The 144,179-nt window shown below is 32.0% G+C and overlaps 2 protein-coding genes across 4 annotated transcripts in view; both read left to right on the forward strand.

The window, feature by feature from the left end:
- The window catches only part of LOC134696663 (uncharacterized), an 8,281-nt gene extending 431 nt beyond the window's left edge, over window positions 1-7,850 (forward strand). Inside the window, exons 2-3 of one of the 2 annotated variants that reach the window (XM_063558578.1) lie at window positions 2,789-2,899; window positions 5,703-7,850. In XM_063558578.1, coding sequence (XP_063414648.1) covers window positions 2,890-2,899; window positions 5,703-6,418 — 726 coding nt within the window. In that variant the 5' untranslated portion in view covers window positions 2,789-2,889 and the 3' untranslated portion in view covers window positions 6,419-7,850. The remainder of the gene's footprint in view (window positions 1-2,788; window positions 2,900-5,702) is intronic. The other variant, XM_063558577.1, reaches the window with a different exon arrangement.
- Window positions 7,851-21,681: 13,831 nt separating this feature from the next.
- Window positions 21,682-75,528, forward strand: LOC134696716 (SWI/SNF-related matrix-associated actin-dependent regulator of chromatin subfamily A member 5-like). Of its 2 annotated transcripts, none has more exons than XM_063558639.1 (28): window positions 21,682-21,823; window positions 30,280-30,473; window positions 33,171-33,316; window positions 33,988-34,079; window positions 34,759-34,859; window positions 38,192-38,371; window positions 40,356-40,514; window positions 41,061-41,192; window positions 42,317-42,385; window positions 44,009-44,118; window positions 44,534-44,670; window positions 45,074-45,163; window positions 46,194-46,315; window positions 46,770-46,922; window positions 47,723-47,855; window positions 48,188-48,333; window positions 49,248-49,448; window positions 50,453-50,515; window positions 51,214-51,303; window positions 60,721-60,897; window positions 61,453-61,539; window positions 63,487-63,540; window positions 64,721-64,810; window positions 66,047-66,256; window positions 68,015-68,394; window positions 72,266-72,411; window positions 73,572-73,636; window positions 74,414-75,528. In XM_063558639.1, exons 2-28 carry the CDS (start codon window positions 30,402-30,404, stop codon window positions 75,491-75,493), a joined length of 4,485 nt encoding a protein of 1,494 aa, XP_063414709.1. In that variant the 5' UTR covers window positions 21,682-21,823; window positions 30,280-30,401; the 3' UTR covers window positions 75,494-75,528. The 2 variants fall into 2 exon arrangements, with proteins under 2 accessions (XP_063414709.1, XP_063414710.1); XM_063558640.1 differs by lacking the exon at window positions 21,682-21,823 and adding an exon at window positions 25,738-25,837.
- The last annotated feature ends 68,651 nt before the right edge of the window (window positions 75,529-144,179 follow it).

The raw sequence follows: 144,179 nt of genomic DNA on the forward strand, positions 1-144,179 counted from the left end.
ATTTTTTTGCTTTTCTCTGAATGTTCTATTGTGACGTCACGAATAAGCTAACATATTTGATGTTGTCACATAGAAAGAAGACATCATTTTGCAAATCATTTGATAAGAAGGAATACGTTTGTCTCCATATTGTATAAAAATCATTAGATAACAATTAAAACCACAAACATACTGAACTCCGAGGAAAATTCAAACAAAAGCTCAAACACATCAAACACACGAAAAAGTGTCATTGGTAAACTGAAACTACCACGAAATATCGTGCAATAATATATCTATCTACACTCAACAGTTTACATTTTAAAATTTGGATACTGTTACTGTCTCGAATGAATAAATATTGTATCATTAGTGGTTAAGTCTTTTATTTTGTTTATATATATTTTTATAATGTTAACGAAAAATGAATATTAAATTCGCAATAAATGAATTACACATTTATAATTTGATTGCTGTTGTACCTGTTAATTTGCATGTAAATATTTGAAACTAAGGTTTGGATCTAGTTATGGCAGTTGACGTGATGTATATATCGCCATCTGCAAAATATTGGAAAAAAAATACTCTTACATTTGAAAAGTTGTGTTGCTATTAATTCATTCAAAAGGAAGCTGAAACAATTTATCTTTAATGAAACAAAAAAGGTTCTTAACACACAGAATTCCAGCTTAAATTAGAGAACAAGAGTGTAATTAATTATTGAAAGAATAAAAGAATTTTTTTTTCAGGAAATCTTAATATTAATTGACAATTTTACAAATGATATGCAATGAAACTAATAAAAAAGAATGCTTGAAATTATAAACTCTACAAAACACAATAAAACAATGTGGGTTTTTTTTTATCAAATTTGCTTGGACATTAGTTTGTTAACGATTATTCGGTTACTTGGTTTACCGTTAGAATAACCAAATATCAAATACCAAAATCAATGAAAACAGATTAACGGGACTTTTTTTCTAATTTGATAGATTCGATGTAAATGTGTAAAGAAATGATAATACTTTTTGTTATATTCTAAAATGATCGTCTAGTCATTAATTTGAAAGATACATTGTCCAGTATGTGATTGTATTGTTAACCTTGAAAACATTATAATACTAATATAATTAGCACAAAGACAATGTGTTGATCATCTTTGGCTTGTTTGAGCAAGACAAAATTTAATTAGAAAATAAACAGACAATGTCATGGCTAAAAATGATCAAGACAAACAGACAAGCAATAGTACACAGGGCACAGCATTGGAAACTAAAGACCAAGCAACACAAACCCCACTAAAACTGGTGATGATTGCATGTGCTCCGGAATAGTCAGCAAATCCTGCTATACATCTCGCATCCGTCTTGATGATCATGTTATTTCAAACCCGATAAAATGTCCATTCGTGAAAGGGAAGAAGATTGTGGTTAAGACATACGAAACATGTCAGATATCATCTGTGAAACGCTAATGCCATAACGGTTAACCAACTTGTGATGGCGTCCGTAAAATTTACTAAAAAGGCATGTTTTTGGAATACATTTGACGATATTCTTTATAATTTCATAGTTTAAAATGCGTAGACCTATATGCAAATATGCCATCTCCATCGCCATAGATATTGTCAGGCGTTAAATGAGATGCAATCTCAAAATTGGTAAATGCAAATAATGAAATATATGTGTTTTCGGTTGTACGAGTAACATGTGTAATCCTTTTAAATTGAAACATCTGAAACACAAATAAAAATAAAACAATCAACGGTTTTCGACAATGCCAACTCGACGAGATCAAGAAGATTTAATAGATATGATGGGTAAAAATTTTACTTCCATTAACGTACATTACACGAGTGTGATTTTCTTCCGTATTCACTATAAACAAGTGGTTTATCAGTACTAGTTTATCTCTGTTTAAAACGGACATGGGGAATTTTTTGAAGTATATGAAAATATTATCTAGTTTTTTATTGAAGTTTCCGAAATGTCAAGTTTCTTTTGAGTGGTTTTTGTTTTGTTCTGGTGGTCGATATCCTTCCTTCTATAATAAAAGCTATAAAAATATACATAATTTTAAGTAAGGAAAATATAACAATCAATGTTACAATCAGTAACAATTTTCATTTGTGTCCAATGTTTTTTTTTTAAAGGTTTGCTTTTTTGATATATACTGCACAATTGACATAAACACATCTCATTAAGAATAATTATACCAGTTTCATACTTTTTTGTGGTAGTTTATTCACCAGAGACATTTTGCTGATGCAACCTTCAAACGATCAAAATAATAACAACCTGAAATATAATGAAATTGTATAATTCATCTAACGGTTTAAAAAAAGACACGTTTCTGAACTTTATGTAAAGTTCTATGTTTGAAAATGTGTGTTCTATTCAAAATTTTAAAAACATCCATACTTTTTCATATGTTAACAAAGTGAATGAAAGTGGGTTTACTGCTGTCATAATTGTTTTCCGTTTATTCAAAAAGCTGCTACACAAATTCGTCATACAATACTTATTTCATACTTTTCAGACTTTGCAGTGTTCTGTTTAACTTTACTTTGTATATCTCCCCATGAATAAGCAAATGCACGTTCGGACTACACATCGCTGATGCTCCAATCTGTACAGCTGAAAAAAAAAAAAGTTTTCCTAGGTTTTAACGCGGATATGTTTTCTCTTAATTGGTTTATGACTTTTTAACAGTGATATACTACTGAATCCATAATTTAAGCACATTGACATATGAAAATATATATGGATTTTTAACAATCTTCTCTTTTGACATAAATATTTTCTTTCAGGAATCTAGCAGTCAGTTGCAATATAAAAAAATCAATCATCGTTTGGTTACTACAAAATTCATATTGCGGCAAACTACCGGTTTAATCAAATACTAAGTGTCATGGCGTCAGGTAAGTCAGATGTATAAAATTAAGACGATTAATTTTGTAATAGCATCAAAAGGATCAATCACAGCACCCAATTTATTGAAGCCATTTTAAGAATATAAAACAAAAACTTGTGTGTATATCTCAAAAAGCTAAGCTATACTATCGTATTTGTAACCAATAAAACCACATTGATCACAAAAAAGGGAGAATAACAAAGGACAACGTAGTGTGAATAAATTTGATCCGTTTCTGGCTGGCATTTATTTGTACTGTCACGGTAGTCATGTCCTGTAATGTTGTCATTTTAATGTAACATGTAACATTGCCATAAAAGCGCAAGGTGTGGCTAGCCGCATAAACCAGGTTCAACCATTCATTTTCTTCTTTAAATGTCCTGTACCAAGTCAAGAAATTGAACATTGTTATAATATGGTTCGTTTTTGTGTGTGCTACAATATAATGTTGAGTTTCTGTTGTGTTGTAGTTCTCCTTTTATGTTTGATGCGTTTCCCTCAGTTTTAATTTGTAACTCGAATTTGTTGTTTTTTTTATCAATCGATTTATAAATTTCGAACAGCGGTATACTACTGTTGCCTTAAATTACTGGGAGTTAGATATTTCTGTAATTTTACCTTGTATATGTAGATGTAAATTACAGTGGATTTGAAAGATTATCAGCAGTGCGCCACCAGAGTCAAAATTCACATTGCACAATGTTGCAAAGAAATCAGAGAGACGTAAAATTATTTCATCTACGTATGTTCTACTTTTGATTCATCAATTCAATGGAGAGAAAAAATTCAAGCCAACAATCAATTGCAAACGATAGGCGTCCATAAATTTATGTAGTGAGAAAAATTGTTATAAACTTTGATTCACTAAGTAAATTGGCATAATTGAAGAGAAATTCCCTATCAAAATACGCATCCGGTGCATTATTCGTAACGCTATCAATATGAATTTCACTAAAGCTGTAAATTGTAAATAATTTTATCGGGAAAACTGTAACAGATGGAAATTACTATTGAAAGCTAAACACTTATCGATTGTGCGTTGTCAGTTTTCAACAGATTAACCAAACCTAAATAGATAAAAAAAAATCCTCATGTTCGTTAAACTTTAACCAAACGGGTCAAATTCTACTCGGATAATAATAACATTATTAAAAAAGATGCGAAACATGCCAGAGGAACCGTCGAAATCATTAACTGGGAAAAATATACTCCATATGCAGGCGCTGCTGGAATTATGCTATACAGAAATGGAAACAAGTGGGAAACTGAAACCATCTCGTTTGTCGTAAAGTCTTGTCTTCAAACGACCCTCATTGTCAATTTGTAGATGTACAATGTAAGTCAAGATATGATGCATTCTTACCTGTACATGTTGTATCATTTATCTCTAGTTCGATGGGACAAATGCATTCAACAGTCACAAAATTTTGAATTATTTAGTGAAAGAACATCATCTATATATATAGCGGAATGTAGAGTTAAAGGATTATGATAACTTCTTTTTTTTTCTTCCTAAGAAATTCCTGTATAAAGTCAGCCTCATAATAATAAAGAAACAAGTCCGGTAGAAGAGGCCTAGGGGCACTATTGGTTCCAATTTGAATGCCGACAGTCTGTTGAAAAAACACTTCCTCCGAACGTAACAAATATGTTCTCAATCTAGAAATCAAGCATCGTGATATGTCAGTTTCAGAGATTTGTTTGTTTGAATCAGAGTGATCCTTTACAAAGTAGGATTTATCCTTCCCTAAGACAAGATACTTGTATCTACGTTGGTCATTATTTTTAATGAAACATAGCAGTACCAACTCGTTCAAAAGAGGAATGAATGAAAGATACCAAAGGGACAGTCAAACTCATAAATCAAAAATAAACTGACAATGCCATGCTAAAAATGAAAATGACAAACAGACAAACAATAGTACATATGAAAAAACATAGAAAACTAAAGAATAAAAAACACAATTTGACTTTAAGTTTGGAATGGGGAATACTTGTGTAAAGTGTAGAAAAGTCAAATGTTTTAATACTATTGCAAGATGAAAGAGAGTTAGATTGTATGTACTCTAAAAGATCTTTGGAATTTTTAAGTATCCACATCTGATTCATACCACCTCTAGAATAGGCAGTTTCACAATAACTTTGAAGCCCATCTTTGATTGCTGATAAAATAGATGTTAATAATTTAGAAAGACGCTTCGTGGAACACTTGGAAGACCAAGCAATATCATTGTTTGTAAGGACACTTATGTAGCTTAGGTATCCAATACAGGTGTGGAAGATCCAGTTCTTCATCTATTATAAATTCAAATGTATTCCAATCATAACCTCGTTGATGACATGAATATTGATTAAAATGTATCTGGTCATTTTTATAAATTTCCTGTTTACAAAAGTATGATTTTTTGGAATTGTGAGTCCTAACTGCTCTCCAACTTTTTATTTTTTTTTATTTTATCCATGTCGTTGTCAGTTTATTTTCGATTGGTGAGTTTGACTGACCATCTGGTATCTTTCGTCCCTCATTTGTACTTGTTTGGTTTTCTAACTATTGTGATACTAGTGTCACTGATGAGTCTGTTGTAGACGGGAAAAATAATAAAAATCACAAAAATACTGAACTCCGAGGAAAATTCAAAACGGAAAGTCTCTCATCAATTGGCAAGATCAAATTTTAAAACACATTAAACGAATGAACTACACATTATTATATTCCGGACTTGGTATTTGGTACGCCCAACTGGCGTATTAAATATTAAGCTTTATAACCTGATAACTATCATATTAATTCTTTTTTTTATTTTATATAGACGATTCAACACGTAACCTCTCATTGTCGCTGTATCATTATCTGTGTCAGAATATTGTGGGATATGAAGATCATGTCAAAACTATTAGAATGATGAATAACGTTAGGGATAATCTAGTCACCGATCAAAAAGTATGCATCACTAGTGGCAGTTTTGGAGAAGGCATAGAAATGAAAGGTAGTGATATAGATATGATGCATGTATCAAAAGAAATTAAAGTATATGAAACCATGTCATCAGTGGTTAAGATATATCATAAAACATACTTTTCTATGTATATGGAGGAAACAAAACCAGGATTTACTTCTTTATTGTTGGAGTATACTAATGCTGTAGACATTTTGCCAATCTGTACGGACGTTCGAGGGAAGTTATTTCTTTCAAACCTCAAGTATAAACAGAGTCTGGAACAGCCACGTATGAATGTTGTACACGGTCCATGTTTATCAGATCACGAAGGTCTTTATGATTATTGTTTCTGTCTGCATAGTGAGTCATGGATAACTGCTGCAAATCAGTGGATTTTAAGACCGAATAATGGATGGCCCAGTCCTGAAGTTAAGCAAAGTATAATAGACCACGGAGTTTTGTTTGTACCGATCGGTGTTAAAGGATCTGCTAATGAAGAAATAGAATGGCGTTTGTCTTTCTCTGTGGGGGAAAAACTTCTTATTTATGCATTCAGTCATACTCTTGAAGGATGCTATAAATATTGACAAGCAATGCGAAGCTTTACTCTGCTCATATTTCCTCAAAACTATTATATTCTGGGTATCTGAAGAATTACTTCCATCAGTGTGGACACCAGAAAATTTGATACCATGCTTTATGAGATGTTTTAGGAGGCTGATCTTTTGTGTAGAATATTCAGTTTGTCCGCATTATTTCATTCCTGAAAATAATTTGTTTGAGAATAAGATAGAAGGAAAAGAACGAGAATTATTGTTAAGTAATCTAGAAAATTTACACAGTAACGATTGGAAATGCATTTTTCGTTCACCTCAGATCACTCTATTTGAGCCATCGCCGAATCTAGATATTCCTTTAATACCTTTTATATGTAATTTTCAAAAGTTAGCTAATTCAGATTTTCTGTTAAAGCTAAAAGAGAACTTTTTTCTTATGGGAAATACCAAGAAAGGCTACGTTCAGGCAGTTCATAATTTGCTTTATCTCCAATCTACCAGGATACAGTACATACACTTATATCTTATGTCAAGTCTATCCGAAAATATGCCAGAGGCTATGCCACAGATAAAGCGAGATGGTAACAAATACTACTATAAACAATACAACACATACCTAAGTTACTTACTACAGAATACACATCAAGATTGTGTGTCTGAATGGTTAATATTGGCTTCTCTCTTCTACAAAACACAACAATATAACAAAGTTCTTTACTTGACTTTATATTCGTTGTCAAAGTGTACGTCGGAAAAACTGTGCCAAGGTGAAGATTTAACAGACACCCAAATTGAACTGCTCAGTTTAAAAACAATCCAAAAGAAAGGAAAAATCAATTTATTGAAACTGCTTAAAGTACAATGTTGTGCTTTTGGGAGGACTTTTCTTATTCCAACAGAGCTGCAAATGAATGTACCTATAGACGAGATTAAATTTTTTCCCATATTACCACCAGTAGTATTAGCACATTTCTTACGCGTGTTATGTCATTACCATCTTAACAATATTAAACAATGTCGAAAATCCGTCAGTGCTTTAGGTCTAACAATAGCTGAAGATTATTTTATTCCGAAATGCAGAAAGGCTGAAAAAGCTGACTCCTTCGACTGTTTGGGTGTAGCTTTGCAGTTGATAGGTGAAACTGAAAATGCTAAACAAGCATTTGTACGGTCAATTGAACTCAAACCTGAACAACCGTTCAACTTGTCATACAAGAGATTATATGAAATTGTAAAAGGATTAGGTCGGGTTTTAGTTTTAAAGAAGCCCAATTTTCAATATACGTTCGACGATTAGTGTTTCATTATTTTATGTGACTGTGTTCTTACTCTTATAAAAAGTTAACAGAGGTATTTAGAGTACTTTTGTATAAAATTGAGACAAACCTTTGGTTTTATATGTTTTACAATAAAAAATTGAATTGACCAAATAGGTGACCATGCAGTCAGTTCATGTACGATATATTACGATATATTCACTGAATTCTAGTCCTGCACAAACAAATTTAAAGTCATGTAAAATTTCAAATTTTAAAAAAATATGCATATGTTTTTATAACAAAATGGACAGAGTTTATACTACATCAAAATCATTTGCAGTCGTATATTTTGGTCATACGTCGTCATCGTCGGCCGAAGACATTTTGTTTTCGCACAATAATTTTAGTATAAGTTAATAAAAATCTTTGAAATTTAAACACATGGTTTATTACCACAGAATAAAGGTTGTGATTAAATTTTGGGGTTGTGGTCCCAACAATTTAGTAATTATGGGCCTAAAAGGGGCCTACATAAGCATTTTTATAGTTTTTTAACTATAACTTGTCGCATGGTGAAAGAATCTCTCTGAAATTATACCACAAATTTAACGGGATGGTAAAAAATGGTATTGGGGTTATTGCTCAAACCGTAGGCAAAAAAGGGAAAAAACAAGGGTGTCCTAGTCAATGGACAATAACTTAAGTACAAAACATACTTTTGTATAAAGAAACGTTGTATTGTCTTGAGGTGTTCATCTGTCAATATATTTCCTTTTTTTATTTTTGTCAATTTTTTATTTATTTAATTTTTTATGATGTATTTAAATGGGTTATTATGATTGCAAGCTCAATAGACAACTTTCGAGTTCGATGCATTTCCGTCAAAAACTCTGGTACTAGTGAACGTCATTTGTGCGTTTAGGGGCATCGTCACTTCCTTTCCAATATTGAGCGAATGGTTGGAAAATTAGAATTCTGTATTGTACAAATTATTCGGCAAATTGAATTCTCAAAATTGAAAATCAGCACTGCTGTCGTTAGGGAATTATCATTAAGTAACTTCAGAACAACCATTGTTCTAGTTTATCCTGCACAGAGACGATCACTAAGACGCTTGATGAACCTAAATTGTGCAGGGACATACAGGCGCGTATAATTGAAGAGTTGTTTTCCGGTGACGGATGAACTCGAAAGTGGTCTATTTGAAATTTGAATTGAGAATATGACCATATCTTGAGGGAAAGAACCTTTTGGAAAAGGGGCAGGTTAAAAAAAATGGTGATTGGGAAAATTGGATTTCAAGATTTCGGAAATAAAAAAGAACATTTCTTTAACTATTTTTATATTTTTGGAGAAAAAAAAGAGGAGTGGTAAAATATTTTTTTTTGGAGGAAGGGGGTCAATTATCAACAACATACTGTTTATTAGTGTATTGCACGAGAGCAAAAACTATATATATAAATTCTATTCACATTATCAATTCAAATTCTTTGGCGACAGTTGTTCTGTTTCAGAAACCTATGATGTGTTTAATATTTAATTACAATAATTATTCAAATTCAGACATGTAGTGGAAGATATTAGCAAGCAAAATCGAGAGAATTGAGCATGAAGGTTAGCACGAAGCATCATTATTGTATACTTTTTTAAGAAAAAAACTGCTGGCCATGAAAAGATCGAAAAGATAGCTTAATTAATAACAATTTATTTTAATGAGAAATCAAAACAATTTTGAACTCATTTTTGCCATAAGCACGTGCACTAGTTTAGTGACGCATCCAGAACTTTTCATTAAAAGGGGGGGTGCTCCATCCATGCTTCAGTGATTCCCTATATATAATTAACCAAATTTTGGCCACGAAAAGGGGGGTCGGGCCCCAAGCCCCTCCCCTGGATCCGTCTATGTAGTCATTAACGACACCAGTAAGGTACAAGTAAGATATTAATAAGTAATTTCTAATTATTGCAATTTATATTTATGTATTAGAAAACATTCTTTATTCTAAACCTTTTCTTAATATATACAGAAAACAACAAAAAAAAGTAATACAGAAACGCAAATCTATTTTTAGAATATAAAGGTCGAGGCAACTCAGTTCCAGTAACGTAAGAACTGTTTGATTCATTCTCTTGTGCACAAAATAAATTTTATCGTATAAAATCACGTGAATGATTTTCTAGAAGCAGAGAAATCGTAATAGAATAAAGATTAAGGTTTTTATCACTGATATGCAATTTTGTTTCTTTATTTTCATCATGTTACATACAATAATCTCATGCATTAAATGAAACCTCCCAAACAACACCAACGGTTGTGTTACGTACCAACCGTACCTGATACGTAGCAAATCTGGAAACCCCTACAACCAACCGTACCTGATACGTAGCAAATCTGGAAACCTCTCTAATAGAGGTTTCCAGATTTGCTACGTATCAGGGACGTCTCTAATAGAGGTTTCCAGATTTGCTACGTATCAGGGACGTCTCTAATAGAGGTTTCCAGATTTGCTACGTATCAGGTACGGTTGGTACGTAACTCAACGGTGACATCCCATTAGTCCGACAACCATTATTCCGACAGCCCATTACTCCGACAGCCCACTATTCCGACAGCCCATTTCTCCGACAGCCTATCCCATTAGTCCGACAACCATTATTCCGACAGCCCATTACTCCGACAGCCCACTATTCCGACAGCCCATTTCTCCGACAGCCCATTATTCCGACAACCCATTACTCCGACAGCCCATTATTCCGACAATGCGTTTTTCTTATGTGTACTGGTAAATTTTCTTTAAAAAGACCAACTCCGTTCTTTATGATAATTTTTATGTGTGGTTGTCCGTCTTGATTAAAATTACTTTTTCCATGCGGGATATTTGTCTCAGTATATTAGAGTTAATACACATGCTTATGGCAACTGCTCAGTCTTTACCCACGTCCCATATTCGTTTTAAGTGAAAAGGTACTTTTTCTAACTTAATATTTCGTTGTTTGTGTGTCCACTATCAGTCTGTGCTGTTCTAGTTCGCTATTTTTTCGCATGTGTGTCTCGATCTACCTTCTTTATAAAAAAAAAGAAATAACACAACCATCCACAAGAGACCAACATGACACAGACATTAACAACTATAGGTCACCGTACGGCCTTCAACAATGAGCAAAGCCCATTCTGCATAGTCAACTATTAAAGGCCCCGATATGACAATGTAAAACAATTCAAACGAGAAAACTAACGGCCTTATTTGTATAAAAAATGAACGAAAAACAAATATGTAACACATAAACAAACGACAACCACTGAATAACAGGCTCCTGACTTGGGACAGGCATATACATAAATAAGGTGGCGGGGTTAAACATGATAGCGGGATCCCAACCCTCCCCCTAACCTGGGACATTGGTATAACAGTTCAACATAAGAACGAACTATAAAAATCAGTTGAAAAAGGCTTAACTCATCAGATGGAAAAAAATACAAGTGAATGTGGCCGGGAACTTGTACATCCCGACAACAAAAAGACACTAGTAACATATCTGAGAGTATTCGGAGTTATCTGAAAGCACTGTAGTTCATAGCCACTAACAACTAATAAAAAAATCATGCATCTAAGACTTAACTAGATCTTCGGCTCCCCCTTTTCGCGTATCAGGGGAGTGATGTTTTCCCCACTGTTAATTACATTTTAAATAAATATATCGGAGTTTGATGACACTACCCGCCCTCTTTGGTCGGAACGCTTTCTCTCCTTGTATCACTCATCTGAGTTTCATTTAAATTAATTTTGTTGCAGAAATATACAATCAACGCATTTTCAATGCTCAAATAGAATGAGTGCAGTATGAAAGCCAATAACAAACTAGTAAAAAATCTAAGACAATGTGTGACATTCTTGTCCTGCTTGTGTCTTTGTCATATTGTCTAATTTTAAAAACTTAGTACATTATGTGTTTTGGTGGAAACTTGACATTTATTTTTCATTTAAAGCATTTTTCAAGAAGAAGAAAAATATTGAGATATTATTGATTTTAAGAAAGGTAGGACATATGTTAATTCACAATCGGTGCTCTTCCATTACATTAAGAATTGGAAATGCTCGATACTAAAAAAATCGTTTTGTACAGCTGATAAAGTTGAGGATGGGAGTTATTTTTCAATCGAATGCTCATTTCATAATAATTTGAGGGTGGAACTCTTTCACCATATTTCTAGCCCATGTAAAATCTTAAAAAAAGTAAGATAAATAAGATAAATTTTGTTAACACAAGAAAACTTTACTATGATGGGGGAAAATGATGATTACATTCAATTTGTTAGTTCTTTTGAATTATGGAGTGCATGTCTTGATACTGACTGTTATTTGATATCAATGTGTTAGTAGGTTTTTTTTTCTATTTTGTCTTGGCTCCGATTGTGACCGAGGCTTGTAGGGCTATAAAGATAATCATATCATATTAGTATTGTAATGTCTTAATGTCATCAATGTTGACCCAATCATTAGACCGTCGCTTCGAAAAAGTGGGGGTAGACTGTTTTACCTCTGTCTGTCGTACCGTCTAACAGTCGATCCGTCAGTTCGTCCATCCGTCCCATAAATATTTTCGTTCCATCTTTTTCATGAACTACATTACAAGGATTTCTGAAAGGTTTATTGAAGTCGGCTATGGCGTGTGATACTTTTTTTCAAATTCATTACTCATTACATGTGACAGCCAAGTTGAAAATTGTCGTCACATTTTTCTTAGGAACTACAAGAAATTAATTCTGAAATTTTATTTCAATATTTATATTAGTCAGTTATACTGTGTGATGCTTTTTCAGATTCACAACTCAAACATTTCCTGTCTACCGAAATGTTTGGGCGGGGGTGTCAGCAGTAGCTCGTACCATCAATGGTTGTTCTTGATTTATATGCTCTTTAAGATCCTTTAATTTGGAAAATGACATATATTCTTTTCTGTTTTATTCTATATACAGATTTCGAATTGAGTATATATAGAAAGTATTCGAACTACCTTAGCCTCATGTTATATATACGGGATTATTTCTTAAAATATGTTATTACATATCTAAACGTAATAATACAGACAGACACATTTTATTTTTCCCTGATACTATAAGTGTCGGACTTATGGGTTGTCGGAGTTTTGGGCTGTCGGAGCAATGGGTTGTCGGACTATTGGGTTGTCGGACTAATGGGTTGTCGGACCAATGGGCTGTCGGACTAATGGGCTGTCGGAATAATGGCGTGAAACCAACTCAACGGTTGGTGCTGTTTTGTAGAAATCATTTAATGAATGAGGTCATTTCATTCATCATGATAACATCAAAAGAATTGAAATGCATTTCAGCAAAAAAACTAGCTTCACGTTTTATTTGATAACGATTTCAAAGTTTCTAGAACACTTTGTTTATGATTCCCTTTGAAATTATTTAGTGGTACATAAGAGAATGAATCAAACAGACCTTAAACGAACTGAGTTGACATGACTTTAATATTCTTAATATAGATTTGCGTTTGTGATTGGTATTGCTATTAATATGTTTTTGTTTCGTGAATTTAGAGAAAGAAAATTCTTTTGTTTCTTATCTATATTCGTTAACGTGTCAAATTTGTGTAAATTTCATTGTATAATTATTTCTCGCATGATTTTGAAATTAGACATTAAATATTAAACAATAAATTTCGGTCGTTTCATCAAAAGATTTTGTTTTGATGATTGGAAACCTGAGATTTTGTATTGACTCAGTGAGAAAAGGACACTCTTCTCATGTTTTTATTTTATCAACAACTTGAGACTTTTTTCTTGAAATGCATTCCAAATAAAAGTAACTGACAATTTATTGACAAATAAGACATATTTGTCTATTCTGTCGTCGATGAAAAACACCAATATAAAAAGGAAGATATGACATTATTGCCAATGAGACAACTCTCCACCACAGGCACTTGTCTGAGGCAAGTGCATGTGTTCTCCACATGAGACCAAATGACACAGAAATAACAACTATAATAGATCACCGTACGGCCTTCAACATTGAACAAAGCCCATCCCGCATAGTCCGCTTTAAAAGTCTCCGAAATGTCAAGTGCTAACAAATTTCAAACAAGAAAACTGACGGCCTAATTTATGTACAAAATATGAACGAAAAACAAATATGTAACACAGCAACAAACGACAACCACTGAATTATTTACAGTTTCCTGACTTGGGATAGGCACATATACATACATAATGTGGCGGCGTTAAACATGTAACTTTGACAGTGGTGTAACAGTACAACATAAGAGCGAACTATAAAAATCAGTTGAAAAAGACTTAAGCCTGACTTAACTCAGATCATGAGATGCAAATAGAAATACACCTTGCTAAAACACAGAGTGTACGTGACCTGGTACATATCTGAGAGTTTTCCAGTTATTAACAGCTAGTTCAAAGCCAAAACCAAATAATAAACGAAATCATGCATCCTAGACTAAATAATTAATCATCATAGAATTAAAAAGACTAGAATAAATGAGGTGGCAAATTTTGAGTTCGAAGCATACGTAATTTACTGTGAAAAAGATATACACTGGATCCGACACAAGCTGTTCGAAAATATTGAAAAGGAGTCTGGAATTCCTCTATGTATTAAAGATCGTGATTTTTAAGTTGGTAATGCATTACATGATTAGTGGACAATATTGTTGAAAACATGTCTGCTAGCAGGAGAATAATTCTCATTATATCACGTGAAAAACAGCTGGTGCCTCTTTGAAACAAGAATAGCACAGGAAAAGTTTCTGAACAGGGAATCTGATGCGTTAATAATTATTATGGTGGAGGATGTGTCTGAAGAAAATATGTCGTCAAGTTTGCGTGCCTTTGTTAATTCATCACCAGTCTGGAAATTTCCAACAAAAGAATATGAAGAGGGACCATTCTGGTTGGACTTAATAAAATTACTTCGAGAGCAAAGATAGAATTGGCAAGTTCAAACCATCTCATAACTTGCTTTCAAATTACTTGTGTTAGTATAGTGCATGACGTGTTGGTTAATTAAAAAGTATTAAGAGTGAATTTCTTTCTAACCTAAATTTTGTAAACGTTGTTTTGCGTTTGCTTTCGTTTGCCTGTACCAAGTCAGGAATATGACAGTTGTTATCCATTCGTTTGATGTGTTTGGACTTTTGATTTTGCCTTTTGATTTTTGATTTTCCTTTTTGAATTTTCCTCGGAGTTCAGTATTTTTATGTTTTTACTTTTTGCTAATTGCTACAAAAGTAGAAACAAATGCATCGTTTAATCAGTGTTTGCTGACCTTGTTTGAACTTTCAATAATACATGCACATGCATGTTGTTGGTTTACATAATTATCACAAGAATATACTTGAATGCTTCTCCTTCAACCAACAGAGTAATAAATCTCAAGACTTGACACCGTTATTTCTATTTCATGTGTATGAAGTTTGCTGCCTATCATAAATATTATTATTAAAACAATGTTTGTAAATTTTTGCTTTTACTGTTCATACATGTCCTTTTTCAAAAGTCTACCAACTATTGCCTTGATTTAGCAAGTTAGTCTTTTATATTTTCGTTTAAAAAACATATGTAAGCGGAAATCAAAAAGTAAAATATCAACAATATCGAACTCTGAGGAAAATTCATAACGGAGAGTCCCTGATCAAATGGCAATTTACGAGCTGGAACACATCAAACAGATAGAAAACAACTGTCATATTCCTCCTGACTAGATAATCTTAGGTAGAAAATGAGGGATCCTGTGTTAATAGCTAGCTAAACATCTCACTTGTATGACAGTCCCATATACAGGACAACAATGTGTGAACAAAAACAAACAGACATTTACTTTCACGGATTTGGCTATTCTTTTTGGACCTTTTGGATTATAGCTCTTCATCTTTTATATAAGCTTTGGATTTCAAATATTTTGGCCACGAGCATCACTAAAGAGACATGTATTGTCGAAATGCGCATCTGGTGCAAGAAAATTGGTACCGTTAATTAAATTACTACCACTACGGGGCGCCGAATGGGACTCTTGTGGTTTTGTACTCAAAATTCAATTTTGTACGGACAAAAGTGACTTTTGTTCAACAAAAATGAGTTCAGTTTAACAAAATTTGTATCATACTACAAATTTGAAATTTTGTCATACAAAATTATCTATCAGCGGTCAAAAGTCACTTTTGTCATGACAAAATTCATTTTTGTTACACAGACTTGACTTTTGTTACCTAATTTGAAAATTGAGCGACAAAAGTCAATTTTGTATTTAAATTAGTTTAGTTTGGTTTCTGTGATCAAATTTGCATACAAAATCGACTTTTGTTACACAAATTGACTTTTGTTACACAAAAGTCAACAAAATTGACAAAATTGACTTTTGTCTCAACAAAATTGACAAAAGTCAATTTTGTCTCACAAAAGTCAATTTTGTCTCACAAAATTGAATCTTACCGTACACAATTGACTTTTGTGATTTAATTTCCATATCAGGTAACAAAAGTCAATTTTGTATGCAAATATGTTTATATTTGCATACCTTTAAGACAAAATTGACTTTTGTCATGACAAATATGAATTTTGTCTACAAAAATGAATTTTGTCATGACAAAAATGAATTTTGTCTACACAAATGAATTTTGTCATCACAAAATTGAAGTTTTCACAAAACAAGTCTGTAGCACATAGTTTTGTTAGACAAAAATGATTTTGTTATGACAGAATTGAATTTTGTACAAAACCACAAGAGTCCCATTCGGCGCCCCGTAACCACTGGGTCGATGCCTCTGCTGGTGGACTATTAGTCCCCGAGGGTATCACCAGCCCAGTAGCCAGTACTTCGGTACTGGCATGAAAATACGGATTTTTTGTGTTATTAAAATTTGCTGTTACAAAATATTAGAAATTTTATAAATTAAGTAATGTATCTCCCTCGTGCAAAGCTCTGATTCCTTTCACGGATTTGGCTATACTTTTTGGACCTTTTGGATTATAGCTCTTCATCTTTTATATAAGTTTTGGATTTCAAATATTTTGGCCACGAGCATCACTGAAGAGACATGTATTGTCGAAATGCGCATCTGGTGCAAGAAAATTGGTACCGTTAATTAAATTACATGTACATTGTAATACGTAAAAAAAAAGTCAAAAATAAAGCAGTCAACATGTTTTAATATGATTGTAATCCTTATAAAACAAACAAATATGTCAAAGAAGAAAAGAAAAAAGGCATATACATGTATACAACGAACATAAAACTAGTAACAATGGAAGACAATAATTACCAAAGAAGAACATAACACGATAACATAATGACGGGATGTAAAAGTACCACGCCACGTCAAATGGATATCACAAAAAATACACTTAAGGTCAGGTTAAAAGTATTATTACAATGTAGATATTAAGTAACAATGAAACCCACAAATACAAAAACATGACCATACCCCAATACCAGAATGGCGAATGATATTGCCCTCGTCAATAGGTTGTCAATATATTGTTCACTGGACTAATCATTATGTTATTTTACTTTTTAACACATTTTGATAAATTCTCGAAAACTTAAAAGTTCATGAAAATTATCATATGCAATAAATGTTTACTCTAGCCAAAAAGAAAATTTACTTAAATAAAGAAACATTTAAGATGAACAATGTTACCTCAACGTCTAATTCTTTTCTCAAATTGATATACAAATTGTTCGTTTACCGTGATTTCGTATTTAAAGCTGGAGTAACTCGTTATCTTCATTTGATAGTTCAAAATAATTCATTTCAATAAAAAAAAATCAGCTAGACTGATAATTATAAGGTTCAATAGGATAAATATATGATACATATTATTAATACGACGAGAACAATTGGGATATACATCAGGATCTAATAAATGAAGAGCAATAGTTTGAACTGATTTATATTCTAAAGGGTACATGTTAGGTCGGTTTTATTCCCAAAATTTATAAAAGCGAAGGTTCAATTGAATTAAGTGTTCAAGTGTGTATAGACTGCGTGACATTTCTTCTTCATATCTAAAGATTTTCTTGCACGACTTTGCCTACCGCAGAGCTTTAGAAAAAAGTAGTTATCGGGTGTTAAACGGACTCATTTATAGATGATGTACACGGACACTTCAGACTTAGTTGTTACCGGACTCTTGTTATGCATAGAATCGACCGTGCATGATCAGTGAGTTCATGGGCACTTTAGATTTCAATCAGATGTGAAGTTTTTCTTTCAATGACATTTCCTGGGTTTTTTTTATAAAAATATTTACATTCTCATCAATACGGTTTTTTTTCCAAACAATTCCAGTAAATGACTATTCATATCAGTACACTTAGGGATGGATCATCATCAACTGCATAATCTCCCTTTTGAACTAAAATGTCGGTCCGTAAATGTATTTTTTCCCCACTATATGGGCATGAATAGTATTCTGAACAATGCTGAAAGTAAAGAAACGCTGGTACCGTCGTTTATTTAAGAATTGAATGCTTCTTTTTGTAAATTTATTGGGGTGTAAAAGCGTTGACCGAAGTACATTTTGTATGAAGCGCGGAAGCGCTTCATTTTAAAAATGTACGCACGGTCAACGCTTTTACAACCCTATAAAGTTACAAAAAGAAGCATTCAATACTTATAATTACATTTTTTAGCTATGATCATGAAAACGCGAATTTTATATATTTTATTATTTAATTCACCTGTGCACTTTATTGTTGGAACACGTGCTATCATGAATGAAAAGTTGTATTGAGCATTGCAACTGCTTACACGTATAACACGTGATGTGCAGTTAGCCAATCAGAATAAAATATTATAATGAAACATACATCTAATGTAATTATATATCAATAAAAGAAAGACAGGAAATATCTAAAACAAAACCACACAAATCTAATCAAAAGGTAAAATCTCTATCAACTCACCAATGCACGATTTATACTATAAATAAAAAGTGTCCGTGTAAAATAATACATGTTTAAATATGCAGCAAATCCTTAAGAAAATCATTCAACTTAATATATCATTAATTTTCATTTGAAGGGTAAGCTGCGATTGGATCATATATATAGCGACACGTGTTTAATTCTGATCAATACTACCAAAGACATATGAAAACCATATAGAAACAAATCCAAAATATATATGCTTATATATACAACTGGTCTAAAAATTAACCCAACAATGTTAGATCTGTAAATTTGCTTAGGAAATTTTTTTGTTCTTCCCTCGTTGGTATTCGAACCCATGTTACTGAGATATAATGACACCAAATCGCCTGCACTGTATACGATGCAATAGATCACACGGCCACACATATACATTTTGTACATATAATCACAGTCAAGACAAAATCCAGTTTTTCCATATAATTTCGTACACAAATGAGGAGCCTGATGGGTCATTTTCGTTCTTCGTGATCGGCTCATTTTCGCTATCGTGATCCGTTTTCTACACTATTTTTTTTTTTGTGATCTGTGTGTATGGAAATATATTTACTGTGAATCGTGATTGACAAAAAATTCAACTTCGTGAATCGTGATGAGATGATTTTTTTTTATTATACAAACATGACGAACTGGTGCATATATTTTTTTTAAATATAACTATGTAATAAATATTAAAAAAAAGAAGATGTGATATGATTGCCAATGAGACAACTCTCCAAAAGATACCAAAATAACAATAATAGGTTTAATTTTCCGTGTGATTTTTTAAAATGGGAGATGATATCTGGGAACATGATAAAAGGAGCCTGTTATTCAGTGATTGTCGTTTTTTTATATGTTACATATTCGTTGTTCGTGTATTTTTTGTACATAAATAAGCCCGTTAGTTTCCTCCTTTGAATTGATTTACATTGTAATTTCGGGACCTTTTATATCCGACTATACTGTATTGGCTTTGCTCATTGTTGAATGTTGTACGGTGACATGTAATTGTTAATTTCTGTGTTATTTTGGTCTGTTGTGGAGAATTGTCTCATTGGCAATCATATCACATCTTTTTTATACGTATTGTACAATCCATACTAAGAGAGAAAATACCCAATTTTACTTTCAATACTGAATGTGTTTCTTAGATAGATATAGGAAGATGTGGTGTGAGTGCCAATGAGACAACTCTCCATCCAAATAACAATTTAAAAATTAAACCATTATAGGTTAAAGTACGGCCTTGGCTCACACCGAACAACAAGCTATAAAGGGCCCCAAAATTACTAGTGTAAAACCATTCAAACGGGAAAACCAACGGTCTAATCTATATAAACAAAACGAGAAACGAGAAACACGTATATATTACATAAACAAACGACAACTACTGTACATCAGATTCCTGACTTAGGACAGGTGCAAACATTTGCAGCGGGATTAAACGTTTTAATGGACCCAAACCTTCTCCCTTTTTCTGAAACAATAGCATAACATCACAACATAGAAAAACATACGATAAAATATCAATTGGCAGACTTAACTCAATCAAAAAACGTATGATTACACAATGAACGAATAAATTTGATCTGCGATATCTGAATACAAATGCACAGTTAATAAAATATTAGAGACGAACATTCATGACCAAAAGGCTAACAAACAAATTCAAACACACTGAGAAATATTTAACCAATCAATGTTCACTTTAGAAAAAAACCGGTTTTAGTATGGATAGTAAAATTTAGTATTTTCTATAAGTCGATCGTTTAAATCACTCGAAACTAGGCAAGACATGCACAGAAGTGATAGATATAGAAAATTATATTTTAATCACCAAAAAAAAAAGGGAAAAAGTGTATCATATACCCAAGCCCCTGTGTATCATACGAGTCGACAGTGATCGGTTACGCTTTTCAGTTTCACTGCACTATTGATAGCATCCGGTAGGAAACAGCTCGCTCCAGCCGTACTTTGTTTTATAAGGTATTCAACTAACATTGATTAAAATTGTACATAGTTTTGATCACCGTGAAATTAAACTCATTGCACTATAGTTTCTGTTTCTGTTTAGCCTCCTTCAACAAACTGAAGATTCCGCTCTATATGTTTCTGACGAGTTCCGTTTGCAGGAGAAGACATCCAAGTAAATTATTTGTTTGAAATAAAAACTGTGGAACTAACTATATACAATGACTTTAACTTTAAAAACTGGCTAAAAACAGTAGGAGCCTCCAATGCTCTAGAGGTTTGACACTAGGGCCTTGAAGGCACCTAGTGTCTCTGCCTGTGGGATGTCTGTTGGTAAGGCGTTCCAGTCCCTGATAGTATGTGGTAAGTATGATGTCTTGTGTGCATCAATACGTGAGTGCGGTACTTGGTATGCCTTTGAATGTATATTTCTCCCTTTTCTTACTGATGGTGTGAGTCGTCCTTCTTTCTCTATTGCTACCATATTATTCTCTATTTTATAGAACATCGCTAGTCTGGTTTCCTTTCTTCGTTGTTGCAGCGGTTTCCATTTTAGGTGGTCTATCATTTCTGTGACACTTGCAGTTGGTTTGTACTTATTTGTCACGTATCTCGCAGCTCTTCTTTGTATCTGTTCTATTTTGTAGATTGATTCTTTTGTTGCTGGGTCCCAAACAGATGCGGCATATTCTAATTGTGGTCTTACTAGTCCAATATAAGCTTGGCTCTTTACTTTTGTTGATGGTATTCTGATGTTTCTCCTCAGGAATCCGAGCGTTTTATTTGCTTTGTCAGTTATCTGTTGTAATTTTAGGTTGTTTTGAATGGTGAGACCCAAATATTTGGCTGCCTGCACTTCTTCCAAATTGTGACCATGGAGGTTGTATGAAGTTTGAATTGGTGTTTTCTTGTTTGTTACCCTCAATATGTTACATTTGTCGGGTGGAATTTCATGTGCCATAATTGTTCCCATTCAGTTAATTTATCAAGGTCTGCTTGTAAAAATTTTCCACTGTCTTTTGATATTATTGTCAGGTAGGCGATGGTATCATCTGCAAACAGGCGAACTGTAGCATTTAAATCTTCTTGCAGATGGTTGATGTAGTATAGAAACAGGCTTGGCCCAAGGGCTGAGCCCTGTGGTACTCCTGAGTCAACAGGGACTGATGTTGAATTGCATCCTTCTGGTACAACAGTTTGTGTTCTTCCACTCAGCCAGTTTTTTATCCACCTGTTTGTGTTGCCTTTTATTCCGTAAGTATGTAGTTTGTTTACCAGTAAACTGTGGTTGACCTTATCAAAGGCCTTAGCAAAGTCCATTAGCAGCACATCTGTTTGCTGTCCCATGTTCATGTTATTAGCTAGGTCGTCAATAAATTCGATGAGCTGAGTTTCACAGGACCTGCCTTTCCTGAAACCATGTTTTAATTTATAAAGAATTTTGTTGTTTTCACCATGGGTCAAAATTGATGATATAATTATATGTTCCATTACTTTACGGCAAATTGATGTCAGTGAGATTGGTCTGTAGTTTGAAGCAGTATACTTTTGGCGCTTCTTGTAGACTGGGGACACGTTAGCTGAACGCCAGTCATCTGGAACCACTCCAGTATCTAGGGATTTTGAAAACAGTAACTGTAGGAGAGGTGCTGTCTCACTGTGTAGTTCTTTGAGGATTCTAGGTGATATTCCATCCGGACCTGGTGATTTGTTTGGGTTCAGGTTTTTCAGTAGTTTGTCTATGCCCTCTGTTGTTATGGTTATCTTTTTCATAGTTGGTGATGTATTCTAAGTTTTCATTCGCTTAGATGATTTAAATTGATCTTTTGTGGAAGTGTTTTTTTTTCAGAGAATGCAGATTGAAATTGTGCATTAAGGATGTTCGCTTTATCCGCTTGTTCAGTGAACAGTTTTCCTTCTTTCATAAGTGATGTTATGCCAATCTTTTCTTTCCTTTTATGTTTAACAAAAGACCAGAATTTCTACGATCCCTCAAATGGTTTCTCATTTTGAGGAGTAATAATATCTTCGATGTATTGCCAATACGCATTTCGTTGTTTTCTTTGTACATCTTTTTTTAGGGCTTTATATTCTTCTTTTACTTTAGGATCTTGTGATTTCTTCATTCTTTTGTAGAGTCGATGTTGTCTTTTTGTCAGCTTTTTTAGATTACCATTTATCCATGGGTTTTTATTTTTTTTCTTGGATTTTTTGTGTGGTATGTGATCTTTTATTCCTTAGAATAGGGCATTCTTTATTCTTACCCACATGTCATTTGCATGCATTTATGATTTTAGATCTATACATTTGACTCAGTTGTCTATGTAGTGCTGTAAGGTCTTCTTTGAAACCTTCCTAATTTGCTTTCTTATATTGTGGAATGAGTCTTTCTTATTCCTTAAATTTTATGGTATTCATGTCAAACTCTGTGAAGACCATGTCATGGTCTGATTTACCCGGGAGGACGTCTACCCTCTGAACTAGACTTGGTGAATTAGTGAGAATGAGATCTAGTGTGTTTTCTTTCCTTGTATTTTCTTCAACTAGTTGTATAAGATGATGATTGTCAATTAGATCTTTAAAGGATTGGTTGAGGGATGCATATTGGGTTCCCTCTTTTAGGGTGTTATTTTTCCAATCTCATCCTGGGAAATTCATATTCCCACCAATAATGATGTTTGAATTTGGAATGTTACTTATTTTGAGATTGATGACTCAAAGTATTTCAAGCTTTCTTCGTTAGATACATGCCTTCTGTAATATGCGCATATATATGTGCTTTTCTTATTTGCAGTTTCTAATTTAACCAAGATTAATTCACAGTCTGTGTCAAGTACTGATGCATGGTCACATTTTAAAGATGATTTTACAATTATCATGACACCTCCTCAAACATCTTTTGTGCTGTCTTTCCGATAAATGGTGTAGTTTTCTGGGCAAATCTCTGAGCTTTTAATATTCATGTCTAGCCATGATTGTTTCTGTGCAGATTATGATGTCTGGTTTTATGCTCTCAATTACATTTTCTAATCTACATAGTTTGAGTTTAATAGACTGACAGTTTATATTTAGAATACGTAAAGGATTGTTTGTTTTCCTTTGTGCTTGTTTTCTAATTGGTGTAGATGTGTGAAGTGGTTTCCTCTTAGAAGTTGTATCTGCTTCTGAGCAGTTAGATAAGTCACTTTAACTATGTATTGAATCACTGTTTGATACAATGTTACTGTGGAGATCACGTACTGTGTCACTATAGTTAGGTGCATTACAAATTAAGCAGTGCCAACTTAGGTTTGTTTCATTGAGGTCATGATAAGAGGCAGTATATGTACACCTTGGCAATTTGCATGATACCATTCGTCGCATGTTTCACAAATGATGCCCTTTTGAGACCAGTTAACTGATTCATCACAGGTTCCACATAAGTATTGTCTATCTTTATTTGTGGTAGGGGGACCTGGATTTATTTCAATGTCATTCGCATTTATTAACGAAATAAGCGCAAGATATTGCAGAAGACCTTTACTCTGTCGTTCATATTTAGCTTGAATGCAGTTTGTTGAATTTACAAGCTTGAATAGGAGATGTTCAGCAACTGGTTCAGGATAGGGGTTGTAATTAAATTCAAAGTTTGTTATACACTGTGGTTCATTAACTTAATTTTTGAGTTGAGGTAAATAGCCCAATAATATGCGAACAATATTTAATCATTGGATTTCGATGGAATATTGTAGCATACAAAAAGAAAGGAAAACTGAAGCATGTGAAGAGAGTGGGCGAATTGTTATGTCTTTTTTTTCTTTTTTTTTTGGGGGGGGGGGGGGGGGGAATAAACCATAACACCAGCTCAGTCACTGAAATGCTACAAACTCTAAATTGGGCAACACTTGAGAAAAGGCGAATTAGAACCCGCATCATTTTTCTCTACAAAATTATACATCATCTTGTCGCCATATATCCGACAGACCTACTAACACAATCTGATACAAGAACACGACAACATTCACATATTTACTCTTTCAGACCCATACAAACCACTAAAGACTCATACAAGTACTCATTTTACCCTAGAACAATCATGCAATGGAACCTTCTCCCAGTAGCTGCAGTTCAATGTACTACTCTTGTAAGCTTCCGAGAACAGATTCCAATATCTGTTCTCAATAAACATCTAAATATTTGAATAAATCCCACAATGTATATAGTTTTAACCAAAATGTATAGTACAAAAACAGAAGAAAAAGAAGTTATGTTGAAAAAAAATTATTTTTATTTTTGTATTATTCACTGTAAATAAAATTTACATCCCTCGCACGCGCGGCATAGTAAAATCAGTGCCCGGTACGTTATCATCTTCTTCTTCTGGTATTCTTTTTCCGTCCACGTTGGGACAACCTCAATTGAGTACAGTTTTTTTCTTTAGTAATATCTACAGACAACAGTAATCCGTCATCACAATAATGTCAATAATATCCATCACCGAATTTATATACACTATATATATACAACATATATATACACAATATCAATCACGGTAAAATTAGCACTAAATGTTCCCCGCACACTAACAATATACTTATTTCCTGTTAAAGACGCACAACTATCTCTTCTTAATGTCCAACGTTCTATATCTAGCAACGTGAAGAGCATAAATCAACTGTCTTGATAAATCTTCTATCCTTTGAAGCAATGTATTATCATTTGTATACCGAGAAAGTAACACGGTGCAGTCCAAGATAATTTGAAGTTGGTCATCAGTTGGTATGTCCCTCATTCTAAAGTTCAAGAAATCGGAGATAATTTCATCAGTATGTTGATGGAGTGCTGAATTATAAAGAAGAAGAAGAGACATATATATATGTTTTTGGAATAAATAGCATATGTTTTTTACAAATTGTTATCTTGTCAATTAATTCAGGGACTTTCTATACATGCTAAACTTCAAGTTAGACTTTCTAGAACTTGAGTCCCTGTTTAATTATACACCTTGTCGCTTAATCATTCTTCTTGTCGCTTTTATTTCTCCTCTAGTCGCCTCTTGTCGCTTTTTGTCGCTTCTTGTCGCTTGTAGGCGCTTCTTGTTCCAAATTAGTTAGACCTGGATTGTTGGGGCGAGTTTGTAATAATATAGGGCGAATTTTTCTAGGGCGATATTAGATAGGGCGAATTGTCTCGTACGTAAAAATAATTTAACTTCCGGTTGTTGCAGAAGACAAATTTGTGCCGCGAAAGTAAAAACTAATGTAACAGGGATTTATACATATGAAAATGGTAATTTGATATTTCCAACCTTTAATTGTCCGACTTGATATTTTATTCTGGATGTGGACACAAATTGTGTTACAAATGACGGCAAAAGCGCTTGTTCCACCACATAAATATGACGTCCGGCAAGGCAATTTTTTTTTCTGGGACTTCTTAGGCAGAAAGGAAGGCGTTTCAGAAAAATTAAAAAATAGCCTTGCCAGACGTCATAATTATTTGGACAACCCGGTGGCATGAATTTCATTTGTCAAAAATTACACATTTGTAATTATGACGGCAGGCAATCAACTGAAATTTTCTAATAATACAAATTCAGGGCTCACGCTACCAGGCGACTTGGGCGAAGAAGTTGCTTTCCCGACGGTCACTTCACTTTCCCAGACCCCCAAAAGCGAAGACAAGTCGCCCTGTTGTTGACGATACTCGCTTTCAGTCGCTTCCGTCATCGGACATTTTCAATTTTTACCATGTTGATCAACTTTTTATTGATAATTAAAGAAATTTAGACATAAACGATTAATAATCTTATGTCATGAGGTTGAAGCATCGTTTCTGCAGTGTGTAGCAAGTTAATTGATAAAAATACAACTTTTTATCACTTGGTGCACTTCCGAAAGTTCCGGTGCTTGTTACTCGAAAACGTTCATCAACCTAACTTTCGGCTGCAAAATCAGTTTGTTACTTCATTTAAACTTGAAAGAAGTTGCCCCCAGTAAATATTCAATCCATTTATTGCATTAAAAACGTCATGATCCTTTCCAAATAACTTGTCAAACATCGTTTATTTTTGTAAATTTTCTTGCAATCGTCCGCCATTGTTCGATTTCTAAACAACGGATTGGAAACGGACTAACTATGACCGAAATCCGTATTTTTACAAAAATTACTACGGACGCACGGAAGGAACAGCTGACAGGAGAATATTGATCTCAAAAGGAAAAATTACGCATTCCACACGCATTAAAAGACTTTTGGTTACATCTAAATAAACTCATCATTGATTGGTGTATAATTAGACAATATACGTATAGTGTCTTGAAATATGAAATTTATTTGTATGAGGCTTAGAAACGGGAAAATGCGAGGTTCTACCAAGCATTTTCCCGTTTTGTGCCGAATACAAATGAATTTCATATTTCAAGACACTATACGTATATTGTCTTTATACTGAAATCGAAAAAAAAAAAGAAAAATGAAAAAAAACATGTAACAAAAAATGGTAAAAAAAGTGTTTGGAATTTCCCTCTTGGGGTACCATTTTGGGGTATTTCCCTATGAGCGTAGTTCAGGTGGTAAGACATTGGCATATTAAGGAATTAGAAATGGAAAATGAACTTAATTAATAGCATTTGATAAACATGATATATAAATAACCAATTTGAAGACATAAAAGTTTAAATTCAAAAAAGTTTGACCATTGTTACTTTACGTTGTCATGGTCGTGACGTGATGTTGTTGATGAAATACAATAAGGAGGCGGGGCTTATAGGTCAAATGGGGTCATTGACGTATAAAGATAACGTTTATACGTATACAAAAATGTAGCTTTATCTGTACAGTAAAATAGCTGATTGCAGTATAATTCCCTATAATTTATATGGATTGTTGTAAACTATTGTAAAGTTGCTTAACATCTACATAATACTTCTTAACTTCAATATTTTGTGTAACTATTACACTAATGTCAATATATTATGGCCCAGCTTACCTTTATATATCTTTTGATGAGAAACACTGATTTCATACACAAGATAGTTTTTAATTTAATTGTAGTTGATATATTATAAATTCGTTACCTTTAAAAACAAAAAAAACATTTTTTTTTAGTGCTAGACATTTAGTTGGTAGTTTCTCACGAGGACCATAGTAAAATTAAAAACAACTTTTAATTTAAAATGTTACTTTAATTGAATACTCAGATATGAATTGAACAATATAAAAAGAACATTATTTACAAATGAACTTTTATACTACAAAAATCCAAACGTTGTAGCGCACTGCGCAAATGAGCACTTCTCTTTCAAATCTCACCACTTCTCCCTATCAGTTTCAAAAAGAGAAGTCACTTCTCCCTACAATTATGAAGTAGTGTGAGCCCTGCAAATTAGGCCAAACGTGAAGGGTGCGAAAATATATTGGGCGCCAACAGACCTGATACCCTAGCCAAACCTCATAATTATATCGACTAGAATTTCATTACAAAATTACTTGTCTCCACAGGGACCTCTGTGTTAATACAAGTCTCCACAGGGACCTTTGTGTTACAAGGCAGGTTGTTAACCGACTGAGCTAAAGAAGTACAGTAGACTCCACCTAATCGGATATCGGCTAAACGAATATATCGGCTATTGTAATATTATTTCAAAACACCGAACCATTCCCTATACATTTCAGTCAAAATACATCGGATAATCGAATATCGGTTATTAGAATATATCGGCTAATTGGATAGGAATATTCATGAAAAATGTGTGAAACCATGTACAATTGGATATTTTGAAATAATTTCATATTTTTCTTGACAGAAAATGAAGCCGGAAGTTGCGCCATTACGAAGTTTAAGAAAATTTCAGTACAGAAATGTTTCATTTTATTAATAAAACGATCTTTTATAGTCAAATAAAACATGTTTCTTCTTGTTGTCTTGTTTATTTTATGAATCTGATATTATATTTTGCCTAAGATGTGTTTGTTATAAATGTGTTTATCAAAATGTGATCGTTATCATTTACTTCACAAACAGGGACACGACAGAAATAATAAACTATGCGTGATGTTCATCAATAATTATTAAATATGAATGAAAGGTACCTCTTTCTCAACAATTTTTTAAAATATATATAAAAGTCCCATGTAAAAATAAGGAATCGTGTGTCAATAGCATATCCCAGGTGAAATAGAATTGTGTAACTTGTACACATGTACGCCATTTTCCTAATTTACATAATATTCAGCCTTTAATTTTGAACCACGGCAGATAAGATAGAAAAGTAAATTAATTTTCCTCATCTTGATGTCCAATTTTATAATCATAAAAGTAGTTGTATTACTTGAAATGGAAATGTGTTTCAAAAATAAAAAACTGTAGAAAATTAGATCCGAGTTCGATCACCTTCTTAAGCTATTAATAGATTTACCTGTGGCCTACTTCCGAGAATTCATAGTTATTTTTAGCTTTTACCTGTTTTAACACACAAATGAAACAAATCACGCAAAAACAACAAGTCTCATTATTTAAGAGGTACATATTTTAGTCAGATAATCAACACATAATTAAAAAATCAACAGACTGACAGTTAAACAAAATACATTGTAATCAACTTATCGATCTATTACTCAATCAACCGTTTTATCCGAACTTGTACCTGAAAAAAACATTGAGATTAGTTACAAATTTCCATTAATAAAGCAGCTATAATAGCTATTGGTATCTTAGGGTTGTGTCTGTCAATTTAAAAAAAACAAACTTGGAGGAATATACGTTCATCGGCTAATTGAATATATCGGACAATCGGATATTTTTAGCTGACATTTTGGGTATCCGATTGGCCGTAGTCTACTGTACTTCCTAAGCTCAACTGCTTTTGGCTGACAAAGTATCTACTAAGTTTTCTAAGGGAAGAAATCCTGCCACATCAGTCATCCAGTCCAAATAATTTTGACATCTGGCAAGGTTATTTTCTTTCTTCTGGAAAATAGCCTTGCCATACCTCATAATAATGACATAAATTTCAACGTGTTGAAGGTTATCATTACAAAGTAGAAGTAGATGTAGAAATAATTATTTGGACAGCCGACTGAGTCTCTACCAGAAAATCATTATTTGTTCAAATCGTCCTAAAAGATTTTAGAGTACGTTCATTTCATATATAGTGGCAGCCGTTATGAAAAACATGCGAATGTATGTTATTTGTAACCATATGGAGTGCCAGAGTCCGTTCACAAAGACTAAAAACAACTTTTGTCCTACCATAGTCAAAAATAATAATTAATGAGGTCTTGCAACATTACATTGCTATTTTATGTATTTTGATTGTTTTAAAAGCTATTTTGATTTTTTTTTTCAATGAAGCCTACTACATCATGTACATGTACTAAGGCCTAGTAAAATGCCTTTCAGGATGAAACAATTGTTTGAACTTTTTTGCCTTTAGACTAAGGGTTTGTATTGCGACATAATTTGGAAGGCTGAAATAATCCCATCAACAATGATCAACTTGGACATTGGAAATATTAAATCAATTCCTCTAAAATAAAAACTTTTAACTTTAAAACAATGTTATCATCATATTACAGCAAAATAGAATCCCAATACCTGTGACGTTGTTTCACAGAGAAGGGTGTGGTTCATAATATTACATTGAAAATCTTACCGCATCTTACTTATACTAAAAAATTAGTCTTTCATAAACTTTCTTTAATCGTGTATATATTTATTCTCTTTTCAGGAAAATTGAACTTGCCCAGGCTTGTGGTTTGATCATGAAGACTGAGCAGAATTTTAAATCATTTAATATACTCCTGTAATTTCATCAGTAGATTTTTGACTGTATTGGTCAGCTATAACAGCATGTCTGGAGAGAAAGAACCACCAAAGAAGAGAAAGAAAGTAGAAGATAAAGGAGATTATGAGGATAAAATTGTAATTGTTTATCAATTAATTGTTTGTCTAAAAATATTGAAAAATTTTTGATGGATAAATATAATCTACAATATAAATACATGTGCTTCTGTATCTGACAAAAATGCAAGAATTGTATGTAAAATTACTTGATTTGTTATTTTTAAGTTACTACAAGAAGGTTGTCATCAGTCAGGGATATAACTCTATAGGGTTATTACAGGAAAATAACATACATTTGTTATTGTGGACTAAAAAGTCAAAGAACTGTGATAACATATGTATGTTACATGTTTCAAAGGGACAATATTCATCATAAGTTTAGTTAAAATGTATACAAGTTCTATTGATAACAGTTCATAGTATTCCAATTTTGAATAGTACACCTATATGTTATTACAGAAAAAATATGCCTGTAATAACTAAAGGGTGTTATTACGGCTTCTCTATATCACTTCAAAGCATTTGCTCAGACATAAATCATGCTTAATTACAATGTATTTAAATTTATTGTAAGAAATAACCAGAGTATGTAATGAGGTTCTGCGCAAGTTTCTCAGTAATTCCCAAGTGTCTTATATAATAAGTTACATTCCTTTAATAACTAAGCCTTGTTATCAAAGCCAAGTTAATTCCTTAATAGCCTTGTCTCATTGATTAACCATGGTTAATCAAAAATGTATTAATTCAATTTAGAAATTAATTATCAAGGCTATGCATTTAGTTTCTGCGCAAAGTCTCAAGAGTTCCCTTGAGTCCGCTAGAGATTAAATGATTTTACGAATAACAAACATATGTTATTACAGATTTAGAAAATTTAAAGAAAAGTATCTTTAATAACACACATAAGTTATTTTCTGTAATAACCCTACAGAGTTATATCTCTGACTGGTCATTAGAGCCTGAGCTACATGTATATAAATAAGGCCAAATAAAAATATATATGTGGTTCCAGTTACATCCTTTTAAAAAAAAGTCAGTAGGTCAGCAATTTTTTTTTTTTTCCCTTATTTTTAATCATTTTGTTAATTGGGATAGTCAAATTGATTCCAGTAATATATACTCCCCAACCAGAAGTTCACCATTTTACCTGTCCAACGATTCACAGAAAGAGCAACGATTTACAGAAAAGAACCGAAAGGAACCAAAAAAAGCATACATATAATTATTATTTAAAGTTAAAACAATGTTTACATATATATACCAATGTTTACATATATACACCAATTTTTCCCCCTCATAATTAAGGAATGTATAATTCAAATTCAGATTGTACATTTATATGGATATGTAGACTTACAAAAAAGTTAGATTTCCCTGTCATGCCTGTATCAGATTAACACATGATTAAGGCATCAAGTTAAATATTTTTGAGAAAAAAAAATCAGTGTCATTTCCGTTGTTTTTTTTCGAAAAATAGAATTGTAAAAAACATTTGTAGAAAATTTCAATTCCTGCTACATGTAAACCTTGGCAAACTTTACGATGTTCAACAATTCGTTTCAATACGAACCGTTGTGGCCTGTGGTGCTATATGTATCTATAGAGAAACTTGTGCATGGAGATAACAGAACTTTTCTTTGACGAATTCAAATAATTGACAGGTTTAACATGTCAAAGTAAAAACTTTAATGCGCTTTCATTTAATATGTAATACACATACGCATACACACAAAAAGAACGAAATATATTCATATTCATTCAATATATCCTGTAAAGTTTCCGTCATGTTGTAACGATATTTTTTTTAATTTTGTTTTTGTCCGATTGTCAGAATGTCCGTGTTATACATGTATATACATGTATATTCACTGATAAATGGAACACATTCAAAAAAATTATAAGGAACTGTTGTAATGTTCGAAATGAATTAGCTAACAAGATTGAACAAAATAATGACTCTTAGCTTATAAATATAATTCACGTAGAATGATTGTTTGACAGTAATGAATTAATATCTTTTATTTTCTTGTCTGTTCTATGTTTTCTGTTCCATAAGATAGGCATCTGACCCTTCCTATAAAATTTCACATGTACAGTAAGTTATAATATGTAGTCCTGTCGCAGTATTAGGTTTCAAAACTTAATAATAAACTTTTGTGAAAAATATCTTTTTATTTATAATAGACTTATATAATTTTGCAATTTGCTAATTTTCTTCCTTTACAAAAAATTTCGATCTCCTTTTCGGTTCTTTTTCTGACAAATCGGAAAAAAACAAACTAAAGGTCCTTTTTGGTTCTTTTTGTAAAACACGCTCTTTTCTGTAAGTCGTCAAACCCCCATCTTACTTGAGTTTTGTTTGTTAAATAAACAGTCATGTTATGTTTTAGGTTAGTTTCATTGCATTCTGTTATGAATTTTTGCATTTCAGCCATAACATACTTCTGATTGAAATACAGATCACAGACATCTAGTCTATGAATTGAATTATTTAAATTCACAATCGTTCAAATTTGATCGTATGAGAATTTAATTTTTCCTAAGGCAATCCTGTCTATTATTCTCAATCATAAAAAAAGTTCCTGATTTTATGAAACTTTTATTTAAACTTTAGCTTCTGAAAAGAAGAAGATACATGTATGTTTTGCAAATGAGACAGCCTTCAAGGTTAAATGATATAGAAGTTAACAACCTTTTTTATCGATACGGTCTTAAAATAGATAACATTAATAAATTTAGAATATTGCTCGATTATTTTTACTTATTTTTTTTTAGGAAGCCAATAAAAAGAAGCGGTTTGATTATCTGCTGAAACAGACTGAGCTGTTCTCCCATTTCATACAGACTGGTAACAAAGAGGAGGAGGATGAACAGGGAACCTCAACCTCTAAAGGCAGAAGGTCAAAGAGCAAAGCTGGCAGGTAAATTAGAAAAAATCCCTACTTATCTTTACTTCAACTTTCAAAGATGTAATAGGAAACACATATTTTATTTGGCCTAGATAATAAATGAGCCTTATAATAATATATATTTGGTTTTTTTTGCATTCGCATATAACATGTATAAATTACATCAATTGCTCTTATTTCTAAAAGTTCAGCTTTGAACTATGACAAGAAACAAAACAGAATGAACACAATTGTGACATAAGAGTAACTTGCATTTGCTAGTACAATGTATTACGTTTACTGCTGAATCCTGTTGTTAAAATATATTGCATTGGTTAATTCAGGTCTTTTCAACTTACTCAAGTTTGACTTCATATGGATGTCAAAAGGGTTACAAATAAAGAAAAAAACTGTAGGTCTAGTAGTAATTTTACATAGAAAGTTAATTTGAAATTTAATGAATAAAAACAACACTTTTTACAATAGACTTGTGTCAAAAATGAATCATTGACATAAGGAAAAGAAGACCTGCAAAATTGTTGTTTTCTTTAGTGTGCAATGCCCTGGTGAATCTGTACTATAAACAGAAAAAAACACCAATTGTTTTATTTTTAATCTTTATGCTTTTTTTTTTTTATAAGTGATTGTTTCGTTCATTACACACTGTATTTTGAATTGCTAATGAAGACAAACTTTTTTTTAAGACATAGGTTGAAAGAAAAAGATGAAGACAAGATTCTGTTAGACCACTGTAAAGCTGAAAAAGATGTTGAAATCTTTGATAAATCCCCATCTTGTAAGTATACTGCATGGCTACAGGCTGTTTAACAACCCTAACTACCAATGAGGGTCTCAGGGTCAAATACATGTTTGAGGAAAACTTGCATATCCTTGTGTATTTAATTTCTGAAATGGTTTTGGGAAAGTCTGCATACATTTCTTAAGAATTTTTCTTAATTCAATGAATATTTAAATTTGTAGTACTTCATGTACTTATGCACACACAAAAATACATGAAAATGGATATCCAGTGAATATCAATGGATCTGACAGGTTCAATTTCAGAGAATAAAACTGCAGACTGTACCAGTAGGAATTCAGTCCATATAAAATGTTCAGGCTTTTCTTAAATAGATACTTATACATTCTTCACAATAGACTTTTGAACCTACAGTCCCAAAGCGGAATTTTAAGAAAAATTTAGTTAGTTTATATTGGCGTTGGGAGATGATTTTAACAGGCCTAACAGAGGTTATACCAGCCTGGGCTGGTGGGCCTGTGGTTGACTTCAAATAATATGTACATAAGAATTATGAAATATTAGGTGTTGGACACAATATGAATCATTTTAAGCATGTTCTATCATGATAATTACAAGAACAAAACAAAAAATTATACTATGGACTAGTAGCAGATTTTTACAATAAGAAATTAGTCCTGATATAATTGTTACATCATTTTAAAACATATTTCAGATATTCAGGTGGGAAAAATGAGAGACTACCAGGTACGGGGCCTAAACTGGTTGATATCATTGTATACACATGGTATAAATGGTATTCTTGCAGATGAAATGGTAAGAAAAGAAAATCAAAATGCACTTAAGGTGGTACCAAACACCTTCACTAGAATTAATTTGGCCCAATCAATTTTCATAAAACTTTGAAAAAATATCAACTTTGACCATACGACAAAAGTATAAAAATTTCCAAAAACTTAAACCACTCACTTTATTGAAAAATACACCAATTTTGATCATTGAGAAGCTTAATATTTCCTGAACAATAGAATGTAATTAAAATGTTCAGCTGATTTTTACAGAGTTATCTCCCTGTAGTTTTATGTACCACCTTAAACTTAAAAATGTGCACCATACATACATTTTAAATCAAATGTTGGACAAAAGTTTTCACTGCAAATAGTATTTTGTCAAGCAAATGTTTTTTGGTAGAGATCTCGGCAATCAGGACACCTACAATACAAAATACACAAATTTATAAATAAGAATTATTGAAACATGTGTGTCCAAATTTTTAGAAAAGTACAATGCTATTTTCAATACAAAACCTAGCATTATATTTTTTGTTCAAAAATAAGGAAACTTTGTGAATATTAAAAGATCAGCAAACATCATATATATTTTAAATGAATGATTGGATTTATTTCACAATTTTGTTCAGGGTCTTGGTAAAACAATGGGCCTTGGGTATACACAGTGTAACCAGCCTAATCCTACACCTGAGTATTACAACATCCTGCTTTGACCGACACATTTCATGGTCCAAAATATGCCTTTACTTGCAGAAAAAAACTGAGTATTCCGACACCCTGCTTAATCTGACATTTTAACTGGTCCCTCTGTGTCCGATTACCGTAGATACTCGCTTATAAGTCGATCCGACTATAAGTCGGGTGCCCTTTTTAGCTCCGAATTCTGAGGATTTAGTCTTGACCCTCGTATAAGTCGGACGAAATTGGGACATTTTTTTTGCAGCTGACAGTTACTGAACGCCGGTAAAACCAATGCAAATACAGGAATACTATTCATTTCCAGCATGAATGTTTGTTTGATTTGAATTTTGTTGATGTTGATTTTGATAATTTATATAGCTTTTAATAATAAAGATGTATTTATTCCTGTTGTTTTGTTCACTGTTTGATTACAGATTGGCCATGTGTTGTTTACGTATTGCATCAATGATTTTGTAGGGTATGACTAACAACCTATTGTTTGAGAAAAGCGAACTTAAACCAATATGAACCTTAAAATTTTTAAAGTCAATCAATATTTTTCCCAGCACGAATAACTCAGTGTTAAAGAAGCATGTAGACTTCATAATTCTTTTTATATTGTGATGATTAAAGGATTAAAAAAAATTAAGTGAAGCTAATCAACTTTATATTAAAATACCTCCCAACTCATTAGTGTCATCTGTTCACCTATCACTGATATTTTTCACACCTTTAGTGAATACAACTCTTTGTCTCTTAATTAGGGGTTATCAATGGATTATATTGGCTTGCCTATTAATTTTGTAATCTTTGTGTTTACCTGAGACATTTTAATGAATAATATTTTGATCTTAGGAATGACTATCAAATTTTTTTTTTTTTAATGTATGATTTATAAGTATTGAATTGATATCATTATATCACAACAATGACACAATAACTCAACTGAATTCATCCTTTTACATAGTTGGTACATTGTAATCTCGTTTACATTTTTGGTTCTTGGCTCTTTCTTTTGGGTTTATGCACAAACCATTTGACCATGAAAATCAATACACAAACCGGAAACAGTCGGCAATAGGGCTCTTCACGGTTAGTTCTGCCATATTGGATAGGGGCAGATTTTCATAATAGAGGTAAAAATGGTGTGAAAAATACGGGAAAACATCATTAAAACAGAGCTGTTGCTTGGTAACACACATAGGATTTCCCACACAGGCCTCTACATTATCATTTTTTCTCACTTGTCCCTTCGGACAAGTTGAAAGAAAATCAACTTGTCCGAACTCTTAACTCACTTGTCCGAATTTATAATTGAAAATCCTCCATATTGATTATACATGTATGTTATAGGCAACAATAACACTTGCCCTTTGATTGTACCTAATAAAGATCAATATAGGGAGCATTTTGTTATGTTATATGAATGCCACATCAAAATTCATTTTATTATTTCAGACTGAAGGCTTATTTGCAAGACTGAGCTCTCTGACTCATTGTCACTATCATGTGTCGATCATTTTTAAATCATATCTCTTCCCATATTATTATTACCACTAGGTTCTCCTATTCATGGACCTATATTCATTCTGAAGTAGTGGTAGTACCTTGTTTACAATAAACCTTTTTAATTTATTGATGGTGCCAAACAAGATTTTACATTTTATTTTGATTTTTACATACATTGATATATAATCATGAAGTACATTAAACATTTCAGTAAAACATCTGCCTTTTTAGATTTTATTTAATTTTTACATCTTAACTTATTATTTTAACATATAGATCTTATTAAATAAAACCTTATTTAATTTAATGTTATGCCTAAAAGCAAAATCAAATGATACAAACTTTTTAATTAAAAATTTAAAAGTTAAGGTAAAACTCCATATCATGAATATGGAGGTGCTCCTAATTCAAGAGGCTTATACTAAGAAGACATTTACATTGGTTTCCTTCCCCTTACTTATTTTTCCCTGGTTAATGGCTGCCAGCATGTTCAAATTCGTTCAATCAGAGACATATCATACAAGTTTATAGGTCTCTGGTTCAATCAATGAATATTTATTTTATTTTGTATGATCAATAAAACAATCATTCATATTTTTAGGAATGTATAAGTCTTGAATTTGATCTATTAACATCTGACATCGATTTTTTCACTTGTCCCATCGGACAAGTAGTATGTTGAATCTACTTGCCCGACACCTATTTTCACTTGTCCCGGACAATCGGACAAACGGTAATGTCGAGCCCTGCCACACTTTCATACTATTTCCACCTTCTTCCAAAAAATCTGCCCCCTATCCAATATGGCCGAACTAACCGTGAAGAGCCCTATTCAACACAAATTGTCAGAAAAAGGTTAACAGAGAACAAATAAAACACAAAGACAGTATTGTAGTCATTTATTTTCGCCAAAAACTTTCAATTAAGGGATTTATGTAGGTTTGGTAATCACCAACGTAGTTTTGACCAGGAAATTCACTCCTGACCACTTTTCTCGAGCTTGGATTTTTCCTCTGGTCTCTAGATCTCGCTTATAAGTCGGTACCCCTCTCTGGGTTCTGAATTTTACTCCCAAACTTCCGACTTATAAGCGAGTATCTACGGTACACAAGTAACACTGTTTACATATTTTTTGTATGATTGTTCTTACTTTACAATATCTTTCAGGGTCTTGGTAAAACAATACAGACCATTGCCTTGTTGGGATACCTGAAGCACTACAAAAACATATCAGGACCTCATCTCTGTGTTGTGCCCCTGTCTACGGTAGACAACTGGGTGGCAGAGTTCAATCGCTGGTGTCCAGATTTCAGAGTGGTTGTTTTGAGGGGAAATATTGAAGAGAGGGTAGGTTTAGTTCTATAGATCTGTTTTAATGAAAAAGGGTTTGTTTGTGCTTTAGGAAATGTTGATTCAAGATTATATCCCTTGAAATGAGAATGGGAAGGATAAGCACATAGAAAATATAGTAAAAACCCTGAAACTGCATACATCTTATTTCTCTGTTTATGTATGAATAATTCATAAGATAAACCCTTGAAAACGGGGAAAAATCTGGAAAAAGTGTAAATTTCTTTTTAGCTGCTTTTCCCATCACGTGGCGGTTGAATCCATTGTCGTCCGTCTTTGTTAATTTTTACAAACATCTTCTCCTCTGAAACCACTGGGCCAAATTAAACTAAACTATACCACAATCATCATTGGGGTATCTAGTTTAAAAAAAGTGTCCAGTGACCCGGCCAACCAACCAAGATGGCCACCATGGCTAAAAATAGAACGTAGGGGTAAATGCAGTTTTTGGCTTATAACTCAAAAACCAAAGCATTGAGAGCAAATCTGACATGTGGTAAAATTGTTTATCAGGTCAAAATCTATGTGCCCTGAAATTTTCAGATGAATTGGACAACCCGTTGTTGGGTTGCTGCCCCTGAATTGGTAATTTAAGGATATTTTACTGCTTTTGGTTATTATCTTGAATATGATTATAATAGATAGAGATAAACTGTAAACAGCAATAATGTTCAGCAAAGTCTCATTTACAAATAAGTCAACATAACCAAAGTGGTCAGTTGACCCTTTAGGAGTTATTGCTCTATATAGTCAATTTTTAACCATTTTTCGTAAATCTTAGTTATCCTTTACAAAAATCTTCTCCTCTGAAATTACCAGGCCAAATTAATCCAAACTTGACCACAATCATTTTTGGAGTATCTTGTTTAAAAAATGTGTCCGATGACCCAGTCAGCCAACCAAGATGGCCACCACGGCTAAAAATAAAATATAGTGGTAAAATGCAGTTTTTGGCTTATAACTAAAAAACCAAAGCATTTAGAGAAAATCTGACATGAAGTAAAAATGTTTTTCAGGTTAAGACCTATCTGCCCTGAATTTTAAGGATAAATCTGACAACCGAATGTTTGGTTGCTGCACCTGAATTTTAAGGAAATATTGCTGTTTTTGGTTATTATCTTGAATATTATTATAGATAGAGATAAACTGTAAACAGCAATTTTGTTCAGCAAAGTAAGATTTACAAATAAGTCAACATAACCAAAATGGTAAATTGACCCCCTAAGGAGTTATTATCCTTTACAGTTAATTTTTTAACAATTTTCCACTGAAGCTACTGGGCCAAGTTCATTATAGATAGAGATAATTGTAAGCAGCAAGCAATTGAAGAATGTTCAGTAAAGTAAGATGAACAAACACATCCCCATCATCAAAACACAATTTTGTGATGAATCCATCTGCTTCCTTTGTTTAATATTTACATAAACCAAGGTGAGCAACACAGGCTCTTTAGAGCCTCTAGTTTATCTTATGCAGTTACTGTCCAATTTAAAATTTTCTGAACAAAAATATCTCTAAAATTGTTGTTCATTTTAATTTTTTGTATCTATGTAGTTGACTCAATACCTTTCAGATATTATACAATTAAGAATATACATATAAAAGTTGAGAAAAACAAAAACCTTAAAGAAACCAACCTCACAAAATATTTGGCCTTTGAAATGGTAAAATCCGCCTCTTAAAAAAAATAACTATCTAACAATACACAGATTAGATATATTTTTGTTGATTGAAATTTATGTACTGTAGATTCATTTATTTTTTTTTAGTATCACTTCACAATTTTCCTGGATTGCTGAAAACTTAAGTCTTCATGTTTTAACAATCTGCATACAGAGCCTATTGGAAAAATGTTATGTGTTCAACATTTAATTGTCGTTCACCTGTACCCACAAAACCCACCAAAATTGGTATCCATCAAATTATAACGAATGCACAGTAAAGATAATTGTTGATTGACATTAGTTTTTCTTTTCAATAGAAACAGTGGATAAAGAATGTGTTTAAGGATGGTAAATCTTGGGACGTCTGTATAACTAATTATGAAAAATGTACAATAGAAAAAACAGCCTTGAAGAAAGTCCACTGGAGTTATCTTGTTGTGGATGAAGCTCATAAAATCAAAAATGAGAACACACTGGTAAGTACCAGTCTTGGGGAAACTGCAGTTATTTCCCCTTTTAAAATTGTACAAAAGAAAAGAAAGGGGGCATTAAAGAGAGTTCACTGGAGTTATCATGTTGTTGATGAAGCTCAGTAATCTTCCCTTGGAGGTTTACTGTAAACCAACTAATTTTTGCAATCAATTTGTTTTTGAGTCATTAAGAGAAAACAAATTCACACAAAAATGTATACTTAGATCAACTCTATTTATAATACACTTACAAAGTTTGAAATAGGAAGGACAAAATCTTCATATAACTGGGGGAAAATATCGTCTAACTTGACTAGAAAAGAAATATATAAAAAATAATTTCATTGACAGTTTATAGGTATATAAACAATTGATCAATATACTATTGCACTTCAACTTCTACATTTATATTCTAGTTGCGCTTTAGATAACAGTTTTGACAGAGTTTTAGTTACATTAAAAGTTAAGTTTGAAAATTCTGGATTTCAAATTAAGAAGCAGCCTTAAGAAAACTGCGTTCCAGTATTAAAGTTTGTTAATTTTCTGTTCCAGATTTCTGTGATAATCAGAAGCATCAAGTCCACCAACAGACTGTTACTGACTGGGACACCTCTACAGAATAATTTGCATGAGTTATGGGCCTTACTGAATTTCCTGTTGCCTGATGTATTCAACTCATCTGAGGTAAAGATATCAGATAATTTTATGCCACCTGCCTTTAGGCGACAGTGGCATTAATTTTCTCTTGTGACTGTCAGTCATTCCATCTTTTCATCAGTCCCAGTTTTTGTTGCAAAGCTTGAGCTGTAGCTAACATTTTCTTTTTTATTCTTTATTCAAATTAAAAACATGGTTTTACATTCTATCAAACCTCGAGAAAATTAAACTTTGATTCACAGTGAGTTTCAAACCAGTATTAAACTTATTTTCAAGATATGTTATCACAACCAAATTAACCAAAAGACTTTTTTATGCCCCTTTATGGGCATTATGTTTTCTGGAATGTGGTTTGTCTGTTTGTCTGTCCCACTTCAGGTTAAAGTTTTTGGTCCAGGTAGTTTTTGATGAAGTTGAAGTCCAATCAACTTGAAACTTAAAAAGAGAAATGAAATGGGGAATGTGTCGAAGCGACAAAAACCTGATCCGATAGAGCAGACAGCAGCTGAAGGCCACCAACGGGTCTTCAATGTAACGAGAAACTTCCGCACCGGTAGGTGTCCTTCAGCTGGCCCCTTGAAAAATATGTATACTAGTACAGTGATAATGGACGTCATATTAAACTCCAAATTATACACAATAAACTAAAATTAAAAATCATACAAGACTAACAAAGGCCAGAGGCTCCTGACTTGGGACAGTCACAAAATTAGTACACATGTTTCTTATGATATGATCCTTCTAATTTTAATGCCAAATTATAGTTTTTATCCCATTATCAAGGTCCGCTGTACATAGAAAGTGATTGTGTGAATGGGCCATCCTTGTACTATGGACACATTCTTGTTTTTAACTTCAGAGGGGCACATGCACATAAAATAGAATTTGTTGGAAAGCACTCATCTCTATAATTATTTTTTTTTATAAATAGACATAAATAGAAAGCAATAATATAGAAAATATAACTTTAAAAATAGTCATATTTTTGTAATGATATAATTTGTTACATTAATTATTTTTGTAATGATATAATTTGTTGCATTAATTATCTTTTCAACCAACATGATAAAGTCATTTTAAAATTGTACATTATAGATTTTTCAACACTCTGAAATATTTGACTCTTTTATCTATGATGAGTTTATTTACAGGATTTTGACAGCTGGTTCAGTTCAGAAAGCTGCTTTGGTGATGGAGAACTGGTGAAACGTTTACATGATGTAGGTTTGAAACGTTGGTTGAGGGCAAGGCTTCCAAAACGATCATATATTCCAGACATTTGTATTTTGTCCTTTAAAATTCCACAAAGCATAAAACGGTCATCTTCTTTTTATTTTTCAAGGTTCTCAAGAGATGGTCACTTTAACATAATTCCCAGTCTTTTTGGCCCTACCTTTTGCCTAATGTCTATCATTGGGATGGCTATCTGATTACCATAATTGCCTTCTGTGACTTTGAACCGCATATTTAATTGGAATATTTTCCTTAAACATATAACAGTTTCACTAACACCAATTTTGATCATTGAGAAGCTTAATATTACTTTTACAAATTATAGAACATAATTACAACGTTCAGCTGATTTTTACAGAGTTATCTCCCTGTAGTGTTATGTACAACCTTAAATAGATATTTGTAATAATACATTTGTAATACATGAATTGATATTTAGAATGAAATTATTTATAAATGTTCTAGACAATTCAGACCATATCAACAAACACCAGACTTCTTTGAAAAAAACGACACTCTGACGAAAAAAACATTAAGGGCATATATGATACAGTTGGGATCAACAAATAATTTTTGACGAAAGTTTGCATACAAGCTATTTTGAACTTGTCAATTCAAATATGAAATAAAAAATATACCCTCATGCACTACTACTCTTAGAAATCAATGGGCTGGAAATTTCAGACATTTACTGGAAATTTCAGTTTCTTGGACATATCTATCCCTTGGAAAATAAAGACATAATTTTCTGTTTCAAAATATTAATGCAATATAAATGCAATTAGATTTTTGTTAAAGCATTTGAATTCTTCCCTGATAAGTGTCATTTGAATTTGTTTAAAAATTCAAAACACTTATCTGTAATTATTTATTTTTGTCGAGCCTGCAACTTTTGTTGCAGAAAGCTCGACATAGGGATAGTGATCCGGTGGCAGTGGCGGCTACGGCGGCGGTGTTAGCTCACTTCTTAAAAGCTTTATATTTTAGAAGGTGGAAGACCTGGATGCTTTATACTTTGTATATAGATGCCTCATGTTACGAAGTTTCCGTCAGTCACATGTCCAATGTCCTTGCCCTCATTTTCATGGTTCAGTGACCACTTGAAAAAAAAATTCAGATTTTTTGTAATGTTGAATTTTCTCTTATTATAAGTAATAGGATAATTATATTTGGTATGTGCGTACCTTGTAAGGTCCTCATGCCCGTCAGACAGTTTTCACTTGACCTCGACCTCATTTCATGGATCAGTGAACAAGGTTAAGTGTTGATGGTCACGGTTCATTGATCAGTGTTAATTTTTGTGTTTTGGTCTGTTTTTCTTAAACTATAAGTAATAGGTCAACTATAATTGTTGTATGGAAGCATTGTTAGCTGTACATGTCTGGCTGGCATGGTTCATCTGACCTTGACCTCATTCTCATGGTTCATTGGTCTTTATTAAGTTATCCTTTTTAATGTTAAGTTTATGTGACATTTGTAGTAAAGTTTTATACAAAGGACTATCACCATAATATCAATGATTAGTAAAGAAGGCAAGACATTTCAGCGTGTGCACTCTTGTTAGATTTTATCTATTATTTTTGTATTATTTGTCATCTTTTTTTATCTAGGTTCTGAGACCATTTCTGCTGAGAAGAATTAAAGCAGATGTTGAAAAAAGTCTGTTACCAAAGAAAGAAACTTACATATATGTTGGTCTAAGTGCCTTACAGAGAGAATGGTAGGGTTTTGTTGGGTTATTATTTATTTGAGAGACAAATCACTGTTTTAAGACATATACAGTTAGAAGAAGATGGTGTGAGTTCTAATGAGACAACTCTCCATCCAAGTCACAATTTGTAAGATTAACCATTATAGTACAATTCACATGGGATTTTAAAATCAAAATTCTTTGTGCAACAAAGTACAGTATATAGACCTACATGTATGTGCATTCCACATGGGAGTCGAACATTATTATTATTTTTGAAGTTTCACCATCTATAAAAAAAAAATCTAAAAGAAAACAACAAAAAAAATCATAAATTTGATTAGCATAAACATTTAAAAATATTTTTCAAACAGAGAAATAATAAGCCAGTACTGATAGAATTTGATGTAAGTCACTAAAACTTTACTTTAGCTTGATATTTTAGGTATACCAAGATTTTACTGAAAGATATAAACATTGTAAATGGTTGTGGAGAAAACAATAAGATGAGATTGTTAAATATTCTGATGCAGCTGAGGAAATGTACTAACCATGCCTATCTTTTTGAGGGGGCAGAGCCAGGTAAAAACAGAAAAAAATAATTATTTATTTTTAATTATACAATAATTATATAGCAGTGTTCTCCCCAGAGCATCAAAGCACCTTAGTACCCTGCTATATTTTCTATCATGGTGCCATCTTGGATGATATTATTATAGAATGTATAGGGCCATGGTGCTATATTTTATTTTGGAAAACCAGTGCTATTTAAAAATTCTACAATGGACACTGACATTAGTCAACCAGTGCTTATTCTTTTTTGTTCATTTACCTTTTTAAATCAAAATTTAAGGCTTTTTCCAATATATATATAAACACAGGCACCAAACATATGAAGGTACCTTACATAATGCTTCTAGTTGGATTCAAAGGTGAGAGTACTTATATATACTTATTTTTGTTACCAAACTTTTTATTTTTGCAGGTCCTCCTTTTACTACGGACTTACATTTAGTAGATTCATGTGGGAAAATGTCTGTACTACATAAATTACTACCCAAGTTACAGAAAGAAGGTAAGGGATGAAACATTTAGTACATAAAATAGGGAAATGCTTCTAAGAGCATGAAACAGCTGAAGGCCACCAATGGGTATTCAATACAGCCAAAAAATCCCTTGTTAGTTGGCCCCTAAACAAAAATAAAGTAGATATCTTCTTGTTTATATTCCATTCTTCCATGTATTCATAGGAAAATGACAGTTCTATGGCAATAAAACAAATTACCATAATGATTGAAACTGTTTCAAAAACCTTCATCAGTACCCATTAGAAGTAAAATGTGAAACACTCAAAATGAATTGAGAGCAATTTACTGTGAGAGATTAAGTTTTTATTTTGACTTTAAAATGTTTACATATTGCACACATGACCACATTAAACACCAACACCTAGCTCTTTAAAATAGACTGACATTCAAACAAAGTCAACATAGTTCAACAAAGATTGACTTGGTACACTCACAACATTGGTGGTGATAACTTAGAACTGTATAGTTGTACATGTAACTCCGTTGATGATACCCAATCAAATATACATGCAGCTACAATTAAATTTGGTTACTTTGATGTTGCTACGGTGGATTCATCAATTTTCGTGAGTGAGGAAACTTGCACTTTTCGTGGATATTTGAATTTGTGGTTTTGCTAAAGTCTACATATATACAGGCCTATGTGATATTTGTCATTCGTTAAACATTTAAATTTGTGGTTCACCTGTACCCATGAAACCCATGAAATTTGGTATCTAACACATATCAAAGAATCCATAGTATATGAATAAAACAGATAAATCATATCTCTGTGTCAGTAGTCTATATAGTAAAGTCAAAGATATTTTTTGTTAAATTTGGTAATATATACTGTTGATACGGAAGTAGTTGAGTTTACAAGCTAAACATGTTGAAAGGGAAAGTTCTAAAACAACAGTATAAAACAGTGTGTTTTCATAATTTTTAGGTCATAGAGACCTATTATTCTGTCATGCAAAAAGGGAAAGGTCTAAAATAGTGATATGAATGAAACAATGTATTTTTTGTTGTTTTCAGGTCATAGAGTCCTATTATTCTGTCAGATGACAAGGATGATGGACATTTTAGAGGACTACATGTTTTGGCAGGGATATGAATTCTGTAGACTAGATGGAAGCACTGCCCACTCAGAGAGAACAGTATGTATATCAGTTCTTACTTAGTGTTCAAAGTTATTTTATTGAGTTTCTGAGGACAAGTACAGGTACAAGAAAACTCTATTTCATCCATATATGTGTACAGGTCTAGTAAAAGAAGTCTGGTCCAGTTGATTTTCAATATATTGTTAAAAATGTGGGAAAGTATTAACTGTAGGAATATTTATATATATATATATAGGGTTTAGATTTCATGATATTTTTGTGTGTCTATAATTGATTTTGCTAGACTATTTTTGTGTTTTCCCAGTATCAAATAGTAATGTTCTGATCATGAATAGCAGTCATATTGAAAAAGAAAGACAATTTGAATGGTATATGCATATTATATCCATATATGAGAAATGTAGTTTGAGGTGTAAAATCAAAAAGCAATTCCCATTTCATTTTCCTGTTGAGTAGAACTGAGGTCTGATATTGTTTGATCTAATTACAGGAAGCTATCAATGAGTTTAACAAGAAAGACAGTACAAAGTTTATATTCCTGTTGAGTACCAGAGCTGGAGGACTTGGTATTAACCTGGCTACAGCTGATATTGTTATCTTCTATGACTCAGACTGGAATCCACAAAGTGACTTACAGGCTATGGTTAGTACTCTTTACAAATCAAAATTATGGGAGAAGACTTTATAAAAGGCTAATGATACTAAAGGGACATTTGCAAAGAGAAATAAAAAAACATAATTTGAAAAAAGTCAATGAACATAATACTATGGCACAAAAAATAAATGTAAACAACCAGTCCAGATAGATAAACAGTTTATTCGTATAAAATCTTGCAAGTACAAAGGTTACAGAAAAGATAAAAACATGCATATAAAATATTATTAGATCCACAAGACATTACAAGTAAACAGAAAACTAAAGATTTTGGCATCATTAACTCCACTAAATGCTACAGTTGACCTTTGGTGTGCAGAAACAAGTTGTTTACAGATGCTAAACCACAGCATTGTCGGTGATTTGTAAAAGATTAATAGCTAATGGTGGGAATATTAATTGTAGAATAAAAATAAGAAAATAATCAAATTTGCTAACTGTAACAAATTATGAATAAAGGGGCATTTGGTATGATATGGTCAAAGATACTACTATCCACCAAATACCAACAGATATTAATGTAAGCTAGATATTATACCCTAAGAGTTCACAATTAAGCAAAACAAATACTATATAGTGGAAATGTCTTAATAAAAAAAACTCAAAATGACTTATGTTTTAGATAACACAGTAATTTTCACTCTTCCAGGAAAGAGACAACTTTCCACCAAAATATATACCAAAAGATGTTAATGTAAGCCACTATATTTCACATTAATTGAGCAAAACCAAATTGTAAAGTAGCAATGTCTTGATTATAAAAATGAAGTTATTTTGTCTTTTTCTAGGATAGAGCACATAGAATTGGACAGACAAAACAAGTACAAATCTTCAGATTCATTACTGAAAATACTGTGGAGGAGAGAATTATAGAAAGAGCGGAGATGAAACTGAGGCTTGATAGGATTGTTATTCAACAAGGTTGGATTCAAATTTTAAATCTGGTCTGTTTTATTGAAACTATAAATTCAGAAATATTGCAGGTTTTTTTTTATTTCAAAAATTGGTGACTCAAAATATATCGGAAGCAGAATTTGTATGTGCTTTGACAATATTTTTATGGCACTTACTGTGACTATGATATGGCCTTGTTAGCACTCTCATGTGTAAATTCTTGCCAGATTTTAAAAAAAAAATACTATAATAACTATCAGTAATAACATTGTTCCAACAATTTACTGTTCGGCAAAAAGATGTTTTTGTCTTTGGTTTACCGGTAGAGTATTGAACTAATTAGCATAATATTTTGACAGGGAGATTACAACAAGATTCTAAAAAGTTAGATAAGAAGAACATGTTATCTATGATACAACATGGAGCCAGACATGTGTGTGCCTCCAAAGATTCAGAAATCACAGATGAAAATATTGATCAGATTCTATCCAAAGGAAAAACAAAGGTCAGTTATTTAGTACCATTTCTCTTCTGTAAATGTATAGATCAATGCAATGTTTTTGTACTGATATCTTTCAACTAAAAATAGAAATAAGAATTAGAATATGTGGTATAGGTCCCAATGTGACAACACTCTCCGGACTAAAACCCTTTTAGAAGTTAAGAGTATCAAACATCAAATTAAAACAAAACAATAATAATATAGGGTTATTGCATGAATATTGGAGAATATTGTCCAGAGTAGAATTTTATATTGCACAAGTTTGCGAGTGCAATATATGTTCTACAAGGGATAATATTTCACAATATTCATGCAATAACCCTTTTATTGTATAGCAATTTAACATTTGAAAGTTAAAATTGGTTTAACATGTTTAAATTAATATTTTATCGTTGATGCTGTCATGAATTTTGAAGATTTATTGCACTAGTGCAATATTGGAATTTATTGCACACTATTTTTTGGTTACTTTCTGTGGGAAATATTATATTGCCATACAATAATATGTATTATATATACCTGGCAAAGTTATACAAAAAACAAGTTTACTTGACCTTTCTAGCTTGCAAAAAAACTAAAAAATTTGTTCAGTTATTTAGAGTTTTCATAAGCTGCTAACTGCTAGTTCTATGCCTTTTAAACATTTTATCATCCAGTATATATGCACATTCAATAATTTCAAGCTATATTCATCATGTTCATATGTCTATCTTGTCTCTTCATTTGTCCAATACAATTTTAAAGTTGTGGTTTAAGACAGGTTAACATTTTGGTTCAGGGTAGTCTCCGTACACTTTTCAAAATAAAGTGAACTGTTTTAATGACAAGTCCGGATTTTGTCCTACATTTCATGGTTCAAAACACATGGAAATAAGATAGCATGGTTTCCTATAGACATATATTCTTGTTATTTTTAGACTGATGAAGTAAAAAGTAAACTGGATAAGGTTAGTGATGGTAACATGAAGTCATTCTCCATGGAGGAGGAACCGTTCACATGTTACAAGTTTGAAGGACAGGATTATAGGAAGAAACAGCTACTGTTAGAACCAGAGGTCGTGTTTCAAGATAAGAGTGAAAGAAGAGCAAAGAGAGATGCTGTTGAAAGGTCCAAAATGGTTTGTAACTTAAAACAATAAATAAAGGATATGATAAATATAAACATGATAAAGGCAACAGTAGTATACCACTCTTCTATATTTATAGATTTCAATGAAACAAATCTGAGTCACAAACCAAAACTGAGGGAATATCAGCTATAAGAGGGGGAAAAAACGGATCAACAGAAACACTGGACTGCTTCACTTATTATATTCTGTACTAGTAGCAAAAGTTCATTTATGCTATAGAACTTTAATGAACCCATGGCAAAGAAATAATTTTTGAAAATTTCAGAGCTCAGGACAAAATTTTATAGGGAAAAAAAATCTATAATATATCATGGGCAGTATATATGACTTACTGAACACTCAAAATCCTACACTGTTTCCATGGTGTCCTAATGGAATGCAAATTCAACGTCAGTTCAAAACAAAGACTTTCAAATTAAAAACTGCTTTTCTTCATTGCACCCAGCATTTAGGGGTAAGACCAAAGACTGGTTACCTTGTAGTCAGAGTAATTGTTTGGTAGGGTGACATCTTTTTTTCTTTTGACTAATTTTGTTAAATTGCAGGTTAAAACGCTGGTTCATTTGGGTCTAGAATAGTCAGAACAAACCAAGGTCTATCATCATGTTCTCACCTTGAATATTCATTTAAATTGACACTGGAAGTTAAACTGTTATCCATTCATCCAACGATCTTATACACACTTGATAATATTTCATTGCAAGTATAGAAACAAATTAAATCTAACTGGTTTGGTCTTCAAAAAGCAAGGAATTTAATCACTGCAAAAAGTCTCCATTTTGCAACCCTTAAAATGCAAAAAATTTCCTTGCGTAATTAAAAAATTACTGTTCCATCCATTGTACACGCACTTGATAATACTCCATTGCAAGTAGAGAAACAAATTAAATCTAACATGCTTGACCTTTAAAAAGCAATAAATTTAATCTCCGCTGTATGTGTAAACCTGAATGTTGACAATTCATGAAATGATTGTTTATTTTTATTTTCAGCTCTCAAAAGTCTCAGAAAAGGAATTATTTGATACAAGTCTTTCTTCCTTTCTTAAGAAAAGGGTAAGATTCATATACATATGTTTATAGCAGAAATAAGTATGAAACTAATAATGGGCTGTTTCATTTAATGGTTAGGGTCTTTTTAATCCCTATCACATTCAAATTCATTTTTTGTCCCTTGATGTCATATCCTGTTGACCATTCTATTCTAGGTTGCACTTTGTAAATATTGCATATTGTTTACATTTAATCTGTGGTAACCTTTCATTCCAGGTAGTGTTAGTTTAAACTCGTTCAGGGTATATAAACGTTGAAAATATGCCGTACCGCCCTATATTTTGACCTTTGAGAAAAATGGTGTTGCATATGAACTTTCAATTCTAGGATAAAAAAAAATTCAAAACTTCATAGTAAAAGTGGTACAGTTTCCCCCGTAAAAGGAGTTCCTTTGGGAAATTGCATTGTCAATATTTACAGAAATGCAACCTCTAGTAATGTTTTACACGTGTCTGTCTGTATGTCCCAAAATAATTTCCCTGCTGCATTTTTGTGTCTGATATTCGATACATATTAATATATTGATCTTTCTAGAAATGACAATTTTTAATCTTGTACTTTGGTCAAAATTCTAAATATCTAAATTTACAGCAATCATGTATACAAATCCAAATGTGCATTGTTGTTTGGTTCCTGCGTGCATGCATGCCTTACAGATGTCTAGTCACAAATCCCCTTTTATCCAGATTTATATATTTTAGATTAATGGTAAATGGAAGTCAGCCTGCCATTTCTATCAGCAGTTCTGTATAGAAGAAGCCAGAAAACATGATTCTCAGGAACTGTACAAGGTAGGTCTGACAATATAATCAGGATAAATCAGAAGATGTGGTATAAATGCCAATGAGACAACACTCCATCCATTAAAGTTAAAAATTATAGGCCAAAGTAAGGTCCATCACTGAGCCTTGACTCACACCAAACAGCAAGTTATTATCAGGGTCTATTTTATATGTAAAATCAGTGTTATTATCATTTATCTATATAGATAAGAAGATTTGGTATGAGTGCTAAATCACTAGGTGTAAAAAGTTAACAATTATAGGTTGAAGTACAACCTTCATCACCGAGCCTTTGCTCACATTAATTGGGAGCTTGCTGTTTAGTGAGAATCAAGGCTCCGTGTTGAAGACCATACTTTGACCTATAATTGTCAACTTTTTATACATTGTGACTTAGATGGAGATAGAGTTGTTTCATTACCACTTCCTCTAGATCTAATTATAGTTAGGGCTATTCCATTTAAACATAGATCAACCCCCAGGAAGGCATTTTGAAACCACTTCTAGTGGTGGGTGCCCTTTTCAAAGTTTTGATGAGGACAATCCTTCAAAATTTGTAAAAATGCTTCTCTGGGTGGCTGCCCTATTGTCATAGTGCCTTCTTTGGGGTTGATGTATGTTTAAATGGAATAGCCCTTATTTATAAATAAATGATTATGACACTGATTTTACATGTAAATAGACCCTGCTCATAGCTTGCTGTTTTTGGAGAATCAAGGCTCTGTGTTGAAGGCCATACTTTGATCTATAATTGTCAACTTTTTATACGAACGCAAATTTTGAAAAAATTTTCGTCGTATATTGCTATCACGTTGTCGTCGTCGTCGTCGTCGTCGTCGTCGTCCGAATACTTTTAGTTTTCGCACTCTAACTTTAGTAAAAGTGAATATAAATCTATAAAATTTTATCACAAGGTTTATGACCACAAAAGGAAGGTTGGTATTGATTTTGGGAGTTTTGGTCCCAACATTTTAGGAATTAGGGGCCAAAAAGGGCCCTAATAAGCATTTTCTTGGTTTTCGCACTATATCTTTAGCTTAAGTTAATAGAAAATAATGAAATTTAAACACAATGTTTATGACTACAAAAGGAAGGTTGGTATTGATTTTGAGAGTTTAGGTTCCAACAGTTTAGGAATTAGGGGCCAAAAAGGGACCCAAATAAGCATTTTTCTTGGTTTTCGCACCATAACTTTAGTATAAGTAAATAGAAATCTATGAAATTTTTACACAAGGTTTATGACCACAAAAAAAAGGTTGGGATTGATTTTGGGAGTTTTGGTTTCAATAGTGTAGGAATTAGGGGCCAAAAAAGGGCCCAAATAAGCATTATTCTTGGTTTTCGCACAATAACTTTAGTTTAAGTAAATAGAAAATAATGAAATTTAAACACAATGTTTATGACCACAAAAGGAAGGTTGGTATTGATTTTGGGAGTTTAGGTCCCAACAGTTTAGGAATTAGGGGCCAAAAAGGGACCCAAATAAGCATTTTTCTTGGTTTTTCGCACCATAACTTTAGTATAAGTAAATAGAAATCTATGAAATTTAAACACAAGGTTTATGACCATAAAAGGAAGGTTGGTAATGATTTTGGGAGTTTTGGTCCCAACAGTTTAGGAATAAGGGGCCCAAAGGGTCCAAAATTAAACTTTGTTTGATTTCATCAAAATTGAATAATTGGGGTTCTTTGATATGCCGAAGGTAACTGTGTATGTAGATTTTTAACTTTTGGTCCCGTTTTCAAATTGGTCTACATTAAGGTCCAAAGGGTCCAAAATTAAACTGCGTTTGATTTTGACAAAAAATTAATCGGTTGGGTTCTTTGATATGCTGAATCTAAAAATGTACTTAGATTCTTGATTATCAGCCCAGTTTTCAAGTTGGTCCAAATCGGGGTCCAAAATTAAACTTTGTTTGATTTCATCAAAAATTGAATAAATGGGGTTCTTTGATATGCCAAATCTAACTGTGTATGTAGATTCCTCATTTTTAGCTCACCTGGCCCGAAGGGCCAAGTGAGCTTTTCTCATCACTTTGCGTCCGGCGTCCGGCGTCGTCCGTCGTCGTCGTCCTGCGTTAACTTTTACAAAAATCTTCTCCTCTGAAACTACTGGGCCAAATTTAACCAAACTTGGCCACAATCATCATTGGGGTTTCTAGTTTAAAAATTGTGTCCGGTGACCCCGCCAACTAACCAAGATGGCCGCCATGGCTATAAATAGAACATAGGGGTAAAATGCAGTTTTTGGCTTATAACTCAAAAACCAAAGCATTTAGGGCAAATCTGACATGGGGTAATATTGTTAATCAGGTGAAGATCTATCTGCCCCGAAATTTTCAGATGAATCTGACATTCTGTTGTAAGGTTGCTGCCCCTGAATTGGTAATTTTAAGGAAATTTTGTTGTTTTTGGTTATTATCTTGAATATTATTTCAGATAGAGATAAACTGTAAAAGGCAATAATGTTCAGCAAAGTAAGATCTACAAATAAGTCAACATGACCAAAATGATCAGTTGACAACTTTAGGAGTTATTGCCCTTTATAGTCAATTTTTAACCATTTTTCGTAAATCTTAGTAATCTTTTAGAAAAATCTTCTCCTCTGAAACTGCTGGGCCAAATTATTTGAAACTTGGCCACAATCATCATTGGGGTATCTAGTTTAAAAATTGTGTCCGGTGACCCCGCCAACTAACCAAGATGACGGCCATGGCTATAAATAGAACATAGGGGTAAAATGCAGTTTTTGGCTTATAACTCAAAAACCAAAGCATTTAGAGCAAATCTGACAGTGGGTAAAATTGTTAATCAGGTGAAGATCTATCTGCCCCGAAATTTTCAGATGAATTGGACAACCTGTTTTGGGGTTGCGGCCCCTGAATTGGTAATTTGAAGGAAATTTTGCTGTTTTTGGTTATTATATTGAATATTATTATAGATATAGGTAACCTGTAAACAGCAATAATGTTCAGCAAGGTCAGATTTACAAATAAGTCAACATGACCAAAATGATCAGTTGACCTCTTTAGGAGTTAATGCCCTTTAAAGTCAATTTTTAACCATTTTTTCGTAAATTTTATATATCTTTTACTAAAATCTTCTTCTCTGAAACTGCTGTGCCAAATTGATCCAAACTTGGCCACAATCATCTTTGGGGTTTCTCGTTTAAAAAATGTGTGGCGTGACCTGGCCATCAAACCAAGATGGCCGCCACGGCTAAAAATAGAACATAGGGGTAAAATGCAGTTTTTGGCTTATAACTCAAAAACCAAATAATTTAGAGAAAATCTGACATGAAGTAAAATTGTTAATCAGGTCAAGATCTATCTGCCCTGAAATTTTCAGATGAATTGGACGACCTGTTTTTTGGGTTGCTGCCCCTGAATTGGTAATTTTAAGGAAATTTTGCTGTTTTTGGTTATTATATTGAATATTATTATAGATATAGGTAACTGTAAACAGCAATAATGTTCAGCAAAGTAAGATCTACAAATAAGTCAACATGAACGAAATGGTCAATTGACCCCTGTAGGAGTTATTGACCTTTGTAGTCAATTTTCAATCTGCTTCCTTTGTTTAATATTCACATAGACCAAGGTGAGCGACACAGGCTCTTTAGAGCCTCTAGTTGGTCTTGTTTTCAAATTGGTCTACATTAAAGTCCAAAGGGTCCAAAATTAAACTTAGTTTGATTTTAACAAAAATTGAAATCTTAGGGTTCTTTGATATGCTGAATCCAAACATGTACTTAGATTTTTGATTCTGGGCCCAGTTTTCAAGTTGGTCCAAATCAGGATCTAAAATTATTATATTAAGTTTTGTGCAATAGCAAGTCTTTTCAATTGCACAGTATTGCGCAATGGCAAGAAATATCTTATTGCAAAATATTGTGAAATAGCAATTTTGTTTTTAGCTCACCTGGCCCGAAGGGCCAAGTGAGCTTTTCTCATCACTTGGCGTCCGGCGTCCGTCGTCGTCCGTCGTCGTCCTGCGTCCGTCGTCGTTAACTTTTACAAAAATCTTCTCCTCTGAAACTGCTGGGCCAAATTAATCCAAACTTGGCCATAATCATCATTGGGGTATCTAGTTTAAAAATTGTGTCCGGTGACCCCGCCAACCAACCAAGATGGCCGCCACGGCTAAAAATAGAACATAGGGGTAAAATGCAGTTTTTGGCTTATAACTCAAAAACCAAAGCATTTAGAGCAAATCTGACGAGGGGTAAAAATGTTCATCAGGTCAAGATCTAACTGCCCTGAAATTTTCAGATGAATCGGACAACCTGTTGTTGGGTTGCTGCCCCTGAATTGGTAATTTTAGGGAAATTTTGCTGTTTTTTGTTATTATCTTGAATATTATTATAGATAGAGATAAACTGTAAACAGCAATAATGTTCAGCAAAGTAAAATCTACAAATAAGTCAACATAACCAAAATGGTCAGTTGACCACTTTAGGAGTTATTGTCCTTTATAGTCAATTTTTAACCATTTTTCGTAAATCTTGGTAATCTTTTACAAAAATCTTCTCCTCTGAAACTACCAGGCCAAATTTAAACAAACTTGGCCGCAATCATCATTGGGGTATCTAGTTTAAAAATTGTGTGGCGTGACCCGGCCAACCAACAAAGATGGCCGCCATGGCTAAAAATAGAACATAGGGGTAAAATGCAGTTTTTTGCTTATAACTCAAAAACCAAAGCATTTAGAGCAAATCTAACAGGGAGTAAAATTGTTAATCAGGTCAAAATCTATTTGCCATGAAATTTTCAGATGGATTGGACAAACTGCTGTTAGGTTGCTGCCCCTGAATTAGTCATTTTAAGGAAATTTTGCCGTTTTTTGTTATTATCTTGAATATTATTATAGATAGAGATAAACTGTAAAGGGAAACAATGTACAGCAAAGTAACACCTAAAAATAAGTCAACATGACCTAAATGGTCAATTGACCCCATAAGGAGTTATTGCCCTTTATAGTCAATTTTTAACAATTTTCATAAAATTTGTTAATTTTAACTAACATTTTCCACTGAAGCTCTTAGGCCAAGTTCAATATAGATAGAATGATTGTAAGCAGCAATAATGTTCAGTAAAGTAAGATATACAAACACATCACCTTCACCAAAACACAATTTTGTCATGAATTCAAATGCGTCCTTTGTTTAATATTCACATAGACCAAGGTGAGCGACACAGGCTCTTTGGAGCCTCTAGTTAATTAGAGTTATCTTTCTTTGTCCAGAATAGTAAGCAAGAAATATCTAATTGTAAGATTTTTTTTTATTTGGAGTTATCTTTCTTTGTCCAGAATCAACTTAAATCTTTGTTATATATACAATATACAATGTATATTCACTTTTTACTACCAACTGATAAATTAAAATAATCTTTACCATTCAGTGATAACATTGAGTTTTTTTACATCTTAATATTTTATGATGTATTTAAATGAGTAGTAATTGTTGCAAACTCCATTAGAAATTTTAATTGAGATTAGTTTTGGAATAAGGGAAAGGGGGATGTGATTAAAAAAATTGGGTTCAATTTTCTCATTTGAAATTTCATAAATAAAAAGAAAATTTCTTCAAACATTTTTTTGAGAGGAATAATATTCAACAGCATAGTGAATTGCTCTAACAGAAAACAAAAATTTTAATTTCATTAGAACACATTCATTCTGTGTCAGAAACCTATGCTGTGTCAACTATTTAATCACAATCCAAATTTAGAGCTGGATCCAGCTTGAATGTTGTGTCTATACTTGCCCCAACCGTTCAGGGTTCAACGTCTGCGGTCGTATAAAGCTACGCCCTGCGGAGCATCTGGTTATACATTGTGACTTAGATAGAGATAGAGTTGTTTCATTAGCACTCATACCACTTCCTGTAATTATAATTATTTATATACAAATCATAATGACACTGATTTTACATGTAAAATAGACCCTGATTACAACTTATAATTGGGATCTATTTTACATGTAAAATCAGTGTCATCATTTTATATTAGTCAATAATTTAGGTTTATTTAAGTTGCTATATACTATCATTGATTTTCCTTTATGAATAAGCAATTTAAAAAAATGCATCTTGTACTGGAACATTTTTGGAATAAAATTTATTTGTTCATATTTATTCACCATTATAATGCTATTACATGTAGTTTGAAATAATCTTGCGTTATTCATTTATTTTATGTTGTTGATTCCTTATTATGTTGCTATTAAAATGTTCATATATGTTACAATACAGTAAATGTATTTTTCAAACAAAGAATAAAAACTAATTTGATTAAAAAAAATCCCTCTGGAATTGAGGGCTATTTCATAAACAATGTGGGAGGAGAGGAAGGGCCTTTCAAAATTTTTGCATAATGATAAGACACATACCGAGAAAAAAAAACATGACCCATATCCAATAATTTAAATTCCCTTTCTAAGAACCCACCCATATTCATTTTAATGAGATAGCCCTGATTTGATGAGTGACATTTACTAATAAAAATTTCTTTAAATCAAAATCATGAAATTATTATTTTTTTCATTAACCAAAATTGAAAATCAGGGCACCTTTTAAAATTGAAAGTTAAAACAATGTTACAATTAACTAATAATGCATGAACAGAGTGAAGAGGAACAATTCAAGAGTTATTGCCTTGACAAGGATCTGATAGAAAATTCATATTTCAATTAAGATTTAAGGAGACTCGAGGGTACAAACAATTCCCCAAAAATATCAACTTTTTTGTTTTCATTACAAATTTTATTTCTTACACTATTAGTTGTAACTTCATGATATGGTTAAAAAATTAACAAAAAAATCAATTTGTTTTGTCCCAAGATGACTTTTAAAATGTTGATATGATTAAAAAAGCTCCAAAATATCTGCCTTTGGTAAATAATTGCCATGTTCTTTGCATATAAAATTTAAATGTCTTTTTTATATGACCACAAAAATTTAAAAATTTTTGGTCGTAAATGAATTGGTATGACGATGGCGTCTGCATCGTTGTCTTCCAAAGACATTTGGTTTTCGCACTCTAACTTTAGGAAAAATAAATAGAAATCTATGAAATTTAAAACAAGGTTTATGACCATAAAAGGCAGGTTGGGGTTGTTTCAGGCCTGGGGCCATTACATTGCAATGTAATGCATTACATTACAATTACTTTGTGATTCTTCCATTACAATTACAATTACATTTTTTCTCACATGTAATGCATTACATTACAATTACTTTGCCTGTGTAATGCATTACATTACACATTACTTTTTCAATATAAAAACAAAAAGCATTTCAAAACAGAGGTATATGTACATGATGTACATATGTATACAGTGTTAGGTACATAGACTTCAAATACTGGTTAATTAATATGTCCATTGCACTTTATCATCATAAGTGGTTTAAATGTGATGCCATTAAGAGAACAGCGATCAGTTCTGTACACCTTTCTGGCAATACTTAAAAGCCTTTCTACAGGAGCTTATGTGTGGGAAATGGCTAAATACTTGATAGCTGTATAAGCCAAAGAAGAAAGGCACACTGAATTTGACTTCCATTATTCCAGTGCATTGATTGAAATTTCTTCACATGGCTCAGACAAGTAGATGTCAACATCATGTACTGCACAATACCTGTGTCTACACTCTTTGATGGAGTAGTAGGAGGCATGAAACTGAAAAAGTCACTTTCAAGTTTCTTAGGTGGTGGTAAAAAATAAATAGATTATCATATAATTTTGTTTCTTACATTAATCACTTAATCATTAAGACATCATTAAGGATTTCAAAGGGATATAATAAATGTGTCATTAAAGGATTATCTTGTGAAATGCTTAAGGGTTCTGTGAGGACAAACATAAGTTGAGAAGATTTGATTGCAATAAAAACATTGTGATATTAAATTAGATGAAATAACAACACAGACAGGACCCAAACCACAGTTTGATTTAAAAATGTTGTTTGATATCTATAATACTAAAATTACGAAGTCCAATTTTTCAGCCGTCATCACGTAAAAACGACGAATTAAGGAATTCAACTTTATACATCACTAATATAGTACAAAGGTGTAGATTGAAAATTACACCACTCCAGGCCCTTTTGTTTTCCACGTAATTAATATTGCCAATAATTAAGAAGTTCCGGGTCGAGTCCGATACCGATACCAATAATATATTCACCTGTTACCTATTACTTAATCTGTACGTTCCGCATCTGATAGGCGCACCACCAAACGGTGTATTCATAGTTAATATGCTATATACACGGGTCATAATCACAGGGTTGACACTACTAAATTGTCAAAAAGCTACCTATTGTAGTATTTTAATCAGTAAGACTTTCTAAGAAAACAAGACTAAAAATGAGGAACAGTTTTCAATTTGTTAGTGGGAATACATGACGTAAAACAGCGAATCAAAGAATTCATCTTTATTTATAACTAATATAGGACAATGTTGTTGATTAAAAAATACTCCATTCCAGGACCTTTGGTTACTTAATAATTAATATTACCAATAATTGATAAGTTCCAGTTCGACGGGTTCAAACAGAAAGATTTGAAAGCAGAGATAAAACTGTGTATCTTATAATCGACATGACTTTATCAGATGACAATACTAATACTAAAATAAGGTTTGCGCATAGTTATATACCTTAATTCAGTCACGGAACCGCAATATCACGGGTGTGTTCTAGTATATTCAATATTTCATTGAAATACATGTAAGGTGCGTATAGAATTATGAAATTTTCATCTTCATATTTTTTTCATTGATCTAAATAGTTTTGTTTGATAATTTTTTTATAAGATTTTTCATAGACCACCAAACACCAAAATATTTCCATATCATATTACAAATATATCAGAAACCAAGATCAAAGACTTGATATTTTTTACCATTTTATATTTCTTACCTTAATGTGTGTTTTAAAGATTGATGTAATTTATTTAATACAGTAATTAACTGTGACAAAAATTTTATTCCATACTTTCTTTAGTTTTTGTTAATATTTTATTTTTATTATACAATATTCTTCAATTTTATCTATTTTACCAATTTGTAATGAAAAGTAATGTACTGTAATGGAGGCATTACATAAATTTTTAACGTAAGTAATCATTACATTACATGTAATTGTAATGCAGAAAATGTGCATTACAAATTACTTTGCATTACATCCAAAAAATGTAATATTACAATTCATTACAATTACAAATTACCATAACCCCAGGCCTGGGTTGTTTTTGGGTGTTTTGGTCCCAACAGTTTAGGAATTAGGGGCCAAAAATGGCCCAAATAAGCATTTTTCTAGGTTTTAGCACAATAACTTTAGTAATAGTAAACAGAAATCTATGAAATTTTAATAAAGGGCTGCAACTGCCCGAAGATTTTCTATGTAATCAATATTTTTTTTTCAGATGGATCATTTCAGTAGAGCTGTTATAAAAAAGTGGAATTACCTGACTGTAGAGCAGAGACAGGTTTATATTGATCTGATGAAAGAAGATGAAGATAATTATGAGAAAGGGAAGCAACTCAAGAATCGATACAAAGAAGAAATTGTCAACACAATGGGGAAGATACAAACAACTTTGGTAAAATGCTTTATATTTGTGGGGTAAAGATTGCACTAAATGCGCAAAGTATAATGTAGTTGCTAAATATAGATTGTATAAATATTGATTAGGATTTGCCTTAAAGATGACTCCAGCTGCAGTATTTAGTATATAGTGTTGGGTTTCTTTAGGCTGTTTTCTGAACTTTGGTTTTGTCGCTGTGTCTTTGACCCATCTCCATTTCTATTATCAATTTTATAATTGGATGCTGGTAATATAAAAAGATATAGCTAAGGCCATGGAAAAATAATTCATGGTTTTTCTGGGATTTTTTTTTTTGATTTTTTGCAGAGACAACAAAAAGTGTTGGAAATATGTAAGATTAAAGTTCTGCTGTAGAAACAAGACATATAGATATAAAATTACGCATGGTCACAAAAAAAAAAGCCTGCCTGCCGGGTCTTTAAAATTTTTCCTATGTTAGGGGAAACCAACAATTAATTTTCCATGGCCTAACTATCTCTTATATAATAAGAAGATATTTTCTTTTCTTATATAAGTATGAAAGTCTTACTATTCATCTTGTAATTTCAGGATAAGCTAGATAAAGCCACACAAAACATTGGTTATTCCACTGTTAAAATATTATGGCCAAGAGAACCTGTAAGATCTGCAATCAAGGTAAGATATAGAGTCCCTCAAACCATTAGAGCTCTGTTAAAATATCAAGGCCAAGAGAACCTGTAAGATCTGCGGTCAAGGTAAGATATAGTCTCTCAAACCATGAGATCTCTGTTAAAATATCATGACCAAGAGAACCTGTAAGATCTGCAATCAAGGTAAGATATAGAGTCCCTCAAACCATTAGAGCTCTGTTAAAATATCATGACCAAGAGAACCTGTAAGATCTGCGGTCAAGGTAAGATATAGTCTCTCAAACCATGAGATCTCTGTTAAAATATCATGACCAAGAGAACCTGTAAGATCTGCGGTCAAGGTAAGATATAGTCTCTCAAACCATGAGATCTCTGTTAAAATATCATGACCAAGAGAACCTGTAAGATCTGCGGTCAAGGTAAGATATAGTCTCTCAAACCATGAGATCTCTGTTAAAATATCATGGCCAAGAGAACCTGTAAGATCTGCAGTCAAGGTAAGATATAGAGTCCCTTCAAGCTATTAGAGCTCTGATTTGTAAAAAGGAAATTAATAAAAAAAAAAAAAAAATAGTTACAGACTTCTAGCTATGCATATAAAAAATCTACAAATGACTCAGGATATAATAGGTAGCAAATCTTACTTCAATATGATATTGAAGTAAGATTTGCTACCTAAAAAATACTCTATGCTCTTACAGTTTTTTCTCTTTTCATTAAAATTCAATTGATCCTCCACCAATTTTTAGGTCCTATTTAAGGGCATAATGTTTTCTGGTCTGTGTGTCGGTCCCACTTAAGGTTAAAGTTTTTTTTTAGGTAGTTTTTGATGAGGTTGAAGTCAAATCAACTTGAAACTTAGTACACAAGCTCCTTTTGATATGATCTTTATGATTTCAATGCCAAATTAGAGTTTTTACTCAAGTTTCATGATCCACTGTACATAAAATATGACTACGATTAGACAAACATGTACAATGGTCACATTCTTGTTTATGTTTATGTTGTGGATGTTCCAGAATAAACCCATGGGGATATATTAAAGGGAGGCACTTTTTTTGAGATCCCTATCCCATTCACAAAAAAACTTTTTGGCTATAATTCCTACAAAATTATAAGGGAAATGCAACCATCCATACATCAAAAAGTTTGAGTATTTCCCTTCCACCAACCCCTACACACAAAATAAATTTTTGAGCAGCCCCGGCCCGAATTATTATTAAAGATTACCTAATTGTCAAGGGCAACACTTAATTTTTTGTTTTGCTGTAATGTTTTGTTACCAAATCTTAATCTTAAGAAGCTGCTAAAAATTTAGTTTGTGTGTAGGGGTTGATGGGTTGCCTTTCCATTAGAATTTTTCTGTACATTCATGTTGTACTACCCAAAAATTTGTTTCCATTGTCTTATCTTTCTATTGCCTCAACAAAATGTTATAAAACTTATACCCATTCAAATGGTTTTCCAAAAAACACTGATCAAGTTTGAAATTGGGTCACAACACGTTTACTGTTCATTAGTTATGTCCCTTTATGCATGCTATATATATGGTCATAAAACTGGCTGTACTTTTTGGTTTCAATTCTTCAACTTAAGTTTGCCTCAACCAAATGTTATCAAACTTATACACAATGTTTATCACTTCATAAACACAAATTTAATTTGAAATTGGGTGGCATCTCTTTTAAAATTCTTGAGTTATGCCCCCTTTATAAATGTAAAAAATGTTTAATCAGTCATTTCTGTTCTTTAACTTTAGTTTGCCACAACCAAAGGTTATGAAATTAATGCACAATGCTTATAATCACAAAATGGTAAAATTTGCAAATTCTGCATCTGTATGTGGAAGTGGACAAATGCATATTTACAGTGGCGAACTCATTCTCAATTTATTTTTTCTATAATCAATGAATTATTGTGTGCTTGAAAAAATTGACCAAAATTTTGATGAAAGGATTTTTATTTCTTTCAGCTGAGTGAAAAAAGATTAGAAGAAATTGTACGGGAACAGTTTGACCTTAATAGGGTATTTAACTAACTTCTTTTAATGTAATATATATATATTAAGAAGATGTGGTGTGAGTGCCAATGAGACAACTCTCCATTCAAGTCACAATTTATAAAAGTAAACCATCAAACCGGTCAAAGTAATGTCTTGGCTCACATCAAACAGCAAGCTATAAAGGGCCCCAAAAATTACTAGTGGAAAACCCTCAAATGTGGAAAACCAACTGTTTAATCTCTATAAAAATGAGAAACACTTGTGAACCACATCAACAGACAACAACTGCTGAACTTCAGATTCCCAAATAAAGACAGGTGCAAACAATTGCAGCGGGTTTAAATGTTTTAATGGTACCAAACCTTCATCCTTATCTAAAACAAAAGTGTAGCATCACAACATAGAAAGCCAACTATAAAATATCAATTGAAATGTCTTAACTCAATCAAAAGACATAACACAAGTGAACATACACTGAATGAATAAATTAGATCTATGAAACAATATTAATACAAAATCAATAGAGTGACATATATTTCAAGCAATGGGGTATAATTTTCTAATGAGATAACTACCAGAAACCAAAGAAGGAGAATGTAAACTTCTATTTTAATGTGTGTAGTGTTATGTGATTACTTTTCTACATTGGCTAGAGGTATAGGGGAGGGTTGAGATCTCATATACATGTTTAACCCCGCGACATGTTTGCGCCTGTCCCAAGTCAGGAGCATCTGGTCTTTGTTAGTCTTGTATTGTCTTGTCTTTTTTATGGTCAGATTGTTGTCTCTTTGACACATTCCCCATTTCATTCTAAATTTTATTCTATACTGCATTCAAAAATGAACACAACTTTTACTTAGATATGAGAAGATGTGGTATGAGTACCAACGGACAACACCCCATCTAAGTTACAATTTTTTGAAGTAAACCATGCATTATAGGTCAAAGTACATGCTTCATTTCAGAGGCTTGGCTCACTTGGACAGTCTATGCTTAAAAATAATTGAAGCTCTACTAGAACATTGGGTTAGTTGAATATAAAAGGACACTAGCCTGAATTGATGTTTACTTGACTTGAAAATAATTGTGTCAATTCTTCTTAAAACAAAAAATTGTGTCGATTGTTCTCAAAACAAATATTCTTTTATAATAAACATATATTGGAAACAACACTAATGATGAAATTACTAATCTTAATTTTCAGTACAAAGGTTATTGGAGATCACCATTTCACTTTTATTTACAACAATGTGTTGAAGAAGCTAGAGTTAGCAGACCTGAAGATTTATTATTGGTTTGTTATTTATTCATTGTATGATTTTAATGGCCCACTTATGGGCAAAATGTTTTCTGGTCTGTGCATTAGTTCTTCCAGCTTCAAGTTAAAGTTTTATGGTCAAGGTAGTTTTTGATGAAGTTGAAGTCCAAAGAACCTGAAACTTAGTACACATGTTCCTTATGATATGATCTTTATAATTTTAATGCCAAATTTTGAGATTTTACCTCATTTGTACAGTCCACAAAACATGGAAAATGATAGTACAGATCGGGCATCCGTTTACTAGGTTTACATACTTATTTGTTTGTTAATTAGTTTCTAACACCACTTTCAGCTTATGTCTGTATGACACTATCCAGGTAGATAAAGGGAGTTAATTCCATAAAAAAAAAAACATTGTGATAATATTGCTAATAGGGAACAAAAAGGAACAAATATAAGAAGATGTGGTATGATTGCAAATGAGACCAAGTGACACAGAAATTAACAACTATAGTCCACAGCACGGTCCAATAATGAGCATAGCCCATACCACATAGTCAGCTTTAACAGGCACAGAAATGACAATGTAAAACAATTCAAACGAGAAAACTGATGGCCTAATGAACAAAATGAACTAAACAACAAATATGTAACACATAAAAAACTAACACTACTTTCAACTTTTTTGTCTGTATGACCAAATGACATAGAAGTTAATAAGAGTGGGTCACAGTATTAATATGGCCTTCAATAGTGGTCAAAACCATACTCAGATTAACAGCCTCTTGTCTAAATCTGAAATAGTTACAAAAGCCAAGGTTATCAAAGAAATCCTAAAAACAATCTTTGAACATACTTATTTGAAACATAGCATAAAATTGAGAATGGAAATGGGGAATATGTCAAATTGAGAACAACCAGACCAAAGAGCAGATATCAGCCAAAGACCCCCTGTTAGTCTTCAAAGCAACAAGAAAATCTTGTACCAGGAGGTTGGCTTCAGCTGGCCCCTAAATAAATTTTAAAAAGTGCTTCATTCTAAAAAAATATGCACGGTTTTGACATCCCTTTGAAATTACTAATAGAAGCATTCAACACTTATTATTACATTTTTTTGCTATGATCATCAAAACAAAATTCTTTTTTTTATTTAACTGTGCACTTGAAATCTTGTATCATGAAATGTGACATCAATTCATTTTGAATTGAGGAATGAGGTGAGATAGCTGTTACATCTAATGTTATAATTTAGATATTATTTTATTTTAGTCTGAATTTAATGTGAAGTGTGTTAACCAATGGTACAATCTGCCTCTGTCGGAAAGGAAGAGATTTGAAGGCTGCGCTGGGAAAGATGACGAAAGATATTACAAACAACTCTCCATGATGTCCCTGTTCGATTCAAAGCTTACAGAGCTGAACACGATTCAAAAGAGGAAACGACTAGAAAGTGCTTGGAATCACTTTATGAAAAAAATGGTAACTTTATTCATCTTTTCAGTAGGATTTTATTTGACATACCCCTTTTTATTAGCTCACACCTGGCCCAAAGGGCCAAGTGAGCTTTTCTCATCACTTGGTGTCTGTCGTCGTCCTTAACTTTTTACATTTTGAACTTCTTCTAGAGAACAACAGAATGAAATGGAACTAAATATGGCAAAAATGTTCCGTATGAGGTGTGACCAAGTGTTGTTACTTTGTAGCCAATCCATCATCCAAGATGGTTGCCAGCCGTGGACTTAATTTAACATAGGACCCTTTGGGAAATACAAAAAAATGTCTTCTTTAAGAGAACCAGTGAATGGAATGAAACCAAACATAGCATAAACTTTCCTTCTGAGGTGCTGACCAAGTGTTGTTACTTTGTACCCAATCATCATCAAAGATGGCTGTCAGCAGAGACTTAGCTTAACATAGGACCCTATCGGAAATGCATACAAATGTGTACTTTAGAGAACCACTGAATGGAATGAAAGCAAACTTAACAATTTTAAACCAAATTTAGCCTCAAACATCATAATACATATCTTACAATTTTACATTTTTTAATATTATTTCAAAATCCAAGGTAGAGTCAGGTGAGTGACACAGGCTCTTGAGAGCCCCTAGTTTTTGGTAAAGGTAAATTTTGAAATTATTGTATGCATTTGTTTAAAATATTATTGTGAATTTTGTAGATTTATTGTTGAGAATTCAGAAAAAATGTGCCAGATAAAAGAATGCAAGTTCTTATTATTGTGATACTTTGTCAGTTGCATTAATCACATTAATGCAAACCTTGCATTTGTTTCATAATTTACATGATCTCAGGCCAAATAAAAATATATGTGAGGTTCCAGTTACATACTTTTAAATAGGCTCGGTAGATCAGCAAATTTTATTTATTTTTTTCTAAATTTCATTTTGGATTGTCCAAATCAAGAAAAAAATTGTGTGTTTACCGAAATTGTTTCTGGTATTACACACGTCAATACTGGAAGTCGGCCATTTTAAAAGTGTTTGGTTGCAAAATAAAGACATTCATTTACGTTTTTCATTAATTTTGTTGCATTTTGACAACAAATTAGTAAGAATTCTTGCATTTTATCAATAACAGATACTTCTGATGAAAAATCAGATGACGGAATTTTATATTATTTTAATTCACAATCCTCAAAATTAGATCGTCTGAAATTTATTTTTCAGAAATGAAAAAAAAAGTTCTAGGGTAGGATGGGTTATACTGAAACCACACATATATTTTGATTTGGCCTCAGGTTCTGGTCATATGAGAATTGTTCATAGAAAATAACCAACGATCACTGAAAGATCTTCAATATATAATAGAGTGAAAAACATACATTTAGTGATTTTTTTTGTATCAAATAACATGAAAAGATGGGGAAAAGTAACAGTAATATACAACAAACCCTCTGTCAAACCTCAACACCCTTAAAATAAAAATCATTTCTCCCAAATATTTTTAGTTAATTGGAAGGCAAAAATTACTACAGATAAATGCAAGTTTTAGTACATCTTTATAAGTGGATCCATTATTATTTACAGGAGATCTATATTGGTATATTTAAAAATTATTTTGTAATTAAGGTAAACCACACATTTTATTGTTTTATTTTGATGAAATACACATTTTTTGTTTGTATGTAGATTTTACCACAATTTCAAATATCTATGAAAAATTGTTAAAAAAAACTAACAAATTCCACTGTAAGCAATTTTAGAAAATATTTATTGTAGAACTTTGGCCCAACAGAGGAGAAAGTTAAATTTGAATCTTATCAAAGTGTAGTCAGTATCATCAAACAGTTACAATATATAACAGCACTTATAAATGAAGCAGAAAATCAGATGGCAAACAAAGGGAAGCAACTCAACCCAAAGGATGAGAAGACAGAAATGGTATCTATTATCAAAAAGAAATGTTTCCAGGACCAAGATGTTTGGACAAAATTCTTGTCCTTTGTCGACCATTACATTCAAGGAGAGTTTAAATACTCTGGTACCTTTCCCTCGGTCACAGACAAGGAGAATCATCAACCAGATACTGGTTTCCATCCTTGTAGAGTTTGTGGTGATAAGAGTATAGGAACATTCTATGGAACCGTAGTTTGCCATAGGTACATTTATATACTGTTATATTTTTGACAATTAAGAGCATTTTTTGAAATTAGAAATGTGAATATGATTCTTTTGAAAGGGAGAAAAAAAAATTGAAAAAAAGATGTGATATAAATGTATTTTATTTCGTTGTTTATATTTGAATTTCATCATCAAATTTTTTAAATTATAAAACTGTATTTAAAAAAAAAAAGAAGCAAAATTATGATAAAAAGAGGTGGTATGGTATGTTTGCTTATTGGACAACTTTATTCAAACCTCAAAGGTCCAATGATGCAAAGAATTGCATGTCATTCTACTTGCTTGAATCTGAATAGGTAGGGATACAACCCAAGTGTTATTTCCCTTTGCAAAGAATTATAGAATTAAATACAAAGTTTTTGAATTATCATTAACATAATATTGAGAATGAAAATTGGGAATGTATCAGAGAGACAACAACCTGACCATAGAACAGGCAACAGCAGAAGGTCACCAACAGGTCTTCAATGCAGCAAGATATCCCCGCACCTGGAAGCCTCCTCCAGCTGGCCCCTAAACAAATATATATACTAGCTCAAGGATAATGAACAGCATATTATCTCCAAATTATACATAAGAAACTAAAATTAAAAATAACACAAGTCTAACAAAGACCAGAGGCTCCTGACTTGGGACAGGCGCAAATAATGCATCCGGGTTAAATATGTTTAAGAGATCTCAACCCTCCCCTATACTTCTAGCCAATGTAGACAAGTAAACAATCTACATAAACTTGATAAAAAGCAATCTAAGTTCATTGAATAGATTTTCATTTTCTAGCACTGTAGTTGATGTAGATTTAATTCCCAATTTTTTTTAATAGACTTAATTGTCAGTTTTCCTACTGAAGGTTGTGGTTCTCTTTCAGACACTCTGGCTTCCTCAACCTACAAAAAACTGACCACCTAAAAATACCACAATTACTAAAAGTTAAACATGAATCAATCTCGATCATCATTGAAGCATTTGAATGGCTTTTATTTATTATACTTAAAAATTATCCATTGATAAATTTATGATTAATGATGCATGTCAAGATCCTTCTTTAAAAATTGACTTTAAATACATTTGGCTTATCCATATCAAGAGGGGGGTCAAGGGCAAGGCTTCCAAAACGGTCATATATTCCGGTCATTTGTATAATGTCCGGTAAAAGTCCGGCTGGCCAAAGCATTAAACGGTCATATATTTTTTTAGTTTCAAAGGCTTTTTCTGTCATTTTAACATATAAATTCACGATCTTTTTGACCCAACCTTTTGCCTTTAACAGCCACACATTTCCGGTCATAAAAGTGACATGATAATTAATTACTATCAAAACAACCCCTACTTCAATACTTTCTAATTTTAATCAAGGCTAATTAGTTGTTGGACAGCTGAAAACTACCTGTTCAGGTGACAGGTAAACTATTTTCAGTACTGGACATCGTATAAATTAATCGGTCCATTCACAATTATTTTGGTACATTTCAGCGGTTTGTAACTAATTATTTTGTCCAAAAGATAAAAATTATAAGAAATGAATTTATAAACATTATTTGATGAAACATTTAAAAAGGTTTTAAATGAAAAATCGTCAGAACTACGGTGTACGAACAAGAACACATGTGCGCATGTGCACAGGTGGGAAATTTAATTATGCATCCTACATTTCTTCAAAAATGCTAAAACTATCATTGATACCTGTATCTAACGTTCATTTAAAGTATTTTGTTGAAGAAATAACGTGGAAAGAGCTTCTTCGCTCAGTCGTGTTATGTAAACAAACACGGATTTTACGTATCCGTTTATGGTCCATGTTTTACCATTGTCAAGTCAACATCCGGTTTTGAAAAATGTGACTTTCAAAACGACAATAAAGTTCAAGACAACGTCTTTTGCACAAATGAAGAGTCTAATGCAGATATGAGCACGCTGATGTGCACACTTTGAATGATGCAATGCCAATTTTACAGTTTATGTCAGAACATCAAATTTATATCAAAGTAAATTGATATCGTTTTTAATCTAATGTCAATCATTGGGATGGCCATCTGTCTGATTACCATAATTTCTTTTTGTGACTTAGTCTTACGGATTAAAATCCGGATCAGATATAAAATGTCCGGCTGGCTCAGAAAAATTTTGGAAGCCCTGGTCAGAGGAGTCTTGATTCTAAATTCCTGGGATTAATAACATGAAATCCTGAGGTCCTTAATTTAAAGAAATTTAAATCCTGAAAGGAGTATGCATATATGTTAGGTAAGGTCCTAAAATGGCCCCCTTTTTTAGCGTAAATTTCAAATTCGGATTTATTGATCAATATCATAATAAATTATAACTAATACAGTGACTAGATAGGAAATAGGCCATTTTGTTGACAATTTTACGTTTCTGCGTTTCATTATGACGTCACACAAGATGTACTCATTTTGATTTTGCATGAAAAATTCAATGAAAATGGGTAAATTTCCATATATTAGTGGACTGGAAACATAGAGTGCATACATTGACAACCAAGATATTTTAATAATGTTTGTGAAGACATTTCACATGTCTCATTTGAAAATTAAGTTTGGTGACGCCTGCTTTCTATGTTTCCTGGTCCTTAATTTGGTTCAAATCCAGCTAATTTTGTCAAATTTCACCTAAATACCTTATTTTGACAGAATAAGAATAAAAGCATGGCTGATTGACAATCTTGAATGATGCAGTACTACCATAAAGAAAATAAATAGTAGTTTATTCACAAATTTATTGACATTACACTTGCTGTGAATAATTTTATTTATGTATTCAATTAAATTACCAAATCATTTAAAGTATAATGTACTATTCTTTATTTTTCACATGGACAACCCCCCCCCCCCCCCCCCATCATTATGAGGAATCTCTTAAATGAGAGACTACCCTTAGTCAACAGGTCAAGGGGTCATTTTACTCTTTTAAAATGTAGATGTATTAACTTAACAATGGGAAATTCTGACATCATATCGGGAACAGTTTTTCTAAATGAAGGGTCCAATTATTTTGAATACTAAAGAAAATATTAGGCCAAGAGCATATCAAAATTCTTTGACATGTGTTGACCATATAATAACAGATAGATCATAAGATGTATAGTTTCTTCAAATAATATGAATATGTGCTCATTTGTACTTAAAAAGTGGTTTTTAATGTTCTTACATTGAGGGGGTATCCCTAGATGTTGTTCCCAAACCTGATAAAGGTCCTTCTTTGTGTATAATTTTAAATTGGAAAAGTCAATAACTATTTAGTATCCTTACACATGAAAATAATTCCTGGTCTTACAGCTACATGTTAATCTTTTCTACTGCTTTAATAACTAGAATCATGCAAATAAACTTAAGAAAAAGTCATGTAAGCTCATCTTACAAATATGACACTTTTTTCTAGACCGCAAAATAGTTGTTGCAAAGAATTGTAACCTTTGAAATTGTTGTCTCGCGCTAAAAACCCCATGGTCACTTTCAAAAGTTGGCATGTATGCCTTTTTGGGATGAAAAAAGCAACATGTTAGAATAAATTTTTGACAAAAATAGTTCTGTTTAACTTTCTCACATGTCTTTAAGGCAACTTAAAACAATTATTGTCTTATATCTATGAACTTTATATTTGGGGCCAAATATGGCCCTTACCGAACTTACTCCTTTGAGAAAAAAAAATCCTGGATTTCTAAAGGATCAATCACGAAATACTGAGCTTAATAACACTAGACCCCGACGTCCTGAAAAATGTCCTGTCCCCTTTCTATCAAGGAACAGTTGATTTTTGGACTTGTATTTCATTTATACATTATATAATTTCATTGTTTATGGAATCCACTTTAATTATATGTATGTGTTTCAGCTGCAATACTTTCTTTGTGAATGCAGTACAGAACAGGCGACAGTATACTTGTAATAAGCAGAAGATGTGTGATATGAATTCCTTAGGAATTCTCTGTGTGTTCTGTCGATTCAAAAAATGTCTCAGAGTTGGAATGGTAGTGGCTGGTAAGCTTTGTTATATTTTTGGTAAATCTGAATTTCATTGGTTGAAAACAGTCATGTGACTGAAGAATAAAATATAACTTGAATAGTAGTGGCAGGTAATTAAGCCTTGTTGAGGTTATAATTTCCACCATTGCTGTGTAAAATTTGAGTTTTCATAAGCGTGAATCATGACTTGCTATTAAGTATTAATGTTATGATATAGGTGTAAAGGATTAAAGGGTTAGTATTGGTGTGATGTGTGAGTATAGATATAAGAAGATGTGGAATGAGTGCCAAAGAGACAACTCTCCATCGTCATATTTACCATTTAAGGGGCTTGCCGGTATAAATCAGATTTTTTAAAATATATGATTTCGACTACATTCATAGTAAATTTTTCTATAAATGAACTTTATGATATAATTAATAGAAAAATGAAATTAAAAAAATGCGGTCACTGTTCATTTAAGCTCACAATCTGCTTCCAAATGAAGCATTAATTTTTGTTATGGACCTTTTTTCTGTTGAACTGATAGGAGAAAATGAAGTAATATCACAATAAAAAAAACAGAACTCTAAATTACAGAAATCGCTTAAATTTTACAATATTTAAGTTAAAGAAGAACAGCTTTTTTGAAAAAAATAATAAAAAATATAGGTCACAGATGAGTTTAAAAAAATATTTCAATTTTAATGCAAAACAATAGCATGTTTGTTCCAAAGGGAGATTATTTGGATTATTTTATATGTACATTTAAAACGTCATTTGGGTCCAAAATGAAATTAATTTGTTGTTTGATTTTTGTACCATATGGGAAAGTAACAACTAATAAATTAATAAATAAAATTTTCATGAAACTTAGAATGTTAAATTTTTGCTTTAATTTTTGTACCCTAGAGCCTCCATAAAGATAATACTTATAAATGAGAGACACAAGATACAAAAACTTGTAAATCAATGCAGACTGACTATACCATGGTACACAAACACCAAAAACAAACAATATCCAAGACAACATGATTTAGAAAACAAAAGTTTAAGCCAAAAACCCACCAAAAATCAGTGTCAAATATCAATGAAATACAACAGCATAAAACAATCTTCAATTAACCTCATTGATTAAAAGGAAGTTATCTAAAAGTTGGTTGATTATAAACAATTTGTTAATTGTATATTTCAGATGTTTCCATACCAGGAGAAAAACTTGAGATCTTCAGATATTCCACAGTAAATAATAATAAAAAGGTATATAAGTTTGATTTAGAATAATTTTGTTACAATTTTACAAGACCAGCATTACCTTAATGATAGTTATCAAAGGTTCCAGGCTTATAAAAAAAATGCCAGACATGCATTTCTTCTTCATAAAACTCTTCAGTGACGCTCAGATCAAAATAGCTTGTATGCAGACTTTAGCAGAACTATGACATTAAATATCCACCAGAAATACAATCTACATAGTTGGTAACCACAAAATGAAAGAATCAAACTTCTTTCTTGTCTGGGAAGATAGGTTTATTAATTTTATTTGATGTAGAATGAAATATTTAAGATAGTTAATGCCTTAAAGATGTACTTAGTTGAGGTTTTGAAAAAAATTTGTGTCAGATGTTCAGACTCCTTGGTGTTTTTCCCTAATATACAAGGTAAAATATTTCGCCCCATAACACCAAATTATTTTGCTGATAATAGCTTGTAAACGTTCATTTAGCAAAATTAGGCAGATTCTTGATTTTCTTTCTTTTGATTTGATGCCCATATAATACAATGGTAATCAGCCTTATCCTGCCATCATATAAAAATCAAATTTCTCAAAATGGAGTTCCATGACCTTTCAATATTTTTAGCTTATCTATTTTGATCTTGAACTATTGCTCAGGCTTGTTTTTTAAATTTAAATTCTGGATATATTTAATTTCACCTAATTTAATAACATCCTTTAAACAAAGACAAATGAATTTAACTTAAAATGATTTCAGCTATAAATAGTTTTATATAAACTAAAGTGTATTTGTTTTTCAGAAAGAAGTAAAAGCAGCATCTTTTCCCTATCAAAATTCTCCTGTAGAAATTTCTAGTGATGAAGATGAACTTCCATTGACTTCTTTCACAAATAAAGAAGATGATCTCCCATTGGCCACTTTTACGAGTAAGGAAGATGAGCTCCCATTAGCCACTTTCACGAATAAAGAAGATATGCTCCCATTAGCCACTTTTGTTAATAAAGAAGATGAACTTCAATTAGCTACTTTTGTAAATAGAGATATTGATGTACTTCCATTGGTCACAGACAAAGACGATGATTTTCCATTAGCTACTTTTTCAAATAAAGAGGATGAAATCCCATTAGCTATGATTGCTGAAAAAGAAGATGACCTACCATTGGCTACTTTGACAGATAAGGAAGATGATCTCCCTTTGACCACTTTATCAAGCAAGGAAGATGATCTCCCTTTGTCCACTTTAACAAACAAGGAAGATGATCTCCCTTTGACCACTTTTGTTAATAAAGAAGATGATCTCCCTTTGTCCACTTTATCAAACAAGGAAGTGAGTTTTACAGACAGAGATGGTTACCTCCCTTTAGCCAAATACTCAAACAAAACGGATGACAATGGGAAAGTAATAGCAAAGATTGTGAAATATTCTAATGTCACAAACCAAACTAATCTCAACTTATCTAAGACTGTAGTCGACCAAAGACTTGACAAAAGTACAAAAAGTGGACAGAAGAGAAAGTTAGAAACTTCACAAAAGTCTGAAACTCAAAATGGAATGGCAGTTTGTACCAGGGTGAGAGCCTCACCTATCAAAAAGGCAAAAGATGATACTTGCCTGTTTAATAGTGTTGAAAAAACTAACAAAGCAAGACAGAAGCAGACCAATCGTAATAAATCAGCTTTAAGTTCACCTATTACTATAGGAGATGACAATTCTAGAGATTCTGTTGTTACAATTAACTCTAACAGTGATAAATCTATAACATTAGAAATATTAACTGACAGTGAGTCAGAAGAAAGTGTGAGTGGAGAAGAGGGAACATCAAAGTTTTTGAAATTTGATGTTGAAGTTGTAGGAATAGATAGTGATGAAGATCTCTAAGAATCATGTGTTAGTAACAGTACTAGTATTATAAAGATTTGAGAATCTAGTCATAGGGGTAATATAATATAAAATAAGTATGGGAGGGTAGGAATACCCAGTTATATTGATAGAAATTGGTGTCTTCCGATTGATTTTTTGTCTCGCCTAAGCAAAGTTGTGGAAGAGAAAACTGATTTTATGATGTATAATTAGTGCTGTATCCCACAGTGGCAGTTTTAATAATGTAAAAATATGTAATTAAGTCAGTTCAAGGGGAACAACTAATGATAGGTCAACAATATAATGCACCAACTGTGTAAGAAGCATTGAATTTCATCTCTTTCTAAAGGATATTTTTTATGCACTATCTCTTCAATCATGGTCTAATGACTTAAGATTTTTGTCGAGCCTTCGACTTTGGTCGATAAACTGAGACTAAGCGATCCTACTTTCCGTCGTCGGCGGCGTCAACAAATATTCACTCTGTGGTTAAAGTTTTTGAAAATTTAATAACTTTCTTAAACTATACTGGATTTCTACCAAACTTGGACAGAAGCTTGTTTATGATCATAAGATAGTATCCAGAAGGAAATTTTGTAAAAATAAAATTCTATTTTTTCTGTTTTTGTCGAGCCTTCGACTTTAGTCGAAAAAGCGAGACTAAGCGATCCTACTTTCTGTCGTCATCGGCGGCGGCGGCGTCCACAAATATTCACTCTGTGGTTAAAGTTTTTGAAATTTTAATAACTTTCTTAAACTATACTGGATTTCTACCAAACTTGGTCAGAAGCTTGTTTATGATCATAAGATAGTATCCAGAAGTAAATTTTGTAAAAATAAAATTCTATTTTTTCTGTATTTTACTTATAAATGGACTTAGTTTTTCTGCGGGGAAACATTACATTCACTCTGAGGTTAAAGTTTTTAGAATTTTAATAACTTTCTTAAACTATCCTTGGTTTGTTCCAAACTTGGACAGAAACTTGTTTATGATCATAAGATAGTATCCAGAAGTAAATTTTGTAAACAAATAAATCCATTTTTTCTGTATTTTACTTTTAAATGGACTTAGTTTTTCTGCGGGAAACATAACATTCACTCTGTGGTTAAAGTTTTTAAAATTTGAATAACTTTCTTAAACTATACTGGATTTCTACCTAACTTGGACAGAAGCTTGTTTACGATCATAAGATAGTATCCAGAAGTAAAGTTTGCAAAAATAAATTCCATTTTTTCTGTTTTTTACTTATAAATGGACTTAGTTTTTCTGTGGGCAAACATTACATTCACTCTGAGGTTAAAGTTTTTAGAATTTTAATAACTTTCTTAAACTATCCTTGGTTTGTTCCAAACTTGAACAGAAACTTGTTTATGATCATAAGATAGTATCCAGAAGTAAATTTTGTAAACAAATAAATCCATTTTTTCTGTATTTTACTTTTAAATGGACTTAGTTTTTCTGCGGGAAACATAACATTCACTCTGTGGTAAAAGTTTTTAAAATTTTAATAACTTTCTTAAACTATCCTGGGTTTGTACTAAACTTGGACAAAAGCTTATTTATGATCATTAGATAGTATCCAGAAGTAAATTTTGTAAAAAGACAACTCCATTTTTTCTGTATTTTACTTTTAAATGGACTTAGATTTTCTTCCAGTGAACATTACATACAGTCTGCAGTTAAAGTTTTCAAAACATTTATTAGATTCATTAATTATTCTAGATTTTTACCAAACTTGGACAGAAGCTTCTTACAATCATAAGATAGTATCAAGAGGAATATTTTTATTGATTTTTTTCCTCATTTTTGTTTAGCCTGTGATTTACAGCAAAAGTAGGCGAGACACTGGGTTCCGCGGAACCCTTACAAATTTTTTATTTATAAATGGACTTAGTTTTTCTGCAGGGAAACATTACATTCACTCTGTGGTTAAAGTTTTTATACGACCGCAAATTTTGAAAAAATTTTCGTCGTATATTGCTATCACGTTGGCGTCGTCGTCGTCGTCGTCGTCGTCGTCGTCGTCGTCGTCGTCGTCGTCGTCCGAATACTTTTAGTTTTCGCACTCTAACTTTAGTAAAAGTGAATAGAAATCTATGAAATTTTAACACAAGGTTTATGACCATAAAAGGAAGGCTGGTATTGATTTTGGGAGTTTTGGTCTCAACATTTTAGGAATTAGGGGCCAAAAAGGGCCCAAATAAGCATTTTCTTGGTTTTCGCACTATAACTTTAGTTTAAGTTAATAGAAATCTATGAAATTTTGACACAAGGTTTATGATCACAAAAGAAAGGTTGGGATTGATTTTGGGAGTTTTGATTTCAACAGTTTAGGAATTAGGGGCCAAAAAAGGGCCCAAATAAGCATTATTCTTGGTTTTCGCACAATAACTTTAGTTAAAGTGAATAGAAATCAATGAAATTTAAACACAATGTTTATGACCACAAAAGGAAGGTTGGTATTGATTTTGGGAGTTGCGGTCCCAACAGTTTAGGAATTAGGGGCCAAAAAGGGACCCAAATAAGCATTTTTCTTGGTTTTCGCACCATAGCGTTAGTATAAGTAAATAGAAATCTATGAAATTTAAACATAAGGTTTATGACTATAAAAGGAAAGTTGGTATTGATTTTGGGAGTTTTGGTCCCAACAGTTAAGGAAAAAGGGGCCCAAAGGGTCCAAAATTAAACTTTGTTTGATTTCATCAAAATTGAATAATTGGGGTTCTTTAATATGCCGAATCTAACTGTGTATGTAGATTCTTAATTTTTGGTCCCGTTTTCAAATTGGTCTACATTAAGGTCCAAAGGGTCCAAAATTAAACTTAGTTTGATTTTAACAAAAATTAAATTCTTGGGCCTCTTTGATATGCTGAATCTAAACATGTACTTAGATTTTTGATTATGGGCCCAGTTTTCAAGTTGGTCCAAATCAGGATCTAAAATTATTATATTAAGTATTGTGCAATAGCAAGTCTTTTCAATTGCACAGTATTGTGCAATGGCAAGAAATATCTAATTTCACAATATTGTGAAATAGCAAATTTTTTTTTAATTAAGAGTTATCTTTCTTTGTCCAGTATAGTAAGCAAGAAATATCTGCAAGAATTTTTTTTAATTGGAGTTATCTTTCTTTGTCCAGAATCAACTTAAATCTTTGTTATATACAATATACAATGTATATTCACTTTTTACTACCAACTGGTAAATTAAATAATCTTTACCATTCAGTGATAACAAGCAGTTTTTTTACAGTTTAATATTTTATGATGTATTTAAATGAGTAGTAATTGTTGCAAACTCCATTAGAATATTTTAATTGAAATTAGTTTTGGAATAAGGGAAAGGGGGATGTGAATAAAAAATTGGGTTCAATTTTTCTCATTTGAAATTTCATAAATAAAAAGAAAATTTCTTCAAACATTTTTTTGAGAGGATTAATATTCAACAGCATAGTGAATTGCTCTAAGAGAAAACAAAAATTTTAAGTTCATTTGAATACATTCATTCTGTGTCAGAAACCTATGCTGTGTCAACTATTTAATCACAATCCAAATTTAGAGTGGAATCCAGCTTGAATGTTGTGTCCATACTTGCCCCAACCGTTCAGGGTTCAACCTCTGCGGTCGTATAAAGCTACGCCCTGCGGAGCATCTGGTTAAAAATTTGAATAACTTTCTTAAACTATACTGGATTTCTACCTAACTTGGACAGAAGCTTGTTTACGATCATAAGATAGTATCCAGAAGTAAAGTTTGCAAAAATAAAATTCCATTTTTTCTGTTTTTTACTTATAAATGGACTTAGTTTTTCTGTGGGCAAACATTACATTCACTCTGAGGTTAAAGTTTTTAGAATTTTAATAACTTTCTTAAACTATCCTTGGTTTGTTCCAAACTTGGACAGAAACTTGTTTATGATCATAAGATAGTATCCAGAAGTAAATTTTGTAAACAAATAAATCCATTTTTTCTGTATTTTACTTTTAAATGGACTTAGTTTTTCTGCGGGAAACATAACATTCACTCTGTGGTAAAAGTTTTTAAAATTTTAATAACTTTCTTAAACTATCCTGGGTTTGTACTAAACTTGGACAAAAGCTTATTTATGATCATTAGATAGTATCCAGAAGTAAATTTTGTAAAAAGACAACTCCATTTTTTCTGTATTTTACTTTTAAATGGACTTAGATTTTCTTCCAGTGAACATTACATACAGTCTGCAGTTAAAGTTTTCAAAACATTTATTAGATTCATTAATTATTCTAGATTTTTACCAAACTTGGACAGAAGCTTCTTACAATCATAAGATAGTATCAAGAGGAATATTTTTATTGATTTTTTTCCTCATTTTTGTTTAGCCTGTGATTTACAGCAAAAGTAGGCGAGACACTGGGTTCCGCGGAACCCTTACAAATTTTTTATTTATAAATGGACTTAGTTTTTCTGCAGGGAAACATTACATTCACTCTGTGGTTAAAGTTTTTAAAATTTGAATAACTTTCTTAAACTATACTGGATTTCTACCTAACTTGGACAGAAGCTTGTTTACGATCATAAGATAGTATCCAGAAGTAAAGTTTGCAAAAATAAAATTCCATTTTTTCTGTTTTTTACTTATAAATGGACTTAGTTTTTCTGTGGGCAAACATTACATTCACTCTGAGGTTAAAGTTTTTAGAATTTTAATAACTTTCTTAAACTATCCTTGGTTTGTTCCAAACTTGGACAGAAACTTGTTTATGATCATAAGATAGTATCCAGAAGTAAATTTTGTAAACAAATAAATCCATTTTTTCTGTATTTTACTTTTAAATGGACTTAGTTTTTCTGCGGGAAACATAACATTCACTCTGTGGTAAAAGTTTTTAAAATTTTAATAACTTTCTTAAACTATCCTGGGTTTGTACTAAACTTGGACAAAAGCTTATTTATGATCATTAGATAGTATCCAGAAGTAAATTTTGTAAAAAGACCAACTCCATTTTTTCTGTATTTTACTTTTAAATGGACTTAGATTTTCTTCCAGTGAACATTACATACAGTCTGCAGTTAAAGTTTTCAAAACATTTATTAGATTCATTAATTATTCTAGATTTTTACCAAACTTGGACAGAAGCTTCTTACAATCATAAGATAGTATCAAGAGGAATATTTTTATTGATTTTTTTCCTCATTTTTGTTTAGCCTGTGATTTACAGCAAAAGTAGGCGAGACACTGGGTTCCGCGGAACCCTTACAAATTTTTTATTTATAAATGGACTTAGTTTTTCTGCAGGGAAACATTACATTCACTCTGTGGTTAAAGTTTTTAAAATTTGAATAACTTTCTTAAACTATACTGGATTTCTACCTAACTTGGACAGAAGCTTGTTTACGATCATAAGATAGTATCCAGAAGTAAAGTTTGCAAAAATAAAATTCCATTTTTTCTGTTTTTTACTTATAAATGGACTTAGTTTTTCTGTGGGCAAACATTACATTCACTCTGTGGTTAAAGTTTTAAAAATTTCAATAACTTTTTTTTAACTATCCTTGGTTTGTACCAAACTTGGACAGAAGCTTGTTTATGATCATTAGATAGTATCCATAAATAAATTTTGTAAAAAAATAAATCCATTTTTCCTATTTATACTTTTGAATGGATTTAGGTTTTCTGTGGTTAAATCTTTTAAAAATTTAATAACTTTAATATACTATTTCAAATTTGAACCAGATGGGACAGAAGCTTGTTTATGATCAAAATCTAGTTTCTAGAAAGGAAACTTTGTTAAAATTTGGTACCTATGTATCTGTATTTTATTATAAATGGACTTAGTTTTTCTTCCAGTTAACATTACATACAGTCTGCCGTTAAAGTTTTTAAAACATTTATTGGATTCATAAACTATCCTGAAATTTTTACCAAACTTGGACAGAAGCTTCTTACAATCAAAAGATAGTATCAAGAGTAATATTTTTATATATTGTTTTCCTCTTTTTTGTTGAGCCTGGGAGTTACAGCAAAAGTAGGCGAGACACTGGGTTCCAGGGAACCCTTACAAATTTTTACTTAGAGAAAATGTCAATATTTTTTCTCATGGGGAAATTATATGGTCATAGCAATCGTCAATTTTTAAATTTTACATCGTTTACAATTAAAAAAATTATGCCAGTTTAAGAAAACAGGTTAAAATAAGTCAATGATATTTGGTATACATTTACCCAGTACCTTAAGATATTATTCATTGACTTTTAAATGTTTTGCATTTTTACCTTGTATTGCATTTAATTTCATCATTTGCACTCGCATAAGAGATACATTACGGTAAGGCATATCTCCATTTCAACAGTTTATTGTAGTTTGTTTTTTATGTCATAATAGTATGCCACTATCAAAGGTTATTGTTTAATAGGTTACCAGTTTAGAGCTTAATCATGCTGTGCCCTAAGGTTGACATTATTTGCTGTCCATAATTGTTTTAGTTTATTTTGTTTTAAAATAAACAAACTGTTGGTTTTCTTTTTTTAAGTGTTTCAAATTATTCATGCCATGTCCCTTTTTAAATATATCATAAGGTATGAGTTTTCCTTGCTGTAGAATATTGCCATTTAGTTGAGCGAGAAACAGTGCACCTGGAGGCCTCCTTCAGCTGGCTCCTAAACAAATATCTATTCTAGTACAGTGATAATGGACGCCATACTAAACTCGAAATTATACACAAGAAACTAAAATTAAAAACCATACAAGACTAACAAAGGCCAGGGGCTCCTGACTTGGGACACACCTAAAGGTATTATTATTTTTTGGTTTGTGAGTCCGTTCTTCTGTCCATCTTGATTCAGGTTAAAGTTTTTGGTCAATGAATATGCTGATGACGTTGAAGTCCAATCAACTGAAACTTAGAACAAATGTTTGTTATGGTATGATGTATCTACTTAAAATGACAAATTAAGAGTTTTGACACCCAATTTTACAGTTCAAATGATAGTGTGAGTGGGGCATCCATGTTCTATAAACACAATCTTGTTTAAAATCTATATTCTTGAAGTTTTTAAAGAAGTCAAGTTAATTATTTGTATGTGTGTACCTATGAATAGTGTGTTATTATTTATTGTACACATCTTTTATTATGTTTATTGTTTCTTGTTTGTTTTCAATAATGGATGTAATTAAACCTGAACATTTGTTTTGTACTTGCTAGAATAACGTGCACATTGTTGATTCAATCATCAATGATGTTGCAAAAGGACATTGGAACTGATACTGATAAGTAGAAAATAAATTAAAGACCAAAAGACATACAATACACAAAACAACATGGTAAACTAAAGTCTGAGCAACATGAACCCTGAAAAAAATGGGGACAACCATCATGTACTTGTTGTTAGTTGGAACCTTGTGATAAGACAAATTGGATTCTTAAAAAGGAGGAAGGGAGTGTGGTTGTAACAAATGGAACATGTCAATTGTGAAACACACGTTCTACAACAGCCAACCAACTAATTATGATGGCGTCTGTAAAATAATAGAGGAATAGAACACGCAAGTCCTTGGATGTTGTATCACTTTGTAGTTTATGTTCTCCATATGCAGGCACTGTTAAGCTTTTGCCCATTTCAGAGGATTCATATGACCAAGATCTTTTTCACAAATTTTGGTAATAAATGATATCTGTCTTTAAACTTTAATATTTTGAAACATTCAAAATCAAATTTGATCATGATTAGTAATATAACAAGGCGCTATATCTCCTTATCCACTTTTATTGTGTTTTTAAATTTTGTTGTCTTATCATAATAGATGGACAGAAGTTTCCTCATTTCCTCATAAGTGTTGCTGATTCAATTACCACAAAAGAGACACGGTTGCAAATCCGTTTTAGAGGATTACATGAACTGCTTGCATAAAGCTTTATATCTTGGTGGGGAAAAGATTGTGATGCTGTTTTCCATGTACAAATTGTACCTTTTGTAGGTGAAATGAGCCTCGGATGAACAAAATTTTGATCCTGACTGCTTTTATACATCGTCCGCATGCAGATATATATAATCCTGCTGGTCATTATGATATAAGGGGAGACATGGGTGTATTTTACAATTATAGCCTATAATGGGGTCGATATATCCTGTATTGATCTCATAAATAGGCTTTTGTTATATTATTAATTTCCGACCATATTTGTATTAAAATCGTCATTTGATTTTGTTTTAAATTTCATAAAAAGTATATTGTCTCTTAGACAGTAACAACAGATAAGTTTTTATTTGATATTTTATTTACATCTTATGTATTTGAAGATTTTTTTTCTTCAATAAATCGATCATAGATAAAAACAAAAAACAAAAAAAAACCAATATCCTGAACTTTTAGCTGTCAAATATGCTCTTGCTATCTACCTTCGAAAATATAGCTAAACATGTGACTATCCCTGAACAAATCAAATTAGGTTAAATATACGAATTTATAATATTAAACAATGAACAATTGAAGTAGTCGCAGATTATTATTTTGACGAGAAGTTTATATAAAAAAGATGTGTAGACAACTCTTTACACGAGACCAAATGACACACAAATTAAAAACTAAAGGTCAATCAACGGCCTTCAACAACAAGCACAACCAATAACGCATAGGCCCTGAAATGACAAATATAAAACTATTCAAACGAGAAAGCTAACTTGAAAAAATTATGTAACACAGCAACTTACAACCACGTGCACTGAATAACAGGCTCTGATATGGGACAGGCACATACACATCCGAACCATCCTCTTTACCTGGAATAGTGGTGTTATCGTACAACTTCTGAACGAACTATAAAAATCAGTTTAAAAAACCCCTCATCATTGAGTTTGCAGAAAGATAAAGGTAATGACTACTGAAAAAAGTTGGTCATTCCTCATCCAGACAAACTGAAATTGGAGACTATCTAAATTGAATCAAATCTGTCAGATCATGTATACAGGTACAATTTATAATTCGTAAAGATGTCTTGATATCCATTCAAGAAGTCTGAGTTTACATTAAACCATGCAGCGTTATATATCTGTCAGCTGTAGCAAGTATCAACTTTGTACTTGTTTGGCTTTATAATTTTTTTGATATGATCGTCACTGATGAATCTTATGTAGACGAAACGCGCGTCTGGCGTATTAAATTATTATCCTGGTACCTTTGATAACTTTTTTTTCTATTGATGTAGTTACCTCAAATTCCTGGAGATCTTACAAATATTTAAAACAACCAATTTTGCGGTAATATCAATACCATCATGTTTCTTCTCATTACACCACTTTACCTCTTGCTTAATAAGAAGATTTTCTACATCGTCTCATTACACAAATGACATATCTAAACGCGCGTCTGGCGTACTAAATTATAATCCTGGTACCTTTGATAACTATTTACTACGTGAAAAACAACACAGGTTCCAATAACAAAATCATCCAAAATGCTGGACTTTTTTTTACGTCATATTTGTTTGATTAATTTTTAAGTAGACAGGCTGTATGTATTCTAATTGTCTCTAGTTGTGCATAACCACTGAAGAAGAGAGACAAAAGATGCCAGAGACATTCAATCGAAAAAAAAACTGACAACGCCATAGCTAATAAAGGAAAAGACCAACAGACACACAATAGTACACAAAACACAACATAGAAAATAGACCTGGAGCAATACGTTCCCAACCAAAAACTTGGGGTGATGTTCGGTGCTTTGGAAGGGTTAGCAGATTCTGCTTCACATGTCGGCACCCGTGGTGTTGCTCATTACGATACAAACTAGATATAGTAAGTAATTTTGTAGGTCGCATTCTTGAAAAAGGAGACTGGATTATAGTAACTCGAGGACTTGTTCTTGTGTTCTTATATTGAGCCTTCTAAAAGACAGAAACAAACACTTATGGCAAGAATTTTATTTGATTTTCTTTTCAGAAATATTGATGATGTTCTTTTTCACTTATTATCTATGACAAGCCTGGTGATTCCAACTTTCCAATTGTCAATTTCTCATTTCACTTCAGTAATGCACCCTCAGGACTATGTCGTATATCATCACACTTTACGGACTTCATTCATGCTCTTTACACAACACTGAAAACACGACTAAAATTGACATAACATGCATCTAACAGTCGCCTTCACGAATTGATTTACCGATACGATATGTCAGTGTCTTACAACAGTAATGAATTTGTTCGCAGTTTTTTTTTATATTTTGATATCAGGAACGTCGTATGATCTGTGATTCAACTGAATGCGTCCTATTCCCAGATTTGACATTACGACTGAGTTTTTAATGAGATGATGGGTAGTGTATGCAAAGCAGGAGGTGATAACCATATCGACATCCCCAGTTATGATCCTTTTGGAGATCAAAACTCATATGCATACAGAATGTTATTATTTTTCACAATATATAGATATATAAATAATCAAGAAAAAAGTATTAAGAACTCCATTATGTTTTCTCCTAATGCCATATTTTAAAGTCATATGATACTTTAAATTTGATTAGAAAAAAATTAAAAATGTTTCGTATACTTCAGTGGCTATATGTTTTATTATGAAACAAACTGTGAACATATACTTTCTGGTCAATCGAAATCATATATTTTACCAAAATATATTGTTATTGGATTATTTTCTTGTCGTACTCTTATTCGCCGATAGCTTTCCGATATAACCTTAACCATGACACCATGACTTCTGTCGCTAGAATTTTGACAATCGCACAGCGTCAGTGCTAGAAGAAAATCGTGACTTAAAATGAGATAAAAAAAAAATGCGGAAAGAAATAAAAACAACAGTAGTATACCGCTGTTCAAAAGTCTTAAATCGATTGAGAAAAAAACAAACCCGGGCTGCAAACTTGATTGTGGACTTTAATTTTCTGTTAAAAAAAGACCACACGAGTATAATCTGAGGACCTGAATACTGTTGTATATATACAGAATAAGGAATTCAAATCATGAGCAATGAAAAATAACATTTAGGTCTATATCTGTAAACAGTTTAAGCGTTTCACCTATATTATTCTCTATGTCAAATAAAGAAGGTGGATAACCTCAATCCTTGCATAAGTAATTTGATATATCAAACTTCCTTTTTTGCTATATCAAATTCTTAAACTGTTATATCAAATAATTACAATCTGTTGTATCAAGTTGATTTATAATTTGTTATATCAAATTTATAATTTGTTATATCAAATTGCTAATTTGTTATATTAAATTCCTAATTTGTTATATCAAATTGTAAAAAGTAGACTAGCATGACCCTAAAAGGCTTCCGTAGATATCAACGAAACAAAAGTGCAACAACAAAAAAAGTTTAAACGAATAGAAATTAATTAAACTATGCTGAAATGATTTTTTTTTTACACCAAATCATTAAACAAATGGTATGACATTTAACATAACAAAGCTTCACAAATATATTTTTTTGGGGGGGGGGGGGGGGGGGGGTGATAAACACAAAATTCTGAATTCATGATATTATACATACATGCAGTACGTGTCATTGTAACAGTCTTTCGTGAACTTTTACTATTAAACATAGTGTAATAGATGTGCCTTGATTTGCCTAGGTTAATTCCCCTTAATATGGACAGATTAATAATTTAGTATTTAAATGTTTATTTTAAGTTTAATTTTATTTAAACACAGTAAGATAAAAGTAAGGATTGTTTATTTAACTGTTTTAGTATTTAACTTTCGATGTTTTTATAATGTTTTATGAATATTTATTTATTCAACTTTTCTTCAGTACCGTTTCAGTTAAAGTTACCCTGTTGAATCACAAGTTTAGAATATCATTTGATATTAAGTCGGAGTCGGCCTTGCAGGCACAGGTCTCCAAATACTCGCCGGACCGTATCAGTTCACTTGAGTTCAGAGTTAGCCACCACTTCGGTGCAGTTCGCCAGAGTTAGTCACCCCTCTATGGTGCAAATTTCACTATTTTAAAACACAACGCGAAGCAAATTTACTTTTCTTTTAAGACTAACTCTGGGAACACTTCATTTTCATTTTACCTTTGAAATTACTCTATTTTTGAACTTCATTTAGAAAGTTTTCTGACTCCTGTTTATATCCGACTTTTTGTTTAATACATGCAATTATTGTACATTTGTGAATAAAATATAGTTTCGTTTGATTCATTGTCTGTTGTTTAGCCATAATCTGATATCAGGTATCCCAATGGTCGAATAGGGGCGAAGTACTGGCCGCTACACGTCCCGGAAGGTGTCGTCCCAGACCCCCTCCGTTACAATAGCCAAAAAAAAAACTGATACCATGAAATAACTTTTTCTTTTCAATAAACATTCATATGCTGTATTTTTAGGAACGAAGTTTGTGGAAAGCTATTGAAAGAAGTATCCACACACTAATGCTCGTTATAATAAATATAATACAGATCTGATTATTGCCATTCTTATACAGCAGCATGTACATAACGATAACACGTTCAAAATAATGGTTGAAATTCATTTTGGACCAATATTGTTTTAAGACGTCAAAACTTCTGATATATGTTTGTCTTACAAATAAAAAAAAGTACTGCCATTTAAAAATTAATAATAAACTGATAAGTTGATTCTAATATACGTTTGTCAGGGTCCTCCTTCTTCACCCATATTTTTTTTTTGTAAACATATGTGTGTTTACTTTAAATGAAATTTGCACTGTTTAAGGTCTACGTAATTATAACTTGGTGTTGATTTCAACAGTAATTCTCGCCTCACTGCTTTCAATACATACATATAACGATATAAATCAATTCGTTGTTAGTGATCAAGAGAAAATCGGTAACCATTGAATTAAGCCTCTTTTACAAACAAAAAATAAATAACTATGGTATATTTTGTCAGTTTGTTTTCAATCAAATGAGGTTTTTTTATGTCCCTCTGGTATCTTTCGCCTCTCCCTTTAGAAACACGTGTGTTACTGGTTACACGAAGAAGAGGTTGGAAAAGAATTAACTATACATAGAAATGAAATCTTATTGGGAACTTTACTATTTATAATAAGTACAAAAATTTATAAGCCTAGTATCTTTGATGAGTATTTCAAAAATACATCTGATTGCATGGCGAAAATCATTCAAAAATATATCAAGTAAAACGACCCCCTTTTCAGCCCCGAGTACTTGCTCATATGTACGATCGATAATACGGATTGTTTTTTTTAACAAAAATATTTTCAATTGAAATCATATAGGTAAATGAATTATAAGAATTTGATATATTATTGTCGATAAGATTATATATACACTATGTTATTTATATGAAAAAAAGATAAATTATATGATATAAGGTGAATTATTCAAGAAAAGTCCCCTCTCCTTACATCTCATTACTTGCTTTCTTGAGTATGACAAAATTATATGGTTTTACCATAAGAAAACGATTTAAAGTTTAAATAAACCCAAGACGTAGATGAATAATTAAAATTATATTTATCATTGTCTTTGTAATTTAATCTTTTATTAAAAATAAATCAAATGGCTCGAAGTGAATAATTCAAATAAATGTTCAGCAAATAGATCTGTGTCCCCTCTCCTCACCCCTATTTACTTCCTGTATGTAGTTTACTTAAAATGGTTTTTATACTTGTATATATATTTAGGCTGTGATAATGCTTTTTTAGCTATAAAACGAGTGATTCAATTATCTAGTGATATGATTAATTCTAATAGTTTTTTGTACACCATTGTTTTTGATACCTGTCTACAACAACATAAATTGATTCGTATTTAAGAATTAAAGGAACACCTGTAATATCATGTTATGACACTTCATTTCTTATTTAAACATTACAAGGATTTATTTTAAGAGCGTTGATCAGAAGAGGTTACAAAATAAGGATCTCGGGATGTTTTTCGTTCCTAAAATCAACATGATCAAGTGTCGTATTAAGAACTGTACCCTATAACAGACAACACGACGGTAATATTTTAAAAATGTAAGTAAATTATAAGAATGTGTATTTGCCTCCAGTAACTGCTACTGGTTTTTATATGGTAAAAAGCATTTAAGGTTAAGTTTAACTTGTATATCTGTGTTTACCTTTTTACCGGCGTCAAAACAGTTTATGGCATTTTTTATGTCGTTGATCTTTTATGAAAGTCGTAATTTCACTTTAAAAGTTTTGGGAGTGATAAACACAAAATTCTGAATTCATGATATTATACATACGTGCAGTACGTGTCATTGTAACAGTCTTTTATGAACTTTTACTATTGAACATAGCAAAAAAACTGATACCATGAAATAACTTTTTCTTTTCAATAAACATTCATATGCTGTATTTTTAGGAAAGAAGTTTGTGGAAAGCTATTGAAAGAAGTATCCACACACTAATGCTCGTTATAATAAATATAATACAGATCTGATTATTGCCATTCTTATACAGCAGCATGTACATAACGATAACACGTTCAAAATAATGGTTGAAATTCATTTTGGACCAATATTGTTTTAAGACGTCAAAACTTCTGATATATGATTGTCTTACAAATAAAAAAAAAGTACTGCCATTTAAAAATTTATAATAAACTGATAAGTTGATTCTAATATACGTTTGTCAGAGTCCTCCTTCTTCACCCATAATTGTTTTTTTTTTTGTAAACATATGTGTGTTTACTTTAAATGAAATTTGCACTGTTCAAGGTCTACGTAATTATAACTTGGTGTTGATTTCAACAGTAATTCTCGCCTCACTGCTTTCAATACATACATATAACGATATAAATCAATTCATTGTTTGTGAACAAGAGAAAATCGGTAACCATTGAATTAAGCCTCTTTTACAAACAAAAAATAAATAACTATCATGGTATATTTTGTCAGTTTGTTTTCAATCAAATGAGGGTTTTTTTATGTCCCTCTGGTATCTTTCGCCTCTCCCTTTAGAAACACGTGTGTTACTGGTTACACGAAGAAGAGGCTGGAAAAGAATTAACTAGACATAGAAATGAAATCTTATTGGGAACTTTACTATTTATAATAAGTATACAAATTTATAAACCTAGTATCTTTGATGAGTATTTCAAAAATATATCTGATTGCATGGCGAAAATTATTCAAAAATATATCAAGTAAAACGACCCCTTTTCAGCGCTGATTACTTGCTCATATGTACGATCGATAATACGGTGTTTTTTTTAACAAAAATATTTTCAATTGAAACCATATAGGTAAATGAATTATAAGAATTTGATATATTATTGTCGATAAGATTATATATACATTATGTTATTTGTATGAAAAAAAAGATAAATTATATGATATAAGGTGAATTATTAAAGAGAAGTCCCCTCTCCTTACCTCTCATTACTTGCTTTCGTGAGTATGACACTATGGTTTTACCATAAGAAAACGATTTAAAGTTTAAATAAACCCAAGACGTAGATGAATAATTAAAATTATATTTATCATTATCTTTGTAATTTAATCTTTAATTAAAAATTACAATATAAAAATAAATCAGATGGCTCGAAGTGAATAATTCAAATAAATGTTCAGCAAATAGATCTGTGTCCCCTCTCCTCACCCCTATTTACTTCCTGTATGTAGTTTACTTAAAATGGTTTTTATACTTGTATATATATTTAGGCTGTGATAATTCTTTTTTAGCTATAAAACGAGTGATTCAATTATCTAGTGATATGATTAATTCTAATAGTTTTTTTGTACACCATTGTTTTTGATACCTGTCTTCAACAACATAAATTGATTCGTATTTAAGAATTAAAGGAACACCTGTAATATCATGTAATGACACTTCATTTCTTATTTAAACATTACAAGGATTTATTTTAAGAGCGTTGATCAGAAGAGGTTACAAAATAAGGATCTCGGGATGTTTTTCGTTCCTAAAATCAACATGATCAAGTGTCGTATTACGAACTGCACCCTATAACAGAGGGTCCAACGATACAGTTATCGTCCTTTGGTTTTCGTTGTCTACGAATATAGTCCCTAGTGTGAACAGTGTATAACTTGCATGTTTTATTTGATACACTTTCCCAAGTTATTTCTTGATATTAAATGCATGAAATATTAAGTATGGGGATGTAATTACATGTTTAAAAAATTTGGGTGCTGAATCTTTATGTTAAGTAGTGATTTGGTCCAGTTCCAAAAGGTCAAATTTTATCACGTCTTAACACAGAATTGTCAATATTTTGAGTTAGAGCTGGGAGAAGTTTCTATAATTTTGATATTATGTGTCTCACTGGTAGTACACTACACTGTAAAAATCTTTTTGAGAAAGAGCAGGTGCGATTTTTTTTATTTTAATTTATTGTCTAAAAGAAATGCACTACGAAATAACTGTGTTCTCGGGCCAGAGAACACAACGGTAATATTTTAAAAATGAAAGTATATTATAATAATGTGTATTTGCCTCCAGTAACTGCTACTGGTTTTTATATGGTAAAACGTATTTAAGGTTAAGTTTAACTTGCATTGTTTATCTGCGTTTACCTTTTTACCGGCGTCAAACAGTTTATGGCATTTTTTTATGTCGTCGATCTTTTATGAAAGTCGTAATTTCACTTTAAAAGTTTTAAGAAAGGTTGCTCTGAGATCTCAAAACTCAAGTATGCCAAAATATTGATGTATTTATCTTAAAAAGATCATCAAAGATATCAAACCTATCAACTAGCATACCAGACGGACATTTTCTACTATAAGGATCTCTAAAGATAGAAAGTTGAAACAGCCCTGCTTAATTTAAACAAGTTGACAAGTATTTGAAACTAAACATTCCAAATCGTTATGTTAAGGGTTGCTAAGGCCATTATTCCTACGTCAGACATCATAATTGTTTGTATGCCAAATGAATTTTGATTTCATTTCCGATTCCCGATGCAGTTGTTTTTAAACATACCGGCAACTTATTAAGCTCAGTGCGGGTAAAAAAAAAATTATAGCTGAGCAAACTGTATGAACATATATTTTATTTAAATCGTATGTTGATAACAAGATCAACTGTTCCTTAAACTGAACATTTTTCTTTTTTCATGTTTGATGGTGGATTTGAAGCAAAAGGGTGGGGGTCTTCATTTTCTGTTATCGGTATATTTTTTATTTTTACTTAATTCTTGAATTTTGCAATTATTTTAATTATTTTTTTAGCATGCCATTTTATTCAAGACTTAATTTTTGCCCTTTTTCTTAACTTTTTGTTTGTTTTGCCTATTATCCTTTATTACGTTAACTTAATCCAAACCCTCATATTTTCTATCATATTTTCATTATGTACGGATTGACAAAATCTCAGTGCTTCTGCAATCTAATGTTTACTGTAAAACATATTTCTTATACATTGAATAAGGAATTAAAGCATCAAAAGGTCGTTAAGACATACATGTCAATGGAATTTCAATATGCCTTTGTTTATATTATTAATAATTATTAATAATTTGCTTTTTGTTTAAGATAGTAATATGACACTCAGAATAGAATAATTAAATTTCCTGTAATCGCGGTATATCATTTTAAGTATACCAGTTTTGGCAATTAGTCAGACTTTTTGTTTGATCAATATCAAAACAATATCTATGTTTAACTTTTTGAGAAAAAATGTAATATGGATGAACCATTTATTAGTTTTAATGGAAAATAATATTGCATCATTGGTCAGTTCATTTAAAAGTATTAATGATCAATTAGTGATGCAAACACAACAAACTAAAAAAAGTCTGAACTGGTCTTTATCGGTACTCGACTGTACCGAATTGTACCCGACCGTGCGTACTGATCTGGTCTGAATTTTACTCGATATTACTAGACCACATTCTTAACCACAATCGACTATTTTGTACTTGGCCCTTTTCTCTGCCATTTAAAAAGTTTCAACTATTACTTGACAAATCAATATCAGTTTTAAAAAGTAAAGTCACAAAAATACTGAACTCCGAAGCACATTCTAAACGGAAAGTCCCTAATCAAATGACAAAATTAGAAGCTAAAACACATCAAACGAATGGATAATAACTGTTATATTCCTGACTTGGTACAGGCATTCTCTTAAGTTGGAAGTGGTGAATTAAACCTGGGTTTATAGCTAGCTTAACCTCTCACTTGTATGTCATTGGCATACAATTCCATTATATTGAAAACGATATGTGAACAAAGCAAACAGACATAAGAATTTGATGGAGAGTTGTCTCATTGGAACTCATACCACATCTTCCTATATCTGTATAATAGGTAAAAGTGTCAAAAATAGGGGTACAGCAGTCACCATTGTGTTATTATCTTAATAACAATAAAAACAAACAAATACGTAAACAAACATTGGCACAATAACACAATGACGAGATGTATAAGTACAGAGCCATGGCATATGTTTCATAGAAACACAAAAAGGCATATAGACAAAGCATATTAGCAAAAATGAAAGACAAAAATACAAAAATTACAGAGCCATGTCAAATAGATACCACCAAAACAGATTAAACATTAAAAGTAATATCAATAAAGACAAATAAATGAATGCTATATCACGTTATTAATATGATAAACGGCGCCTGTACATAGAATCTATACTTTAAGAACATCTTGTATTATTTGTGAAGTTGATAATATTTTGTATCTTGATGCCTTTCGATGAACGTTTTTTCAAAAAAAAGACGAGACGTTCTTTGACATACCCTTGTTTCATCAACTTTCTGCTCAGACTGGTAACGATTTTTGCTGCATGCTCTCGAATACCGAATAGGTTGGGAAATGTATATCCCATATGCAGGTGAAGTTGGTATATTTCTACTAAAGTGGGGTACATTGATAATTTCAAAATAAAAATTAAATAGATTATCTATAATTCAATTGCTTGTTATCTATTTTTGAATTTGTTGTAACACCATTTTTAATTAAAGACAATTCAGAAATTTAAAAAAAGATCTTTTATATGATAGGAAACAGTCCTGTTAAAACCTGTTAAAAAAAGTCGTACTTTACAAACGAGAATTGCGATATTCTTTTCATTCTTGTATGATATTTCAAAAAGACCCGTCTTTACTGTAAATTATTAACGATTTGTAGATTTCGAATGGTCATCAACCTAATAATGAAAATCCGACTTACTAGTCCAACATTGTTTTGCCGACAGTTTATGGCACACTTTTCAACTTTTTTTTTATGTCCCTCTGGTATCTTTCGCCTCTCCCTTTAGAAACACGTGTGTTACTGGTTACACGAAGAAGAGGTTGGAAAAGAATTAACTATACATAGAAATGAAATCTTATTGGGAACTTTACTATTTATAATAAGTACAAAAATTTATAAGCCTAGTATCTTTGATGAGTATTTCAAAAATACATCTGATTGCATGGCGAAAATCATTCAAAAATATATCAAGTAAAACGACCCCCTTTTCAGCCCCGAGTACTTGCTCATATGTACGATCGATAATACGGATTGTTTTTTTTAACAAAAATATTTTCAATTGAAATCATATAGGTAAATGAATTATAAGAATTTGATATATTATTGTCGATAAGATTATATATACACTATGTTATTTATATGAAAAAAAGATAAATTATATGATATAAGGTGAATTATTCAAGAAAAGTCCCCTCTCCTTACATCTCATTACTTGCTTTCTTGAGTATGACAAAATTATATGGTTTTACCATAAGAAAACGATTTAAAGTTTAAATAAACCCAAGACGTAGATGAATAATTAAAATTATATTTATCATTGTCTTTGTAATTTAATCTTTTATTAAAAATAAATCAAATGGCTCGAAGTGAATAATTCAAATAAATGTTCAGCAAATAGATCTGTGTCCCCTCTCCTCACCCCTATTTACTTCCTGTATGTAGTTTACTTAAAATGGTTTTTATACTTGTATATATATTTAGGCTGTGATAATGCTTTTTTAGCTATAAAACGAGTGATTCAATTATCTAGTGATATGATTAATTCTAATAGTTTTTTGTACACCATTGTTTTTGATACCTGTCTACAACAACATAAATTGATTCGTATTTAAGAATTAAAGGAACACCTGTAATATCATGTTATGACACTTCATTTCTTATTTAAACATTACAAGGATTTATTTTAAGAGCGTTGATCAGAAGAGGTTACAAAATAAGGATCTCGGGATGTTTTTCGTTCCTAAAATCAACATGATCAAGTGTCGTATTAAGAACTGTACCCTATAACAGACAACACGACGGTAATATTTTAAAAATGTAAGTAAATTATAAGAATGTGTATTTGCCTCCAGTAACTGCTACTGGTTTTTATATGGTAAAAAGCATTTAAGGTTAAGTTTAACTTGTATATCTGTGTTTACCTTTTTACCGGCGTCAAAACAGTTTATGGCATTTTTTATGTCGTTGATCTTTTATGAAAGTCGTAATTTCACTTTAAAAGTTTTGGGAGTGATAAACACAAAATTCTGAATTCATGATATTATACATACGTGCAGTACGTGTCATTGTAACAGTCTTTTATGAACTTTTACTATTGAACATAGCAAAAAAAACTGATACCATGAAATAACTTTTTCTTTTCAATAAACATTCATATGCTGTATTTTTAGGAAAGAAGTTTGTGGAAAGCTATTGAAAGAAGTATCCACACACTAATGCTCGTTATAATAAATATAATACAGATCTGATTATTGCCATTCTTATACAGCAGCATGTACATAACGATAACACGTTCAAAATAATGGTTGAAATTCATTTTGGACCAATATTGTTTTAAGACGTCAAAACTTCTGATATATGATTGTCTTACAAATAAAAAAAAAGTACTGCCATTTAAAAATTTATAATAAACTGATAAGTTGATTCTAATATACGTTTGTCAGAGTCCTCCTTCTTCACCCATAATTGTTTTTTTTTTGTAAACATATGTGTGTTTACTTTAAATGAAATTTGCACTGTTCAAGGTCTACGTAATTATAACTTGGTGTTGATTTCAACAGTAATTCTCGCCTCACTGCTTTCAATACATACATATAACGATATAAATCAATTCATTGTTTGTGAACAAGAGAAAATCGGTAACCATTGAATTAAGCCTCTTTTACAAACAAAAAATAAATAACTATCATGGTATATTTTGTCAGTTTGTTTTCAATCAAATGAGGGTTTTTTTATGTCCCTCTGGTATCTTTCGCCTCTCCCTTTAGAAACACGTGTGTTACTGGTTACACGAAGAAGAGGCTGGAAAAGAATTAACTAGACATAGAAATGAAATCTTATTGGGAACTTTACTATTTATAATAAGTATACAAATTTATAAACCTAGTATCTTTGATGAGTATTTCAAAAATATATCTGATTGCATGGCGAAAATTATTCAAAAATATATCAAGTAAAACGACCCCTTTTCAGCGCTGATTACTTGCTCATATGTACGATCGATAATACGGTGTTTTTTTTTAACAAAAATATTTTCAATTGAAACCATATAGGTAAATGAATTATAAGAATTTGATATATTATTGTCGATAAGATTATATATACATTATGTTATTTGTATGAAAAAAAAGATAAATTATATGATATAAGGTGAATTATTAAAGAGAAGTCCCCTCTCCTTACCTCTCATTACTTGCTTTCGTGAGTATGACACTATGGTTTTACCATAAGAAAACGATTTAAAGTTTAAATAAACCCAAGACGTAGATGAATAATTAAAATTATATTTATCATTATCTTTGTAATTTAATCTTTAATTAAAAATTACAATATAAAAATAAATCAGATGGCTCGAAGTGAATAATTCAAATAAATGTTCAGCAAATAGATCTGTGTCCCCTCTCCTCACCCCTATTTACTTCCTGTATGTAGTTTACTTAAAATGGTTTTTATACTTGTATATATATTTAGGCTGTGATAATTCTTTTTTAGCTATAAAACGAGTGATTCAATTATCTAGTGATATGATTAATTCTAATAGTTTTTTTGTACACCATTGTTTTTGATACCTGTCTTCAACAACATAAATTGATTCGTATTTAAGAATTAAAGGAACACCTGTAATATCATGTAATGACACTTCATTTCTTATTTAAACATTACAAGGATTTATTTTAAGAGCGTTGATCAGAAGAGGTTACAAAATAAGGATCTCGGGATGTTTTTCGTTCCTAAAATCAACATGATCAAGTGTCGTATTACGAACTGCACCCTATAACAGAGGGTCCAACGATACAGTTATCGTCCTTTGGTTTTCGTTGTCTACGAATATAGTCCCTAGTGTGAACAGTGTATAACTTGCATGTTTTATTTGATACACTTTCCCAAGTTATTTCTTGATATTAAATGCATGAAATATTAAGTATGGGGATGTAATTACATGTTTAAAAAATTTGGGTGCTGAATCTTTATGTTAAGTAGTGATTTGGTCCAGTTCCAAAAGGTCAAATTTTATCACGTCTTAACACAGAATTGTCAATATTTTGAGTTAGAGCTGGGAGAAGTTTCTATAATTTTGATATTATGTGTCTCACTGGTAGTACACTACACTGTAAAAATCTTTTTGAGAAAGAGCAGGTGCGATTTTTTTTATTTTAATTTATTGTCTAAAAGAAATGCACTACGAAATAACTGTGTTCTCGGGCCAGAGAACACAACGGTAATATTTTAAAAATGAAAGTATATTATAATAATGTGTATTTGCCTCCAGTAACTGCTACTGGTTTTTATATGGTAAAACGTATTTAAGGTTAAGTTTAACTTGCATTGTTTATCTGCGTTTACCTTTTTACCGGCGTCAAACAGTTTATGGCATTTTTTTATGTCGTCGATCTTTTATGAAAGTCGTAATTTCACTTTAAAAGTTTTAAGAAAGGTTGCTCTGAGATCTCAAAACTCAAGTATGCCAAAATATTGATGTATTTATCTTAAAAAGATCATCAAAGATATCAAACCTATCAACTAGCATACCAGACGGACATTTTCTACTATAAGGATCTCTAAAGATAGAAAGTTGAAACAGCCCTGCTTAATTTAAACAAGTTGACAAGTATTTGAAACTAAACATTCCAAATCGTTATGTTAAGGGTTGCTAAGGCCATTATTCCTACGTCAGACATCATAATTGTTTGTATGCCAAATGAATTTTGATTTCATTTCCGATTCCCGATGCAGTTGTTTTTAAACATACCGGCAACTTATTAAGCTCAGTGCGGGTAAAAAAAAAATTATAGCTGAGCAAACTGTATGAACATATATTTTATTTAAATCGTATGTTGATAACAAGATCAACTGTTCCTTAAACTGAACATTTTTCTTTTTTCATGTTTGATGGTGGATTTGAAGCAAAAGGGTGGGGGTCTTCATTTTCTGTTATCGGTATATTTTTTATTTTTACTTAATTCTTGAATTTTGCAATTATTTTAATTATTTTTTTAGCATGCCATTTTATTCAAGACTTAATTTTTGCCCTTTTTCTTAACTTTTTGTTTGTTTTGCCTATTATCCTTTATTACGTTAACTTAATCCAAACCCTCATATTTTCTATCATATTTTCATTATGTACGGATTGACAAAATCTCAGTGCTTCTGCAATCTAATGTTTACTGTAAAACATATTTCTTATACATTGAATAAGGAATTAAAGCATCAAAAGGTCGTTAAGACATACATGTCAATGGAATTTCAATATGCCTTTGTTTATATTATTAATAATTATTAATAATTTGCTTTTTGTTTAAGATAGTAATATGACACTCAGAATAGAATAATTAAATTTCCTGTAATCGCGGTATATCATTTTAAGTATACCAGTTTTGGCAATTAGTCAGACTTTTTGTTTGATCAATATCAAAACAATATCTATGTTTAACTTTTTGAGAAAAAATGTAATATGGATGAACCATTTATTAGTTTTAATGGAAAATAATATTGCATCATTGGTCAGTTCATTTAAAAGTATTAATGATCAATTAGTGATGCAAACACAACAAACTAAAAAAAGTCTGAACTGGTCTTTATCGGTACTCGACTGTACCGAATTGTACCCGACCGTGCGTACTGATCTGGTCTGAATTTTACTCGATATTACTAGACCACATTCTTAACCACAATCGACTATTTTGTACTTGGCCCTTTTCTCTGCCATTTAAAAAGTTTCAACTATTACTTGACAAATCAATATCAGTTTTAAAAAGTAAAGTCACAAAAATACTGAACTCCGAAGCACATTCTAAACGGAAAGTCCCTAATCAAATGACAAAATTAGAAGCTAAAACACATCAAACGAATGGATAATAACTGTTATATTCCTGACTTGGTACAGGCATTCTCTTAAGTTGGAAGTGGTGAATTAAACCTGGGTTTATAGCTAGCTTAACCTCTCACTTGTATGTCATTGGCATACAATTCCATTATATTGAAAACGATATGTGAACAAAGCAAACAGACATAAGAATTTGATGGAGAGTTGTCTCATTGGAACTCATACCACATCTTCCTATATCTGTATAATAGGTAAAAGTGTCAAAAATAGGGGTACAGCAGTCACCATTGTGTTATTATCTTAATAACAATAAAAACAAACAAATACGTAAACAAACATTGGCACAATAACACAATGACGAGATGTATAAGTACAGAGCCATGGCATATGTTTCATAGAAACACAAAAAGGCATATAGACAAAGCATATTAGCAAAAATGAAAGACAAAAATACAAAAATTACAGAGCCATGTCAAATAGATACCACCAAAACAGATTAAACATTAAAAGTAATATCAATAAAGACAAATAAATGAATGCTATATCACGTTATTAATATGATAAACGGCGCCTGTACATAGAATCTATACTTTAAGAACATCTTGTATTATTTGTGAAGTTGATAATATTTTGTATCTTGATGCCTTTCGATGAACGTTTTTTCAAAAAAAAGACGAGACGTTCTTTGACATACCCTTGTTTCATCAACTTTCTGCTCAGACTGGTAACGATTTTTGCTGCATGCTCTCGAATACCGAATAGGTTGGGAAATGTATATCCCATATGCAGGTGAAGTTGGTATATTTCTACTAAAGTGGGGTACATTGATAATTTCAAAATAAAAATTAAATAGATTATCTATAATTCAATTGCTTGTTATCTATTTTTGAATTTGTTGTAACACCATTTTTAATTAAAGACAATTCAGAAATTTAAAAAAAGATCTTTTATATGATAGGAAACAGTCCTGTTAAAACCTGTTAAAAAAAGTCGTACTTTACAAACGAGAATTGCGATATTCTTTTCATTCTTGTATGATATTTCAAAAAGACCCGTCTTTACTGTAAATTATTAACGATTTGTAGATTTCGAATGGTCATCAACCTAATAATGAAAATCCGACTTACTAGTCCAACATTGTTTTGCCGACAGTTTATGGCACACTTTTCAACTTTTTTTTTAATAAGTAACCGTTACGTTTGAGGTAGCAACCTATTGTTATTCATTGTATTGTGGTTAGGAAGGGGGAACGGAGAGAATATAGAACACTTGGTGTGTTCGCTTATAATAAGTACGCTTAACAAGCATAAACCATTTCAGTAAGAAAATAAACATGAAAGTTTCCATACAAAATTTGACGTTACGTTTTTAGTTGACGACGTATGTCTTATACTAGTATTGACATTCTACCTATCAGCATGCAAATGTCATGGCGGGTTACATATAAGTATCTACTAAAATGAAATTAATAATACCTTCATTTCAAAAATAGTGTTTAGGATAATACTAAATTCATATTCATATCTTAGTTGTCAATATAACTAAATCGACAGAAACACAAGTATACACACACGTATAATATGTTTTTATATTTCAAAATAAAAAGATGAAAGAAAGAATCAAGAATAAAGATTATCTACCCCGTTTGCTTACACTTGTTGACATTTACAAGACTGTTTACTTTGAATTGTGTTGAATACTTTTTGATATATTGAAATGTAAAATATTTGAATGCCATGCAAAGTCTTTCTTTTTGAAAAAGGTTATAAAGGAAAAAGGTCAGACAACCCTGGTCGGTTTTAAAGAACTAAATTTAATAAAACCCTATACAACCATTTAAAGTTCTTCTCATGCACCAATGCGTGTATAAAAATAAAGCGATGTGTGTTGCTAAATAATATGAGACTCTATACTTTTTGAAGAACAAATCAAATCAAACAAAAGTAGTTGTTAAGCTAAAAGATTTTAATTTATCATTTTATTATATTTTACATTTCTTTTTATTGAAGTTGACTAAATAGAAATAAATCAAATTACATGTAGTAAATAGTTCAAATTGATATCAATCAAATACATGAAGAGTATATATCCTTCCTTTTTTGCTCAATTTAATGTGCTTTGTCCATATGCCTTTTGGAGTTTTTGAAACAAATATGACATGGCTTTGTATTTATACCTGCCATTATTGTGTTATAATAAAACATTTTTGTATTTTTTTCTTTCATATTGGCTAATGTGCTTCGTCTAAATGCCTTTTAATGTTTCTTTTATACATATATGACGTGGCTCTGTACTTATACATCCCGTTATTGTACTATGGTAAATTTGTGTATTCTTGTCCTTATTGTTTGCATATATGCTTGATATATATGCCATTTTGTGCTACTTTATTACATATTTGTTTGTTTTTATAGTGATAAAAATTATAGCACAATGTTGACTGCTGTATATATAAAGAAGATGTCGTATGATTACCAATGATACAACTCTCCACAAGAGACAAAAAATGACACAAAAATAAACAACTATATGTCACCGTACGGCCTTCAACAATGAGCAAAGCCAATATCACATAGTCAGCTATAAAAGGCCCATTAATGAAAATGTTGTATTATCTAATTTCTCCTTCTGTTAACACCCATATATCACAACCACTGCATGATAATAATTATGCTAATAAATAACAAAAATGAGTAAAGTGCAATACCACACGACAGATGCGAGGGCCGGTTCAAAGGGGCACTAGCTACGAGATGCATAAAAATTCAAAGTATGATTTGTTTTTGTTCAATCAATAATAAAAGTAAAATAGTAGAATAATAATTCGCTTTTAGCAGCCAAAATAGTTCAATTTTATCAAATTAAGCTAAATAATAATATTGATAATGACTTATTCACTTGCAATTGAATAAATCGACCTCATTAAATCCGTATTCATGTGAACTTCAATTTACCTAGAGATGGACAACGCGTGTTTTGTACGTGTACTGATTATTTAAAGGAAAGGAATGTCAACATTGAAAGTGAAACAAAGTTAAATCATTTGATGACTGATTTGCTCCACTAAAAATCTTTCTTCTACATGTAAAAACGCCGAGAAACATATATTCTAAATCTATAAAATAAAATAAACAGACCTATAAAAATTCAAATGCACGTGTTTGCTTAATCTATTTATATCTAATCATTAGTATATTTATGTTTACATCGCTTACTGTGGATTCATTTATTTTCGTTGGTACCAATTTTCGTGGATTATGGAAAACTTGCAAGTTCGTGGATATGTAATTTCGTGGTTTTGCCGAAGTCTACATACAAGCCTATAGAAAATTTGTTATTCGTTGAACATTTAATTTCGTGGTTCGCCAGTACCCACGAAAGCCACGAAAATTGGTATCCCATGAATAATAATGAATCCACAGCATATGGTAATCTGAGGTCAACTCGATATTTTATTAGATGGAGTCTAGACTAAGATACACACGAAACGAAACTACATATTATTGACTCTATGCTCTGTAACTGTTCATTTCACACTTTTGATAGTTTGGATAAATGTTTTACATTGTTATAAATAGAATATGAAAATTTTAGTCAAATCGGTGACCATGAATTTGACAGCTAGTGCCCCTTTAATAACAACCATTTAATAATATTTATTGTATAATACAAATTACGGATTAGAACGAAAAGTCATCATATATATACTAGTATTTCAGTACACACAATCATTTGTAAATCTATCAATCTCTTAATGCATGATACAAAATATCAAATAGCATGAATGTAAAAATTAACGTGACCTATCGATTATACCCTGTCGTGCAGAATGATTTAACCGCCAAATCACACAAAATACTTAACCTAAACGCTATGGGCAGACAATTCAGAAGAAAATAATTTCATTCTATTCATAAAATCAACCGACTGAAACTATATTATTAATGTTTAAGATAAACATATCCTTGTTGTAACCAAACGGATAAAAAAAATATCAACCAGAGTGGTATACAAATGAAATCTGAAAATCACCTCATTTATTATCATAAAAAGAAAGATACGGATAATTATAAGAAATATCGGAACATAGCAAATAAACTGATTCGTTCTTCAAAATCTTAGTATTTTATGAAGCCATCAATAATGATAAAAACTGTAAAACTCTATGGAGACATTTTAAAGATCTTAACTCTACAACGGATCATGATATTGATATGATAACATGCGGAGATAAGAATCTTAAGGATAAAATTGACATTGTAAACTGCTTAAATGATCACTTAAGTTCAGTGAGAGAAAAACTTATTCCACATCCACATTCTAATTTTGAATCAGGGAAAATAAACAATTATGTGATATCCAAAATTAATGATAACACGTTGTTTCCACTATACACTGCCACAAATGCTGATGTTTTTAAAAATCTCACAAATCTAGATATTAAAAAATCAACCGGGACCCAAGAATATTAAAAGTATCAATATCAATAATTGTAGATTCTCTCACTCATATTATAAACCTTAGTTTATATACATATTTCCTGATATTTTAAAGTATACAAAAATAACTCCAATTTTCAAAGCTTGTAATAAGAATGATCCTAATAGTGTGGCGGCTACAATCATATTTCAGAATTGTGCACATCCTGCTACAAGCATGAAATTTTGCATAGACCTTCCTCAACTATTACTCTTTTATTTCAGATAGAAATTTGAAAATGTCTCACTTTCGGTAAAATCCAAAATGGCGGACATCATACTTAAATTAGCCCAATATCGAAGGCTAGTATGTGAAGAGGTGTTATTATCATGCTATAAACATAGTATATGGTACCAACCTTTGTTAAATACTACTTTTGGATATATGATATCGATAAGATGTCTTCAAAAATCCTACTTCCGGTAAAAATCAAACATGGCGGACATAGTACTAGAAAAAGCTTATTTTTAGGGAGGGTAATTGAAATGTTTTTTTTTATGTATTGCTACTATCATTACATTGTGTAGGAACCTTTCTTTTGTGCTTCTCATGGATACAAAATATAAGATATCTCTTTAAAAACCTTACTTCCAAAATGGCGGATATAGAAATATCAATTTTCTATTTTAATATTCTACTTTTTACAAAATGTAAAGAAAATGTTTTTTGGTTTTTTTGTTTTTTTGCCTGTCATTAAACTTTTTGCCTCTAGTTATCCTCAAAACCACTAATTTTATTATGTTGTAAAAGAACACTTAATATGGCGTAAATTTAAAAAAAAAGTCCTCAATCCGTATCTTTGATTTAGAGTTTTAGATAGATAGACTAAAACAAAATTAAATTATTAAAGTACTAAAACATTTTTCAAATTACTACTATTTGGCTAAAAATACATGTTTATACACAGTAACCACCACATGCAGATAAAGCAGTGCACGGGAGACCAGATTTTCCACATTAACAACGACCACAACATCCTCTGTATCTGTGTGAATACGTTGTCGATACCAATTCTGGCTTTAATCTAACAGTTTAAGAGAGCGCCGTCGATTTATTGACGAGGCGTGAGAGCAGATTTGACGCTCTCTACGCTTGATGCGCGAACTACAGTGTCGTCGAGCTGATTCGACGCGATCACTGTCTTTACAAAGATGTGGTGTTTTGCTGGAATGTCAAAACATTGAGAGTGATTCTTTACTTGCTTCTCCACAATATTTGTTGTTAGGTATTCTTCGAACTTCTTGGCAGTTATGTTTCTCTTAGGACGTGCTTTTCTGAGAAATTCGTCAGGTTCAATAGCGGGAATCAGCCCCTAAACCACTTTGAACATAAATATCAACTTATAGCTTGTCTGGTGGTCTTGTAGTTCCAGTTGGGCAAGCATATTGGAGACACACCCGTTCTCTTTTGACTTTAATGGTCATAAATCTGGCCGCTTGACGTTGTATCATTTCTAGCTTATTTATGTTTGTTACCGAGTAGAGGTCCCATACTATGGCTCCATATTCCATCGTTGATCTGACGAGTGAGAAATAAGCTGTTTCTTCTTTGAAAGCCTAGTGTTGAATTTGCTTTCTTTGCGACGTTTAATATGTGGGTGGTTTATTTGAGGTCTTCCGAAATGTGTAGGCCTAGGTACGGGTTACGCTTGACTTGTTGTAGTATGTGTCCATTTAAACTGTAGATTTTATGGCTTTTGTTTCTGATGCTTAGGATGTAGCATTTTTTGGCATTGAACCGCATCCACAATGTACAAGCTTCTGAAAAAATGATGAGGCCTTAGAAAGATTTATTTAAAAGTGATCCTCTTTGTCCCTTCGCCATCCATTAGTGCCTGAACTGGGTAGATTAAAAGCCAATTCCAAGCTCGTCCTCCTAAACACCTGCCTTAGTTTATTGCACGTTTTACATGCTTGAAAAGACTAGACCAAGTTGAGGGAATACCCTAAATTAGTCTTCCCCTTTGCGCAAATATTTTTTTTTATTCGTTAACCATGTTAACCCCTTCTGATAAGTTTGTGTGATCTTACAGTTAAACCTCGGTGATTTAGGCTGATCAATCATCACTCTTTATGTTAAAGTCACATCTTGAAATGCCATAAAGACATGGTTCACAATAAGTGTGTGTAATCACTCATTGCCAGGTGTATTCGAAAGGTAATTGATATATATTTATCCAAAGCTTTTTGCCCTCCCAGACACAATCAATAGTTCGCCTAACCCTGTCACTGAATAGCGAAACAGTAATGACTGTATTTCTTCTGATTATTATTCTTTTTGTTCCGCCAAACTTTGACAAAATTTCCCTCCGTAACCGTAAACCATGTCGCTTTCATGTTCACACTTTGTATTGGTGTCATGAATATCTATCCGGAACTCACCCTGTGAGTCGAAATATTTTGTCAGTTCGGAGTAATCCCTCCGAAACCCAAAAACCTTGTTATCGTTCTCGTCGTAGACACATATGATCTTCACCAATCATCATCATTTCATGTATCTTTAAAAAATACCTCAAGGTCAAATTTGTATGTTGACCTTGACCTTTGACCTAACACCTTGTTATGGGATAATCTCAGAAACCATTATACTTACAGAAGTTTTAAATGGTGGAAAATGTTTGGGTTATTATGGCGCAACTTTGTTACATTTTGACCAAAGAGATTTGACCTTTCTATAAGGGGCATAACCCCTGTTTTAGGTTTTTGAAAAGACAAAATCAGCTTTTACTATATAACCAAAGGTCCTAGACCCTTGGGGTCTTCAGTAATGGCATTGGGGACCAATGACCTTGACAAAGGTCAAAAGGTCAAAGGTCAAGGTCATGTCCCAGATAGCGAATTTAGTGTTTTTAACCTTATTTAACCAGGTTTTCGAGCTTTTTAAGGTTTTTCTTCGTTCAACTTTTGTTCCTTCTCAATTTTTTTGTTTCGCAAGATGTTGCTTAGACATATGGTATATGATATCGAACAGTTATTACGCTTTTGTAACTGACACCGAGTAACCAAAATCTTTCCCATATAAGAGTTATCTCCCCGAACACTGTTTTTCTTGTGATTGCTTAATATTCGCAACCGTATAAGAAACCGACAAATTTATTTTACCAAATTGCTTGTTACATCCTCAGGATGATTTGATTTATTTCGACCGAAGCTATCCGGAGACTCCATATGAAAGTTATTTCCCCTTTTATATTTGATATAAGTGATATGCATTTTTAACTGGAAAACCATAAGTGGTAGAGGCCTAGGGTCTTTTGATTTGAGGTCCTTGGTATAAAAAAAAAGAAAATGAGGTCAAGGTCAAAGGTCAAGGTCATGATTAACATTTTGATTTTGGCTTGTTATCTCTTATTTTCAGAAATCATACAAGATATCGACAAAATATTTCACACAATTGTTAGTTACGACATGTCGTAACACATAAATTTTAGTCGAAAGGGTATGTAGACATTTGACGCGAGTTTTCCCCCTTTTTATATCTGATATCATACGTATGGTAATATAACTCATTAACAATATAAAGTAAAGACCTAGAGTCTTTTGATTTGAGGTCCTTGGTTCATGACCTTGAAATTGAGCTCAAGGTCATATGTCAATTTAACGTTCTAGATTTTGACCTTTGCTTTTACCTCATATGTATTCATGTTAAAGCTATTAGACTTTTTGCATTAGTTGCAAGCAGTATGACGTTGAAAAAGCTAACCGGAAGTGACCTTTTGTAAACCGGAAGTAGCTAATTTTTGTAATAAATTATTGTAAAAGTATGTAAAACCATATATTTTTGGAATCAGCGTCAAGTATACTATAAGACAGTACCGGAAGTAACATATTTTGAACCGGAAGTAAAATATTATCTCCCTTATTTATATCTTATTGTATAGAAACCTTATATTTTTGGAATCAGCGTACAATAAGTTGTCATTTGACGTTGAAATTGACATTTAAAAACCAAATTTTAATATTTTCATATAAAAAAAAATCATTACTGGTGGAAAGACCATCAATGGTTCTCTGAACAATTGTTTTTTAATTTTTTTGTATTTCTTTTAAGTGCACTCAAATATATCACATATTATAACATATTAATAAATTAATTAAACTTAAAAATTTCGATAGGTTTGTATCAACGGAATTTGATTCATTATCACACTATTTTGAAATTTTTAAAATTTTGAAGTAGTGTATGGAGAGAACCAATCACAATCTAAAGCTTAAGCTTACTCACCAGTTATTCAAAATCATAAAACGACTTTGAATCTTTTTTGAATCAAATTTAAGAGATAAAATAGTTAGTTAGAATTTTAGGCTATAGTAAATCATTTAAAAAGAGAAAAGCATTTGCAAATCATATAGTTTACCTTTTCAAGTAGAATAAAATGTGGAATTAAATTCAAAAAGTGATTTGATTACTTACTTTTAATCAGAAGTTTGGAATGTTATCGCTCCGACCTTTTCGAGTATTTTGATACGTTTACTCTCATTTCTGTGCATTTTGATATACAATGTAAATACATAAAGTACATGCTACGTATTCCGAGCTGATTTTGGTGAAAACTCTAAAGTTGTTGTAAACATTGTTTCTTTTTTTTTCTGATTCTGATTCTATGTAGAAAGCAATCTTTTAACGGCACATCCCGTTGTGTATACTATATGATATACGAAGTGCAAATCTGTGTCTTTATGAAATTTGAAATTGTGAGATAATTCTCCTATGTATGACTAATTTAACGTGTAATTAGATTTAAGCAATGTTCTGATATAAAAAGATTCTTTTTAACATGAAAAACAAATTTGATCGTTTGTCATTAATCTAGAACAGCTTAAATTAATACTTATTATTTAATTCATCGGCACTACATTATATAGTTTTATTTCAAATTATCACCTAGATACAAACAATCGCGTAAATGCATTTTGGTAAAAAAACAGTTTGTTCTATTGTTGGTTATTAACTCATAATATATATAGATACCAGTAATAAAATTGTGTACGGTGGGAGTGCGTTCTTCTCCAAAAGACCCATCAGTGACGCTCGAATGGAAAAAGTGTAAAAATGCATAACACAGTTCCAAGATGGAGAGTATTTTCGGTAAGGTTTTATCTTATACAGCAAATGTAATCTTTTTCAGGGGTAGAACATTTTTATATTTCGATAATTATTTCCCTTATTTTTTGTGCATTTTGACCTGTCATTATTCTGACTTGATTCAGGCATTTTTCAAAAGGGTTGGATACACCTGGTGATTAAAGGATACCAATTTTTGAAAATTATCTGATTGATTCCAAAATGTTTGAATTTCAAAGTCAGGAATTTCTTTTGTTTTTCTCATGTCATGTCTCTCCGGTTTTGAGTCTTGGTGTCCTCTGTTAAAATTAATTATTAACATATTTCGTAGGCTAATGTACTTGGATATATCTAAGAAAAACGTGATCATGATAAATGAATGATTCAAAAGAGCACGTGATCATAGTAAATGCATATATCAAAAGACACGTGATAATGTTAATATAATATATCTAATGAGCACGTGATAATGGTTACTGAAAATATCAAAAGAACACATGATCTTAGTTACTGAGTATATCAAAAGAGAACGTGATCATTGTAATTGAATATTTCAAAAGAACACGTGATAATGGAAATCGAATGAAATAAAAAAAACTTGTTTTATTCATTAGTATAATTAATTGTGACTCAATGTCGATTTTGTCAGTAAATATTTAAAAAAAAAAGATCGAACTGATGAGCGTTATCTTATTGATTCATACTGTTTGAAATTCCTTGTTTCTGTTGCTTTTACTGTGGTTGATATATCCTAAAATTACGAACATCTCAGTATGAGCAATTCTTGTCGTGGTTGACGTTACTGCTGATATTTTATGTTTGATATTAACAGGAATCATCATATTTTTTTTGGATATTATTCAAATACTTATCTAGCTTACAAACCAGTATGTATTTTTACCAGTTGCGGACCAAATCAGATCTGTTGATCAATGTATTTTAGTACGGACATATAACTGTGATAACGAAATGATGCTTTGCATCAAAAACTAATCTTCAAAGTTAGCATGAATTATCTAGGTGTACTAAGTCTAGGTCTTCCTCATGTTCCTATATCTATAAGAGTGACCTACACAGTAATTTTCTCAAACATAGCTATAATTTGGGAAAATATAAGAAGTTTCTGTTGTTTTTCCTGTTGTGTGTTCATGTGCGACAATTATATTCTACGAACCATTTTCTGTTTTATGTTTGTGAAGAGAATAATATCAAGAGTTGCATCCCTTACTGCATGCATTTGACTTTTTCAGGATTAAGTATTAGAATCAGATTGGAAGTAAATTTCAGAAGCTTCCCAATAACAGTTGTGCTGTGGTCCAATTTTTTATATAAGGTATTGTTACATTAGAAAGCAAACGAAAATAAAGTAAATTCAATTTATATTACAAAATTCCTAAACTGGTTATGTCAATACATTGACTGATATAAGAACGAAACAAAAAGTAGGCGATAAGGCTATATGAATATTATAAAAATATTGATTTTCGAAGTATTTACCTTGTTTTATAGTGTTATCGTTATTGGAATCTTTCCAAAACTAAATATGTACACTTTAAATTGTTATTTAAGATTTATTTGCTATTAAGTGTTTAGACATTTTAGCTTTCAATATAACTTAAGAAGCTAATGTATCTTTAACAAGGATTGTCTTAAACAACCGAATTTAAGTGTTGACATTTCTCTCTGATTTCTTAAAGATAATTTTTCACAATTCTTAATGGCATTATTAGTTTCATTCTAAACATGAAAATCCCTGCACAGTACCTTTCAGCTCTCTCTCCGAATCAGTATTAAAAAAATTCGATTATACCAATTATCTCTATTTGTGGAAATTAAGTATAAAAATAAGTTTACAGTATTTACGAAAGTAAGCTCAGTTACCTTTTCCAAACACCGCAATAATTCCATTATTGTTCTATACCTACAAATTGCGCCGGTGGTATATCGTGGTTGCGCTTTCGCGTCAAGTTTGAGGGTCGTGGGTGCGATCCGCGGCCGCGTCAAACAAACCAAATGAAAATTGTTTTTTTTTTCTGAATTTTTATAAAATAATGTATAAAATTTTGATAACGCCTCCTTCTTTTAAAAATATCCTGTACATTCTACATATAACATGAACATTTCAAAAAAGCGAAATTTGGAATGTTGGAACAAATATTCTATAACCTTTTTTTGGCGTAACGTACAAAAATTGTTGTATTTGTTTGTAAATGATACTACAGAATATTTTTTCCACTTGGAGCGTATATGTGACCCGCCATGACATGTGTAGGCTTATGGAGGTAGAACGTCATTGTTAGAAAAATTATGAACATGATAAATATCGAGATTCAATGAAATACGTATTTGTGAAGATGAGATAAACACTTCCCTTGGCTTCTTTTTTGCTGACGCCTAACTATACATCATATATAAGTTTTGAAGAAGTTTTACTTTATCGTTTGAAATGAAAAATATTTGAATCTACATTTTAAATTGATACAAAAAAAAGTCAAATTTCTGCTCTATAGATTTCCTTTCATAAATCTGAAATATATCCCTAACAAATGCATCGTAGAAAATGCATATAAGAGAACACCTACTTATAAACTGTTACGCGTCGCATACTAAGTATAGAGACATGCATAATAAATATAAATTAAAAAAAGGAATTCTTAAAGCTTACTTTGACAAATTTTAAATTAACTTCAATTCAACAAGTTTAAATTACATGTTCTAAAATAGAGCTACAAAAAAAATGCTCTGCTTTATAAATTTTCTTTCATAAATGGAGTCTGAAATATATCCATAATAAATGCACCGTATCAAATGCATATATGAAAACACCTACTTATAAACTGTTACTCGTCGCATACAATGTTTCGAGACATGCATGATAAATCTAAATTAAAAGGCGAATTTAAACAAAGGAATTCTTAAAGCTTACTTTGACAAATTTTAAACTAATTTCATTTCAACAAGTTTAAATTACATGTTCTAAAATAGAGCTAAGAATTGTTTGTATTTTAGTGAATTTAAGTGAACAAAAAATCAAGTCAGGTATCTATGATGTTTGTCTCTCCAAATTAAAAAAATATCCTTATTTCAAAAAGGCATTCTGACAATCCGGCCGTAAGTCTTTACGACTCACTTTTTAACATCACCCTCTGTATGTATTATTAATTTGTGATAGTTCTTGAAAATGCATGAATTGTTTGACTTTTAATTTGTTCAGGACATTATTTTTGGATGCAATTCCTCTTAAATGTAAACCAGTATCAGTTTGAATTTTGGAAATACTTAGACTTTTTACCTCAGGAATAGATATCCTTAGCTGTATTTGGCAAAACTTTTATGAATTTTGGTCATCAATGCTCTTCAACTTCGTTCTATATTTGACCTTTTTTACTTTTTGGGATTCGAGCGTCACTGATGAGTCTTTTGTAGACAGACGAAACGCGCGTCTGGCGTATATACAAAATTCAATCTTGTTTTCTATGATGAGTTTATATACAATTATATTGTAGAATATACTTTTAATATTTTGTTGTAGAAAATGCAACATATTTGAATGTTTTGATTTATGACTAGCCAAAGTTTCAATCTTTTTATCGTTAGTTTTTGCACTACGACTATTAATATCGACCTGGGTCTAGCCATATTATATTTTTATGGTATTGAACAAAAGAAAGAATGATATTACGAGATATACTCTTGATGGAAAAATAAACATTAGTAAGATGTATTGATTGTTTTTTAAGAGGATAAGTTAAAGGACAAATAAGATAACAAAGAACATTCATTGGTATCTATATACCTATTTGAAATGTAAATTGTTAGACAGTAATGTTCGTGTTATACTATTGGTTTTTCATATCATGAAACAGTGATAGCTTGATAACATAGGAATTCAATATAAATAGATCAGTTTATATCTTTATTGGCATTTACACCAAACGAAATTATGTTCTGCCAAATACATACCGATCACACACTTAGATCATCAAAACGCAGATAGAAAAATAATCTCCTGATGGGAGACCAACGGGACACACTCATAAGTAAACAAAAACCTGATAACACCATAGGTAAAAATGAAATATACTTTCAGGCAACGAAAAGTACACAAAACAACATATAAACCGAAAAAATAAGCAACACGAATCCCGCAAAAACTAGGTTTGATCACAGGTGCTGCGGAAGTGTAAGCAGATCCTGCTTCACAAGCGGCACTTACTCAACATCTACATTCCCAGTGATAAATCTAATTCGGTAGGTCACATCAGGGAGAAGGGGATGAGATTGTAGTAACGACAATTTGCACATATCCGTCGTCATTTGTGAAACAGATATTCCATTACGGTCAACTATCTTATCATGGTGTCACAAATTTACGAATGGAGGATTTCAACTTCGGCACTTGGAATTCTTGGTTCAATAGCTTCCTTTCAACCCAATTTCAAGATAATCATGATAGGGAAAGCGAGCCCTGGAATATCGTACCTACTCGGACATATATACTCCTTATTCAGGCGCTGCTGGAATGTGGCTACATAAAAATGGTGAGTCCACAATTTGGAAGCTGAAATCTTCTCTTTTGTCGTAAAAATTTGTTATCAGCCGCCCCTTGTTGTCAATTTCGAGATAAAAGACAAGTTATGAAGCAGACATTACTGTATCTGTTGTTTTATTTATCTCAAATTCTTTGGGATAAATGCGTTCAACATATTAGCAAAATTTTGGTTTAATTAGTGAGGGAACATCATTTAAATAACAGAAATTATAGTTAAAGGATACTACTTATTTCTTTTATTTCTTCCTAAGAAGTCAGCATCATATGAATAACGGAACAAGTCGCCAAGAATACGAGCACAATTGGCTCCTATGAAAATGCCGACGAAAAACACGTCCTTGAAACGTTAGGTATATGTTTGCAATAAAGAAACAAGCATCGTGATTTTTGTCTCGCTTGACGGAGTCAAAAAGCGATACATAGGTTTGCTGTTTCCGGCGACGGCGGCGGCGGCATCAGCACTCTATAAGTTTTTGATTAGGTTTAGTTTATGGAGAACCACAAGTGGTAGGTCAAAGATATTTGGTATACAGTTGTATTAGTATTTGTACCGCTCGTTACCATGGAGATTATTTGGCCCCGCTCTCTCAGTTATGGTCTATTGACTTTGAAATGTTGCTTATTTTTCATGTATTAGTTTGTGATTAGGTCAGTTTATGAGGAACCACTAGTGGTAAGCTAATGCTAATTGGTATGTAGTTGTATTAGCATTAGGATATCTCATTTCCATGGAAATTATTTGGTTCCGCCCCCTAAGTCATGGTCTATTGACATTGAAACTTTTGCTTAGTTTTTATGTATAAGATGTGATTATGTCAGTTTATGAGGAACTACTAGTGGTAAGTTAATGATAATTGGTATGCAGTTGCATAAGCATTGGTATATCTCATTTCCATGGAGATTATTTGACCCTGCCCCCTCAGTCATGGTCTATTGACTTTGAAACTTTTGCTTAGTTTTCATGTATTAGTTCGTGATAAGATCTGTTTATGGGGAACCACTAGTCGTAGGTCAATGATATTTGGTATGCAGTTGTATTAGCATTGGCACATCTCATTTCCATGGAGATTATTTGACACTGCTTCAATTATGGTTTATTGAATTTTTTTTGTTTAGTTTACCTGTATTAGTTTGTGTTTAGGTTTGTTTAAAGGAAACAACTTATGATAAGTCAATGGCATTTAGTATGCATTAGCACATCTCATTTCCATTGAGATTTTTTAGCCATGTACCTTCAGTTATGGTCCATTGACCTTGAATATTTGCAAAACTTACATTGCTATTTTAATTTCAACATTTGCATTATCCAAATTACAAAAAAGCGAGACATATTTCTGTGATAACAGTTTATTACAGTTTCTGATAAGTTTTTGTTTATATCAGAGTGATTTTTTTTTACAACGTACACTTTATCCTTCATAATTAGAATAAAAAATGTCAAATTTGAATGGAAATGGAGAATATGTCAAAGAGACAACAACCCAACCAAGTAACAGACACCAGCCGAAGTCCACCAACGAGTCTTTAACACAGCGAGACAATCCCGCATCCGGAGATGGTCCGCAGCTAGCCCCTAAATATCATTGTGTTCTAGTTCAGTGAAAATGGACATCACACTAAACTTCAAAAAAAAACAGCAATGTAGCGTTGTTAGGAGGGTACGTATGAAGTTTATGTATCCATTATAGTGAATGACAATCCAGTTCTTCATCTTTAGTTGCCTTCTAAAGGAAAATAGACTGGAACACTTTTTTTCTATGATTTTCTCTTTTATAAGTGTCGTCAGGTTTATGTAGAGTTTCTAAGTGATTTCAGAACAACAACATATAAGTCACGAAGGTAGTACCGTTGTTAAGTAACAATTGAAACGACAAAACAAACAGAACGGCCTTATTTTTTAGCAAACAAATAAGCGTAAACCAACTATAAATACAGCAACTATCTAAATAGATATAGACTCCTGACGTGTGCACGAATTGGCAGGATTAAACATGATTGATATCTCCAAATCTTTCCCCTGAATTGTGACTGTGATATAACAATATATAAAAAAAAGAACAAACTATCAAATCTGTGTAAAAGTGCTTTACTCATCAGGTCGAACACTTACATTAGAACTGAACAAAATGAACTTTTGTCTTATGGAATAAAATTGACTAATCCACTTTATATCATTGATCATCTAGAAATATGAATTCACCTTCGATCCCAACCTGTTCTCGTCATAGTCCCTAAAATTTGCATTTTGAAGATCTATTAACATGATTAAGTTAGAATACCAAGACAAATTGAAATTCATTTTGACCAAATCATATGACACTGTTTTGTCTGAAAATTTTACTGTCGTTTTTGTGTTTCTCGGTGTTACAACTTTCTACTATTTACATGTTCATTGGCAGTTTGTTGATTTTAAAGAAGTTCAATACTTAACCTGAATATTGTGATAACCTTGTAATCTGCGATATATATTTTGTAGCGAAATATTTCACTTTCATATTGATATGAAATTGATTAAAAGAAATTTCAATCTTCTCGAATACCTTTGATTTTTTTCTTTCTAATAATGTATATAGAACAAAAAACAATGTAAACGCTTGAATTTTTTTTTATTGTGGATCATATTCAAATAGTGGTTTGTAAAAGGCAAGACAAAGAATTAGTCAGGTAAGTATTTTTGTCTTATCAAAATAATATCAAGTTGTGTACAAAGTGAAGCCATCATAATCAAAGTATTGTTTTTTTTTTGCTTTTTTGAAACAATCATCTGCAAGGTAATTGTGATTCAAAAGATCGGGTTTTTGACAAAAAATGTTTTGTGAGGTGCCTCTGGCATTTGTAAGTCTTGTATGTTTTTTTTTATTTAAGTTCATTTATATGTTTTGGAGCCGACTTTAAGGAGATTTCTCTGAGTATGATGTCAATTTTCACTCAACTAGTACACCAATTTCCTTTCTCAATTTTACTAGGTAATCTAAACCTGAAGTATAGCCCGTCACTTTCTGAACTGTTCCAATGGACGGAATCGCGATTTTAATGTCATGTTGCAAAGTAAAGTAATTTAACTTTGATGACACATAATTGACAGCCTCTTTTAAATGAACGCACGATTTCTGAAAAGATAAGTAAAAAGAAGGAACAAATCGTATCATTAAAAGAAGAAAAAATTCGAAGCATAGAATGTTACTAAATATCATTGTTAACCCATTGTTTTCACAATAAACATTGATATGACTCTTTATGGAATTCCTACTCGAACGACAAGCAAATTGAAAGATCTGAGTTTGATACATTATATGCGCAGCAAAATTTTACTTTTTATATTCGTATAGTAACAAAAGAAAGAGTTTGGTTTACTTTTGATATTATTAATGTGTCAAAATGTTATATATCGTGTTCTGTTGAAACTTCAGCGCTACATTGTTTATCAATTGTCTAAAACACGGAAATGTGAAGTGTTGGTCATTGAGACAGCAACATATCAGCACAAATCAAAAACTAAGAGAAATCTTCTTGAAGTCGGCTTTCTATCTTCAACAAAAGATGTAGTAGGATTCGGGTTATATATAGGTATATACAAAAAATACAGAAGTAAAGTATGATACTCTAGATAATAATACATTTTAAAAATAGAAAGAAGAAACATCGATTAGCTATAAAGCTAACGTTAAAACTTAGCAAATAGCATATGTCATCCTAAATTCTGCGTAGACATGGTATAGTGTCAAATCACAATAAAAAAGCAAAACAAGAAGTTATTAAGTGTGTGTATCTGATGTGCTTTTCAGGATTAACCATCAGCAGGAAAGAATTTTTTTAAAGCCTTGGATGTATACTAACCAAAACAGTTGCAGAGATTTATAAGATAAAGGACCCCTGAAAATAGCCAAATCCATCTTAGTTAAACTTTGCCCGAGTGATTTTCTAACAATTCAAAATTTATTAACGGACAACTTTAGAAAGGTTTGTTATACATAATGTCAGTGCTGAAGTACTGACTACTAACTTAAGATGATGATACCGTCGGGGACTGTTAGTCCACCAACAGAGGTATCGACCCCAAATTTTTGATTTGCCTGAAACGTTAAAATGTCGATAAGAAACCTGACTTCTATATTGGCTGAACATATATATTTTTAATTTTCAAACGTTTTTTTGTATTAACGATTGCTAAATTATATGAATGGTTCAATCCATTAATGATTTTATAAGTATTAGGTAATATAATTTGTTTGGTTTAAATACATTGTCCAGCTATATCATGGACCTTATATCAGATATATATAGTTAACTGCTCCTCAAACATTCTTTGGTATGCTCAGTGAAATCGGTTATATATTGATGTGAAATATATCAATGCGTTTAAATTTACTGAGGTAAATACATTTAATGGGTCGAACATTTTAATCTGTGATTACAAAAAACGGTACACCACTTATCATATCTAATTAGTTTTTTTAAAACAAAACTGTATTGTCATAATAATCCATTTTGCTTCTAATAAAATATGTCACATGACTTGTAATGTAAAACTCAGAAATATCAATATATATAATACACATAGGAAACACATCGACTGTACAAAGGAACAACAGGAACATTAGTGAAACATACACAAGTGTCACCATGAATAGAAACAAACTATTTACAACTGCCACATACCTGACTTGTTACAGGACATTTTGTGAAAGCAATGGTGATTTGAACCTGGTTTAATGGTTAGCAAAACACTCGGTATAACAGTCACATTCGTGAATATGACAATGATTGTACTGAAAGATAATTTAACAATTATTTGAACTACGAACAATATATAAATAACACATAGCTGAGAGGGTGATAGAGCAGATTGGTACCCCGAGAAAACATTATCAACCGCGGCGAAGCCAAGGTTGACAATGCCTTTTCAAGGGGTTCCAATCTGCTCTATCACCCTCTCAGCTATGTGTTATTTAATTTATTATACTGAATGTCCTATAATTTTTGGCTTTTACAGATTAATTTTATTTTAAAAGTATTTTCTATGACGTCACGTTCATAACAACGTTACGGGTATTAGAAAAAAACAACTTCATTGTTCTTTGAATAATCGATTTCTGATTTGTCTAGACGAGAGGGTAACATTAAAAAAAATTGTCACCCGCTCAGCCATGTGATAGAGTAAATTGTCACCCTCGTCTTAGCCAATCAAAATATGGCATTTTAACGTGAAGTATAATAATAAGACATAACACATTATTCAAATGAAACTAACAGAAACATAAAAAATGTATGAATGTAGAATGTACAAAACCCCGAGACACGATGTGCAGCAATTTTTTGAACGTATATACTTACAGTGTCTTATTTTTAAATCAGTTCCTTTGCCGGGGAACTGCACCTTATTGTATCAATACATTTTTGTTGATAAACATTTACATAAAATTAAATATGCGATTATCTAGACTCTAAAAATGTATGGCAATACTTGTATGTTCAATGTAGTTTCGTTTGGTAATTGTTACCGATCTATCAAAACTTATTTGAAAGTTGATCGGTAAATATGATGAAATATAGGTATTTTTTTATCAGAGTGGCATAGTATACGTTATTTCCGTTCGATAGTATAAGAGGATGTTAGTGGCGAGTTTTACGAAATCGTTTAGGTTTGCAACTTGCAGACAGACAGGGGAGGTTTTGGTGTATTCAAGTATGTTTTTCGATATGTGCCTGTCCTCAGTCCTGTTAATCAGTGATTGTTGTGTGTAGCTAAATATATATATTATATTTGTTTTTCGTTCGTATTGTACAGAAGTCGTTTGTATTGTTTTACATTTCTCATTTAATGCCTTTTATAGCTAACTTTGTGGTATAAATTTTGTTCATTGTTCCAGGCTGTGAGGAAACCTAAATGTTCTTATTTCTTAGTTGATGTTTGGTAGATACATAGTTGTCTCATCGGCAACCAAACAGAATTTTATTTTCTTTCTATATAGACACACACACCTCTATAAACAACACATAGCTTGACTAGTAATGGACAAATTCAAATGAACTCAAAAACGTTCATACAAACCTCCCCTCAAGGCAGTTTGGTAAGCTATGGATAATATTTTAAGAAGAAATATCATTCCTTTCAGATTCATCGACATGGCTGCTGCACTATTGAATGGAGATATCAAAGGACATGCTTCTGCTGTAATGGTAGTATTGGATATTTATCCACAGATTATGAGAGAAATGATACCTAACATTTTTCCTCCGAAAGGTATTTTTATGCAAATACAAAATGAACCAAATCAAACATTCTTGAATCAATTGAAAATTACAGAGAAAAAAATGATTTCAAAATTGGACAGTACTGGATACAACGAACTTGATACATCGTGCCTTTATAAAGTAATAAGATATTTTAATCTGCTACCACCTCCAAAAGCAGGATGGGGACAAAAGCCAAGACATGAAGACATAGGCCAAGGAGATGATGTGGAAAGGATGAAAAAAGATCGCAATGATATTCTTCATCGCCCTCGAGGGTTTTTATCCGAATCTGAAAAACATATTTTTTTCCAGCAAAGTATTGAAATCGCCAAACGAATCGATATCAGAAGAAAATCACTTCAGAGCAGCTTCGAAAGTAAGATAAAAAATATACAGTTGAGTGTATGCAGCATGGAAAAACATATTGAGGTCTTAGAAAAATGTGCAGAATATCGGGGTAAATAAACTCATCATAGATACCAGGATCGAAATTTTGTATTTGCGCCAGATGAGCGTTTCGTCTACAAAAGACTCATCAATGACGCTTAAATCAAAGACAATTCAAAATTCAAAATGTTATTTTATGTTTTAGATATTAAGGTTACAATCTATTTCTGCAGTATGAAAGTTATCAAAATTACTTAATAATAATAAACAAACCTTGCGAAATTTATCAGTACTTCAAGTATTTGAATTCAATTAATAGAGTTGAAATCAAACAATAATAAAATGTAAAATGTGTCAAAGAGACATATTTCTACGAGTTTTTAAATCTATTTCTTTAAAGGTTAACATTTTCATTGTGTTCAATTAAAAATCTGTTAATAGTTGAAATAGTGTTTTGCTCTTGCAAACCAGTAAGACGTCATATGTCCTATTCAGGAATCAAATTTTCAATAACATATATATAAGAAAATACGAAAAAAATAGAAAATTAAGAGAAAAAGTGCGAGTGTTTTGTACATTTTTAATAGCTGCAATACAATGATTTCATCATTTTATAGCACTGCTACAGGAAAAATCAGCGGCGCCATGTTTCAATCTTTATTATGGACAAGACATACAGATAAAATTAGATGCTAAAGACGAGAACGGAACAAATGGTATGTAAACAAAGAAAGCTTTGACGATTTTACGTTCCTTTTTCTTGTGCATACAAACAGAAATAGTGCAAAGTGAGTTATGAAATTTATTTTTCAAGCTAAATTTGTTTAGCATCCTCGATCTCATGCGTGCGCGTTTTGAATAAATATATGACAGCGACGATTTCGAAGGTAGTTCCGGCAGCATCGTTTAGCGAAATGTAAATCAAGTGAAAAATGATATTGGACCAGACTGATTCAAATATATGTAGATATGCAATTTATATAAGAATTATTTATTTTATTTAGAGTGTGTACGTTAACATGTTTAAGTGATTATTTTTTTTTATTTAAGGTTCGAGTTCATGTATCATCTATTTGAAAGACCCACATTTTGATGGAACCAGTGTCATTGAAAAGCTTGATGAAATAAAGGAAAAAATTCTTACGAAAGACATTACATTGAAATATGCTGAAATAGGAAGTTTGAATATTCATGTTTCAGTTCTCGATCAATGTTTCTTGACAAAAGAAATACTACATAAATCAATACAATACTTCTTATACGAGTTTTTCCGCGCTGCATCAATTCAATACATAAAGGGACATATTTATACAGTAGTATTGGCAGATTCATGTGATCTAGGTATAGGTTTGTGACTTTTGATTACCTGTATACTTGCCATTTTGTAAACTATGTCATATAAATAGAATTCAAACCTTTTTCATACTCTAGGGAATAATATTAATCCTTGACTATAAAAGTGAAAATTCTTTCTGAATTTGATTTGCAACAAAAACTTAATTATCGTTTGTCTCTCACAAATTCAAATGAGGACTCCATGGATAAATAAACATGCAGTCTTCTCCAAAATGTTATGCGTTTGCAAGTGAAGCTGCAGATATGTTTTTGATGTTATGAATGCCTATAAAAAAAGAAGATCATTGACAATGACACAACTCTCCACAAGGGACAAAATGACACGTAAATTAACAACTATAGGTCACCGTATGGCTTCAACAATAAAAAAAAACCTTCACCACATAGTCATCTATAAAAGGCCGCGAAATGACAATGTAAACCAATTCAAACGAGAAAACACGGCCTCATTTATGTACAAAGAACTAGTCGTATAATGGTCGATAATATACTTTTTTCGAGAGGTATATGTAATCAGTAAAACTAAGTAAAATTGTTTTTAAGGAGGATATAGAAACGAAAAATAAGTGGAAGAACACCTGATAGAAAGAAAACGTAATTATGACAGAAAAAACAGTGATCTTATAACAGTTATCAAAAGTACCAGGATTATAATTTTATACGCCAGACGCGCGTTTCTTCTACATAAGACTCATCAGTGACGCTCAGATCAAAAAAGTTAAAAAACCAAACACATACAAAGTTGAAGAGCATTGAGGACCAAAAATTCCAAAAAGTTATAAACACTACCTTAAAAAAAATGGATTGCGGAATACAAGGATAACTTAATACCGGGGTGATAAAAGTGGAAAAGCAGATTTGGTCTACCAATTGCATAATTATGTTGCTCGAAAATACCCATTATCAGCAAAACATATTTGTTCCGAAAAGCTTTTTTGCTTTATTAAAATTGGTGATCTGGTAACAAATTAAACTACAGTGTGAAAACTAGATTCCTTTACACTATGCATAGAAAATCCATTTTTAGTGTTATTAAAATAAAAAATTTTGAGATGAAATATGAAAAGATAGCTCTAATTACATGCTTTAAGATAAGAAAAAGAAAAATGGGGTCAACGGACTTGTTTTCTTGCAAGATATAAGTTTTTATTATATGAAAATTACTTTATTTGAGTTATCTCCTCTCATTTGTCAAAGTTGAAAAAAAATGAATGAAATACAAATATGGCAAAACTATTTAGATATATCAGCCGTAAATATGATAAAACACATAACGTTCTATATTTACACCAAGAATTCTTTTGTTTTATAGATAACTGTTTAACAGAACGGGTTGACCTTGTCTATCTCAAAGAAAAGCCGTCTCCAGTTTTAAAGTTCCATGTTGAAGTAAAAGATTCTGCATTTCAAAATGAATTTGAGCTGTATAAAGAAGTAAACAGATTTATTTCTGGCATGTATTTGTCAGTAGACAGACAAAATGTTCCAGTAAATGGATCAGCCAGGGAAGTTTTGATGTTAACTAATGAGCGAGTGGAAAATTCCACATCTCGTCATGAAGCTATTGAGGATCATCAGCTAAGGTAACACACTAATTATTAACGGAAATGTAACTGCAAAAATATTGGATGTTTACGTGTTTGTCGTGTTTGGGTCAATAGTCGATAGACGTTTAGAAAATATCACAAAGCAGATGCTTTGGTTTACTGTGGAACAAACGCAGTTAGGGCTTAATGTATACGATTTTTCTGTTTATTACTTTACAAATGCATAAAACAAAGCCCTTAGTAATAAAACTCCTATTAATTCAATTCAAAATCTGCCTAATAATCAGGCAGTGGTGAAACATGACAAACAAAACCAATTCAAGTATACATTATCTTATGTTCAAAATATAAAATGGTGCATGAATATAACATTCGTTTCCTTTTCCTGTTTGTTTTGCAAGATGTCGCTTAGATCTTTTTATATGATACGAACAGTTATTGGGCTTTTGAGACCGACTCTGTTGAGTAGAAGAATTGTTATGCCCCACCTACGATAGTAGAGGGGCATTATGTTTTCTGGTCTGTGCTTCCGTTCGTGCGTTCGTCCGTCCGTTCGTTCGTCTGTGCGCCCGTTAAGGTTAAAGTTTTTGGTCAAGGTAGTTTTTGATGAAGCTGAAGTCTAATCAACTTGAAACTTAGTACACTTGTTGCTTATGATATGATCTTTCTAATTTTAAAGCCAAATTAGACTTTTGACCCCCAATTGCATGGTCCACTGAACATAGAAAATGAAAGCGGGAGTTTCATGTTAAAGTTTTTGGTCAAGGTAGTTTTTGATGAAGCTGAAGTCCAATCAACTTGAAACTTAGTACACTTGTTATTTATGATATGATTTTTCTAATTCTATAGCCAAATTAGGCTTTTGACCCCAATTTCACGGTTCACTAAACATAGAAAATGAAAGTGGGAGTTTCAGGTTAAAGTTTTTGGTGAAGGTAGTTTTTGATGAAGCTAAGGTCCAATCAATTAAAAACTTAGTACACTTGTTGCTTATAATATGATATTTCTAATTTTAAAGCAAAATTAGACTTTGACCCCAATTTCACGGTTCACTAAACATAGAAAATGAAAGTGGGAGTTTCAGGTTTCAGTTTTTGGTCAAGGTAGTTTTTGATGAAATTGAAGTCCAATCAACTTGAAACTTAGTACATATGTTCCCTATAGTATAATCTTTCTAATTTTAATGCCAAATTAGATTATTACCCAATTTCACAGTCCATGGAACATGGAAAAGGATAGTGCGAGTGGGGCATCCGTGTACTTTGGACACATTCTTGTTATTGTAAGATTTATCTCCCTAAACACTGTTTTTGTTGTCCAGTATCTCCTCTGTTACCGTTATAGAAATTTATTTTACCAAATTGCTCGTTATATCGTTAGGATGTTTTGTCCAATTTGACCGAAAAGCAAGAAGACTCCAAATGAGTCTAATTTCCCTTTATGCATTTGACATATAAAGTGAAATTCATATGTAACTGGTAAACCATAATTGATAGAGACCCCGGGTCTTTGAATATGATACCCTTAGTACTATGAAAAGAAAATTAGGTCCAAGTCAAGGATCAAGGTCATACTCTTATTTTAATTTGGCTTATTCTCAATTCTGTTCCGTACTGAATATCACGAGAGTATATTCTACTTAAATTGATATTGCAATATGTAACTCATAAATTTTGTTAAAAGGGTAGGCACACATAAAAAGTGAGTTTTCGGCCGTTTTAAATTAAGAATTATGTGTATAGATATACAAAAAAATGCATAACTCATAAACCATACATATAACAGACCTAGGGTCTTTAGATTTGAGGTCATTGGTTTATGACCTGAAAATTGATTTGAAGGTCAAAGGTAGATTTGACGTTCTAGATTTTGACCTTTGCTTTAAATTCATAAAAAATGTGTGCAGTCATCATAAAGCTATAGAACTTTAAGCATTATATTACTAGCAATAAAACAAAATCAAACCGGAACTAGCCTTGTGTGTACCGGAGGTGTCTACTTTTTGTACTTACCTTTAGGAAACCGAAAATAGTCATAATGCATCTATTTATTTATAAGTTTTAATAACACGTATTTTTGTTAAAAGGGTATGCATAAAACTCTCATTTGAGACCAAAAATGACATTCAATAACCGGAAGTAGAAAACTATTTCCCTTATTATAGGTGTAAACAAATTATATATGTTTGGAATCAGTGTATCATATGAGATTGGAAGTGATATTTTCTAGACAAGGTATCTCCCTTTTTCAGACAAAATGTAAAGAAAACATATATTTTCAATCAGTAAACAGTAACCTATCAATAAACGTCAATTATAACCTTTAGCAAACCGGAAATAGCTTCTTATCAATAGCTTATATATTGGTTTTTATTTTTTTTTCTTTCATTCGCAACTGTTTTTTCTTGCGAGTTAGTTTTCTTTAGCAAGATGTCGATTACATGTTTGTTATATGATATTGCACTGTTAATTTGCCTTTGAAATTGACCAAGCTTAACCGATTACTTCTCTTTAATTTCAGGTCCTTTGTTCATTAAAACGAAATTGAGGTCATGGTCAGAGGTTAAGGTCAAATTCTGATTTAGGACTTTTCTTGTTTTAGAATCACCTCTCTCACTTTTAAGTATTAACATGAAAGAACTAGTGCAAAATGTTTGTCTTATTGTGATGAAGATATGACAATAACTTTAGTTTAAGTAAATATTTTTCATAAAATTTTATCAAAAGGTTTAAGAGGCAATGTCAGAGAGCACCAGGCAGGACTGTTCAACTAAAAAAAATTGATTTGGTCGAGCATATAGTCTACTCTTTCAGTATAACATACTGACTGGGAATATATTTTATTTTTTTACAATTTTTGGTGAATTTGACATTTTTTTTTAATGAAATTCAATATAAGCAGTCATACTGCGAATTTTCATTGAATTAAATGGGGAAAAAGCCAGTTTCTAACCGTTTTCAATTATCCATCATCGGAGAAAAATAACGCTTATGACTAAACTACCTATATGGAAGTCTAGTAATATGTTGGTGTAAAAAAATAATGAAAATAAAATTTCTGGTATCTTTTTAATTTTTTTTTTTAAAAATAAGGTAAAAAAATGCTAAAATAGGAAAAATTGAGAAAATTGAGAAAAGCCAGTTATTTACCGTTTTCAATTATCAACCACCAGAGAAAAACAACAGTTATGACTAAACTACTTATATGGAAGTATAGTACTATGTTGGTGTAAAAAAAATAATGAAAATAAAATTTTTGGTATCTTTTTTTCTTTTTCAAATACCACAATTGGAAGGTTGGGATTGATTTTGGAGGTGATGGTCCCAACTGTTTAGGAATTAGGGGCCCGAAAGGACAGCATTTTCTGGTTTCAGGATAATAATTTGTGTATAAGTATTTCTATTGCACTGAAACTGTACCACAATGTATACAACCACAGGTAGAAGTTTGGAATTCATTCAAGGGGTAATGGGATAGGAATTCAGGGCCAAAAAGGGTCCAAAAACAAGCATTTTTCTAGTTTCCATACAATAACGAGTGTTTAAGTGTATAGATCTCTATGAAATTGTACAAGGTTCAAAGAAAACGCTGGGATTGAGTTTTCGGGTTATTCCTCCAAGGGGGGTTTCAATGAGTGGGGGGAATTTTTGTTTACAATTTTTTAAAGAGATGCATATTTTTTTTTTCTAAATTTTTCAAATTCAATTTTTGAAAAGTTTTTAAAAAAAATCTTCAATAGCACAGTATTGCGCAATAGATTTGTACGATTTTAGACCAGATTTATTTTGTGTCAAAAACCTATAATATGTCAAAAATTTGATCACAATCCAAATTTAGAGCTGTATCAAGCTTGAATGTTGTGTCCATACTTGCCCCAACTGTTCAGGGTTGACCTTTGTGGTCGTATAAAGCTGCGCCCTGCGGAGCACCTGGTTTTCATATGATATATAACAGTTATTCCGCTTTAACACTGACCCAATTGAGTCGAAGACGTTTTATTAAAACAGTTATCTCACTGGTTTTGTTGTTTATCTCTCCTTTACCGTAATAGAAATTTACAAATGTATTTTACCAAATTTCTCGTTATAACCCTAGGATATTTTGTCCAATTTGGAATGTAGCGACGCGAAGATTCCATATGATAGTTATTGAGCCTTTGAAACTGACCCTGTTTAAGTGTCTCCAAACACTTTGTGTTGCAACAGTTATCTTCCCTTATGCTGTTTTTCTTATATGTACCACAGTTTAAGATAACGACACATTATTTTGACAATTTGCGCGGTAAATCCGTAGGATCTTAAGAATAATTTCGACTGAATTTTTCGGAGACTCCGTATGAGAGTTATTTCTACGTCTGTATCTTAAATAAGTGAAATTTAATTGTAACTGGTAAACCATAAGTGATATCAAGCCAGAGTCCTTTGAATTGAGGTCCTTGGTCTACGAAAAATTAAATGAGGTCAAGGTCAAAGGTCAAGATCAGATTCCAAATTTTCATTTTGACTTATATATATTGCTTTTGTGTGTTAGATATCGACAAAAATGTTAACTTACCTGATATTTTCGACTTGTCGAAACATACATTTTATTGTTTAAAGGGTGTGTTTACATTTGATGGGAGTGTCCTCCTCTCTTATACTCAAAATAAGCTGTATTTGGATAAAACTTATCCCACTTACATTAGGAGACTTAGCGTAATTTGATTTGAGGTCCGTGCATTAAGACCTTGACATTTGGTTCAAGGTCAAAGGAAAATCAACGTTCTAGATTTTGACCTTTGTGATAGATAGTATACATGCCCCTTCTGATCCTTTGCATTAGGTTTGCAGAAATATGACATTGGAAAAGTCACCTAGAAGTGACTTTGATTGAACTGGAAGTGGCTTATTATCTCCCTTTTAAATGGGAAAAAGTGCCTCTATCATTGTATTTTAAACATTATTGTGTGATAAGCTATACTTCAGGCCCAGACAAACTGTTTTTATCGTACTTGTTTTTTTAATCCTAAGTGAGTTTGAGTGGAAAGACCTCCAACTGTTTTCTCCTCTATCCGTTGTTGTACTATAACTTTCATTTTACTAATTTCACTCTTAAAAGAGGGTCAAACAACACCAGAGGGACAGTTAAAATCCAAGATCGAAAACAAACTGACAACACCATGGCTTAAAAAAAACAAACAAAAAACAGACAGACAACAATTCATTTACATAAGACACAACATAGAAAACTATAGACTAATTATCACGAACCCCACCAAAAACTGGGGATTATCGCATGTGCTCCAGAAGGGTTAGAAGTTCTGCTACACATGTGGCACTCATCGTGTTGCTGATGTTATTACAAACCCTGTAAATAGTTTTAACTTGGCTCAATGTTAGTCAAGCATTTGGGCGTTTTCTAATTTGTACTTAATCGGGAACAATTATATGAGAGCCGTGGTGTAGTGGTTAGTGCATCGAACTTCTAACACAAAGGTTTCTGGTTCGATTCCCGTTTGGGATGAAAATTTCCGGAACTCAATTTTCGACTCTCCCTTGACACCATCTGCGAGTATGGTCTTGAGGAAACGATGATAGTCCGTCGGAAGGGGACGATAAATGGCTGATCCGTGTTACGAGAGAGCCATATATCTTGCACGTTAAAGACACCCTTGTAGATTTCGAAAAAGATAAGGCTAATGCCGCTACAAGGCAGCACTCGCACCCGCAAAGTGGAAAGGGATTAATATAAGTTGCAAAACTTGTTTCCCAATCCACTATAGATAAATAGGTTTGAACTTAATTTATATGCAATTTTCTTTCGCTATAATGATGTATATGCTATGGACTACAAACACTCCTAGTTTAAATTTTTTGGTCAGTTGCGATGTATGTATACATAGCGGTTTGCCTCAGATGTATTTGTACAAATAAAATTGAGAAAGGAAATTTGGAAATGTGTCAAAGCGACAACAACCCGACAATTGAGCAGACAACAGCCGAAGGTCACCAATGGGTCTTCAGTGTAGCGAAAAACTCCCGCACCCGGAGGCGTTCATAAGCTTGCTTCTTAAAAATATGTATAAACGTGCAGTGATTATGGACGTCATAATAAACTCCGAATTATACACTAGAAACTAAAATAAAAATCATACAAGACTAACAAAGGCCAGAGACTCCTGACTTGGGACAGGCGCAAAATTGCGGCGGGGTTAAACATGTTTATGAGATCTCAACCGTCCCCTATACCTCTTGCCAATGTAGAAAAGTAAACGCATAACAATACGCACATTAAAATTCAGTTCAAGAGAAGTCCGAGTCCGATGTCAGAAGATGTAACAAAAGTATGTATGATTGAATTTTTAAGTCAATTGTATATGTAAATTTCATAAGATAAAAACCGTTTGCGTGCCAGTACGGAACAAACCAATTTTTATTTAATAATAATCATGACACCTACCTGCACGTCTTGATTAAAATCCAGACAAAAATCCCTTGTTAAAAACGCTTTGTCAGGAAATGCAGAGAAAAACACGGAAGTGCGTTACCCATGCCCAATGTGCGTACAAACAGTTTCAAGACCATACGATTATCATTTTGTTTAAACTGCCTTTTTGTCGTCCGTTTTGTTTGTCCGTGTGTCATCACAAACTTGTTTTTAAATATCTTGAAGCATTTGAATGAATCTCATATAAACATGATTGTTTGTAATAAAACAGGTATTGTTGGAAAATTGATTTGAATATAACAAAATGAGCTTCCATATTTAGATGAAATAAGGACGTGCTGTTTGTGTTTTTTTAATGTTTTAATTTGTATCGATCTGATGAGTTAAGCCTTTTTAACAGATTGTGACAGTTTGTTCATATGTTGTGTTGTTACAACTCTGTAACAGCTAGAGGAGGGTTAAAAGTTCTTAAACACTTTTAATCCCACCGCATTCTTTTCTTTTCCCAAGCCAACAGGTGTAGTTGTCGTTAGTTTATGTTTGTTATATTTTGTTTTTCATGAACTTTGTGTGATAAATTAGGACGCGCATTTCTTCTGTTGAATTGCTTCATATTGTTCATTTCGGGACCATTTATCGCCCACGTTACGGTGTGGTTTTTTTTTCTAATTGTTCACGACATTTTCAGGATCATAAGGCTGTCTATAATTGCATACATTCATTCTAACTCTGTAGGATGATTATCTGATCGACCATCCTACGACATCTCTTTATTTTTATGTAGACTTATATAGGTATTTGATGAAGATTAAACCAGACAAACGCTTTAATAATAGTCAATTAAAAAGTGTAGTTTTCAGTTATCAAATCATACTATATATGAAGATTGAAAGTTCACAAGAATGATGATTAAAAGATAAAATGTTTTGAAAAAACTTCTTTGATTGGTTCAGAAATTTAATTTATGTTTGTCTTTTAATTCATCTTGTGTATTCATGAATTATTGTGTTTAACACATGGTTTCTCATTGAATTGTTTGGATTAGTTATTCTTTAGTTAATTTCATTTAGAATGGCACAGGAACCTGTAGTCAGTAAAGAGGACTCAAATTACTTCAAAATTGCAACATTGTTACTGAGAATTGCACCACGAGCAGTAAGAATAAAATTTGATGATGTATTTCCTGCAATGACTTTAAAAGAAACACTGAATTTGCATAAAAGTAAAATAGATGATTTAAAAACAGCTCGGTGTATAAACCAGGTACATTGGAAAACACTGTTTCCTAGAAAAGGTATGTCTTACATTTTTAGTTTATAAATTAAATTCAAGAATGACGTGTCAAATTTTCTCCCAATTTCTTATTGTGACGTCGTGTGCAAAGGCGACCTTGCTCGATGACGTTACATAAAATGAACACATAATTTGCAGATCATTTGTAAGGACAAACTGAATTCTATTGCATATCGTTTAAAAATCATTATACAGAGACTGATTCTACCATCAACTCGTGTGTGATACGATATTTGTATTGACTGTTTTTAATTTGAAAATTTAACTGTCTCGAGTGCAGTTGCAAAATCAATATTTATAATGATCATTATAATTTCAGTTCATAGTGTGTTTTTTTTTATATATATATCTTATATGAAATCCATATGAAAACGTAACAAGCTTACACACGGGTCAGATGCTTTTTTTGTTCTAGGGTGCAGGAAGCTGTACTATTATCTAATATACTCAAAGAAGTGAAATCAATGATATAGTGATAAATATTGGGTTTAAAAGGTTAAAAAATCAGGAAGCGAAGCAAGAAAGATAACTGAGTTATGAATTTTATGTATTCGTGATTTGTTAATTACCTTTTCGGCATTATGTTTGGTATATGTGGTACCTGCTACATCGATACCTTGTGTAGTAATTGATTGCTGTCCGTTTGACAGGATTCCTCTGGATAATACCATATTTTGTTAATGCTTTATTTGTTATTACATAGTTTCCAACTTGTATGCAAATGATAATAAGATATGCAGCAAGACAGAAGCTTTACTTTTACCTAAAATTGGGGATTTGTTTTAGCAATATTATTAAAGTACCACTTACATCAAATTGAAATATTTTAATACTTTGCACAATTTAAAGAAACCTACATCGCCAAACTCAGTCAAATTTAACAACACTTACCGTTATCTTGATAAAATTTGTGTTCAGATATTCAGGAATTTTCTAAATATGCTGCCAAAATAGATTAAAAGCAAATTATTTACGTTATACCAAATGATTATAGCAATAACTGCCCTATCGTAGATTAAGATAATTAAGTTTCACACGGGAATTTCTTCAAAAACATATGCCAAAAAATGTAGGATTTTTCTTTCACTTTTCTTATGGTTGGTTAAAACCCGAGATTTATGTGAAAGGCCAAGCTCTGTTGCAAATACTTAGAAAAGCCGTCGTGTTATTTCTTTGATCAGTCCGGTAATGATGGAAGGTTATTGTGACTGAAGAAAAATTTTACTATATAAAACAATATCATGAAAAAGGGGTTAGCGGGCATTTTATTTATATGACACTTCATATAAGTAGAGGATTCCGAATATTTGGCAATAAGGAAATATTCTTTATAACGCACAAAAATGTCAGTATTCACCTCAAAAGCTAACAAAACCTTTAAATAGACTAAGGAAGAAGGGATATAGTTACGATACTGTTGTCTGGTCATTTAAGATTGCATATTTTGGCGTTAATATTGATTCACTTATAGGGTCTTTGCATCGGAACTAAACAAATTTATTTAAAAACCAGTTGTTGGCATGACACGGGTTATGTTCTTCTCATATATGTTATGATGGTATGATATTTAACCCCTCACGGGAAGGATTGTGCCTGATATTCATATGATGAAGACATAATCTTTCAATCAGTTTAGTTGAAGTCTGGAGCTGGCATGTCAGTTAACTGCTAGTAGACTGATGTTTTTTATGTATTATTGTCATTTTGTTTATTTTCCTTGGTTACATCTTTTGAAATCAGACTCGGACTTCTCTTGAGCTGAATTTTAATGTGCGTATTGTTATGCGTTTACTTTTCTGCATTGGCTAGAGGTATAGGGGGAGGGTTGAAATCTCATTTACATGTGTAACCCCGCCGCTTTTTTGCGCCTGTCCCAAGTCAGGAGCCTCTGGCCTTTGTTTGTCTTGCATTACTTAAATTTTTAGTTTCTTGTGTACAATTTGGAGTTTAGTATGGCGTTCATTATCACTAAACTAGTATATATATTTGTTAGGGGGCCAGCTGAAGGACGCCTCCGGGTGCGGGAATTTCTCGCTGCATTGAAGACCTGTTGGTGACCTTCTGCTGTTGTCTGCTCTATTGTTGGGTTGTTGTCTCTTTGCCACATTCCCCATTTCCATTCTCAATTTTATTTTAATTTTCGATATATCTCTGAAACTAAGCAAAATTTTAACGGTTGCATTATTGCATGCATCAATTGCAAATAAAAATATCAGGTGAGCAACACAGGCTCCTAGAGCCTCTAGTTGAGATTCCCATTGTTTCTGATCTAGTTTTTTATCTAAGGTGTTATTGTTTCAGGTGATCCTATATCCCAGTCATTTGATACAACACTGATGATATGCCTCCTACAGAACCTGAAAGGCATCCACATAACCAATCAAATCCCCTATCATACAGATTACAGTGTCGGTGCTGACCTCTCACGAATAAACATCTATAGAAAGGATATAGCCAACTCTAATAAAGGAACATTTAAAAATCAATTATTCACAACCTATTGGAAAGATATAGAAGCAGTAAGAATGACTATTTTCAGTTGTGACGAGCTTTTCGTTATTTAAAATCAACCGGATCTTATTTTAATTTTTGTTTTTGCAATTATTTATATACGAACTAGGATATGTGACATGTTTGATAATAGTCCAACAAAGATCAAAGGAACTATATTTACTGCAAAGCCCATACAATATAATGACAAGAATTTTCGGTTCAATTGTTTACTATGATGATACATGATTATGAGTTTAATGAAGTCTTGTAAAAATTATTTTAAGGTTTAAAATAACCCTGTATTTTGTTCTGTTATTAAAGGCTGTCCTGCGACTAAGTGGTGGCATATTAAAAGGAGAATGCAGCAATTTAAAAACCAAGTCATATGTTGTTGCAGACAGGAAAAATGCTCTTAACAATATACAGGCTGGTAAGAGATTAGTACAGATTGAAGTTGAAGACAGATTGGGCAAATTTGAAAACAAACAAGGTTTGTATGACAAAAATACTCATAGGCGAAATGACATCTACGTGTCCAGATATATCAAGCGATTTAATATTCAGTATATTTCAGTTGTGAAAAAACCTTTGTATCCTTATTTTAATTATAGATGGACTTAGTTTTTCAGCCAGTTAACATTACATTCACATATATTTATTGCAGTTAAAGTTTAAACAAATTTAATAAAACTCTTAAACTATCCTGGATTTGTACAAAACTTGGACAGGAACTTGTTTATTATATAAAGCTATAATATAAAAGGAAAGTTTGTAAAATTTGTTATCTGTTTTTCTGTATATAGCATGTACATGGCCTTACTTTGTCTTTCAGTTAATAGTATATATAGTCTACAGTTAAAGTTTTAAAAACATTTATTAGATTCATAACCCATCCTGGAATTTTACCAAAGAGACAGTAACTTCTTACATTCTAAAGATAATATTTAAAGGAAAGTTGTCAATATTTGTTGAGATTGCGACTTGCAAAAAAAGTAGACGAGATACTAGGTTCCGCCAAATCCTTACGATTTACTTTTAGGATAATTACAAGCAAATTTTAAGCTTGAAACTGTTAATGAAAGCGTTTCTTTTAAGGAAAGATCGAATTCAAAGTTGAAATGTTTTTCTTTGTTATACAATAGCTTGAATAAAGGTGAAAATCAACAATTGTAATGTGTTTTTGATCAGGAAACAACAATACTAAAATTAAATTAAACACATTTGTTCAGAAAGGTTACTACCAATAGTAAAGATGTCTCATTGAATAAATATATATCATAGAATTTTCATTGCTCAATTTTAGATGAAAATAAGTCCTTCAGCAGCTTTTATTGCGACTTCGTTTTGAATAATTTGGTCATTTACCTGACTTACTTATGCAAACGTTTCCGCATCACTTTTGTTTTTAAAACACTTTTTGCATCTATTAGTAAAAAAAGTTATCATTTGAATTATTAGTTTGATATGTTTTCATTTTGATATTATAATACTTAGAAGTCATATTAACAAACATGATACTTCTATCAGCTATGATTTGAAACAAGAATTGAGAAAGTCAGAAACATAAACACAACCAAAAATAAATGAATTTAGCTATGGTCAAATTGCCAAATACACTCATGCATTAGAGAGCGTGGTTTCATATTATCGAAGATTGTGCCTCTAAAGAAGCAATCTGAAGCTTGAATAACAAGGTGTGATAGTTTTGCCACTATGTGTGATACAATTAATATTTGAGAGAAAAAATCACATGTTTATCCAATTTGAGCTTCGTGAAACTGTTTTAGATAGATACCGTATCATGCTGGATATTTCTCATGTTTCGGCTTAAACTGAAAAATACGAAAATATCAAAAATTGCTGATCATGACAGAGGCAAGTTTTAAAAATAATTTGCCATTCAATTATTCATAGTCGTAACAAAAGAAATTAATATAGAAAAATCTCCGAAGGAATGTGGTATACGATTATTCATATGTGGATTAACGTACAATAAAATATATTAATAGATTGCTGCTTGCAGTGCCAATGAAATAGGAATATCCTTGGGTTTAAACATTTCACCTAGTCTAAACTGCATCCGTCCTCCATGAGTTCAACTTTAATACAGTTATACGAAATAATTTTCCTAAAATCTTTGACTTTACATATTTTGGTTTAAACATCGTTTTCATCGTCCTCTTCTCCAAAAATTGCGATGTGAAAAGTTGATTCCTACAACTATCAAATACTGGTACTAGCCAAACTATACGTGTAGCAACTGTTGTGTCAAGCTTTTTACCTTTGCATGTAAAAAATAAGTTATCGAAAAACTACTGAAGAAATAATACCCCAAAAGAAAATCAGCAAAACACATTTCATTTATACAAAAAAGTATTGCAACACCAAACTCAAATTCAAATTAAAAAAAAACCTCTTTTTTTGTGATATAATTAAATAGAACTAGTTTATCATTATTTGAATCTCACCTGAGTTTAATCAATAACTATTGACTCGATAAGTTCTTATCTGCACATGCAGCAACTGTACCCGTAAACAATAATACAGATGTGAAGTTATGTGATTGACATCTTGTAATTGGTCATCCTCGACTCTTAACTGAAGCAAGATGGCAGATTATCAGCATGAGAGAAGCAGGTATGTCGCTGTGACAATTGCACGTATTGTTGGTCATCACCATTCCACTACATGTCATTATGAGAATAAAATACAGAAAACAAACGATGTTAAAGACCTTTCGAGATCAAGAAGACCCCCCATAACATCTTCTAGGGAAAATTAAGCATAATGAAGTCTGTTAAGAAGGAAACCCATTGCAAACAATAACAATCATAAAAAGAGTGTTGGCCATACAGTAACCTTTAAACAATTACTGTTCGAGATCGACTCATCGCTACTGGTTAACGTGCGATAAGACCCTTTCGGGGATATTTGCATACGTATAGACACATAGTTACCCGTATCCAATATAGTGCAGAGCTCGCCAAAGTTGGAAATAAGCCTCGTTGAGGAAGATCAATTGTTCCAATGAAATTCTGTTTATCTTTTGGCTCGATTGCAGCCCGGATTGGGACCATAGCGTGCATATATTAGACACAATTGGGCGTAAAGTGTGCGAAATGACACCCCAGTTCAACCACGTCATCAAATAAACAATGCCCTTCATCAGGAATGGTTGTTGCTACCTTAGCAATAAATTAGTCAACTTTTAGCAGGAATCAGAAGACGTTAAGAGGCGGTTATCCGTTGGAATGGAGGCTGCGCAAAAAGTATTAATTCTTTGGCGTATATCGATCAACCAGGATGTGAACAATCATCTTAAGATTAATTTTGAAATGTCTGCAATTGTAAAGTTCATCTACAGTAAAAGTTGTAAAATGCATTTATTTTTGTACAAAAAACACTCCACTTTGTAATCCATATTGTGGTTAGGTTAATCATTTTTTTTTTCATACAATTTTTGTTCGTTTTGATGCCAATGTTATCATTAACTATGTTTTGACATGATTTAACATTTTTTTTTATATTCCATCCAAACAATCAAGGTGTTGCAATACTTTTTTCCATGTGTATATATCAAACATTATTTTTGGCAAGAAGTGTATGTTAGCATGCCTCTGCTGGTGGACTATTAGTCCCCGAGGGTATCACCAGCCCAGTAGCCAGTACTTCGGTACTGCCATGCAAATACGGATTTTTTTGTGTTATTAAAATTTGCTGTTACAAAATGATAGAAATTATTATAAATTAAGGAATGTATCTTCCTCATGCAAAGCTCTGATTCCTTTCACGGATTTGGCTTTTTTTTTGGAACTTTTGGATTATAGCTCTTCATCTTTTATATAAGCTTTGGATTTAAAATATTTTGGCCACGAGCATCACCGAAGAGACATATGTAATGCGCATATAACTCGGGTGTGTTTTTATACATCCCGTTTGAAAAGAATAAAAATTTACTCATTTTTTAATTTGCTGATGCCAACATCGATATATGTGCCAATGCAAACTATATTAAAGCTCTAATTACAACAAAGATAAGACTACATTTACTGATAACCTTGTTTATCGATCGTTAAATAAAGGCGACAGTAGTATTATAGTATACCGCTGTTCAATGACATCACTTCACACACAGGGATGTATGTTGCTATATAATTTTCTCAGGGTTAATGAATGTAGAACCACGATAAAACTAGTTAACTTTGACCGTACGGCTAATGTTAATGTTTGTATAAGTCCAGATGTGAACAATTACGAATGAAACTTTTTGTATGCATCAGGTTCATACTGAATACTGAATATATGGTTACTTAGGCCATGAGTGATTCAGATAAATGAAAATAAAATCACGAATAAGTTTTTGTCTTTATAGGTAGCTTCATGGCGAAGAAAGAAGAAGAATGGGAAGAAGAGAGTTCATGGTTTGTACAAACAAAGGCATTTACCTATATCGTTAATAATTTAGATGAAAGACATTTGACTGTTGTAGGAAATCCAGGTATGGGCAAATCTATGCTTCTGCACCAGACAGCTATATATCTAAGGAATGTAAAAGGTTATTCTATATACTCTTGTCGTGGACCATCAGATTTAGTTAGTCAATTTAGGACAGATACAAAACAAGTGTTCATTTTAGATGATGCGTTAGGACAGTACAGATTAGTACAGTCGAATGTTGACCAATGGAAACAATATGAAGTCAGAATTGCAAGACTCTTACAGAGTAAATCAGTAGTGGTACTATCTTCGTGTAGATCGGACGTGTTTATAGAAAAACAATGCCAAAGCCTTTTGATCTTTTCTGGGTGCCGATGTGATCTTAATGATGGTGATAACGCAATTGATAGACAGGAAAAACTTACAATTGCGAAAAGATACCTCAGTCAACAAACAATTTCTGAAGTTATATCAGACGTGGACAGATTTGATACGTTCCCATTGTTATGTCGTTTGTATACAGAGAGAGTAACCTTGAGCTCTATTAAATTTTTCCATGAACCGTTCAATTTTTACAAGGAAGAGTTGGATGGGTTTTACAAAGAGGATGGTGGGATAAAATGTTGTTCTCTATTTCTCTGTGTTATACACAATGGATACCTCAATCAGACAATACTGATGGATGAGTCTACATCTCCTTTTTGGCAAGAATTCAAAGCAGTCTTTGAAGAGTTTCGATTAGATCCAATTATGTTTCAAGAAAGCGTTCTTTATTACTTAGATACACTTGTAAACCTTTATCTCATAAAGAAAGATGACGATTTCCATGTGTTACATGATAGATTATTCGATTTCCTTTGCTTCTATTTTGGTCAGCGCCACCAACAACTAATGATAAATTTTGCTGACAGTAGAATTATCAGGGACCGAACTTTATTAGATACTTCACAAACCAGTTCAGAAGAATTTACAATTGTCATAGATACACAGAATGAGAATGATTATATTCAAAGATTGGTAAAAGATATGTTAAGTGGTAATATCGAGGATGTACTGTATAATCATCAGATGCGTTATATGGATTTTAGGTGTAAACTTCTAGCTCATCTTCAGAAATTAGATGACGATGATTTCACAGTCACAAATGTATTAAGCGAGTTTTTAGTTAATGAAAATGTAAAACCATGCATATTAATACCTATTAATTTTGCATGCAAATATGGTTATAAAGAGTTATTTCATTTTTTTCTAACTAAAACTAAGGATATCAATGCATATGAAGGAAATAATATTCCTCTCATAACAGCTTGCCGAAAAGGAGATACATACATGACAGGCTTGCTTTTAGATAGAGGTGCGGATGTTAATCAAACAGATGTTTTAGGGTGTTCACCATTACTTTGGTCATGTGTATATGGAAATTTATCGATAATAAAAATGCTTCTTAACCAGACAGCAGACATAGAAAATATTGAGGTATATAACAAGTCTAGTCCTTTGATATGGGCTTGTGTGGGTGAATTCTTATTATTTTGCAAGTCATTACATATTATAAAAGAGTTTCCTAGTTCTTCTATTGTAGATGAAGTTATTTCCATTCAAGTCGAAAATGCAAACGAACAATATTTCACTCAAGAACAAATAATCGATGTGTTTTTAACAGTGCTAAAAAATGGCTATTCAAGAGGTTGCTTCGAAGCAGAGGAAAAATATGTGAAGGGCACACCATCAGGATTTTTGAGTGATGTGCGAAACATACTAAGAATGATAAGTAGAGACGATAAAGAAGTTGATCATGATGTTAGTATCCAGTCTCATGAAATTGATCAGACTTCACCATTTATTGAAATTATGAATTTATTCTTTGATAGAGGTGTTGACATTGACAAGTCTTCAATTGGTGGTATAACAGCACTTTCATTTGCTTGTATGGTTGACATGCATAAAAGTCAGTCCGTTAGCTACCTTCTTTCAAAAGGAGCATTTGTCAACAAATGTGACATAAAAGAAACATATCCCCTAGAAATTGCAATGAAACGTGGAAAGGAAAACTTAGTTAAGTTACTTGTTGACAATGGTGCTATAGTTAATTGTTCGGCTGATGGAATATCTCCAATAGATTGGGCAATTAGTAAACAAAATATTCTTATTGTTGATAGTCTCATTAATGCTGGAGCAAACATAGATAAAAGCTATGAAAATGGGACTACACTCATTCATTGTGCAATAAAGTCTTGCAATGAAGAAATCATTAAATTATTGATTAAAGGAGGAATATCGGTTAACTGTGTCAATTCTGCAGGGGAGACCCCCCTTATGGTTGCATTAAATCTTGGCTTATCAAAATCTGCAGCATTTTTTATCAAAAAAGGAGCCAACGTTGATACGTATGATTCTAAAGGACAATCATCGCTAATGATTGCATCATCAAAGGGACATGTTGATATGGTTGAAATGATGCTAAGAGAAAAACGAAAATTTACGAAAAGGCAAACTGTAGATTGCCTTTTTTCTGCATGCCGAAATAATCACATGCAAGTTGTTAGTTTCTTGTTAAAGAAAGGCTGTGACATCAATATAGCTGAACCAAAGTATGGAAATACATGCTTAATAGAGGCTGTTCGTGATGGGTATGCATGTATGGTAGCTCTTTTACTCGATAAAGGGGCAAATACTAATGCTTCAAATAGCGCTGGGGAAACTCCTCTTACAATGGCATCTAAGAATGGCCATACTGAAATTGCTCGACTTCTCGTTTCAAAAGAAGCTACAATGTATGAGTCGAACAACAATATTGAATGTTCTCTTATCCTTGCATGTATAAACAACCATTTAGACATTGTCAAATTATTAATAGATAATGGATGTAATATTGACTGTATTGAAAAGACAAATAAACAAACGTGCTTATCTTTGGCTAGTTATTACGGCTATGACAAAATTGCGGCATATTTGATCGAGCATGGAGCCAATGTGAATTCCCAAAATTATAAAGGGAATACCCCTCTTAGGCTAGCAACTTTAAGGTGCCATTTCAACATTGTTAAGATGTTGGTTGAAAATTTAGCTGATATAGATATACGAAATAAAGAGGGTTCAACTGCCGTATCGGCAGCTAGTTATCACAGAAATTACAAAATTCTGGCATATTTGATCGAGAATGGAGCCGATGTAAATACCCTTAACAATAAAGGCAACACCCCTCTAATGCTAGGAGCCTCAAATGGTCATTTAAAAATTGTTCAAATGTTGATTGAAAACAAAGCTGATATAAATATTCAAAATGAAGAGGGGTTTACATGCATAGCCGTAGCTTGTTATCATGGCAATGACGAAATTGTGGCTTACTTGAATGAGCATGGAGCCAGTGTGAATACCCAAAACAGTAAAGGCAACACCCCTCTTATGCTAGCATCATCAAAGGGCCACTTAAACGTTGCGAAAATCTTAATTGTTTACAAAGCTGAAATTAATATACGAAATGATATAGGAAATACCGCTCTTATCCTAGCAGTCTCTAAGGGTCATTTAAACATTGCTGAAATGTTGGTTAAACATGGAGCTGATGTGGATATTCGAAACGAAGAGGGGTCTACATGCTTATCTGTGGCAAGTGGTAAGGGATTAGACAGTATCGTGCGGTACCTACTGGGTGAAATTGCTAGTATAAATACGGCAAATAATAACGGAGATTCACCTCTGATGTTAGCCTCAAAGAATGGCCATGCATCAACTTTTAATATCTTACTTGATTACGGAGCAAAGGTGAACAACAAAAACAAACAGGGCTTATCATCTTTGGATTTCGCACGACAAAACGGACACTCTGACATAGCAGATGTTATTTATGAAATTTCACAAAGAGAATTTAAAGATAAAGTTAAAAATTTAATTTTACTTATTTTATTTATACTTACTTTTTGGTTATATATAGTATTACATGAAGATATGTATGATGCCGACGAGGAGTAACAATATTGCTATTGCATTTTTTTCTCCAGCCTTTTTATGTTTTAGGTTGATATGTGTCATACATTATCTTAACTGTTTTTCGTATGCTTGTTGAAAGATCATAAACATTAGTTAAACTTATAAATGCACGGGAATCGTAAGTGGCCTATGGTATAAAAAAAAATATTTTATCTTTTCTTTGGCAGAAATTTTACTTGAGCATGTGTGCTATGTTAAACAATTCTTGAGTTTTGTCTATTTCATCATGAACCCGCCAAATGGTTTCAGTACAACCAAAGTATTATCTAATTGTAAGAAAACTGTAATGATATCATACCAATTTTTAATATTTTAAATTAAAAGGACCATCAAAGTCCTCAAGTTTCCTTCTTCTGTGTATATATTTTCTTCTAATAATGTTGTCTGTTTTAACTTATTCCATATTTAAGATATTTGTTATCTTTGACCTTTAGGACTTGTGGGGAGCTATTACTACTATCGTGTTTCTGACATCATTTGATTTTGAAATCTCAATTAAAGAACATGGCAAATTGGAATCAAACATGGCCCCAAAGAGAGACCCTTAGTCCCATGTTTATAAGCGAAAAGTACAATTTATATATTTGAAAAGGACCGATCCTATAACCTTTTTGAAGACTTTATCATCTCTAGATTATAATCACATTTTGTATCCAGAATCCATGACAAAGGAGACGATTTCAATTTTGAAATTATCATTTCTGCCCACCTTAATTGCAATATACAAAATTCACCTGCAAATGGGATAAACATTGCCCCAACTCATTCGGTATTCAAGAACGTGCAGTTGTTGATCAGACTTTGTAAAACGTTATCAGTATCTGCATGAGCAGAAAGTTAATGAACCAGGGTTATGTCCAAGAACCTAGCGTCCTTTTACGAAAAAAGGTTCCTCGGAAGAAACCAAGACCTTGTTGAAAAATATTCCGTATCAACTTCACAAATAATACATGATGGTTTAGGTGTATAGATTATAGGTATTGACATTGTTTATCATCTCTATTACATGTTCGTGGTCGTGATCCAGGATTTTTAGTTTAGGGGGTGGGGTGCAAACTACAATTTGTTTTAGGTAAACTTATCGAAATATTCTTTATTAAGATGCGGACAACCCACGCTTTGCAAATTTAATGGGGATGCACGCCCGCCGAGTCCCCGTCTGAATCTGCCCCCCGTGGTGTTATAGTGTACTTTTATTTGTCTTTATAAATTATTAACGTTTAGCGTTAGGTCCATATTTTGGGTAATATTCTTTATGCGTGGCCCGGTTCTTGTAAATCCCGTCACTGTGTTGTTGTGCTGTGGTCATTTTTTGTATTTATGTGTTTCATGTATACGAATACGAATGCGCTTTGTCTTAATGCCATTTTGTTAGCTTTGTTGATATATGTGTTTGTTTAAAGTGATTGAGATTATAACATAAGTTTGACTGCTGTTCCATATTTTTGACATTTTTACCTATAATGTCTGTTAGTTTTGTTCACACATCGTTGTCAATTTAACGTTATGTAAAAGTAGCACTTACAATTAAAGTGAAAAGAAAACATTTTGTTTCACGATTCTTGCATTTAAACAGTTTATTGAATAATAGCTAAGTTTTTGTCGGCAGTTCTTGTTTAAAGAAAAGATTTCAATGCCATTTAAAACAACATTTATTTTACATAATATCCAAAAAGAAAAAAAAGTTGCTCCAACAAATGACTGATGCGCTTAGATAGTTCAGTTATAAAGTGGTAATAAAATTCTGCTACTTTTCAATGTCATTTGCCAGGATGCGAGGACTTAAGTGTAGGTCGAACTATGCTACATTTGAAAACTTTCGTGTAAAACTATCTTATGAGGCAATCTTTACAAATACTAGGTCCGTTATAACTTCCGTCATTTCATGAGGTAAATATTGTAAATTGTCTTAGGTAAATATTTGAAGAAATTAGAATTGTCAAGGATCCAGGAAGGATTTGTTTGGTGCGTTTTGCATTTTCATCAACATGACAGTTATTCTCAATTTGTTTGATATGTTTGGTCTTATAAATTTTCCATCTGTAAAAGATGTCTGTTTGACATTTTCCTTGATATTCAATATATGTGTCACATGTATTTTACTTTTTTACTCTTGACTCAAAATAGCAAACTTCTTTTTGTTTAAGCATATAAGAACTTAATATAAACAAGAGATTTATTTGTCATACCCTCGTCTTGATACAAAAATACTTGTATTTAGAATAAGTGATCGTTCCCTC

Source organism: Mytilus trossulus, chromosome 14 (genome assembly GCF_036588685.1).
Source record: "Mytilus trossulus isolate FHL-02 chromosome 14, PNRI_Mtr1.1.1.hap1, whole genome shotgun sequence".
Lineage (NCBI taxonomy): Eukaryota > Metazoa > Mollusca > Bivalvia > Mytilida > Mytilidae > Mytilus > Mytilus trossulus.

Bases quoted from the DNA above. Each gene is read 5' to 3' on its own strand.
- LOC134696716 (XM_063558639.1), top strand. From the start codon at position 30,402: ATGTCTGGAGAGAAAGAACCACCAAAGAAGAGAAAGAAAGTAGAAGAT. The intron at 30,474-33,170 runs GTAATTGTTTAT...ATTTTTTTTTAG, and splicing joins GAGATTATGAGGATAAAATT to GAAGCCAATAAAAAGAAGCG. The intron at 49,449-50,452 runs GTTTGTAACTTA...TTTTATTTTCAG, and splicing joins CTGTTGAAAGGTCCAAAATG to CTCTCAAAAGTCTCAGAAAA.